Source organism: Calypte anna, chromosome 6 (assembly GCF_003957555.1).
Source record: "Calypte anna isolate BGI_N300 chromosome 6, bCalAnn1_v1.p, whole genome shotgun sequence".
NCBI classification, from domain to species: domain Eukaryota; kingdom Metazoa; phylum Chordata; class Aves; order Apodiformes; family Trochilidae; genus Calypte; species Calypte anna.
The window spans coordinates 15,917,250-16,033,829 of NC_044252.1; the positions used below are offsets into that span (position 1 = coordinate 15,917,250).

Here is a 116,580-nt window from a genome sequence, read left to right on the forward strand (position 1 = left end):
ATACTGGGAGAAGGACTAAAGTCATGGACAAAATGGCCATGCTGGAGTCCAGCCCTGCTTCCAGGCTGGCACACACTGGTACCCAACATCAGCCTGCCCCAGAAGCACTGAAGTGTAGCACAAGGTGTCTGATGAGCTCTCTAGTTCATTGCCCAGTGCTTAGGACATTCAACTATTTCCTTCTGGACCATCTTCTGCCTTTAGTGGCTGATGCAGCAATTCAGGTGTTTCACTGAGATTTGAGCTGGGCTTAAAGCTCCTAAAATTTCTTTGGAAAACTTAAACATAGTCATCAGGTTGCTCATCCAGGTGGGTATTAATGCAGCTGTCTTTGATTGTTTTGTGAAACCTCTGGTTCTTCTGGTAAAGTCAAACTTGTCACCAAGGAGCTGGGAGAGCTCATCCTGTCAGGTTCACCAGGAGCTTTGGCTGTGGATGTGCCTCTTACCTGCTCATAGGAGCTTCTCTGAGCTTGGGCTTGAGCTACACAAGGAAATGTGGCTCAAGCCAATTCTAAATACTTTTAGCTCTTGAGCTCAGGAGTCCTTTCTGTGGGTAGAGGTGAAATCTAAAACTTCCATGGGGAAAAAAGAGGAGGACAAAAGTGATGCCAAAGTGACAGAAAAACAGAAGAGGAGTCCCATAAAGAGTTGCACAAAAAAACCTTCTGCAGTGCCAGCTCTGGGCTACCCCAGTGTCCCTCCATGTCCTCAAAAACTTGTCCTTGTACATGTGTGAAATATCCAGCCAAATAGCCAGTCTTACAGGGTGAAGATATTTTCCAGGACAGATGCCAACAGCTCCTCAGGACACAGGATTTGCAGCTCATGAGGAGACAGCATGATATGTTGTGGAAATGTGTGCCCATGGGGTAGTCAAAAGCTGCTCCTGGTAGCAGGATCAGACCTATTCCTGGAGGTAAATAGGAACTTTCCAGGTGGAAAACACAGCTGGGTGCACACATGGTGAATTTAGGGAGAGGAGGTTGAATGGGAAGGGCTTTTGCAAAGTGAGCAAAACTGGAACAGTTATGGTTTCTAAACTCAAATGTCTTTTGCAGATCCTTGAGTAATAGCTGAGAGGACATCTCCAAAATGTTATTAAAAATATTGTCCTGGCATAAGCAAGGACTCTCATGAACAACCAAGTCCTGGTGATTCTTTGCTGCTAATACTCAGTGGATGTTCAGACATGGGAACACCCAAATACTGCCCAGATCATTTGCCTTAAATCTCTGCATGGATTAAATGCAAAAGGTTAAAGCTCCATCACAGCAATTGAAGCAGTAGCAAAAGGCCAAGCACCCACTCCCTGTCTGATACGTAACAGAAGCATCCACCTTGTAACCCCTCCAGCCTGTCTGAGGTTCCCCAGGAGCTAAAATACAGAATGACATAGTGAAGAGGTAGTGGGACAAAGTATAGACAGGTCATCTCCTCCACAGAGAAGGAACCAAAGTAGGAAAGTCCCACATTTTAATTTCCTGGAACAGCAGCACAGACTGAACAATAAGGAGGACATAGATATAAAAATACCTGCCAAAAAGTTAATCCTGAATTAAATCCCTCCCCAAATAATCTGGCTGCCACATAGAATCACAGACTGGTATGGGTTGGAAAGATCCCATCCAACCTGGTCTTCAGCACTTCTAGGGATGAGGCAGCCACAGCTTCTCTGGAACATCTGGGCCAGTCTCACCCTCAGTGAAGAATTACGTCCTACAGTCTCAACCAAATCTCCTCTCTTCCAGGTGAAACTGTTTCCCCTTGTGCTATCACTCCATGCCCTTGTAAAAAGTCCCTTTCCAGCCTTCCTGTAGGCTAAAAAATAAGCCAGAGCATCTCCCCTTCTAAGAGGATCAGAGCTGCATCCGTGAGTGAAGGGGCAGATGACAGAGCAGAGAAACAAGTGATGTCCTGTGCTCCTTTTCCATTTTGTTTTCTTTTAAGACTATGAAGTATTAATTACAAAAGGAAAAGAAATCCACTCAGTCTTGGAGGGAGAGCCAAGGCTTGCTCTCCCATCAGAGGCTGCCTTTAGGGGTACAAGCCCTTTCCTGGGCTCAGTGTCATAGCTACCGATCCGCTCTGCCTGCAAGAACCTGATACTACCCAACATTAACCTGAAATGAAGAGTTGCTCAAATAACCTGTTTGGCAGCATCTTTCTTCTATGGAAAAAAAGAAAATCAGTGACAGCAACATTATGGTGAGTGGTGCCAGCAGTGAAGCCCAAGCAGAAGCGATTCAGTTGCATTGGGGAGGCTCTTGGCCAGAAGTCCCCCAGAGCATCCTAACAGAGTCTGAATGAAAGACCCTTTGGCTCTATGGCTACTTTGTAAAGCCCAGGAAGGGGATGCTTTGCATGAGGAAAAGCAGGGCTCGGGTGAACGGCTTTGATCCTTCCAGAGGCTGAAGGCAGCTGCAGGAGAGTTCTTGCAGCAAGTTGTCCCCACCATGGACCCCATGGGACTACCTGAAGGATCATCCCCATCACTGGAGAGGGGTGATCAAGGGAGACATTCTTGCTTTGACATAGCAAAATTGGTTATGAGATTTCCAAGTTGGAAGTATTTTCAGTGGTAAGGAGTGCAGGAGACATCAGAAGGAACCCTACAGCAGCCAATTTTGGCTTCAGCACATTGTCTCTTGACCAAAGCACATTCCTCCAAGCTAAACCACTCCCCATTTCCCATCTGCTTTGGTCACCTAGCTCTGCAAGCAGACTTTAGCAAATGGTCAAAAAGAAGCCACAAATCCTTCTGTCAAATATTTGCTGCTGCAATTAGCTGAGCTGGATGGGAAAAGTTGGCTGAACAGTAATTCATGGTAGCTTATGTTCACGGAGTGCTCTAATCCCCCAGCCCCAGAAGAATAAAACCAGGAGGGGGGAGGTTGGTGGGAGTTAATCCCTCTTCAGAGGAAAACAAAGGAATTGTTGCCTTTACTTGGTCTCTGCTCTTCAAAAACATCTCATCCTTGTATTTCAAGTGTCTTCAAATTTTCCCTTCCTGCAAGAACCAAAAGCTAAACTAAGATGGATCTCAGCAACATAGGCACTCCTCAAGTCCACCATCACCCCCCAGCTTTGCTTGTCCAGACACTGAAGGCAAAAAAAAAAATAAATGACTGTAGATGTGCCACACCCGAGTGCTTTGGGGCAAATGCAGCTGAAGTGCTCATAAGTGGGATATTTGGGATGCCAGGTCACTAGGACAATGCTAAATGATGAGTGGTCACACTCCACACACCAATCCCCAGTGTTAGCACCAGCAGCAGCCATCACCCATCTTAAATATCTGCCGAGCAGATACTCACATGGCAGGAGAACAAGGTAGCGTGAGCACCACAGCCTGGAGTTTACACCAACACACAACAGATTTGTTCCACATCTTTTCCCTCAGTTCCCTCCTCCAGACCAGCACCCAGAGCAATGCCATGCTGCTGTGCTCCACATCCCCATGGCTATCTGTCAAGGCAGCAATGCTCTACCAAAGCACAGCTCTCTCATGAATAAAACAAAACCATGTCCAGCAAGATCCAGGCAGTAAGTCAGACACTACAATGCAGAATTCAGCAGGTTTCCATTTAATGGCATGTGCATATATCCATACATTTACTTATGTCAATGGTTTTGATGTGTGTGACGCCAGGTCTTGAAAAATCTACTTTGTTCATTTATGTCTGGGAACATGAATTCTCTCAAGCAATCACCTCGGGGTAGGTTTGTTTGGGTTTTTTTAATTGACTTTCAATCACAGAGTTGCAAAGCCAATGCCGTGAATTGAAGGCAAAGCCCACAAAGCTAAACCCTAAACTTCACAGACAGCTCTGCAAATGCTGTTGCAAAGGTTTTGCCGAGACGTGATGAAATCCCCTCCCTGCCAGGGAGAAAGAGAACTGATAAGAAATGGATTAAGTCTTGTTCAGCATCCCAAGCAACAGCCAGGCAAAGCAGCAGAAGTAACACCCCATCAATTCTTCATGGAAGTTTTTTGGCCAAGACTGAGGAACAGGGCAGAGAAGTGGACACAACCTATCCCCCCAAGAGAAGGAAAAAAAAAAAAACCAAGCAGGATCCATCCCTGCAGCTTTAGGGTAGATTTTTCAAGCCCTAGTGATGGCTCCCAGGAAAGCTTCTGCCCCCCGCTCCCGGCTCCCGCACAACCCGAATCGATTGCATAGCATTTATTTCAGATAAGGCACTGGTTTGCCCACAACGAACAGCAATTCCAAAGCAATGCAGTTTCCATACAGTCCAAATTGGATGGCCTACAGTGCAGTAACACATCAACTTAAAGGCAAGGTTTGGAAGAATAAACCCAGTTTCAAATTTAGAACTGAATATTAAAAAGATAAAGGAAACTACATTTTTCAAAAGCCTTTTTATTTTCCTTCACCGCTGTTGTTTTACAATACAAATATCACCTTGTGAATACACAAAAACCCTACAGAAGATAACTCTGCTTCACGTAAAATACAGAATGGATATATATATATATTTATATATATATTTTCTCTTCATTCTTTAAAAAAACTATTTTGCTCTGCACATTGGCAAGTTTAGGATAGAATACTTCCCCAAACATACAGTATGTATGGTAGGAGTGAAACATAATTACATGCAGTTTCTGCACAAATATTTAAAGAAATAGATTTATCTTTGTTGTTTTCCAACAACATCTCAATACGGGATGGAGAAACCATTCATAGTTCACTCAGTGATCATTTGTAAAATTCTTAAAGAACAGGAAATTCATGGCTGTTTTTCTTTTCAAAATACAGCTACCAAGTAGACAATAAAGTGATACTTTTCATTTTGACCTGCCCACAATGTGTGAGCAAGATCGGACCCTTTTTATTTGTGGTTTTGTTTTGGTTAGGTTTTTTGTCCCTACACATTACAATTTCAACATTATAAGCAAATTTCCAGTTTAATTTAGCTATAAATGCAAAAATTAGTAATTATACAGTATATATAATTCTGCTTTCATGTAATACTTTATTTTAAATAAAAACATTTAAGACTGCCTACTGACCATACAATCAAGACAAGAAAGGCACTAGAAACATAGACAAATCTCTCTCTCCAAGGAAGCTTTTTCTTAAATTTTACCTCTCTATGCTCTGACATGTAAAAAGCTTTTTAAATTTAATTTTCATACACATTTTGAAAAATAAAGTTAGGAAATATTTAGAAAATAACTTTACAATTTTTATTTTTTGCAATTTTTGACACAGTAACTGCAGATTATACAAAATCAAGATTACCAAACCTTTCTGTGTCTATCATCTTATATGTAGCATGGTGCAACAGGTAGAAAGATTTCTTGATTTTACCCAAGGCAGGTATTTAGAAACCTTCATATAGTCTTTTGTTAGAAAATGGCTTACAGCCCAATCTTTGGGGCAAGAAATATGAAAAGTATTTTTTCCCAAGAAAATAATATGCTTTATTCCCAGACATGACTGGAAAGACCAGAACTTATGATATAAAAGCTTTCATTTATGCTGTCCCATCATGTACAAAGGAACACAGCAATGGGTAAATGTAAATCCCAAATCTACCAACAAGAAATATGTAACAGTGCATGATAAGTTAAATTTTCTTTATTGTTGACCAACGCAGATCCTTTGGAGAGAAAAAAAGATCACAGTGCTTACCAGGTAATTGAATAGGTTAAGTCGAGGGAACAGTTAAAAGGAAGGGTTAGGGAGCAGTTGACTTTTTTTTTTTTTATGGCATCCTCTCAAACAGAGTTCTTAGCACTTGGGACAGGTCCTTCAGCCCCCACTTTCTCTGTGGACACGCTGTTATGTGTCGTTCACCAGGCGGCTGTATTTCACCTGCCTGCCCCGGTGCAGCACTGGCCAGGGGAAGGGCCAGTGGTAAGAACGAGGTACAATTCCTTGGACATTCTTTTCAAAGTACTGGAAGGGCTTGTACCACCAGACCCTTGCAAGGAGGTTGGTTTGGGAAGCTTCTTTTAGCACCTGCACGAAGATAAATGAGAAAAAAAAAGATAATTACACAAGAGCACATCGCCCACGTGCCTGGGATGATTGCATGTTTCCTGCTACCATTCATCAGGGGTGTCCTGCATACAGCTGCTCCCAAAAAACTCTCAGTATCAAGAAACACCTCCCAAACAGATCTGCATGAACAATTATGGCAAGGAGCCAAGCTACTTTTCCACAGCATCCCTGTGCACACTGAACTTTGCGCCCAGATGTGGCTACCCCTTGTTTCCAAGATCTCAACTGCTCACACAGCCCCACAGGAAAAAAACAAACAGCCCAGAAGATCAGCTTCTCCTTTGGGAATCAAAAAAACCAACACAAAACACAGCTGTTCCCAGAAGTATCTCTGAAATTACACGTAGCTCAAGAATCACTTTGGAGCCCAGACATGTGCCTACAGAGCCATGAGCAAGGTGTGCCCCAACCCCCTCAGAGAAGGTGACAAACCCTGCTCTGCTCTCCATGTGCTCTCAAATGTCCTGACTCACCCTTTTGCTTCTCCTAGCCCCAGCCTTCTCCTAGCATCTCCCAACAACAGCTTAGTAAAGGAATATTGAGCCATCTTCTGAGTCACACTGTGCAGCAGAACAGGTACATTTCTATGCAATGAAGCAAAAAGCTTTTCTGAAGCAAATCTTCCTTGGCACTCCAGACAATCCTGGTTTCAGCAGCTTCCAGCTTGGAGGCACAGCCCTTCAGAAACATTGTTTTAACAGAGCCCAGGAGCAAATTCAAAGCATGGAAGTTAGTCTGGTGTTGTATGGCAACAGCTATGAACTCTGAGCACACATGGCTATTGAACACTGTAGTTCCCAAACTGACAGAACAGTATAGTGCTTTATTTGCAATTAAGCATTTGGTGGTAAGAAAGTACCACAGGCACTGACTGTCGTGTACTGCTTCAAGTGCAACAAAATTACTGGAATAATATGACCTGGTAGCTAAAAGACCTTGATATGATCTAAAGATCTGTTCCATCACAATTTAAACCAATTTCCTGCCATCATACTAGTTTTTTCTTAAATGTCATTAATTGGAGTCCTAGGCAACAGATAAGCAAAGCTTCTTTGTCCATGTTGCACAGAAAATATTTGGACACCAAATTGTCTTTTACAGACCTAAAAAGAAGTTATCCCATCTCAGGTTTCTCTTAATTCACTAGGTCTTTCCCAGGAGCCCTGTGCATTTTCTTTCACACTCCTCAGCAATTTAAGCTCATCTCCTGTTGATCTAATTCACTGGTGGGAAAGTAATGGCAGGAATGACATGAGACTTCCTTTAAACTTCTTCCTTTCACCTTTGAATCATTTACTGCTTCTCTCTGGTTAAATGTTACAAATATTACATGCTGCTTCTCCTCCTGAGCAGCTCCTTATTCTCAGTATTTCTCCCATCATCCCATTTTTTGCACCTCCCTAGACAGGGGCCTTAGGACAGGAGCAGCCTGTTTTCTATTGCAGTACCCTCCAAAAGGAAAATATTTCCCTTGGTTAGGGGAACATGAGACACTTAAAAAAACTTTGAAAAATGGGTTCAGTTTTAGTGAGGCCTCATCTGTGCAAGCCACAGAATACAAGAAAACCCAGCTGGCCTGAAAAAAAAAGAAAACCCAGAACCCACAGAGTAGAAAAAAAAAAACAACCTGCATCTAAATGGTTTGTTCTACTACCACAAGAATGGTCAATTGGCCAAAATACAGATGGATTTCAAAGACTAAGGTTACACAGGCCTCTCTGTGGGCAGACCTGATTATTTCTGTGGTCAAGATGCAAGATTAACCCAACCAATGACATCTCATTCTTTCCTGCAAACCCAATGTGAGTGAGGGTAAAAAGGGATGGTCCATGAGATACGGGTCAGTCCACTTCTACTCCTGCAGGAAGGCTTAAAGCAAAGTATGGATATTCACCCCCACCACATGTAGCAAAGGGAGCTACATGGATCCAAAGATCAGGAGAAACTCACTTGCTGGTTGGCCATTGTGTGATACCACCAGAAAAGTCTTGTAGTGATGTAATAAGCCACCACCACGTCCACAGTGTAGTGGTCATGAGCAAGGAGGATGCAAAACATCCCAACCATGCTGAGTGCCCAGCAGAGCCAGTGATACCACCAGAGTCGCCGTGGGGAATCTGGAAAGAAGCACAAACAGAGATTATTTCAAAGAGTTATGTCACCAGCACACAATATTCCTGCTGTAGTTAGCAGAGGACACAGGCTGCGGTCTGGAGTGGTTAGTGGAATGCCTGCTTTCAGATTACAAGCAGGAGTGTTGAGATCAGGTGGAAGATGACAGGTATCAGTCTCTTGAAGCATAACTTAAAACTGTACTCAAGAGATACTCCATTTTTTGGAAAAGAGAAAGGCTATGAAATCTTTGAGAAATGGACCCAACACATAACAATATCATCTGCCCTGGTCCGTAAAGTCAACTGATTTGTATTTCAATATTGATTCTACATAGATGGCAATCCATTCCTCTGGCCTTTCACAAAAGATAAAAGCATAGAGCCACAAAGATGCTCAGAGGGCTCTTAGAATAACACCCTCAGTTTGGGTTGTTCAGCCTGGAGAAGAGAAGGCTCTGGAGAGACCTTAGAGCAGCTTCCAGTACCCAAAGGAGCTACAGGAAAGCTGGAAAGGGACTTTTTACAAGGGCATGGAGTGAGTGTCACCTCCCATGACCAGACCCAGATGACAGCCAAAGGAGACTCCCTCTCCCAGGCCAGGGTTTCTCTTTGAGGGAAAAGACACCCTTTGATGGTTACCAATGATTACAGCCCCCTTGGACCTCTGAATACCCCTTGATCAGATTAAGGTGAAACAACACTCAAGGTCTGTTTCTCTACAAAAAAAAAAGCAATTTCATTGCTTTAACAGGTAAAGGTTATTTTTGAGCAATTCTTAGGGAAAACAAATCATCCCTAAGTGTTTGTGTGTGTGTGTATATATATATAAAAGCACAAGAGCAGACAACTTCGATGTTGAGGCTGCACAATCACAAAGGCTGATTATTTAGATCACAAAAAATCACAATACATAGATGCTAATGCTGCACAACCTGGGAAAAACCTGTGGTTACTTAATTTTAGGAAAGAGAAGCATAAAGGAAGAGAGTAGAAGAAGAAAAGTTAAGAGAGACAGATAAATAACAGAAAATCACCAGTCCTGGGTCCAGCATTGGGCCAGCCAATGTTGTAGAGTTGTCAGTGAAACTCCCAATGGAATCCCTCATTTTATAGGTCTGTTTTGCCATATGCAGACCCTTATCTGTCTCCTTCCTCTCCAGCAATCCCTTTGGAAGTGCTAATGAGAATTTGTTGGGGGGAGGAAGATAATGGGGGGAGGCAGGCTGTGGCTGCCCATCCCTGGAAGTATTCAAGGCCATGCTGGATGGGGCTTGGAGCTCCCAGGTCTAGTGGGAGGTGTCCCTGTCCATGGCTGAGAGCTGGGACTGGATGATCTTAAAGGTCCCTTCCAACCCAAACCAGTCTGTGATCCCATACATTAAGGGCTGATTCTTGCAAAATGAGCAACCTTACATTTATCATGGCATCCAACTCTCTCTAGACTAGGAGACAGAAGTTGAAATGCCACTCATCAGGCAGGGTGCAATGAAGGTTTCAGTTAAACTAAACAAATTTATTTGGAAATAAAGTAATTAATTGAGACACCTACATCGTAGGGTGTTTTATTTTATTCCCAAAGTTTTCTTTTTCAGAAGAAATCTTTGAAGATCTATTATTTTTGAAAAAGAGTGCATTTTTTTTTCATTGTATTTACCAATTGATTTACATCTATTGGTCAATTAGCAGGAACTGCAGAACAGGCAATTCCAGGTGTGCAGTCAGACACTTACACTCTTTGATAAATAAGTAGGTAAGGGTCAGGATGACGGTGTGGCCGCTGTACAGGTAGTCACCACACATGTTGTGGGAGCCTGTGATGGACAATCCCCCGCCAGCAATCAGCTTCATTATCCTTCGCAGGTGAGATTCCCAGTCTCCAAAAAGCTGGTGGAAGAGGAAAAAACAAAAATCACATTGAAATATCAGTGCTAAACTTAAGAGTTTAAAGTAATGGTGTTAGCCAGATACTTCCCTATCCATTATTCTCTCTTTTTATTTTGATACACAAGATCAGCCAGGAAACCCACAGCCTTTCCCAAAAGCTAGCACCACAATTCTAGAGGGAAAAGGACTGGAAAAGACATGAATTAATTTCTTTTTCTTGATGCTTTGCATCCATTATAGGTAGCCTTCATGTAGGCACAGACCAGATGCACCTCCAATGATTTGTCAAAAATATTAAGTAGTCAGTGTACAAAGAATCAACAAAATAATTACAATTTCCCATTAAATACAGCATCACAAAGGACTACTGTTTTTCCCTACACTCACATATAAATTGCAAAGGCAAGGAAAAAAGGCCATTTTATTTACACACATACCCATGTATGCCTATATGTTTGTGTAAAACACTACACCAAGTCACTTGCAGTTGCAATAAAAACCTGGCATCTTTTCAAAGCAAAATAAAAAACTGGTCCAAAAGGTGCTGAATTCTTGTCAGTGGCTGCTACACTTATGGTAGAAGAGACAAGTGAGAAAAAATTGCTTTCTACACTTACTGCTTCTAGAATGTAAAGGCACAATCTTTCTTGCATATCTTTGCTAATGTTCACGGGCTGCACAGGAAAATGATGTTTAGTGAGAATCTTCAGGCAGAGCTAATGGGTTCAGATCTCTTTTTATTCATTATATCCACTGGGATAAACAATGGGCATATAGCTGTATATATACATAACCTCAAATATGTAAGGTGAGGTTCAGAATAATGACTCTTGGAAAACCTACGATTTCTGTAACAGGCTCTAAAATCCAGCTTCACCAGTATTTTTAATTTTAAAAATATTTCCAGATACGTCTAGAATTTTGTCATGGTCTATAAACAGTTGCTTTTCCTTCTGTTCAAGAGGTAATGTACTCTAAAAACCATAAAGCTTAATTTAAATCACCCTCCTGGTAACAGTGAAGGCCCTACATGATAATCTAGCTGATAATCTAACAGAAAACAGAATGAAGCAAGTTGCTGAAACACAGATTCAATGCACAGAAGCCAGTATCTCACACTCCAAATGCTAGGGCATCCCACCACACCACCTTGGGAAGTTTTCAAAATCATTTCTTTCCACTTCACATATAAAAAACCCATTTATAGTGTTTGTCAGGGCACAGTGCCAAACTTCTGCATTATTCACATGAGCAGTTGGGACATTCCTCCACACCTGATGCTTTGTCTCTGACCCACCTTCAATCCATGATGGGCTCAGAGGATATTTCTGAAAAAAAAACTTCCATTTGCCTTAGGAAAGCCAAATTGAAGCAGATGAAGTCCTTCAGTTGAGAATGCCCCCCTCCCCTTCCCAGATGACTGAAGGGCACCTGGCACTGTCACAGAAATTTGCTTTTTCTGCTCTCAGCTCTAAAACAAGCTCAAATGTTGAACAAACCCAAAATCAAAATGAAAGTAGTGGGACAAGCACAAGTAGGACATACTGAGGACCTCCAGGACCAAAAAGGAAGCAGACCCATCTGAGCTCAATGGAACAATGCACACAACTACTTGAGTGCTGCATCCTTACCTCATTTTATGAAGTTTTAAAATTCACAGTAAGCATTTAACAGTCTGAAGAAAACAAAGACACCCTCCCACTGGCCCTTACAGGCATGTTTTTCTTTTAATTTAAAACCTCAATCTTGCTTTAAGAAATGGAAATTACTAATTTATAATAGATTTAAACAGGGTCTTTGCTGCAATTAAAATGCTTCCTACTAGCAGTTCCTTACAGAACATTAAAATATGCCCCAATGTCCACTCTTACACAATCAGATACAACTCAAGAAGGTGCTGAGGGATTATTCTTTTCCCACTAGTATATTCTCAGCTTTCATGAAAGCCCAGCTAATCCTCAGTCTTACTGGGGCAATAGAGAGCACAACACAAGCTTGTCTTTACTTGAGTAATGCCAAGGCCTTGCCAAAACTGTAAATTTTCAAATCTGGCAGATTTACTCCCTTCAGCTCATAAATCCCTATGCTCTTTCTAATTTCTTAATGGCTGACTGATCAAATACAATGTTGACTACTCTCCCACTCCCTTCTCTTTACAAAAGAGCTCAGTCCCTCAAGAAGCCACACATGGCTTGGCAAAGGCTGTACCTTGACAAACAACTGGTGTAGCACTTTCTTTGGCTTTATCTCCCTGAGGAATTGCATTGTTTGAGCTTTGTTTGTGCATACCAGCAATGTTCACTGAAGAAACAACACCACACTTCTACTGGGTCAGATCAGGCTTTTACTGCCTGCAACCTAACTTACAGCTGTGTACAAAAAGCTCTTGAACTGTGCGTGCAGTAGATATTTTACAGAAATTACCTTTTTTACACCCTTTCTTCTGCTTAAATCAAGCTATAGCAGAAACAGTGCCAGGAGGGGCATGGAGATGAACCACTACTGGAGAAAGAGCACTTGGGTCTAATACATACATACAAGCATGGACACATAGCAATAGGACAAAGGGACATTTTCAAGCAGAAAGAGAGGAGTTTTAGATGAGATTTTAGGAAGAAATTTTTTTCTGTGAGAGTGGCCCAGGTTGCCTAGAGAAGCTGTGTCTGCCCCTGGAAAAGTTCAAGGCCAGGCTGGATGAGGCTTGTAGCAACCTGGTCAAGTGGGAGGTGCCCCTGCCCATGGCTGGATGCTTAGAACTGGATCCTTGAGGTCCATTCCATCCCAAACCAGTCTGTGATTTTATATGCATCTTGTTCCCCACTGCAAGAGTGCAGTCTGTACTTCCCCCACCACAAGCAGCAGGTTACACTAAGGACCACACTCATGCCAGTGTTTGTGTGATATAAGATGGAAGCCACACCATCATCCCTGCCCCATCTCCACAAATTACTCTTCAAAGCTTACAAGAGGGGTCTTGGCCTAGAACCCTCCTCTCAGTAGCTTGGCTTCAGCCATGGTTTTCACAAGCCCCATATTATTCTTCAGCAAAACAAACAGGAGTTAGCACTTGATTGAGGAGGAGGTGGCAAGTCCTTTTGCTAACACAATTGCAAAAAATATACACAGGGATGCTGGACTGCAAAGAATAGAGTTTCACCAGCCTTAGAAAAATCTCTTTAGAACATTTTCAAATACAAATCATATCTCTATTTGATCCACCGAAGTGTTGCAAAATAAGTGAGTCTCACATGGCACCTTGACAGGTTGCACACCTTCATCTGCTTTGGTAGAGATAGAAAGATGGTCATAGTGCAAATTAGCTAAAAATGCTACAGAAATTGTGGAGATGAGCACTTTGAAGAGGGTGGCAATGCTTGCACAGCCCTGAAGCCATGGGCAACACCATCACTGAGAGGGAAGCTGATGATCTGCAAAAGAATGTGCCCATAATGACAAGGTGGTATTTTCAAATAAGTCACAATTATTGAGAAAGGGTTTGGTAACGGTTTTGGTAACAGCAGAACAAGGGGAAAATATACAGATTAATATATGAAATGGCAGCCAGCAGAAGTTTACCTTTGGAGAACATTTGAAATGCATGCCAGGTACTGGGAGTGTAGTCACATACATTGTAATACACCGATACAGGTATAGTGTGCCAACTATACAGAAAAATCTTCTGCTAATTATAGACCTAGAAGGAAAAAAAAAGAAAAAAGACAGGAAGAAAACAAGGAGGTCACTACATGCAAACAAAATACATGAAAAGTAAATCAAATAAACTACCAACTGTTCTCTTCTAGATGCTTTGAAACTTGCAACACTCAGCTTACACCTGAGCATGCTGAATTACTTTACAAATATTCCCATGCTTTACAGGCTAAAACCACAAGCTACTCAACTAACATTACCCAAGAAGATGATTACAGAAAATAATAAGGATTAGAATACAAAAACCTGTGCAGATGAAAACATTAAAACAGATTTCATGCCCCACACTCCTCCATGAGCTCTGAGCGGTCACTAATCTTCCATTCAAGGCAGATGGATTTAAAATGTTTTCATTATAAGATGAAAAGGACTGAAGTTTACCTCAGCTGACACACACATTTAGGAATTAGAAAAGGTTGTTTGAGAAGGGATCACCTGTGTGACACAAGGAAGTGAAAACACATCTTTCCTGAGCAGCATTAGACAGGAAGCAGTTCCCATCACACCGAAAATTCAGAAATACAAATTTAGAGCTGTGCTGGACTCTTTCCACAGGAAGCCACTCTTAAAGCAAGAAGCACAGGCTGCAAAGAGATTTTATTGACAAAGGGCTGCCAGCAAGTTGCTGAGGTAAGCAAGGATGGCAGATGCAATTTTGGGATACAGTGATGCAGTTCTTTGAGAGAACACAGAGTACAGAGCTTCCACCTTCACCTGGGAGTGGCAGCTGCCCCCAGCTGCACTGCTGCATTCCAGAGAACATCATCACAAGAAGAGCTACAGCAAGTAAACCCCTTCTGGAACATGACAGCATGGGAGCAAACTTGATCAGAACTCAGCAAAGAGAAATAGCTCCCAACGTTACAAAAAGCAAGAGCAAATCTAGTTATATCAGTTTGTGACCTTAACCACATCACCCCAGTGTGTCCTGCTGGTTACTGACCCTGCTGGCTTCAGTTGATTTTAAATGGTTGTTATTTACAGTTCTGATCACTAGGGGAATACAAGGTTTACAGCACAAGCTGCAAATTCTGACATCCATTTGTTGCTATTTTGAAGCATTCCCTTTTTTAAAAAAGTATTTCTTTCAAGCTGAGCTCTTTCAAAGCTCAAAATTGGCTGTATTTTTAAATTTTTAATAGCTTTTGGCAGAGCTATTAAACTGGAGTGATCCTCTCTCACAGCAGTATGATTCTGCAGTGCCAGATAAATAACAAAGTGAGTGCTTTAATTTATCAGAAAAGCTTTAGCCAGTACCATGTAAATGCATTTAGCACTAAGGTGCTCACTGCTACTGAAACACAGTATTTCCAATTTTTTTTCCACCTTCCTGGTGTCAGCTGGGAGTTAAAAATTTTAATATATTAATGTAACTTCATGGACTGAAATGGGTCCAGTGGTTTTCCTCTGCATTTTGTATGGAAACATTCTTCTCTTGGAAGGGTGATCCAATAAAGAATTTCTGTGTGTGATTATGAGCCAGCTTGCAAGTACAACCTAACTAAACTCACCACTGGCTAAGACAACTTTTAATACAACTCTCCAGAACTCATCAGATGTGGCAGCAAACATCTTTTTCAATTCCAAGAATGTTCCAGCTGAATTGGATGTCAAAGTATGGCTGAACACCAGAAATGTACTTCTCCCAGCACATCTGGGAATGCTTTCCAGAGAAGTTAATTCTGCCTCAGCAGCTTGCCTGGACTAGTTGAGCTCCCTGCGGTGTCTGTGGAAAGAGACTTGGGCATCCCAGAGTCCCCAGCTAAGAACTGTATACCCACCCTCTTCTTGCTTGCTGATGAGAAATCAAACCAACGCAATGAAGAGTACTCTGTATGTTCAAAAAAAAGCCATCACTAATTTTCTTGCACCAAGTCTAGTGCCTTACCCTGAACCCAGACAGGAACTCCAGTCCCTGCCTGAAGGTAGAATTAATTTTCAGGCAAGAAAGCAGTAACAGCAGCCAAGGGAAACCCCGCCCTGTGGTTAGCTGGACAGACATACCCAAGACCCTCTTCCATTTTGGCCCAAACTTGGCTCTAACGAAGACATAGAATAACCTTGGCTGGAAAAGACCTTCAAGATCATAGAGCCCAACCATAAACCTAACACTTAACTAACTCATATTCCTAAGCACTATACAGACTCTATACAACTCTTACATATAAGAGTCTATACAACTCTTAAATAGCTCCAGGGATGGTGACTCCACCACTGCCCTGGGCACCCTGCTCCAATGTCTGATAACCCTTTCACCCAACATCCAATCTAAACCCTCCCTGATGCAACTTGAGGCCATTACCTCTTGTCTTATCACTTGTAACTTGAACAGACCAACCCCCACCTCTTTACAACCTCCTTTAAGGTAGCTGTAGAGAGTGATAAGGTCTCTTCTCAGCCTCCTCTTCTCAGGCTAAACAACCCCAGCTCCCTCAGCTGCTCCTCATAAGACTTGTGATTGAAACTCTTCATCAGCTTTGGTGCCCTTCTTTGGACATGTTCCAGCAGCTCAATGTCCTTTCTGCAGTGAGGAGCCCACAGCTGAACACAGGACTCCAGGTGTGCCCTCCAGTGCCAAGTACAGGGGTAACATCACCTCCCTGGTCCTGCTGGCCACACTATTCCTTATACAGGCCAGGATGGAATTGGCCCTCTTGGCCACCTGGGCACACTGCTGGCTCATGTTCACCCAGCTGTCAATCAGCACCCCCAGGTCCCTCTCTGCTGGGCAGCTCTCCAGCCACTCCTCTCCAAGCCTGTAGCACTGCTGAGGGTTGTTGTGGCTGAAGTGCAGTACCCAACATTTGGCCTTGCTGAAGGTCATGCAATTTTCCTTGTCCCACTGATCGAGCCTCTCTATATCCCTCTGTAGAGCCTCTCATCCCTCAGACAGATAAACATTTCCAGCCAGCTTAGTGTCATCTGCAAATTTACTAAGGGTGCACTCTATCCTCTCATCCAGACATAAAGATGTTAAACAGGAGTTGCTCCACTGCACTGAACCCTGGGTGCCAGCTGGATTTAACTCCATTGACCACAACTCTCTGGGCCCAGCCACCCAGCCAGTGTTTAGCCCAGTAAAGCATAGGCCAATCCAAGCCATGAGCATTCAACATGATCATGCAATCTCTGGACTAAACAAGGAAGACTGAGTGATCAGCATCATGAATGACACATCTATTGTCCTTCATAGCTTGGGAGAACAGCAGGCTCAGCTTAGATTAAATCAGGCTATTGATAAATAAAGAATCTGGCAGGATGAGCAATAGGAATTTCACTGCTTGGCAAAGAAAAGTGGTTGCAAAAGTGGCAAACTATGACACTGTCTCCTCCAGTCAAAAGTTCAACCCAGCCACTAGCTTCAATCCATCGCATGGGAACAATGCTGCTGGTTCACCAGTGACCCTAACCTCATACTTTGAGACACCCATGAATGGTGTCTGTAGTATCTGAGTAAGCAAGCAATCAAGTCTCATCCCACCCAGCAATCACCTGGCTCCACATCATACCTTCAGATCTCCAACAGTGTGGCAATGGCTATCCCTAACATCACTGGAGGTCAAGGAGTGGGAATTAAGCCTCCCTTCTCTATTCTTCAATTAAGTTTCAAAGGGGGGTGACAACCCTCACAAAAAGTAATTCAGCTCTTTTTATAACACTCAGTGGTTCAACATCCAGAGCCATAGAAATGAGGTACTCCAGACAGAGCCACATCACTGAGCTCCTTCTCCTGTGAGCATCTCTCCTGCTCCTCCTTTTCTGCTGTTTACAGAGAACTTGGGCCTCTCAGACTTTGACAACTCTTGCTCATTGGCATAGAAGAACAACTTTTGGTCTCCAAAGCATTACCTGACCAGTAGAACATGCTGGCCAGCTATTCCAGGGCTGATACCAGGAATAAAAAGCTCTGCGACCCCCCGACATCTGCCCCTGACACCAGGAAGCAACCTTTTGAAGCAAGTTAAAAATTAACACAGCAAAACAAACGGGCTAGGAGAATGTCCACAATTATCAACCATACCAACCTACTTTATCAGCACTTCTCCTTGCTTTGAAATCTCCAAGGACCTTACAGATTCTGCTTTCTTAAACTAAAGACTCTGCTCACGTCCATCATGGCCAAAAACAAAACAAGAGGTCAAGCTAGGGTAGATCCTGCCTCCTGTATATATGTGCACATAATAAATAAATAGGAAATTCCACAGATTTTACAGATAACAATAAATTGACCTTTCTAGAAACTTTCCTGTAAGGAATGCCACCCCTGTGAAAGTGTACAAAGGTTTTAAAACTTCACCTGGCAAAATACATGGAGTTTCATTTAGCAGAAATAAAGAAGAATAAACCATCATCTTGGTCTTGGGGACTACTTAAATATTTGTCACATTCCTAAAGAAATCCACAGCTATGTTGCACAAGGGTATCCTGCCCCAAGTTTGCAATTCTCTTTCAAGCCTCCTCTACCTTATGAAGCTAATGAACCATATGCTTACGTTTAAGTTTTAATGTTTTGGTCTATTATAAGCATGTGTGATCCAATGGTCTCTGGTTCATTTCTTTTAAAAAGGGAAATCTGTAAGTCTGTGGTCATTACAAAGTCCTGTGAACTGAAGGATCTTGTCTTTAACAGGGAGGGGCCCAAATTACATTCCTTCTTCAGTTTTCCACATAGGAGTCACAAAATAAAGTCAGTGAACAGGTAAAGAATGAAATATTGTGTTAGCAGAGGAGGAGACCCTCTTTGGGCTAGGCAGATGTGAGGACAAGCTTGTGACTGGTTTTTGAAAGGAAATGTGACATACCACCTCATCCTACTTAAAGCAACTTGACTCGGAACACTTTGTTCACAGCCATGGCAGCACAAGGGTCTGTATCAGACTCTAGTGCTGAGGCAGCTCAAGTTGTCCATTTACAGCAGTATAGATTCCCCAAATTAAGCATTGGCATGCTCTCTGTAGAGAGTGAGCAATGGGTTACTTCCACTGCCAGACAAATTCACCTTTGCCATTCTAATTATTATAAACAAGGAGGCAGACCACCACTAAGATCTTGAAAATTCATTGCCTACCTATGCATATTTTATGATTATCTGGATATCTGCATATTTTATGATTAGCATTTGACCTACTTCATGTTTGAAGCCCCTGTCCCATCTAATGCCAAAGAGAAAATGTACTTAAACAGTCACAAAGCACTGGTGAAGTGTATGGATCAAACCACTGCCTGTTGGTTCTGTCCAAAAGTACCATAATCTTATGGTAGGTATTTTTATCAGGCAAACTGCAGAGACACTGAATTGACTCCAAGTTGACACCAGCATGAGCTGGGCTCCCTCTTAAGAGGCAGGAGAGTCAACTGAGTTAAGAACAACATTGCATCCAATTTGCACCTTTTCACACACGAAAAGGGGTCAAGTTGAATGGGCAGGTAAAGCCAACCAGGGCTATTATTTTCTTAGGCAGAAGTTGGACTCAACTTATCCCTTTTGTAGAGGCAGCACACATAAACTGCAGTTTTGTCTATGATACCTACTTCAGCTTGGGAAACCAAGATTAGAAAGATCACAAGAAGCTTCACTATATTTGGATATAAACCAGAATCAGTTCTCCAAAAGAAGTGCACCTAGAGCTTGGTTTTCAAAAGGTTTTACTTACTTGTATTTTAAGAGCAGCCACTGAACAAACCACAGTCCTACAAGGATCATGCCATTGATTTCACAAATAGAAAAAGCCCATTGCACCCGATCAAAGCGATCAAAAAATGCATCTGGTAGGGGAGGCTGCACCTCCTTGGGAGGCACTCGTTCATGAACAACTGAGATTGTCACTGTGGTAAAGACGAAACAGAAAAGTGCATAAATAAAAGCCAGGAAAGTCTTGCCCCACTCCATAGGATACTGTGAGCGCTCTGGCTCTGGCATGGGGATCTTTATCATCTCCTTCTTAAACCCATTTGGCATCCCATTCAGCTTCATTTTACTGCTGAAGCCGTTCTCCCGTGGGGTTTTGCTGACACTGACACGGATGTGCCCATTGACGTGCCCGTTTTTGTGTGCCTCGATGTGATGAGCCATTTTTAAAGTTTCAATCATGTGCAATAAACGCTGTCCGCTGTCAGAAGACACCCTGGAAAGAGGTGTCTTCTTAAAATCCTCCTCTGTGAGGCTGATCAAATCCTGCCCGGTGAAGCTCTTCAATGGCTCACAATACTCTGGCACAGCATTTTCTGTTAGCCAATTTGTCACCTCCTCGGGTGACCACAACATCACTTCTTTCATTTCGCCGGGCAGCTGGGGCACAGTCCGACATTAATTTTAAATTGGGCAGCAGTCACTGCGACTCCAGTGCACTGGAAAGCTCTTCCTTGGCTTCATTTTGCCCGAAGAAGCAGTTTGGTGAGAGGCACGTCCCTGTCCCTGACCACTTGACAGGAGCATCCAGGTGCTGTGGCAAGCATGGGAAATGGTTCACTTCATATTCGTGTTGGCATCCTTCTTCCTGTGGAGGAGACAAACCCAGCATTAGGATGGCATTTACCAACTGTATGCAATTCATGTTTAAAGGCAAAATCACTGCAAAAGAATAGTTAGACTCCAGCATGGACAGGATTAACTGATTGGAGTTCTAGCTATATACATACAGCTCTGTCCTTTCTGAGCTTGCTATTAATTTCTCAAGAGTTTAAACAGTTTTGTATTAAAAACTTCACTTTGCAGCTGAGAGAAGGATGCCTCCCTGCTCTGTATTTGTTAAATTCTCTATTACTATGCAGCTCTGGTCCATAACCAGTACCCAAACTCCTCTTACACATCATAATACTTATGGATTTAAGGATCTACAGAGCAAACATTGTGTTGTTCATGTCACAAACCTTCTGTCCTTACATATCTTAATGCAATGCATTGCACCTAGTTATTGAAAAGGAAACCAAATTTTTGTTCTGTGAGGCAAAAATATGTAGTGTACCCCAGCAACACACACAGAAATATGTAGATGTGCAAGGTTAAACTCTCTGGCACAGGAAAATTGATGCCCAAACAGGTTAGCCTAAAAATCACCTGAAGCATTTAGGTTTGCAGGACTTCAGAAGATGCTTAGCAGCTCTTCGAGGTAAATTTTACCATTTTCACGGTATACTGCTACAATTCAAATAAATGTTTGTCATGAGCTACAAAGGATCCAGCAGAAAATGAAACCAATACTTTAAAAAGCCACCCAATTAATTACAAAAATAGCTTAGAAAGATTAGAGAAGCATGTCATTTCCAATACACAAATTACAGGAACACAGGAACTACCAGAACTGCTTCCTGCATTTTTAAGACATGGTCAGCAAAATCCCCAGCATGAGGTGGTGATCAGCAAAGTCCCAGATTCAAGAAGTTTATACAACCAATTAAAAAAAAAAGAATGTTCCTCTCCAGAGCAAAGAGAGAAAAAACAGTGAGAACCCTGGTCTCCAGCTTGCCATCCCACCAATTGAGTTTCCTCTACCAGAGGCTGCAACATTGAAAACAGAAAGTGATCTAAAGAAAGTAATGGCAAAGGGAAAAAGCACTTCATATTTTAAAGTCATATCATGACTTTATCATCTTAAAGAATATTTTTACCCTCTTACAAGCTACAAGAAGCTACAAGATGCTTGTGTTTCATCACAAGGAGCAAAGCTGACACCAAGGAAAACCAAAATAATCTACATTACTGGAAAGATCTGGGTAGATGTGGTACATAACAGATACAGAGCTACACCCCTATGCAAAACGTGGCCATACTGCACATACATTTTGACCTGTTACCTCTAAACTGAGCAAGAAACACAAAGTGCAGCTTCTGCATGGTATGAACCATGACTGAGAAAAGAAAAACTTTGGACAAATGACTACCAGTACTTTACTTACACCATCTCTCATCTGGGCACACTGCACATGCATTTATTTAAATCCATGGATCAAAGAGGGATGAAGATGATTATTACCCCCTGTGAATACCTGTGCTGCTTTAAAGCAACAGAAGAGAGGATAAAGCTCAATTTTCTTTCTTTCCTTTTTTCAGTGGGTAGCAAAGAAAGCTTTTAACTGTGGGTCACTTCATTATTCAAGTTGTATGTGGCAATTAGTATTTAGTTACACAGCCCTGAACATGGAAAAAACAAATGGACTGAATTATGCATGTTAACCTAACAACTCTCCTACAACACTCTGACAGCAGGAGAGCAGCTTGGCTCTCCATCTGAATGGTCTCTGCTCTACTCTTGGCATCACAGTGCACCTGAAATCCTGGGGCTGGCAACAGCCACAGCTCAAGGCTCAAGCATGAGCCCCAAGACAGGGAGCACTGGTGTCACCAGCAGTTCTGGTGTTTTGCCTCCAGCACCCTGCTTGTACATTAAGGGTGATGCAAGCCTTGAGCAGCCTCACCTCCTGAGGCCTGTGGCTGGGGTTGCTGCAGAGCCAGGAGATGGAAATGCCATCACCTTCTTGATATCAAAATACTTCAGCCTCAAGTGATACACCCATTATTCACAACTCAGAGAACTGGTGTCTGTGGCACAGCATCAAACTTGCAACTCATACTAACAGACTTATCTGTGGACTTGCTGCTCCTGAGGGTAACACCTTACAATGCTGATAAAGCCTAAATTAGCTATTTTTGAATCCTGTTACAGCATCTGGGCTCTCAGTCTGCAGCAGGAGCTCATCTTCCCATGCCACTGAACAGCTACACTGGCTGCACCTCTGAGGTCTGCTTCATAAAGCCAGCATGGATTTGGGGTTGTCTGAGCAGTCTGTACACCACGAAGTGGGGCAATATTATATCTTTTCAATTTTAAATGCTGGAGTGACTGAATCACAGCTTCCCAAACCATTCAGAAAGCAGGAAAGCAGAGCTTTAATCTAGCCATTCTCCTGACACACCAGCCTTGCTGACCAGCACACCACAAGCCTCCAATGTGCTTAAGGGTTCAGGACCCCTAAGACATAGTGCAGAGTGGCATCCATCACTCCTCAGAAGCCTGTAGCCAACCTTTAAATTACATCTCCTTACTTACCACACAAATGCCTCCTGCCCCAGCTAGGCTAGTAGGGTGTGTGTAAGATGTGTGGAGTAAAAGAACAAAAATCTGTTGCCAGCTGCAAATCCTGCTCATAGTGGCACAGGAGTCATAATATGCTGGTGTAATCCCATAATACCTGGCCTGGCAATGTTATGAGAAATATCAAATGCATGTGTGTTGCAGGGACCAGCAATACTGCTAAAAACTCCAGTCACTTCAGAAACCTGCTTGTGCTTTAAACTCACTGCCAGTAATGCTTAATAGCTTAACCTTTAATAAGGTACCACACAGATTGCTCAACTCTAATCTTTGTCTTAATGGACTATAAAATGTATCTCCTAAGAGCCTTTGTTGGTGTTAAACATGAGGAATCCCCTCTCACACACAGAGGAACACCCTTTCACCCTGTCTCATCCTCTGGGGATAGATGGATAGTGGGGCTCACCAAGAGGCCAGAAGCCATGGAGCAGAAAGCTTCAGTCCTCACAGATGACACTTACAGGAGAACTGGGCAGGCACAATCCCAGCCTGCTGCTGTCACACCACCAGTGTATAAATCACTACCAAGAGCCTTTTGGAAAAGCAGAGTAATTGATACGGGTAGAATGCTAAGAGGAAAGGTAATACTGCCAAGAACACAGGCCATGGAGCTGTTTTTATTGAGAGTTACAATGAGGAAAAACAAATACAATTACTAATGACCACCTATCATTCAAACCTTCATTTCACAGGCTGTCAAACGGGTGAGGAACAGGAAAAATGTTTCTTTACTAACACCTCCCATTTTGTCACATTAAAAATACCTCGTTTCCTGTCACACATTGTGGAAAGCCTGATTAGGTGAGCTTCACAGAAATTCTTCACAGAAATTAAAGCCCTTGCTGACACCTTTGCTTTCATGAAAGGTCTTCTCTTGTCCCCAGAAGCTGAAGACAGAAGGAGGGAATGTGCAACAGCTGCCACCAGACAGCATCCCCTGGCTTAGCTTGGTCCCACAGCATGGGGACAGCCAGTGGGACAGACACACATAAAACCTCCCCATCTCTGATATGGGTTGTCAGCTTGGGCCAGGCAACCAAAATTCCAAATGGGTTCCACCCACAGCAGATTTGCTTCATTAAGGAACCTGTATCTGATGACAAATTATAAGTAACAGTGTCATTAGCATCATAACAGCAATAGCTCTATGATAATGATGCCATGTAAAAAAACCAGTATCTGAAAACACCCACACCATGAGACTGAGCAGGATGAAGTAACTTCAGCAAGGGCTCCAGTCCTCCAGGGTTTACATGACCTTTTTAACCCTTTTCCCAGCAAACATAGTGCTAGCTCAAAACTTTCAGAACCTCTTCCACTTTCCTGAAGGGGAAAATTTCTTACTCCCATTTCAGTCTGTCCCTGGGGGTGTTGTAATAACATGACCACAGCCACTGCAGTGGGTTAAAGGAGCTCCTGAGAGAACAGTACAGAACCCTTCATATCAATATTGGTTCTCCTTTGCATGGCTTTGAGGAGATGTAGCTGGGCATACACACTGAATGTGGGAGCACAGGATCACTGGACAGTTTGGGCTGGAAGGAACGTTAAAGACCATATAGTTTCCAAGCCCCTGACATGGGCAGGGACACCAGACCAGGTTGCTCCAAGCCCCATCCACCCTGGTCTTGAACACTTCCAGGGATGAGGCAGCCACAGCTTCTCTGGGCTACCCGGGCCAGTGCCTTCTCACCCTCACAGCTAAGAATTTTTTCCTAAAATCTCATCTAAATTTCCTCTCTTCCAGTTTAAAGCTATATCCCCTTCATCCTATCACTCCATATCCTTGGAAAAAGTTCCTTCCCAGCATTCCTGTAGCCCCTTCAGGTACTGGAAGGTGCTTTAAGGTCTACCTGGAGTCTTCTCCAGGCCCAACATCTCCAACTCTCTCAGCCTGTCTTCATATCACAGCTGCTCCAGCCCTCCAGCATCCACCTCTGTGGTTAAAGGACAAGATAATCAGCAATAAAATAATCTGCTGGCCACACTTCCACACTTGACTTGGCAGCCAAGGTCCAGAAAACTGCAGTTTCCTGTCTCTAGATCTGCTTGCAGAACAACTGAGCACTCACTGTGGACGTCATTGTTTCAGATTTTGTTTCAAAGTCCACGGGCTCACTGCTGAGTGGGAGACAGACACTGCCTGGGTACACAGCACAAAACTTTGTGTCTATGTGTACATAGACACAGAGCAGTAACTTACCTCTGCAGGGCTGGCTTACAAGTTCACTGCAAACAAGTTCAAATCCACCTAAAGCAGCAAAAAAGACCTCCTCAAACCCAGTTTTTTAAATCTGTGATTTCCTCCTAATGCACTTTGAAACCTGCCCCAATCTAACCCTTCTTTTCTTATGTTGCTACAGTCCTTTGATTCTCTAAGTGAGGACCTTTGCTGCCAAGGCAACAGTCACTATAGAACTCAGTAAAATAAGCAGCCATTTCAGAAACTGCAATGAGCTCCTCACCAGCAGCCAGGGAGATGTGCAAATCCTTTCAGAGGCAGTTTCATTTGTAAGCCTAAGCATCCTTCTCAATCACCCCAGAAAAGTGGAGATGATAAAACCGTTAGCAAAAAATACTGTTAAAACAAGTGAGCCCCAGGGATAAGCACAGTTTGAAGACAAAATTGTGACATTTTCTCCCTTGGAAAACAAACGCTGAGTTGCACACTAATGATGTGTGCCCATGTGTAAGCAGGAGAAAATCAACTGCTTTAATGATTGAAGTTTTAATGCTTTAGAAACCAACCCATAACTGACTTCCCTAAATTGCTGAAGTTAAACAGAGACTGAATACTCTAGCTGAAAGCTGGGAGCTTTCATCCTTCATTTTTACAGCTCAAAACAGTTTGTAACAGCAGGGTCTGAGTCACTGCTACAGTCACTTACTCTATAGGCATTTTATCATCACTAGCAATAATGCACTGACACCTCAATAACTGGACACCCTGCACTTGCAAAGCACCTCTGCCTGCCAATTTACGACGCAAAGGCAATGCCTGCCTCAATTTCAGTGTTGAGCTCTCCAGCAGCTTACAGAATTGCTTCTCTCCCTCCAGGACAGCCTTGTCTCCAAACCTCCTGCACTGCTAACAAACACCTTTGGCATTTTGAATCGTTACAATAAAGCTCATTTTGTGCTGTGAATACAAATATATGAAAGCATAAAGTATCTGTAAGTATAAAATTGAGGCACAGATAGGCTCATGAGTTTCACAGAGCTCCGACATGTTTCAAATGGTCCCAAATGGAAAAAACTGTCTGGTGGACAGAAGATCAGAGCTAGCAGAATTACTACTATCAAAAGAGAGGCTGGGATCAATATGTGGAGCAACGCCCATATACCCTGAAAGCTACTTATGCAGCTGCAGAGAGAAAAAAATTGTCTGCATACTACATAAATCCCTGAGTAGTCCATTTTTCCCAAATGACTATGGGAAGAAGAACACCCATCATACATTTCCTATCCTAAGTAAACAAGAAGTAAGACATGAAAATCTGCTCATAGGCAGGGATCTCAGTATAGCAAACAGCTCTGAACCCAAGCCCTGAGTTCAGTGGCAAGGATTTAAAAATGACAGTACTTGCATCAAATCTGAATTACCAAACAGCTCATCTTCAGGGGGGAAACACTGCTAGTGAATAGCTCTGCTACAAAACCACATCTATGTTTATAGATATATAAATACACACATTTGGCGCTAGGTGACACCTTTTACCTCTGAACCTGATGGAGCCTCAAGCCCTTCATAGCCCTACATCTCTTTGCATTAGTTGCTTCCTCCTTCTTCTTCCTTGGGCTCAGAAGTCGTTATGGAAACCAGCAAACACTGCCGGGAAGGCTTCACCTGACCAGCAATCTCACCATGGCAGCAGTTGCTAAGCAGGGCTTTTGTTCTGACACAACAAAAATCCTGATTCAAGTGATCCGGGGGTGGGAAGGATGGGGCAAGGTGGGCAGGTCCTGCCTTCGGTTTAAGTTATAATTATTGCAGACTGAAAAGTCTCCTCAAACACAGTAGAGAGAGCCAGGCACCCAGACCAGAGCCCCAGCCAACACCCTCAGGAACAGCCTATGGCAGGGATAACCCAAAGGCACATCTCATTTTGTACTGCATGCCAAAATGCTAGTGCCCAAATCCTGAAGTAATGCAACACCTGCAACAAAAGGAAGATTGATATCAACTTATTTTTGAACAGCTGAAGTAGAAAACCCACCTTTCAACTCCCTGCCTCAAATGTTTTCAGTTCTGTACAGGGATCCACATCACAAAGTTAATTTGCACTGGGGGGCAGGGAAAATCCACCATACTCTGCTGCTAAGGACTAAGTTTTGCAGTGACTCCTTGACAGAAAGTGGGTTTGTACTAAGTCATCCCTCCAAGCGTAACAGGATGCATGAAAATATTAGCAGACCATCACAAATCCTTCCACAGGGGTAATCTGGCTTAACATTAGAACCTTTAATTCTTTAACAAAGGTCTTAACATCAGAATTCTATCCACTTACAACATCAATAACATCTTTGCTATTTAGGAACAAGCCCCTGCCAGGGACAGCATGACACTTTAAGCTCAAACTTTGCACAGATGATTTCTGGACCAAAGCAATTTGAAGTGTCTCTGGGCTCTGTGCTTGGGCAGCAGCAAGCTACAGCCACTGTCTCCAGTGCAGCTCAACACACATTTGTGCTACACCTTGAGATCTGGGTCAGGCAGAGATAGGGTAGAGCTGGAAATAGAGCCCTGTGTCCTCATGTAACCTCTGAGCTAACTCAGAGCTACTGAAGAGCACAAAACTATACTTGCCTTCCCCCTGAAACTGCCCAAACCTCCTTATAATTATACACACCCAACAGAAGACCTCCAAAGGGAAACAGAGGAAACACTGTAAAAAGCAGGAAGTGTTTCCCCTACCCCAAGGCACAGAAATGGGGTGGAACAGAAGGATGGAAACAAGAATATAAGGAGACACTATATGTTTGTCACACCCTCCACATATTAACTCAGCTAACCAAGCTCAGGTGTTCTAGTGTTGTGTTCTGCTTAGCTACACTGAGCACCTAGACATCATTTATTGTTAGAAAGAAAGATTTTTTGTGAGCCTCTGGGAATCTAAGCAGTATAAAGAACTGAAGAAAAAAAAGAGGAAAAAAAAAACAAAAAAAAGGAAGTTTTGCCTAAGGAAACTGGGAAACTGAGGACAGTCATGTGACTGATGGTAACACAGCTCTAAAATGCATACTCCAGTGTTTCCTGCCAAGAAAGCCACGCAGATTGCGAAAAAGAAAGCCAATGGAAATTACAACTAAAAGCAGAGCCCCACTGAAGGCTGAAGTCAGTGTGTGCTTTGCAGCTCAGAAAGCCAACTGTGTCCTGGGCTGCACCCAAAGAAGCACAGACAGATGGGTGAGGGAGGGGATCCTCCCTCTCTGCTCTGCTCTTGTGAGATCCCACCTGGAGTACTGTGTCCAGTTCTGGAGTCCCCAGCATAAGAAGGACACAGAGCTCCTGGAACGTGTCCAGAGGAGAGCCATGGAAATGATCAGAGGGCTGGGGCACCTCTCCTGCGAAAACAGGCTGAGGAAGTTGGGGTTGTTCAGCCTGAAGAAGAGTCTTTGAGGTGACCTTATAGCAACCTTCCAATATCTGAAGGCCACAAGAAAGCTGGGGTAGGGCTTTTTACACAGGTGTGTAGTGAGAGAACAAGTGGAAATGGTTTAAAACTTGAAGAGGGGAGATTGAGGTTACACATTAGGAAGAAATTCTTTAATTTGAGGGTGGTGAGACACTGGAACAGGTTGCCCAAGGAAGCTGTGGCTGCCCCCTCCCTGGAAGTGTCAAGGCCAGGTTGGATGGGGCCTTGAGCAAACTTATCTAGTGGGAGGTGTTGCTGCCGATTCAGAGGGGTTGGAACTGGATGATCTTTAAGGTCCGTTCCAACCTTGGCCATTCTATGATTCTCATCTAAATTAAATGAATTCCACATATATTTCTGATTTTTGGCTTTTTTACTAGACAGCATCCAGACCCCAGAGTTGCTCAGAATCCCAGGCTAGAGTAATATGTTTCCATATTTCAGTATAGATTTTACTTAAAATACACTACTTTTGAAGTCAAGCGTATCAGACTGAGATCAAAAAGACTCCAAGCCTCAAGAGTTGAAAGAGTTCAAAGAGCTGAAGAGCAGAATCTTCATGCAAGATTCTGTTGTCTCCATTTCAGCCATTACTATTCATAAACCCACTCAGAAGGCACACCATAAGTAACATGCATTGCTACTACACTACAAAACAATTTCTAGGTTTGCATTTAGTTTCATCTAACATATACTTATGCCCTAGTCTGAAAGACAGAACATAACAAATATTCAAGATTGTTTCTGTTATAAATAGTCCTAACCCAATTTCTGAAAACATTCTTCCTCTTTCCAGACCAATCTCTTCAGAGTTGCACTACAAATTAAATATTTGGATCTGGAAGATGTATATGGGTTGGATGGGGCTTGGGAGCAACCTGGTTTAGTGGGGTGTGTCCCTGCCTAGGCAGGTGCTTTGGAACTAGATGATCTTTAAGGTCCCTTCTAACTCAAACCAGTCTGGGATTCTACAATACCTGGCAGGAAGCAGACAAAGACTCCTATTACACGTTTGGTCTAGAAGAACCAGAAATGCAGGAAAAGCTAGAAAAATAAAGTTTTTAAAAAGCATTTGACTTCCAGTGAGTTATGGGTGTACAATCTTAATGATGGGAACTTGTCTTACTAGCGCCAGATCTACTGAAAATGCAGTTGCACTGCCCTAGCATCTGCCTTTTGTGGTTAATGCTACGATCAAGAAAATCACCTCAGGACAAACTGCAGCCACCCTCCTTACTCTCTTTGCTGCCAGCCCCACGGATGCCAAATCCCACTGCTTGCAGTGGAAATCTGCCACGGGTGGCATTCAGCTCGATGGCAAAAGCATACTCACATTCATTCAACAAAACCCAGGGAAGCTGGAGAGATGAATCCTCTCTCCTCCTCATCCAGCTATTCGGCATCTCCTCCCTTAAAGCAGGAGTACTAGAAAGGGATGGCAACCAGACAAGCTCTACTGCATGCTCTAAGGACTCCTAGGCTTTTTTTTGCCTTTTACAAATAATTTCACAATTATTACATGGTATTTCAGGACTGCTACTGCCTCCACTGAATGCAACACTTTGATGGCGCAACAAGCTGCAAATTTCAGAAACTGGGCTTCAGAAATCCAATATATTTTCCTGCAGTAGCTTCACCTCTGTATGAGATTCCATATCTTAATATCATTCACCAACCATACTCAACTGCTCCTGATCTATGTCAGACATGCCATCCCTCCCACTGATTTTCCTGTGACACCAGCAAATCCTGCTTAAATATTGCTTATGACAACAATTTGGCATCAAAGAACAGGTATGCACAAATATTAAATGTTCTTAACATACCTAAACAGCCCAATATTGTAAGAGTTCAAAACAACACTTAAAACCACACTTGATTCCACATTGACAGTGAGGGCTGTCTGTGATGCATGGTATCAGCCAAGCAATTTCCAAGACCAAGCAGAATCACTTGAAAGCATTAATAGTCTGTTCAAAGTCTGCAGATTATTTAATGGTTTAAATATTAATCTCAGATCAGAGCAACTACATTCACAAAGAGGAGAATAAGGACAGATAAGAAACTGGTATCTTGCTGTGAGGTTCCAGTCAGGCTTTTGCCTCAAATGACAAACAAGCTGAATGTTGAACAACTGGAAGTTGTTCATATCACTCCTGATATGCACAGTGATCCAACAGTCAGGTTGGATCTCCAGACAAAGATGCGGTAAGGTGATCCCTGGCTGGCTGGCAAACAACCAGCTAACAACCCTTGGGCAACACAAGGGCCACTCCAGACAACAGCCTCCAGTGTGCTTACAATAGGGGAGATAAATGTGGAAGCAGCAGCATTTCTACAATTTGAATCTACAATTTGAGCAACGGGAAACTCCAGGAGTGTCTAAGGAATACCAATGCATTCATCCTCACCACCTAGGATCAGACCACTGCCCTGCCTAGGACCAGACTGCTACTCCAGGAAGAAAGATTTCTGGGATACCAGGGGATCCTCAGGTGGTGGTGCTTTTACCTCTCTCTATTTCACTTTCTCTTTCCCTTTCTTTCTCTTTTAACAGACTTTCCAACTCCTTACCGGGTCATTTCACATTGCTTGTGCTCTCTGTCAGCCTCCAGATAAAACTTTCTGTTTGCACCCGACCACTTGTGGCTGGACTTTGTTCTTGCATGATCTGAAAAAAAGTTACATCAGCCACAGGGTGGATTGTAACCCTTGCTATCCTAACTCTTCTGGAAATTGCTGAGTATTTCAACAATGGACTGAAAGACTCAGAAGTAAGTTCCTCCTGTAGACATCCAATTACCTCTATTTTTTTTTTCCTAGTGACACACTTGAAGAGATGTGCCTGCATCACTTTGTCCTGACATCTTCATGGAGATGTCCATTGGTCACCCAGCAACTCCAGCTATGATCCCTGGGAGTATCCCAGGCAGGGTGGCTCTTGGCTATCCTTTCTTCTGCAGGTAGTGGCTCCACTATCTGGTACTGGGAACATGAAAGACAGGATGACTGTGAAACAGATTCACAAGTTGAACTGGTAGGTTTTGAACATGTCAAATTAGTTAAAAAACTAACCTGTACTTCCAGACAAACAAGAGAATCTCAGCAGGAGGTACTGGGTAAGCTCAAGTAGGTTGCATTCATGTAATGGAACTTAAGCTACATTTAAAAATACTATTTAATTAAAACAAAATTTCAGCTCACAAACTTTACCCCAGAGAACACTCATCCACTAGCTAGCCCCAGCCTATCCAACTGCTACAAAGCAACTCAAAATAGAGTGCAAAGCTCACTCAGCAATTCCTTCACCACCAAAAATAATGAGAAGTACCTAAGTCAGATGCCACTTGACATGGTTGTTCATGTAATACCTCTCTCCTGTCATAGAAGGGATGGAGGGATCAGACCCAGCCTTTTACCATCCGTACAGATGTCCAGTAGCTAGCAGGAGTGTGTAGCCTTCAGCAAACTTTCCTTACTAGTTAAACATTTTCTTTGAACTCAAAGAAGGGAAACAGAGCTGTACACTACAAACTCCTCAAAAATCTGAGTTTCCCTTCATACAAGAGGCAGGAGGAGTTAGTAGCTTGCAGCCTGGTGTTGGATGGAATGTCATTCCCACAGTCCATCCCAATATATATGCCCATGGACCACATCACAGCAGGCATGCTTTATTGAGCACAGAATAACTGCAGCTCCCTGTGGTGAACTATCAGCAGCAAACAAATCCAACTGCTCAGATAATGTCAGTTGGTTTAGAAATGGAAAACCTATGTCCACCTTTGGGGAAAAAATAAAAAATAAGTAAATCAGCAATCCTTTGCAGAAATTAGACAAGTGAATTAACTATTTACTCAATTAAGGGATGCTGGTCACTCTGACAGGATCATTGAGCTGCTTGCCTGCAAAAAAGCAAGACTGGACTTTGGCTCAGGTTAAGATGCAATAGGAAGGACAAGCCCTGCTCATTTACAGCAGCAGCAGGACAACTGCAGAAACCCCTCAACACAATTCTCCTTCCATCCACAGAAAAGTGGAACCCAAATAAATTGCAGGGAAGGAGGGGAGAGGGAGGGAGAGGAGGAAGGACTTAAATCTGCAGTCACATGGAGCTTGTAGTTTTCTGCATACAGATGGATGAAGCCCAGATTAGTCAGGTTTTAACAAAAGCAAGGCAGGAACACAAATGAGGGGCAGCTCTAAAACAGCCAAACTCCGACCTGCTGCCCTGAGCTGAGACACATTCCCCTCTCCTGAAGTGATCAGTGTTGGCAGTGAAGCCACAGCTCTGCTGACAGGTGGGAAAGGATGGGGGATGGCAGGAGAAGCAGGGCCCAGTTGAGAAAAGCTACTGAGGCTGAAGCTAAAAGATTAATGGCAACGTAGATAATGATGCAGCAGCCAGGTAGGGGAGCAAAATAATCCTTTAAATCAACCTCCAGAAGCAAGATGCAAAAGGCTTGCTAGCAACAAGTCCTTCCTGTAGTTTAATACTCAGAAGATGCGTTCTCTAGAGATGTCCAGTAGGATGCAATATCCTTTCTGGGTACCCAAGTAAGCAAACAAAGCAATGGAAAAGCAGTTACAGTAACTTTCTGAAGTGCAGGGCTCCACCAGGCAGCAGAGCAGTCAGGATGTTACCACACTGCAGGAATTCATCTGATGAGGAGCTCTGGAGACCAAGACACTGATAAAACCCTTTCCAACCACCCCATGACTACACAGCACTTCCTCAAGGCCTAGGAAATGTATCTATGCCTCATAAACACATTAGTAAATAGATTATTTTAAGAGTAGAAAACAAGTAAGGGCCAACTTGACATGGCTTCTGCTATACCTGCCCATCCCATGGCCAGACCCACTCTACACAATCATCCTTCAATCACACTCTACCATGCAGATTTTACATAAATCCTAAGAATGGCTCGAAGAGCTTCTAAACCTAAAAACTTACAGAATTTTAATAAGAGACAATTAAAAATAATCCTCCATGTAGAAAGATCATGAAAATTCACCATCAGTCCTCCAGTAAGGTCAGCACTTCTCCTGTAAGCAATACAGAGCTGTTGGAATGACCACTGATGGAAAAAAAGGTACTATTTTGGAAGCACTCAGATCAAGTACTGCAAAGTACTCATTAAACAGTCACAGTAAGTTACGTTTGGAGTTTTTCTTTTGTTAGGGTGAGTTTTGTGGGGGTGAGGGTGGGGCTGCATTACCAGAGATTGCACAGAACATGAACTTTGCTTTCAAAATCAAGTATGTTACTATCTGTTCTTAGGCACTCCAATTGAGTCTGAATTTTGAGACAACATTGAGTCTGAAAATACCAACATTCTTAAGTATTTAATGTGGGTGAGGGGGATAAGAGTACTGTGGCAGGAATCCTGATGAAATACACAGCTCAACCTATATGGCACCATAACAGCACTGAAAAAAAATCATGTTATTACAGGTTTTATTCCATGTCATTAGCCAAACAATGTAGGTTTTGCAATGTAGGAACCTGATATAATTTAACTCCAAGAAAAACTTATGCTTGTCTGAATCAGTTTTCAGCAGCCAAATTACAAAAGTCTGACCTCACAGCAAGAGCCTAGGAGTTTAAAAAAAAAAAAATTAAAAAAAAGCATCTCCTACCAAGCACAAACAGCAAACTCAAAGGCTGGCACAGGAAACACAAGGCACCATCATGTGAATTAAGATTTAAGAGGAAATGGCTGGTCTCAGCCCAGACAAGCCAGCAGCTATGGGACAGCACACAGGTATCATTTTCCCATCTGTTATGGGGATTTCTTGGTCTCCCTTGAGGACACACTGTGATCTGCAGGAAATGGCTGAAGATTCTTCTAGCTTACTTTCTGAAGGATAGATGAGGAAGGATCAATATTCCTAAGAAAGATTGGCTCAGCCCCCAGAGAGGGGAGCACCACACACAAAGAACCAGGCCAAAAATCAGTAAACTTGTACATCCTCGGTTCACAAAAAGCCATTTTTTGCCAAGAAACCAATTTGCTAAGGCTCTTCATTAAATAAAATATGAAGAGCAGGCAGAGATGTAAAATATAAATGCACACACTTCCATAAGCAGCAGGCCCTGCTAATTGTAAATGTTATATAAATCATCGAGGACAACAGTATTTATGTTCCCTAAAGGAGGGCACAGATTTCACAGTTAGCAGGCAAAGAAGTTGTATATTAACAGGTGTTGCATGCATATTCACTTTCATGCCTAGAAAGAGAAGAAACTGCTTTGGGGAATGTATTATTTAGTTAGGTCAAACAGCTGAAAGGCAGAATCAAACCTCAAAGCATCTGATGATTTTGGTGTGGATCTCCACCAAACATAACACTCGCAATGGGATGGACTCACCACTTTGGTAATCCAGCCAGGATGGCTGAAACAATCCTTCCATCAGATCTCCCTGCAAAGCTGCCTGAAGAGATGACAGTAGCTGTGAATTGCCTAATCAAAGCTTGTTGCTGTTACCTCTTTCCCAGTGCCTTGCCATGCACATCAGCACAAACACAATGTCTTTACAGTTTCAAGTGTTAGCAGCTGGAAGTATTATTGCATTGGAAAACTTTCCCAGGGAGGAGTACAACCTGTACTCCCTGTAGGGAGGACTTTCCCCTAATCACTCACACCTCCTTTTTCTTAGTATTTTTTTATTTCAGGCAGCTGACCAAGAAATATAACTGTTGCAGTACACAACATCTTTCCTTTCTCCTATTTGCAAAATTTAATTTAAAAGGCACAGCAGCTTTCAAACTGGCAGCTGGGACATTAAAGATCAGTTGCAAAAACTTACTGAATCTAGCTGAAAATCACCTTTCATCTTAAAAAATTAGGATGTGGTCAGAAATATTTTCAAACTACCTTGTCACTACTCCATATGTGCAAAATGGGCTTGAGATGAGCTTTAACTTGAAGCCAGGTGAAGAAGTTCTGGATGAAGACTATGCTTAGATGTACAAGAAACTTCTCTAGGGCAGGATAGGACAGGTGAAGCTTCAGGTCTTTAAGGGACCCCACAGTTCTGTTTCTCAGTATACAGGACTATAAAGCTCAGCAGGTCCCTGCAGAAGCTTCAGAAACAACAGGTTTGCCCCAAGCACACAGAAGACCTGAAGCCACACATCAGCTCATGGTTGCCTCCTCCTGTGATTATTCATCGATTCAACAGAACAAAGTCATCTTCATACTCAAAGTGTTTTCCAAGCATAAAATCACTTCTCCTTACAGATTTTAGAAATGTACTTATAAACAGGAGTTCCTCCCTGTTTCCAAAGTCAACATAAAGTTGGATTTATTGATGAAGACTTGTAATTCCTCAGTAGAGCAAGCTACAGGGGTCAAAGTGGAATCTATCAAAATCCGTGTGGGAAAAAAAAAATAAAAAAAAAAATCAGGGGTATTCATCCCAAACCAAGATCTAGACCAAAAAAACCCAGATTGGGTACTGCTGCCCTCTATAGCTTTTTATTCCTTATTTCTCATATCATCTCCAGTAGCATCCACCTGTTCCTCTCTCCTTTTTCCCACTCCTCTGCAGGCTCTATCAGTTTCCTGTGTCAGACTCCCCAGTCCAGCAGCACACGTTCCAAATGAAAGGTCAACAGGCTTAGAAGAAAACTGAGAGGATGCTAAAACCAGCCTCTGTGTGAAAACATCACCCAGAAGGGAGGGCAGAATATTTCAGTCAATTCTGTGACAGATGGGCAGAAGCACCAGCAGCCTAATGAGCCCTGGCAGCCTCATCCTCCTTCCTTTTCCAAGGATTTTTAAAGGGAGGAGACTCACTCTGAAAGGATCGCACAAACTGTAAATAAATTATGGTCCTGTTCATCAATTAGCTCAGGCTGCACTGAAATGAAAGCCACAGCAGGCTCTGTCATCACTCAAAATAAACTCTGATGGGATTGCTCCTGTGCCAATGGCTCAATTATGGCTGGGAAGACTGTTAGAGACATTAAAAATAAACAAAAGGTCTGAGCCTGGAATACTTCTCTCTCAGATAAATCTAACTGAGTAACTCTGTCCTTTTAGCTTAAGTAACTCTGAATTATTTGATCCATTTTTTCCCACCTTTCCCTCACAAGCTGCAGAAGCCAGGCCACCACATACAGGGGAAATGTTTGCAAACATTCCCTTTGCATTGGTGAGGCTGCACCTGGAGTATTGTGTCCAGTTCTGGGCCCCTCAGTTCAAGAAGGACAGGGAAGTGCTTGAAAGAGTCCAGCGCAGAGCTACTAAGATGATTAAGGGAGTGGAACATCTCCCTTATGAGGAAAGGCTGAGGAAGCTGGGTCTCTTTAGTTTGGAGAAAAGGAGACTGAGGGGTGACCTCATCAATGTTTTCAAATATGTAAGGGGTGAGTGTCAGGGAGATGGAGTTAGGCTTTTCTCAGTGGCGACCAGTGATAGGACAAGGGGTAATGGGTGTAAATTGGACCATAGGAGGTTCAAGTTGAATATTCAAAAAAATTTTTTTACTGTAAGGGTGACAGAGCCCTGGAACAGGCTGCCCAGGGGGGTCGTGGAGTCTCCTTCACTGGAGACATTCAAAACCCGCCTGGACACGTTCCTATGCGAAGTGCTCTAGGTGGCCCTGCTCTGGCAGGGGGGGTTGGACTAGATGATCTTTCGAGGTCCCTTCCAACCCCAAGGATTCTATGATTCTATGATTCTTTGCTAGACAGTTATATTTTTAATATATGGGGAAAAGACTCTTATAATTTAAAAATATACATGCATTGGGATAAGGTTGTTAATGTAAATTTAGTAGCTCAGAAATCAAAACAAGGGCAAAGAATTCTCCTGGGTAATGAGGGATTCCTGTAGTCTCCCTAGAAGAACTTTGTCATTTCTCTAAAATCCAGGCCCTAGCAAACAGTTGTACTGCTTATGCTTTATGAAACTGCAAGAAGACTAAGTAACTCTTAACACAGCACAAAGTTGCTTTCACTTCTCATTTGACTTTTGCAATATATTATTTGTTTTTCATAGCTTCCAGTTTAACAGGTCTAGAGATACCCTACCCATCTGAAGAGTCTCTCCACTCTCCCTCTGCAACTGCACAAATAGAAAATAAAGTTTCTCAAGGTCAGAGCTTTGCTCTTCTAACCTAAGTACAACACATAACCACACTGCAAAGTGCTGAACAATGCCAGGATTTCACTGCAGGTTTAGGTAGGGTGCAATTTGTTTAGAACAGACAAGCCAACATCCACAAAGCAAATCACGTGGCTGAGACCAAAAAAAAATTCAGAACACAAAAGACTTAAAAATAATAAAGAAAAAACCCAGAGAGCTGGGAAGGCTAAGAAACTGAAATCAGCGTTGCATTAAAGCTAATCAGCTGGTGTTCTTTCTACTAAACCTTCCTTTTCATTGAAGCATTTTGAAAGTAACAGGGTAAAATTAGCTGTCTTCAGGATTCTTGTCTAGATGCTGAAAAAATAACTTCAGTTCTGAAATTCACTACTAAAACAGAACTACTGCAGTTTCACAATCTTATTGAAAAATAAAATCTTTCTATAAGAGTGTGTAATATTATAACCAAGCAAGACATGTACATGTAATAAGTAAAATTAAGGCCCCAGTAATTTTTTCATGTGCTGGTTTGTTTTTTTTTTCCAGCTCCTCAAACTCTCCCCATAAAGCATCAGGATATAAACAATTCAAACAGAAAAGTAAATCTCCTTGAGGCTTTGCCCTTAATGGGGACAGAGTAACCTGATGAGCTCAGCCCCACTGGAAGCAGCAGCCTGGGTGCTGTATCTTGGATTTTAAACCCAAGGTGTGTAGGCAGGAGCGTGGACAGTCCCAACAGGAAAAGCTGAAGCTGCTCAGCTGAATTCAGCCCCAGAGCACCTGAACTTGACTTACCTGTGCCAGTAACAGCTCAGCAAGCTGTTTCTGGGAAACATCCCCTTCCTCCTGGCCTTGGATCCTCCCCTCCCACTCTTGCTTGGCAGAAAATCTGCTTTTTTCCTGGTTTTCTGCTTGGCTGGGCAGTCAAACCAGCTGGCTGCACAGTCACACCAGATTAAGCAAGTCCTTCCCCTTTTGGTGGAAGGAGTGAGCTGTTGAGCAGCTCAGCTGTGTTGAAACCATACCTCAAGTTTCCTAATTTGCCTTTCTATTTTTAACCCCAGCCATTTCCCCCACCTCTTTTTGCCATGCAGACAGCTGCAGAAAGCAGCTGGAGGCAACCATAATCCAGCAGGCCAATTTTCCTGGCAAAAAGTCATCCACAAGCCCAGGAGCAAGTGCACAAGAGGCAGCAGTCATCTCAAACTTTACCCTAAACCCTAAATCAAAATAACCAAGAGGAAATAGGGCTCTCTTCCTTCTCCCTGTTTCCCATGGCCACGATGGCTCTTCCTGAACAAACAGCATGGAAACCTGGTTACCCAAAGCACTGCCACTGTCCTGACCCCTCTAAGCTGCCTAAGATCCCTGCCTCCTGTTCCTAAAAACTCCAAGGAAAGAGGCTTAAGCAATGATTCAGACCATGGAGCTGCTTCTGCACTTAGCTGCCCAGGATGGTTCTTCCAGGACAGAGGTCAAGGGACCACTCCAGTCCACACACTCCCAACACAGCTTGGGGACAGCTTGGGGGACGCTGATTCACAAAGCTAAAGAGTTTAGCTGGAAGTTTTGCATCATGCTCTTGGATGCAGGCAATTAGAATAGCTTGTAAGCCCTTCTTGAGATAAGCCCGTCTACTTTTGTTCAAGCAATAGCTGTAAACTTCGCAAATGAGGTTACTTTTGCTGAATATCATAAAATACGTGTTTATATTCTACATATTTTCTATACTTCAAGTTACTTCCACAAAACAGGCTTACTGCAAACTCAACCATCCTGGTTTGGGCCAGCATAGAGCTGATTTTCTTTCGTGTAATTTTGTTTTCAACTAAGTCTCTCATAAGTAGCTGTACTTGCTGAAATTAACAGCAGGTTTCTCAGTCAGTGTCTGCTTCTAATGTTTATAGTTACACTTAGAGAATGGTGTGCAGAACCAAGGCCACTGCTGGGTTCTGAGGAACACCCTGTGCTCTGGAAAAAGAAAAGGCATGAAGAGGTCACACCTGCAAGCCTCCTTTAGGGAGTAGCAGACGAGACAAATGACCAAAACTGACCAGAGTATTCCATCCCATACGTGTCATACTCAGTATAAATTTGAGGATCATGAGGGTCAAGTCCCTTCTTCTTTACCCTTCTCTCCGGCCCTTCTTCACCTGTCCCTGTTTGCTTCAGGATCCTGGGAGGATTCCATCTGTTCCTCTGCCTGTGCTCCTGATCCATGCCAGCCTGAATCTGTGTGTTCCTGCCTCCAGCTCCCGACTGCTGCTGACTCCAGGAGTCCAGCCTGGACTTTCCCAGGGCTGCCCTGCAGCCTCGGTGGTGATGTGAGAGTTACTGAGGAAAAGGGGGAGGAACGTGGGATTGTTTTTCTGTATCTTTGTATATATTTAATAATTTTTCCTTTTTTATCATTACATTTATCATTACATTTATCATCCATTTTTATCATTAAATTTTTATCATTGTTTGATTAAAGCTGTGTTTATTTTCCAACCCATAAGTCTCTCTCCTTTCCTTATCAGGGAGGGGAGGGGGATTAACAGAGCCTCTGTCATTCAGTTCACTGCCAGCCTAGCATTAAACCATGACAACAACCAATCAAAACCTAAAGCAGACGCAGACAGGACTCTATAATTATCAAATGCCTTGGAGAAATCTATTTCTTACTTGACTACAGAAAAAGAAGTCAGGCCAAACAGAAGTTTGGTGTGGATTTAAGCATCACAAGGTCCACTGCAAATCTTCCCAGCTCAAGCAGATTTGAATCACAGGATACCAGTAAACAAAACTGCTGAGCATAACAGCTCATCAGCCATAAACCTATTTAAAAATAAGTTTCCTTGATGTGCTAACAGCATTTACAGGTAGGTAAGTGGCAGGACTCAGCAATTCCCATGCTGCTTGCTGTAGCCAGGAGAAAGAAACCCCACTGTGAACACAACAGCCCATATGGAGAAGCAGCATGGGGGTTAGGTGGTTCCCCAGGATGCACACTGGTAACAGCCCAGAGAAGCAGACTGCTCCTCTTGGTTTGAGGATGACCACGGATCTTATGCACCACTTTCTGCAAAACTCCTCCTGGCCTGGAGTTACTTCGATGAAGATCTGAAGCACTGATTCCTCCCCACCCAAAACTATTTCAGAGCAAAGTTTCTTGTTCACGTGAGTATTATCCACCTCCACTTGTTTTGTCATGGTAGGAATGCAGGAGCTGCTCCCACCAAGCAGCCTGGAGTGCTGTGTGTTGCCCTGTGCCTTGGACAGAGCTGCTCTCTTCAGAAAGCACTTTATGCTTTCTGCATGGGGCAGAAGTCCTCTTCCATCCTTAATCCACTGAACCATATCACTTTTTAAACAAATACAGAAACCATGACAGCAGAAAACAACTGCATGAAACCGAGATCTGCAAGTAACTTCACTTTTTACCTCCTAGAAAAAGAGTTTCAGGAGAGAGAAACTTCTTTAGCAGTTTTTATGGGCACTGGGACTGTGTGTTAATGATTTACCTGGAAGGGCTGTAAGCACAAATCTGGTAAGAATGTTTTGTTATGGTCTGCCTTCATCTGCATAAGCAAATCAGCTCACAAAGTAAGTTGGCATGGTATTACTTGGCAGAAGAAGAAATTAATGGTCCTCTAAGCTTGCTTACCCCATCCTGCTTTCAAGTAAAACATCTAATATAGAGATATGTGAACATATATACAAACACAATCTAAAAATATCAATGCCTAGAATAGCTCTTCTGTGCATATATACACAATAGCTACATATAGCTACATATCTGTGCATATATACACAAATAAATATAAATAATCACACAGAAAGACAAGCCACTGCAGGCACAGGTTTTTAGTTTCTTACCCTAAAGCCGAGGGAAAAAAAAAAAAAAGAAAAAAAAAAAGTCTTCAACTCATCACTATAAATATATTAGAAAACTTCCAGATGAAAGCATTCAGTTCAAAAGTGATTTACAATGAGAAAAAAAGGTGGCTATGCCCCAGATGCACCAACAGGATCACATAGCATGGGCTCAGCTGCATATTTAAGGCACACCTTATGGATAGAGCTATATTACTCTTACTGAAGCACGTTCACCTTACCCAGAGGACTTCTGTGGTTTCCCTGGACTCACTGAGTTCTTCTATACACCCAGGACCACACTCTAGAACCAAATTATCCACGTTTTTAACCATGGGTGACACTGTGGAGTATGCAGAGTGGCACAGCTGCACAGGACTGCCACTTCCTACGTACAGCTGCCAAAAAACCTGTTATATAAAGTGTAAAATACATTCTTGCTCTTACTATTTCATATAAACACGTGCTGCAATTGTCCTGAGGATATCTGTCAGCAATTAAGGAGGGGGTTAAGGGTGAGGAGAGGTGTAAAAGGCTGGCAAAAGGGACAGCAGCTTGTCCCTGTTAATTTGCACAAGAAATTGTCACTGCCACACTGTCACTGTGAACTCCACCATGGAGCTCAACATCTGGCCAGGGGGAGAGATGAACCCGTTTGATGGAAACATGCCAGCTGCTGGTAGCCTGGCTAGCTTGTGTTCGGGGAAAAAACAAAACAAAGCAAAAAAACCCAAAACAAAAACAAGCCAAATAACCAACAGACAGAAGAGTAACCACAAGCTTAAGTGCCTTAAAAATAAAAACCTCAAAAGATATATTTTAGATCTTACTGTATCAGAGTCCTTCTGCTCGCTTCCAAAACACAGCTCTGACCCTCCACCCGCAGTCGAACACGCCTTATAACTAAAACAGGAACATCCAGTGCCGGATGGAGAGCTACGGAAATCAGGAGGCAGACCAGCAGCTAACTCTGCCTCTTCCCAGGCTCCAGGCAGAGGCGAAGCTTAAGGCAAGAGCAGAGAGAGGCAGCAGCAAGGCCTCTGCAGACTGAAGGGTTTTACAATCCTTCCTCCGCCCCGGCAGAGCAACTCTCAGACCCCGGGATCTTCTCCGGCGTCTCCTTCGCGGGCCGAAACTTCCTCCCAATTAAAAGTTTCCTCTCGGCTTCCCCGCGGCAGCGATGCCGGGCTCCGCCACCGCTCCGCTCTCTGCTCGCCAGGGAAGCGCCTGGAGGAAGAAGCAGGAGAGGTGATCGGGGCACAGGATGCGAGCGCTGACCCGCGGCAGCCCCGGCCACGCCGTGTGCCCGCACCGAGTGCGTCAGCAGGGGGAGAGAGGAGGAGGAGGAGGCGGAGGAGGAGGGACCGGCCAGAGGGCTGACATTCCCCACGGCAGCCCGTGGAACACCTCAGGGCAGCTCAAGGGTTTTACCAGCAAAGTAAGAGCTTAAATGGGGAGTGGGGATAAGGTTTTCATATAAATTTAGGTCAATTAATGCGTGCAGGTAACCCAAAACATTCGTATCCCTTCTGAAAGACTCAAAACACCACTGTGAAGCTGAAAGAGTCAGTGCTGGCAAGGAGGATTCGTTTTTCCAACATCTATAAATACCAGATGTTAAGTCCTATCCAAAAAAACCCCAACAAACCCACCAAAACCCCACAACAATAAAACATCAGATTTCAAGACACTAAATCCAAAGTGAAACAAGAGATTCCCCAACCTTTTGGCTACATCCCACTGCTGCCACAAGTGACATTCTCCTGGACAGACATCACCAGTCCTCTGAGAGCACCCATCCAGCCTTTAAACCCAAGGACACAGCAAGGACTGGAAACCCCCCCCCCAAAAAAATGAGGGGGGAAGAAAGGTCTGAAGCATCCCTGGTGAGCATGGGAGGGAGAGGATGGATGTCCACTGGCTGCTCACCACTGGGCAGCAGGGAGGTCTGATTGAGAACAAAACCACAATGCAACACAGACTGGAGCCATATGTTAGAAAGATTGATAGGATGAGTGGTGCTGGCAGGATTTTCAGGAGTTTACATCACTATGAGGACTCTATGTAGTCCACTGGATGTTATAAGGAAAAGAAATACTGTCTAGGAGTGAAGTCAGGGGCATATGAAATGATCTGCATCCACTCCATGGATTAAATGCAGGGAAAAAACTAAATGAACAATCAAAAAAGCCACCAGACACCAGCATTAACATAGAGCAGCAGCAGGGTTTCTAAACTCCACCCCTGGAGAGGGAGACTGTTGCCAGCAATACCAAGGAATCTAAAGAGTCCCATCAAAGAAAAGAGGGTAGGAAAAGTATTTTGAGAAGATGCACCAAAAGATCCCTCCATACTAATCTGGACCACATGGAAAATAAGAATTTCTAAGGAGTACTTGGTTTGGGTTTTTTCTCAAATATATGCCTCTGGGTGTGGACCACCAATCCCTGTTCCTAAAACATGTAGCCAGCCAGGGATCAAATGCAACATATTTACTTATCAACTCCTCCACTATGTTCAGAAGCCAAGTAAGTCCATGGGTTTGTCAATAATCTTCCAATACTGGTGAAGAGAGGGGTGTGAAGAAAGTTTTGAAGAAGGACTCCAAGCACCAAGTTGTATGTCTGCAAACACCAAGTCCAGGAGAACACAGCAAGCATCTTGGGTCAGTGAGCCCAGACAATTCCCCTACCTCTAATTAATTTTGAAATGTTTTTTGTCTTAAAGATCAAGAGAAGAAGCACTTGCCTTATGCAGTCCCACTTGTCCATTTCTCAGACAGCTTCTCCCCCCTCACTTAAGAATTAAAATAAACATGGGCTGATTCTCCTTTCCCTGGAGATAATCATTAGCATGGGAGCTGGCAGATCCCATCCCCAACCATCATATTTCCTTTAGAGCTTTTTTGGGAAGGATTTTTAAGCTAAGCTGTACCTCCAGCAGGCCAGAGAGTCAAGTTCAAGTCATTCCAGTTTATTTATATATCTGAAGAGAGATGAGAAGTGTGGATTAGCCACTAGTCAACACCCTATACCTTTTTTCCAGCTGTCTTTTAGTAATTAAGCTCCATAACATGCACAAGATGCATCTGCCCAACCTTGTCTTGCTTTGCAGGATGCATTCTGGAGTAGACCTGGTAATTACTTTACCTAAAGACTTCTTAGATGTAAGTCAGTCAATATCAATTCCATATATTCCTCCCACTGAGCATATATATATAAGGAATCAAAGCATTAATTAGACAACACACTACAGACTGTGGATTCATTGTTATGTACATGACACTCGTGTTTACTTTGAGCCAACACACACCTCACTGGACAGCAGTAGTTACCTGGTGGTGACATGAAAATTAAATAACTAAATTCTGACAATGAATGTCTTCATATTTGAGAAAAATGCTCTTTTATTACTGCATCAGATTTTATCTTTGCAATTTCTTCCTTCAGTGATCCACAATTCTGAGTTCAGTGACCTCAAGGCAGGTAACAAAGCCAGCTCTGCTTTCCCACGGGTGAGGTGGGGCCAAAAGGAAGAAGAGACAACAGTTTGACAAGTATTACAGGTAATTAAGAGCAAGCTTAGGGAACAATTTTCAACATGTTTATCATTATGCATTTAAATATTGCATGTGTCCAGACAGATGCAACTTAATGCTCTGTAAAGCACTAAACAAATAAGAAGAAACATACTCAATGAGTTTTTCCAAAGTAATTCCAAAGGGTTTGGAATTTTTTTCCTTCGACACTTCAAGCAAGGACATATTTAACCTAAGGCTTTTAGCAGCCTGAATGGATTACATTTTTTTTTTCCTGTAGTACTGAACACCTGGAAGTACTGCTCTCAGTGAAGTGGCTGTGGCTCTGCTTTATCTCTACCTTCCCACATGGTGCTTCAATAGGAGGGTGACAATTACCATAAAAATGGCTGAAGAAGAGAGATGGCCACCAAGTATTAACCTGTTTGTTTCTATCCTGATCAGGGCATGAGGTATGCAACACAACACTAGATTTGAGGTTGACTACTGGCACTTAAGAGAAATAGCTTCAGTGCTAATGTTCCTGGTAATTCAAGCATGACAGGCACTAGCAAGAGGGTACCCCCTAAAAGCCTCGGTGGGAAAAGCTCTTCCTTGCCTAAACATCAAAAAAAAAGTCAGAGTAAACACTGAGTTACCTTTTCCCTTGCCCATCAGTAAAGAAAGTATATATTAGCAGATTAAATCCAGTACTGAAGGTGAGAAGTTTAGTGCAAGCTTTAAAAAAAACTTATTCACACCACCAAGCAAACTCAACCCCAAGGCCCAAGTACTGCAACCCAGACGAAAAAAAATAGCAATGACCCTACCTCCAACTGAGATGTGGGCATGGCTGACAAACAAAAAGTCTAAAGACATAAAAATGCCTTGATGTAAGAAGTAGGAAGTCTGAGTCAGATAAAATAAACAAAGTTTAAAGGAAACTGATACAGAGTAACTTTACCTTCTCCCATCTATGAAGATGTGGTAAAACAGGAGATAATTTTTAAAGTGATGCATTTCTCTCTTCTTAAGTTAATAAGTAGCTCTCCTCCTAATGCAGGGCTTTAACAAAGGAATTACACACTTCCATTTCAGGAAATGTTTTTACAGGACCTAATAGGAAGGGATGTGCCTTGCTGGCTACTGAAGACCAATAACAACACAAAAGCGAGGACAAGTTCAAAGGCTGATGACTGATTCCTAGGATCAACACCTACCAGTAAGGATGCTTTCATATTGCTTTACATAAACAATAAAAATCTGTACATGCACCATATATATTCCAAACCCCTTTAAGCATTCTTGGGGGTCTTTTTGTCTTTTTTTTTTTTCCTTCAAATAACCTGACTCTGGTCAGGTATATATAAGGAAAAATGTGCTACAGGATCTGTGTTTGCTTCAAAACACTTGAAAGCACCACATTCAACAACAGCTCAAAGACAGGGTTTTTTAGATTATTTGGAATATATAAATCACTCACTTCAGAGTGAAGCCATTTGTCTTAACTACAATGTGAATGCCTGCTCACTTGAAAGGAAGCCTTAGCTACTGCACTGAATAACTGTTTGCTGTATGCATCAAACCCTCATTTAGCATTTAGGATCAAAACACATGGAACAACCCATACTACTCTTAAAACTGAGGCTTATTATTCTTTCAGCAGTTTCACCCCCCAAAACAAGTGACCTACCTAGTTCATGGCAAACTCACTGTGCTATCTGTAACATGGATCACTTCAGAGATGCTGTGAATGGAAAAAACAACCTGTTTATCAAGGGTTAATATCAAGCTTATTATTTCTTCCAGCTCTAAGATGTTTTTGTTGTGGGATTTTTTAGGCTGAAATGCCTTTGGAAAGAAAACACAAAATTGAGGACATTGCAAAGTTTTGAACAGCTTTGTCAGAGACCTTTTATCACATCAAGCACTTCTTTATTAAAGATGCAGAAATGCTCATTGCTAAAACAAGCCTGTTGTGGCTATCTCTGCTCCACCCTGTCTTCTGAGGGTTTTCCACCAGCAAACGTCTATATTCCTGTTAACACGTGGCTTTGAACAGGCCAGTAGTTGGAAAATGCAGCACAGTGGATACCCCCTCAATCTATCATTATTTCCTATTGAGAAAAATTATGAAACTTTATTATTATTCATAATTATAATGTCCATTATTATGAATGTATATTAATCTGTACTGTAGCATTACCACATTAACAGCCATTACAAGTTCTTATATGCAGGGCTGTTAAGGACAGTTGCTTTTGAAACTGAAAGAATATCATTAAATGCACCTTAATGGGGTTTTGATACATATTAGAAACATTAAAAGGTTGAGTTTAAAAATCTGTGAAGTATTTATTAAAAGCAGTTTCAGAAATGCCCAGTTACGTGTTTAGTTGTTTCAAACACAAAGGTTGGTTCTGGAATATGAGGTACCCATCAGCTCTAGCAATTAAGTTTCTGGAGAGCAAAGCTGTGCCCCTCTGTGTGACTCACAGAGTAATGTCTACAGGAAACCCGACCTCTCTTGTTCCCTATAAAAAGCACAACCTGCTTTTCAGTTAAACCAAGTTGCTTGAACAAACATCTCTCCTCTAACAAATGAGCATTTTTCAGCATCTTCACCATCATGTGGGCTTTAAATCCATGAAGGTGGATTTTAAAAGAGGATTATAACACAGTCTGGTAGCAGAGCAGTCTTCTGGAAACTCAACTGAAAACACCCCCTCCTTCTCCTTCAGAAACAAATTAAGAAATATGTTGTGCTGTTGTATTTGAACACGTGTTTGTACTTTGACCTTGCACTGGTTTTGCAACCTCCCAATGCTCTGGCTGGCTGACCTGCTACTGGGCAGTTCACTCCCCTTCTGCACCTGACCACAGTCATGGGACTCTATCTACCATGTTGCAACAGCTCAGAGATCACACACACAGCCCTCCCACTGAAAGCTGTAAAAAGGGTGGCAGAAACACCAGCGGGATGCTCATGCATCCTGTGTGCCCTCTGGGACACAAGACCATTTGCTGCCCTCATGCCACCCGTGTTGGGCCAGCCACACAAGCCACTTAAATCTCCGGAGTTCTCATCCAAGTGGTATCATATTTGTAAACAGATGAAACCTTTTTGCTCATCATGCTTCCCTGGGCTGCAGGGGATGTGCAACCTCATGGCATTCCTGATTAAACACCACGGTCACCCTTTAAATAATCAAGGAAACAGCCAGATTTTTTCAGTGGCGGCTCTGCAATTAGAAGCTGGGGTTTCTCTGTGGAGTCCAACACCCAGCACCTCTCCAGAAGTGAGAGTAGAGAAAAACAAGGTGGCCCAATTGTGTTACTGCAAGTCATTCTCATATACAAAATGTTCAAGCAAAAACACTGTTTAAAGGTTTGCAGTTTAAATATTGCAAAAATACTGTTTAAAGCAAGTGTTTAAGAGCACTGAGGTCGCACTTTAACCTAGAAGAGTGAAGCTTTCCATAGAAAACAGAAACAAGGCACCCTTTCCAAACTCACCATCTCAACCAGAAGGGTGTTATCAACACGTGACTGCATCCTGCATCCAGCTGCAGCACCTTCAGCTTGTGAACTGCAACTCCTGTTCTCCTATCCACTTATTTTTTCCTGCAAGAAGTCTTTTTACCCAGATGTGTCAAAATCCTCTGGCTAAAGAAATCACCACCTAAGAACATCAGTTAAGTTTCATTTCTTCCAAACCCAAAATCTCCTGTTTACAGCCAGGAAACAGAGTTTTCTTCACCAAATAGTTAGGGGACACCTCCTGGGACCACCGTTGATTTTTCTGTCAAAGAGTTAATTCCTTTACTATTTGCTGAATGCCTTAGGACAGCTGCTGGTTTCACATACCAGTAATCTAGCACATATCAAGTCTTCTTTAAGGTTTCTTTCAAGGTTCAAGCTTCTTTAAAGCTTTTAACAGGTCAAATTTGCCTTACCCAGAAACATGGCATGTAATAACAGATGCTGCTGTCATCCAAGCAACAATCAAAAACCTTTCTGGAAACCCCCTTCACTTTGTCTAATTCTGGCTGGTTGGATATGGCAAGTCACTGATTCATTATGCATAAGTGGAGCCCCAATATTCTTATTCGGTCTTACGCAGAGCTTGTCCTTCCAGACTAAAAATATGAGTTAATTCTCAACGTGTATTGCATTAACACGTGGAGTCTCCTGCTTGTAGGCCTGCTGAGCAATCCCTGTGTTACAACAGTGAAGTCTGAAATTGTACTAATGTGCTCTCTGTGTCAGGGAGGGGCAGAGTCACAAGACAGTTATTGCTTGGCATCTCCTCTATTCTTCAGTGGCAGTACTGCACACTTCTGCAAATTCCAACTTCATGTCTGACCTGCTGACGAGATCTCTTGCTCTGCAAAGGAGTTTCTTATGAACTTGAAAGACCTAAAAGGAGTCAACACTTCCCAGTACAAAATCAGAATCTTAAACAAGCAAATGAAAGGGAAAAACAAAACCAAAACCAAACCAAACCCAGCTAAAAGCAGACCCAGAGCTAATAGGTGATCACGTTTTATGCCAGGGGTCCACAGCTCCTGGGTGTGACAGGGGCTTTTTCCTGTTAAAAATAAACCAGTTTCCAAATCTTGAGTATTAATTTGCACAACACACAAGTCACACAAAATACAAGGCAGTGTGAAATCCAACCCTTCATTTGCAATATATTTTTGTGGCACCTCAGTGGGACTGTTAATTACCTAAACACATGACCTGCACCTGCTGTCCATACAATGAGCATCTTCTCCCTCACACCCAGGTGGCAGACCCAGAAAGACACACACCCCACTTAGAGTCTCTGAAGAGGAAACACAAGTCAGTTAATGATTAATCACTGTCTCCAGCTCCCTTTTTTTTCCCTGTGTAACTGAAAGTAAACATTTACAGGGGAAACAGAACTGACTCAGACATACCCAGCTACCCAATGTCTTACTCATTAATAAGCATGATGTGGATGAATATTGCAAATTAGGGCTTCAAATATCTAATTCCTCCATCCGAAGGGCAAAAGGAACAACACAACAGAAGAGATAAGGAGCTATTTGTGAGGAACACAGAGGGTTATAGTTCTCATATCCTGTGTCATTGCAGCTGGTGTTGGAACTCCTTTACATGCAGGTAAGCTAAGCAATCCCATCATCACAACACACCTCCTCTTCTTGTGACTTCCACCCCATAGTTCATGGCAAGTGTCAAAGGTTCAAAGATGAGTTCAGAGCAGTAAAGAAGAGATTATGATCCGGACGCCTGAGTCATTAATCAGTAAAGGCTCACAGGGCTTACAGACTCACAGAATTGGTTTGGTTGAAAAAAGACCTTTAGATAATTGAGTCCAACCTTAACCCACCACTAAACCATGTCCCTCAGCATCACAGCTACTTGGCTTCTAAAGACTTCCAGGGATGGTGACTCCATCACTGCCCTGGGCAGCCTGTTCCAACCTTTTCAGGGAAGATACTGTTCCTACTATCTAAACCCCCTTGGCACAAATTGAGGCCATTTCTGGTTCTATTGCTTGTTACTTGGGAGAGGAGACCAACACCCACCTTGCTACAATCTCCTTTTTAGTAGGTTTACCAGGGAAGAGTGTTTATATGCCCTTTTATTCTCCTCCCAAAGAGAAGGAACATACAGCAATTCCATCACAGGAAGTGGATGGTTTTCATTTAAATTGGTATCTGACTTTATTTATGTCTCTACCAATGACCAAAGCACAATAAAAGTGCTCCTGGTCCATATTTTCAGGTGCTGTCCTGTCAGATCTTATTTTTATAACCTTGACCTTTGTGAGGTGTATGAGATATGGGAAAAGCTGAAGACCAAAGCACTTGCTGCTTAGCACACTTTATGTTCCAGGTGCAGGCTCCTGGGCTGTCCCGTAGGGCAAGTATCCCACATGCTTCCTGAAAAAAGCATCACTTGTGCCACAAAAGCATAAGGCCTGAGAATAGGATGCAAAATTTAGCAAGGTACAAACATGGAAAATATTAGAGCTTCTGTTACAGTTATGAAACACCACTACCTCCTTCTTCAATTTGTTTGTTAAAGATGAGACTTTTGATTCATTTATGGGTTTTCCCTCTGATGAACACACAATTTATATCTAGAGAAAATACAAGTATCAGCTCTGTGTAAGCATTAAAAATGACCACCAGGCCCTTCCATCAGACTGTTAGAACTCTGATTCCTAGCATAGATATCCCCCGCAAAGGCTTGGCATTTACTGAGAAGCCGATTAATTATATTTTTTATATGTAAACTTTGTCACAAGCACCCAAATTTGTCTCTTTGACTACAATGCTGATATGAACAGCGACCTGAAGGAACTTTACCCTGTTCCCACAGAAGCCAAGGTTCAGCAATTTTGACCACAGAAGGCATCCTGCACCCAAGGCAGAAGCAGAAACCTGATCAAGCATTGGAATGGGCTACCCAGGGAAGTAGTGGATTCTCCATCCCTGGAGATATTTAAAAAGAGACTGGATGTGGCACTCAGTGCCATGGTCTAGCAACCGCAATGGTGGTTCAAGGGTTGGACTTGATGATCTCTGAGGTCCCTTCCAATCCAGCCAATTCTATGATTCTATGATTTTCCAGCACATTTTGAGTACTGCTGAACTGCAGCACCCATCCCCATCAAACAAGACTTGATGAGTATCAATTTCTAAATCTCTAAGGGATTTATGTGCTTTAGGAAGATGAACACACAGAGATCTGATTTGCAAGTAAGTAGCTGCTTTCATTTCAATGCACTTCCTATGATATGGTTATATTTAATGGCCAAGGACAGGTCAACAGCCTATATATAACCTTACCAGAAAAAACACTGGAAGTTCTCTCAAGACTAAAAAAACCTAAAAGTATATTTACAAGGTAAATATACTACGCTGCAGCATACACAGAATAGCAATTGCTAAATCAAGCCATGAACAAATGTGCCCTGGCATTCATCAAATGGTTTTTGGCTGGCATTTACCACATTCATACTTGCATTTTTGTTCTTGACACCAGTCACAATGGAAAGGCTAAGTATATCTTTTCAAAACCACACAGGAGACCAACAGCCACTCCAGTCCTGCACAAGTCCCCAGCAGATCAAAGCTGGGATGAGGGGAATCCTTCTGCATATAACCTCAAGTTATTTCTGGTGGATTAGCCAAAGCCAGAAACAACTGAGGCTGACTCTGCATGAGCTGGGTGGGGTAGATGTGGATATCAAAGTGTGGACAGCACAATCCTTCCCGTGCTCTTGGAAACTTCAAGTCAAAGGAACTGCCTGTTTCTTTTTAAAGACCTTCCTTAACTGCTCCCAAAAGGATGACAATAAGAAGAGATTAGTTTCTTCCCCCTCCACACCAAAGAGGGCTAATCCTGAACATGTCCACGGATGTTCTGCTATTAAATGTTGTTTTCCACAAAAATAACTGTTAGAGGTTTCACCCCTGCAACTACAGTTCACAAAAATGCAATTCTGTGAGAAGTTTAAAATAATTAATATGAAAATAATTAATATGATTTGAAAATAATTAATATGAAATATGAAAATTAATATGGAAAATAATTAATATTAAATCAATATGAATATAATTAATATGTTCAAGTACATACTTGAACTTTCTAGAGCTGGACTTGCCCTCTTCAGTGATTCAGTGCTGTCAGATTTGCTTGGTAATTGGCATCTCTGCCTAACAAAACCAACAGTGTTAAAACCCTCTGCTTGCAGGAAAACATCAAGCCTTGAAGTGTTACTTTCTGTGGTTTTCTACAGCTCCCAAGTAGCAAAAAGTAGCAAAGACAGCTTCAGACATCAGAAAACCTGGACTTAACTCTGAAGTAAAAGGTCTTATTTTGCAAATTATTCTACCAGCACAGTACAGACTACTCAAATTCACACCTTTTTCATCCAAATTTATTATTTTATATACAAGAGCACAATAAAAATAGTCTTGATAAGATTCTGTGAAGCTCGAGCTATGAAATGCTTAGATAAAGACAAGATGAAATGAAGTTCTATTGCAATGAAATCACTCCCATATTGCACTACTAATATTTAAGGGGGGAAGAAGGGAGAAGGGAAAGCCACTCTGCATCACCTGTGTAACTCTCTGCAATTTTAAATCTGCTGCAGCATCTCTCAGATGAGTGAGAGGGGGGATAAATAATACACGAGGCTGATGAGACAGTCTTGCTGGATTGTTAAAGAACCATGGTGCTCAACCCTAAAGGCTCTGATCAACATGCTTCACAGATCCTTTCTAAAACACTGCCCGTGTTTAACACCTTTGCCTCCCCAGTACAAGCACGTAGTTTAAAATCTACCTTCGCAGGTAAATTTTGTCCTCCCCATGTGGTAATTTTCTATCAACTCCTCAGGCCCCCTTCTCCTAGGAGAAGAAAGGAGCTTTATCTTGCAGGTTTGGTTTATCTTTGGCTCAGATGGAGACATTTCTTCCAAAGCAAACACTCCTGATACTCCACTGGGTTTATCTATTGACACATGCCAGAGGAGAAATACTGTCTCTACACAGCTACTCAGCTACAGTAAGAAAGATGAAAATGCAAAATATGAGACAGAAATAACAATTTCATTTTTCTAAAGCTGCATGCATTTCTTTGACCCGGACACTAAACCCATGCTGAATGTTCCAAGATGAACACTGCATCCATCCAGTAATGGAGAGTTTCCTACATATTCCTGGCTTTTACCAAGAGATGTGCTATTTCTGCTCTTCAAAACAGTAGAAGACATCAGGATGTCAGACCATACACATTTTTTCATGTCCAACCAAACTTGAGGAAAGCCACCTTCAGACACCCACCCAAAGGGGTGTACACAGACAATCTGATGCTTTATTATCTCACTCATTTTTAAGTAAAATTGTGTTTTGTACAAACCTCCTGGGTAACAATCTTACTCCTAGATTATCACGCAGAGAATTTCCAAACTTAGTCTCATCAAATGGGTTGTTTAAAGCGATTAACTAAAGGAGGAAGATTGGGCCCAGCCCCACCTAGGCTCCTCTCTGAAGGAGTTTAGAAAGCAAGAGGGTCCAGTCTGAATCTCCCAGGGTCAGCCCTCACTTTGCGGAACTCTACTCGTGCCCACTCAGTGGGATACAAAGCCCTGCTCACTGTGAGACGTGACAGAGCTGCACCCACCTTGTGGGTCCTGACACCACCCTTCAGGAACTGCATGTCCCTAAGGCCACAGAGGGAGTCCAGGGCAAGGAAAGCTCACCCTTAGTAGAAGAGCATCAGGTTAGTGAACAGTAGATTGGACATACACCAGTCTATGGAACGAGACAGGGTGGACTCACAAGTGCTAAGGGAGCTGGCTGGTGCCACTATGAGGTGACATTTGATTGTCTTTGAATAGTCATGCAACTGGGAGAGGTTTGTGATGACTGGGAAAAGCAAATGTCACTCTTGACTTCATGAAGAACAAGCAAATGATCTGGGGAATTACAGGTCAGCCTCACTTTGTCCCTGGGAAAGAGCAGCTAATTCTGGAAACCATTTCCAGTCACCTGATGAACAAGAGGGTGACCAGAAGCAGTCAGTATAGAGATTTATTAAAGAGTAAAGTCATGCTTCACCAGCATTACTGCCTTCTATGATGAAACACAAGCCTGGTGGCTGAAAGGAGTGCAGAGGGTGCTGTCTGTCTTGACTTTAATATGACTTTGAACATTGTCTCTTGTAACATCCTCAGACAAGGTGGTAAAGTATGGAGTAAGTAAGTGGGCAGGAAAGTAGCATGGCACTAGCTGAACAGGCAAGGGTTGACACAAGAGAGTAATTTCATTTATGACCCAGATGATGTGCAGAGTGTACCCACAGCAAGTTTGCTGATGACTTAAAAGTGAGAGGAGTGGCCAATACACCTGATGGTTGCATTGCCACTTGGATGAACTTTGACAGGCTAGAGCAAAGGGCAAGCAGGAACCTCATGGTGTTCAAATAAAGGGAAGTCCTTCACCTGGGGAAGAATAATCCCAAGCACCAGTACAGGCTGGGGGCTGATAAACTGGCAAGCAGCTTTGCAAAGAAGTGAATAATTCCTTCCTTTGAGTGTGGTGAGACACTGCCCTGTAAAGAACCAGTGGATGTCCCCATGCTGGAAGTGTTCAAGGCCAGTTGGATGGGGCTTGAAGAAACCTGGTCTAGTGGGAGGTGTCCAACTCCATGGCAGGGGGGTTGGAACTAGATGACCCAACCCAAATTATTCAATGATTCTAAGTGTTACCAGCACATCAAGGAAGGTGATCCTTCTCCTCACCCCAGCAGTAGTGAGACTGTACCTGGAGTGCTGGGTCCAGTTCTGGGCTCCTCAGTGGAAAAGAGACATTGACATACTGGAGAGAGTCCAGCAAAGGACCACAAAAGTGATCAAGGGACTGAAGCATCTCTCCTGTGAGAAAAGGCTGAGAGCTGTGACTGGAAGAGAAGGAATAGGGGGGATTTTAAATCCATGTATATAAATGCCTGAAGAGAGGCTGCAAAGAGGAAGGAGCCAGGCTCTTCACAGTGGTGCCCAATGACAGGACAAGTTGATATAAACTGCAACACATTGGATCATAAAAAAAAATGTTTTACTGTACGGGTGGTTGAATACTGCACCAGGTTGTGCAGAGAGGTTTTGGAGTCTCCATCCATGCACATATTGAAAATTTTACTGTACATGGCCCTGGGCAACCAGGTGACCCTGCCTGACCAGGGTGGGCTGGACAGGATGACCTCCATTGTTCCCTGCCAACCTCAAACAGTCTATGATTCTGTGATAATTTTTCCAGTTCACTTGTACTCTCAAGATAACAGTTATCATAAAAACAAGTATTCAGAAGAATCATCTCAGTCCTGTCAAAGGCACCACCTGTGGCAGAAACCCAAAATGTCACCGTGTTGAAATACCACACAGCAGCTCAGAGGGATGCAGCTAACACATGCCATATCTCTTCAGGTTAAGATTCAGTTTCCAGTACTTGCCAGCTCACCTTTGCTATGCTCTGGCTCAAATGCTGCATTCTCAGTGTGACACAGGGATCAGAGACTGGGAACACTATTAGACCAGTCAGGAGATGTATAGACTGCCTGTTATCATCAGATTCTTAAATCGCTCAGCTCCATTAGAGGATGAATCTCCTCCTTAAGAACAAAGCAAGAAGTCAGACATGCATACACCACTGGTTTACTACATAAAATATTCACTGACTTGAAGATACCTACTTCTTGCTGGTGTAAGAGAACAGAAGTCTTAAGGAATTTGCTCTTAAGGGCAAGAGATAAACTAAAGATGTAATTTCTGTATATCTCCAGCATCCCATTTCCACAGCTGGAGGTGGTCTGGCAAAAAGAGGCCAGTGGGGGTCATCCGTGGGGGGAAACATCCTATCCACTAAGCTTTCACCCTAAAAAGAAGTTCAGGAACAGAGAAGTCTCCATGTGGAATTCAGGTTTTTGTAAAAACCTCAAGATAAAACGTATTTCTATCCAACTGTTGGCACATTTGTCTTGACTGGTTCCCAGTTTAGCACATCTCCTCCTCCTCCTTTTCTTCTCATTGCAAATAGAGCAAGCATGTTGGGGGCTAAACAAGAGTAGCAGCACAGCTGAGATCTACCATGACAGCTGTCACATTTGTGGCCAGAGCACTTGCAGCCTCTTCACCTAGCAAAAAAAGACAGCACTACAATTCTAAACTTACTCACCATGTTTGTCTGCAAGGATTTAAAGCCCATCCACAACTCTGGCTTCTTCAACATTAGCTTTGTGTCCAGAGACCCAGAGAGCCCAAGGCTGCAAGAGACTTCTGGAGGTAAGCTAGTCCAGCCCCTGGACCAAGCTGGGCTGGGTATATTATCTGGAAAGATCCACTGGCCTAAGCAATACCATGTTTCACATGGGAGCTAGGGAAGACTTTTGGGGACTACCTCTTTGTAGCTGCCAACACAGATTTCAGTGTAAGACAACAGATGTACAGAGAGACAGCCCTGAAACAACATGAATTCACACCCTGATCTCCTGGTCTTAACCACAGCTCAGATTCTCAGCTCACCTACAGCTTTCGTGAAAATTAAACCATCACCTCAAAGCATCACAGGAACTCATCCTACTGAGGCTAAGGAGTCAGTTCTGTTACATACACTTGCAGCACTCTTGGCACACAAGAAACCCCATTTACATGATACTTCTCTCTTGGGCAGTAAAAGCTACAATTTCATACTGAATAAAAACCAAAAAAGCAGAACCAACTAAACACAGAATTAACTACAGAATACTCTCTGGACTTTGAAGGAAAAAGAGAGGATGCTAATTACAGCCTAACTCATCTCCTCGCTGCCACAAAATCAGGAGCAGCTCTGCCTTTATAATGCTCTTTGGCACTGGCATTTTGTTAAATCAAGGATTTTGGTTCTTATGAAAGGAGCTGGAGGGGCAGCACCCTCAAACTCTCCATCTCCCTTCAAAAGAGTGAAGAGAAGTTGTCTTCCATAATCAAATCACTCTTGGTTACTCCAAATCAATTACTCTGCCACTTAACTATTAGTGGCCATTACCACTAGGAAACCATCCAATTCAATCTGCAAACCATGGAGAGAAGCTTCAGAGAACTGCTATTTATACACAATACTTCCAGGAGCTGCTTTCATGAACAGAAGTGTAATTACTTGCCTGAAGGCTGGCAACACCAAGTTTCTATATTTGTATTTTATCTTTTTTTATACACATGGCACTCTATTTAGGTAAAGAGTGGCTCAGATGATTTCTAAGGAATACCCTGCAGCAGCTTTCAAGGCTATTTACTGATTAAATCACACTTGGGTCCAGCCAGAAAGGTTCTGTACATGCCAACCTGCTTACAAAGCCAGCTGCCTTTCACAGCAATAGAGTGACTCCCCCACAAGAGTCACGTTCTGGCCACAAGACACCAGCAGACAGCACCCAGCACCCAGACAGAGCAGCTGCTCAGCAAAACACACAGGGGCACTGGGACATCCAGCACCTTACCCAGTTGTGAGGTCCACCCATCAAAGTAACCTAGGAGAATAATTAATCTTTTACTTAAGTTTCAGGTTTACTGTGGGCATCAAATGGAAAAAACAAACAAACAAAAACCCAAACACCAAAAGCATCACAGAAACAGAGACTGGTTTGGGTTGGAAGGGACATTAAAGACCACCTTGTCCCAAACCCCCTGACATGGGCAGGGACACCTCCCACTAGACAGGGGTGCTCCAAGCTCCATCCAACCGAGCCCTGAACACTTCCAGGGAGGGGGCAGTCACAGCTTGTCTGGAACACTTGGGACAGTGCCTCACCACCCTCAAATTAAATAATTTCTTCCTAAAATCTCATATTAGTCTCCTCTCTTTGAATTTGAAACTGTTCCCCCTCATCTTATCACTCCGTGCCTTTGTGAAAAATCCCATTCCAGCTTTCATGTAGCCCCTTCAGGCATTGGAAAGTGCTCTAAAGTCTACCCCAGAGTCTCCAGGCTCAACAACCCTATCTGTCTCAGCTCATCTCCATAGCATATGTGCTACCTGATCATCTTTGTGGCCTCCTCTGAACTTGCTCCAACTGCCCCATGTCCTTGTGCTGGGACCCCAGAACAATGTACAAGCACACACACACACACACACACACAGTGTGAGAAGGTACATATGGAACCAGTATAACAGCAAAGATGGAACCAGGACACACCATCTTGTCCTAAAGAAGCAGATACCCAGCCTCCAGCTGAAGCAGCTACAACTTGTCCCCCCCCCATGTATTTTCTGAGCAGTCTCAAATCAGAAAAGTGTAAACTCATGCCCAGGAAGTATCCTTAAACAAACACTAAGTGCAGAAATAATGAACAACATAAAGCCAACGCAGCACAACCAGCCTTTTCATTACAGACTCACCCAACAGGAACCTCACTGTAGTTTTGGATCATTCATCTGCTCACAAAAATAACTGTGTTACTTCCTTAAATACACTGTGTAACAGAACAGCATGACTAAGACAGACACAGCAGCTTTTTGTCCTGGGTAAGAAAGACTACAGGATTTCCTGTGATCAATGATGTTCTAAACTCAAGACAATTTCATCAGAAAAGAACCCTGTATTGTTTATGAATTGCTTGCAATATCAAGGTGGTCACCACGAGCCTCTGTGTATGTCACTGCACTGCTTAGTCTCTCTTCCAGGTAAGGGTGTGACTACTCATTAACATAGTGAAAGATTGTATTTGCTATACCACTAAGTGAAGGAAAATTCAGGTTTCCACAGCCATCACACATCTCTAAAACAAAACAGTAAGTGAAGAACAAAAAGTCAAAAAGATCCACTGAGCTCTCTCCTGTGTCGTGCTGAAGAGCTGTGCTTGCTTAGTTTGTCCAGAAATGAACCACAGCTTTCCAGAGCTTTCAGTGCTACATGAAAGCTGACTGCAGAAAATTCAGTGGTAAATATTTATTAGGTGTTGCCGTTCCAACTTTAACCTCTGGGCGTTTTTAGGACCAATAACAACAAAGACCAAAAAATGAGACTAAATAATTCACATACAGATTATCTCCTGCCTGTGCTATTTCAAAATTCCTTCTGAGATTCGGGGATGATAACAATGAGGATGAGGTGGAGGAGGAGGAGGATTACACCACAATGTCAGACCAGACTGTGCAAGCCTGTTAGAAAGGAAAGAAAAACTCATTCCCATGGGAAACAAGTTTCCAATACAAATACTTCACCAGTATTATAATCCATAGTGGGGACGAGAAATTCCTGTTTCCTTGCCTTTCCATGCTCAAGGGTGTGGGACTCAAGAATTACAGCAGAGTACCCCAAATATCTCCAGGCTCACACTGACTCCATCAGTCCCTGCAGAGCAGTTTCATCCATCCAAATTCTCAAGAAGTGTTCAAAACACTTCTCTTTAAGCCTTACCTGCATGTTCATGCAACAAAACCAGATACACTATCATGATTCAACAACTGGTTTCCTGCCCAGCTCCATTCCCTCCACTTCTAGCAGCAGAGCACACTGCAAAAACCTTGAAAGTGTTAACTGCTCAAGATCTACCCTATGCAGACCAGACAGGCCAATGTTTATAGCAGCAGCTTCAGGACAAACACTTTGTGCATCTGGTAGTACCTGCAGATGCTCATCATAGTAAGGTAATCACCTGAGGTTTTACTGTGGTCTAGAACTTGTCCAAGATCTCCAGGTAGAAGCACAGATGCAGATCTACTGAATTTTTCTTTCCCATAAAGTTAATTCTTTATGTGCAGCCCAGACATCGCAGGGGTGTGTTCTGGATAGTTAAGAGGCCAACAAGAAAAGAAAAAAAGAAAACAAAAACCAAAATCCCATCAAAACCCACAAAATTGGCCAGCCCCTAGGCAAGCAGCAGGCTGCAAGGATAAACTTCATTTGCAGATAGTACCATGCTGTTGCCAAAAGGCTCAGCCCTCTGAGCATCTTCATGGCCTCCTCTGGACTCATTCCAACACTTCCATGTCCTTCTTGCACTGGGGACCCCAGAACCAGACACAGCACTGCAGAGGGGGGGTGTCTCACAAAAGCAGAGTGAGACCTGTTGGTCATGCTGCTGGTGATGCAGCTCTGGACACAGTTGCCTTTTTGGGCTGCCAGAGCACACTGCAAGCTCATGCTGAGCTTCTCATCAACCAAAACCCCCAAGTCCTTCTCCTCACAGCTGTTTCCAAACCATTCCCTGCTCTGCCTGTAATTGTGCTTGGAATTGCCCCAACTCACCCACAGGACCTTGCACTTTGCCTTATTGATCTTCCTGTGGTCTGCACAATCCCACATCTCAAAGTTCCTCCAGATCTGCCAAGGTCCCTCTGGGTGGCATCCCTTCCCTTTGGAGAGTCGGCCATATCATACAGCTTGGTGTCATCAGCAAACTTGCTGAAGATGCACTTGATCCTAAACAGCACCAGTTCCAGTACCAACCCCTGAGGAAGGTTATTCAACACTGGTGTTGGTTTGGACATCGAGCCGCTGTCTACAATACTTCGAGGGTGACCAGCCAGCTAATTCCTTATTCACCAAGTGATACATCTGTCAAGTCCATGTCTCCCCAATTTAGAGAGCAAGATGTTGTGTGAGAGAGTACCAATTGTGATGCACAACCCAGGCTGACCACATCAGCTTCTTCCCTTACCCATCAACACTGTAATCCTGTCATAGAAGGCTACCACATTTGTCAGGCAGGATTTGTCCCTGATGGCTGTTACCAATCACCTTATTATCCATGTGCCTTAGCATAGTTTCCAGGAGGATCTGCTCCATGACCTTGCCAGGCACAGAGGTGAGGCTGACTGGCCTGTAGTTCACCAGGTCTTCCTTTTACATACAAATATTCCCATCATCAAAAGATGTTAATCAGCCTGCCCTGAACATAGATACTGTTTTCTGTCCTCAAAGACAAACTTGCTTTTATTTGTTTTAATAACATTTAGCTGTGGACTTTAAAATCCTAACCTTACTTTTTGCACTTGTTTTTGTTTCCAGAACAGCCACCCACTTCACACTGTTCATATTATTTACACTACAGCAGCTTTGTGCATCACATTTACACTGCTCTTTATTTTCTGACCACATTGCAAGCTCAGATCTTTCCTTAATGTGACTCCTTTTACAGGCCATGGAAGCCCAACCTGGCCTGGTTGGGAAGGGTTCCTGAACTCTCTCCATTTTAAACTACTGTTTGCAAGGTCAACATTATTATCCAAATCTGAGAACAAAACACACACCAAAAAGCATATAGACTATCTTGGTACTGGCTGGTACTGATCTGGTACCCTACCACCAGTAGGATCTACTGAATGCATCCTTAATTTGACTTCTTCTGTTAGCAGTCTTTTGTAAATGAAGGAGTTTGCTTACAGACATGCACAAATGTGCTCTCAACATAAAATAGTTCTTGCCCACACTGTCCCCCTCAGAAAGGTGCAGCATTTATACTTTATACTGGGAAATCAAAGCTGCTGCAATCAATAGCTAAAAGACAGGCCAAGTGCTTTCTCTTTCCAAGCAATTTATGCTTCAATCTTCATAATCTATGCAAAAAATGCAGGGGAATAAATTCAAGCATGACTTCAAAAACTCCTGGTTCCTGCTGTAAAGAGTTTTGGTTTTTTCCTGCTGTTACAGAAGAGGGATTTTTTACCAGACGAGTCTTGCAACACTTCCAAAAATCCAGGAGTCTGTAAGAATGACATGTACCAAGTGACAGCCTAAGAGCATGTAAAGAGCAATTACCATGCTGATTAGTTGCCCCAAATTGAAGCCAAAAATTGCTCAAGACTTCATTTCTTTGCATCCTTGCACAGAAACCCCATAGTCACATCCTCTTGCATTCAAAAACTGATTCAAAAACCAGTTGGACACACCAAATGGATTCATATCTGTGCATCAGCTGTAAACTCCAGCTCCATTTCTCCACTAAGGGAATTGAAATGTTTTAAGCTCACCCAAAGCTGTGGCAACAGTCAATGCAAATCCTGCCACACTGCACAACCCTACCAGTCTCTTCCAACATGTGAACTACATGCAAGCAAAACCAACCTCCCCCCCAAAAAAAACAAATAAAAATCAGGTTGCTGAAAGTTGTTGTTTCCCCTAAGCAAAAATCAAACCAGCTGGGCAAAGTTTAGCCAGACATTGCTTTAGCAGGATTTGTACTGGCTGCACTTTAAGGCACTCAGAAAATGGGCCCAGGAGCGTTTGGAAAGAGGCTGGAAGAACAGGCTCAAGGAGTCTCACATACAACTGCAAAGATACTGTTTAAATTAGCTGAGGAGCTACTATATTTACAGCCCTAGGCTTCAGGCTGACCAAATCATACCACCTCTGCTTTAATACAACAAACTTAGCAGTGGATATTTAGGCATAGAAGATAAAATGGGTTTAAGTGATACATTTCCATTTTTTTTTACATACATTCCTTTTACAGATTTATAAAGAATATCAGATATCTGAAGAGCTCCCAAGGGTTGTTCTCAGAAAACATGTCAGGTATTTCTAATTAGGAGGCAGACAGTAACTGCATATAACAACCAAAGGTTAAAAAAAAAAACAACCCAACACAAAATAATTGATGGGGGGAGGAAAGAAAAAAAGGAAAACATCACCTGACAAGTTTTCAGCAGCAAAACCTCTGAGAACTGTAAGACCTGACTTGTAAATTTAGCTTTGGTGAGAATTTAACTCTGAGTCAAACAGATGCTTGCAGGATATCCACGTGTGGTTTGCAAAAACTTCTCAGATGAGCTTCAATATTCTGTGTGGCAAACAAAGATTAAAAGCCCCAACTGAGGCTTTCTACATGTTGAGAAGTTAGGGTGAGCAGCTTCTAGTTTTCTCGGTTTGGTGAGGTTGTTGGTTTTGTTTCAAAGTGGGTATTGTTCATGCATGTCTTTTGTTGTTGGGGGGTTTTTTGTTTGTTTTTTTAACAGTTTGGGTTATCATGTACAAAGAGTTCTAGAGAATGAAAACACTACATCTTAACATTTACCTGTTTGCAAGCAAATCAGATCCAATCCCACAGCCATTCTATCTGCTAGCATAGCAAACAAGGTAAAAACTGAAGGAATGGAAGTTACCATGGGATACTAAGATGTGTCACCTCTGTTGACTCCATGTGACATTTCAGCTGTGAGTGAAGAACTCAGCAGATGGGACAGAAAAAAAATGTAAATAGGTCTCTAGATTACAGAGAAGTTTAGGCTTTCAATCCAACTTGCTGACTATGAAAATAAAGGCAAACGATATCTATCTATAAACCAAAACATCTGCCTATAAATCTACTGCCACTGTGCAATAAATTTATGCTTTCCCTTCCAGCAGTCATTATCTATTATTATTTTTGTTGTTCCTTACAATAAATTTAGTCCAAGCACATTCAGAAATGCTGTTCTTGCTCTCCTCAGTAGGAACTATCATTTGCCTTTCAGAGGCAGCAAAGCAGGTCACTACTTTCCACCTCATTCATGGATACAGAAGCAGCCACTTCACAGCAACAGACAGGGGTAGTCAGACTTCAAGAGAGATGACTTTGAATTTTCTCTCAAAGACATCACATAGGTAACCAAAGCCACACCTTGAGATGCCACCCACTGAACTCTCTCTGAATGTTCATGGAGCAGCAGTTTAGCAGCAATGCCACCACAAAGCTGCTGTGTGCATGCCCAGCTCCTGAGCTGAGCCCACCACATCCTCCACTTTATTCATGCTACTCAGTCCAGTATAAACTTATAAACATCTGCTGCTCCAAGACTTTCTTCTCTACACAAAAGCACAGAGTGGTTCAATGTTGGGGTTGAATTTTCTTGCCTTGTTACATCTGGCAGTTTATTTCTTACATGTCAAAACAGCTCTGATGCAAATGACATTATTCCACCTCCATCCTCCTCCTCCTCCTCTCAAAATACCCAAATGCTGCCAAGTGCCAAAATCTCCAGGAAAACGGGGTCCTTTCATACACTAGTCAAGCAAACCACCTCTCTGTAGTAAAAAGAAACGTAGAGTGGGACAAGCTTTCACTTTCCAAACTATCCTGGTGACTTCTGTGATTAAATCCCAGAGTTTCACCTCTACCCAAGCATTACACCATGCTGAAAGTCAAGCTTGTAAGGCTAAACAGAAGCCTGCCTGTCTCCAGTGCATCCTGGCAACCTGAGCATTACCCCAGGCCCTGGCTGGCAAGCTGCCTCTCCAACCTATGCAGCTGTGAGCTATGAGCTCCACATTGCAAAACTTTGGTAAAGTAACAGAGCAAATTATCCAAGGCAACTGTTGCTATAATGTGCTCTTAAACAACAACATTATTACCCTAATAATTTGCTATGTGCCTGTTTCCATTTATGTACAAAAACTAGAAAATAATTCAGAATCTAAGAAATCCACTTAATCTGCTACTCCAACTTGTAACCCCTGCATTTGCACATTTCTATATGAAATAGCACTGGAAACAGCTAAGCATTATTTATTGCCTACTTACAAAGGGAAGTTTCACATTTCTGCACAAGTTTAACAGAGATACTGTTGCCTTTTTCAAGACACGCTTTAACAAGATTCCCTGAACCAGAAGATGCTGTCTTCAACAGCCATAATTAGGTTTTACACAGACTCCTTTGAACTTCTAACTTTTCAGCAATATTCTGCAGAAGGAAGTACTGCACTAAAAGAAAAACTTTATCTTGATTTAAGCTCGTTGCTTCCTTGTTTTATTTGACACTATTTTATTTGAATGAGGCAGGCCTGGGTAGTCATCCTCTGCTCACACTTTGCAGAACATTCCTCTTGGCACTTTCCCTGCTGACAATCCTATTTCCTTCTTTTATGCAATAGTAGCTCTGTGCTTTTGATTACATTCATCATCTGTTTTGTTCTCAACTATTTCACTAATAACATTCATTCACTATTTCAACTTGCTACTAGCCCTAGAGGATATGGAGCAAAAGCACCAGTACCTTGTAGGTGCTGAAGCCAAAAGAGCAGAAGCAGCAGGTGGGGGAAAAGATAATGAGGATCTCACATTGATAGCTGGCAAGCCTGAGTTCAGATCATACAGGCCCTAAATAAAAGAATCATGGTTCAGCTGTTCACCAAGTGGATTATCATCCTGAAAGGTCTCAGCTGTTTCACTGATACTCAATGTGTCTCTTTTGGTGTTTGTGCTTCCTCTGACTAAACAGAAACATTCCAGCCCTCAGCATCACCTTTCTCCAATGCCCATTTCTCATCCAGATCTAAACAAGCCAAATAAGGATGAGGGACAGGAAAACAGTATTAAGATAGTTTGCCAAGGTAGGAATTAAATGATGAACTACAGACAGAAGAGCTGTGGATGGCAGCGTGTTGCTGAATTGTCACTCACCCTCCATTCCCCCTTAAACTCAACTTCTCCTCTGCACTCTTTCTGTTCAAGCTCACTTCAACTCACATGTTCATCTCAGCTCTGGGCCTCCCCGCTGCTACTGCAGAGACCCAGAAAATCCAGTAAAACTTGACTGTGCTTGTTTTTCCCCTCCAGAAAGGACAAAATTCCAGAAAACTGGTGATCATCTTATGAACTGAAATGAGGAGCTCCCTTTCCTTACTTTACCTCAGACATAAACAGAACATAATGTTAGAGAAGCAAGAAAAGGCTGACAGCTTGGTCCCAGGCCAGCAGTGGCATCTCACACCACACTCAGAGGGAGGGACTTCTCATGAAACACCATTTTTGGACAAGCTCACACCATGTGAAACTACATAGCACCCAAACTACACTGATCTGAGAATGCTCAGTTCACAGAACTGCAGGTATCATGTTGTCATAAGACAGTCAAAACCAGAGCTCTTGAATTAACAACTTGCAACAGGAAACAAAGTGTTCAGCATTTGGTTCCTCTTGAGGCTGAAGATGACAGCCCCAGAAATCACTTATTTAAGAGCTAACATTTTTTATTTGGGTCTGTTAGCAATACATGTTGCAGAGATGAAAGAATATCAGAAACAAGTTTCCTAATTAAGACACTCCCTTCCAGTAGAGAAATACAAATAATGACTATCTGCTCTTGCCCCCTGACTTTTGGCTCAGCAGCTCTGTGCATACAGTGGTGCAATTCGAGTTGAGAAGTTGAGCACACAACATAGTTCCCCCTACTGACAGCAATTAGCTCACTTTCATACTGGCTGTGTAAATAAGAGCTAAAATACTGCCTTACATATAGTCTCTAAAACTAAACCCTACAGAATGTAGCCAAGTAAGAGTCAGAAGTTTTAAGCTCTCTATCCTTCTGGCATACTCCTTTACTTCATAATTTTAACATAGCAGTCACCACAAATAACATGACTACAATTTGATGGGGGAGCCATCTATTCATTATAAAACCTTTCTTGACAGAATGCTTTAGGAAAATCTTGAGGGAGGTGAGCACGAAATCAGTGAATTTTCATGCACCACTTGCAATTTTGTGAATATAGTATTTGTGATTAAGTGTCTTAGGATAGTGTATGCAGTTTCCCTGTCCAACTATAGCTCTAAAACCAGAGTCAATCCACTTAAGGAATCTGTCCTCAGATGTCTGATGTTATCACCTTGCTGACAAACCTGACACCTAAGCTGTAGGTGATTCTTCAGAGCTAGAAGTGGTTTAAGGACAGACCCATCCTTCTGCTTTTGTAGAACTGCCCACAGCACTAATCTTTCAGGGCAGAGCCTTTCAACAAGCTAACATCATCACAAACCACAAACACACTCTCCTGCTGAGTATTATTGAAGTACTAGAAAGATCATTCAGAGAAATAGCAGCTACAACAATACTACTTGTCTCATCTCCTTTGTTAACAGCTTTGAAACTGACAGGTACAGCTGAGATTAAGGAGCAGCTGGAGATGAGAAGAGGCATCCTCATAACTGCTGACAGGTAAGGTTATTTGAGCTTCAGTATAAGCATTTAAAGATGAAAGAGCACAACAAGGATGCTGAAAGAAAACTGACAGCTTGAGGAATAAGCACCAGTTTTCAAATAATTTCAGTGACACAGGGCCATATCTATGATCACAGCATTCACCAGGAATCAGATCATCCATTTAGCAGCAGACTTGCCAGATCAACTGTCTGGGGACTTCAAACAGGATCAGCAAAAACTGAAGCTCATTGCAAAACTGGAGTCAGTGCTTTTGCATTCTTGGTATTAAGCTGCCTTACCAGAAAAACTTCTCAAAAGACTAAAGCACACAGCAGACAGGATGGGGAGCAGGAGGGTGGGAAATAAAACATCAAGAGGACCTGTAAGTTGAGTGCTACAACTGATTTCATGAGAGACACATGCTGCTTGTGTTGACCTGTCAGTCTACCTGTGCCTCACCTGCAGTGCTCAGTTTCACACAGGTGCTGGCTTCATTTAAATGCTTTCCATGCAAGGGTATTATTTTTGGAGCCGAGAGAGTTTGGTGAACCAGTACTATGGCAGAATGAGCACACCATCAGATGTAGACCATCCAGATCTTTGGCAGGGGGCAGACACAAGCAGCTGCACTGGGCTGAGGGGAGCATCAGTTAATTTGGATCAGCAACAGCATTCATGAAATATCTGAAGCAGCTTTATAGCACAGTTAACATATTCTAATCATAAAAACAGCATTTGTACAAAACACGTCCCTTAGCTTTTCTGCTACTTGTTCTTCAAGGTGTGCCATATGCCTCAGGGACCTCCCAAGGTCATATTTACACCAGGTTTCCAGAAAACTCTTATTTTCATTAATTTTTCATTATTTTTTTAATTAAAGCTATTTTCGTTAGCTGCAGACATTTCCTGATATTATTTCCTTTGCCATTTCCAAGAAACAGGGGAGCAGCTACATGTCTGAAGGAAATGAATTAGGAGACGAGCAAAACTACTGACAACAACCTGCTTTCTGTTATTCACCAAGAACCAGCCAAGCTGCTTCATAAATTACAATGGCAAGGAAATCTACCACAGTTGAATTTGATAGACCCAAAGAAACAGAGCACAGGGAACACACAATATCTGCTCAAAAATTCAATTACTTCTTCAGTTTTGGGTAAGTGCTCAAGATGTTATACCATCATTTCTCTTGGTACTCTGTTAACACGTGAGGAGGCAGCAGCATCATACCAGAACACAGGCCAGATTCAGATATTCCCAAAGGATTTGCATGGAATGCCTCTTCATCTTTCCTGCTTTTAAAACACAACCTGTGAACTCTGCTGCAAATCCTGCAACACCCACTTGGCATTCCCACTTCTATGGGACAGTTTCAATGCATGCATCTCAGATGCATCTGGAAAAAGTTGGGGAGTAGGTTAGCAGGGGGCTTCAAACAGGAGATCAGAAGGTTACCCATACCCACCCAGAGAGTAAGTAAATAACAAATAAGTTTAAAAAACACACTTTTTCTCAAAATAACTATGCCAAATAGCTCCACTTTTATTTTCTGATTCTTACAACATCACCCCTTTCTAGCTCCCCAATAAGTCATGGAGCTTTCCAGCACAAATCAAGCCCAACAAAATCAGGGAGGATTCCTTTCAGTAAATTTTCACAGCTTCTAAGGATATATGAAAAGACAAGAACATAACTACAGCAGCAAGAAGGGGCATATGCCCCACTGATTTTCTCTTTTCAGGTCATTCATCTATGTTGAAGACAGAACTGGGAACACAAACCAGGTATTCCAGAATCCAGTCTGGCTGTCTACACAATATATCACTCTGGTTTCAACATTCAAAGGACAAGGATTTCCTTACAAGCAGGGGTTTTGGAATGTTTACACACAACCTACATCTTCATAAGTTTTGTTCTCATATATCCTTACCTAAAAGCAGGAAAAAGGAACAAAGTGATCTTTCAGTTGCCTTTTCCTAAGATTAAACAACTTAACACTAGAGTTGTACTGTTGGTTTAAGTTTTGGTTTGGTTTGGGTTTTTTTGTCCTGAACAATGTGCAACAGCATGGTACAAGCAACAACTCAACTAACAGGAAATGGAGGGAATCTGCTGCTCTACTAAGCCATGCTCTTAAACGAAAGCCTCACCCAAAGAAAGCACCCAGAACAGCTGCTAAGAGAAACAGACACAGCTGTATGACAGTAAATGCAAATATACAAGTGATGCTGCCAATGGTGAACACTGCCACTGGCACACATGCAAAAATATGATTAATCCAAAGCAAAATGGATACCAGCCTGTGCAAATCCAAAACAAGAACTTGCCCACAGTCAGGTTACATTTAATATCAGTTTCCAGTAAACAAAGTATTGAAAAAATATGGGTGCTTGAAAACACAAAATTAATTTACTTACCTGAAATTGCTTTGCTGAGAGCACTTGATTCATCGGGTTAGAAGCTCACTGCAAATATTGGAATTAAAGCTCAGAAGACCTGCTGCTGGCTGCTTCTCACATAGTAGTAAGAGTCACTATAAAAAAAAAAATAAATTGCATGTTTAGAAGCAAAGCTAACAGGAACTCTTCTATTAAAACATTAGGAGCTGTTACAATGTCAAGATGACCTCATGGTCTACCAATAGCTGGGATATACAGTGAAGATTGTGCTAACATGGACAGCTGCATTTTGAAAATCATATTTCCCAAAGGACACAGAAAGAGACAAGATTCCTGTGCCCAATTAAGGCCTGCATAGCTTTCATTGCAGCTGAAGGAGGCCTGGAGCACTTTGTTCACCCACTCTGTGGCACTCCAGGGAGAGCAGATCTGCCATTCCCAAGCACCACCCTTCCTGCAGAAGCTCATCTTGGACATTGGCTTATTTTCCTCCCAGCCTCCTCAGGCAAGAGTGCTTTGGATGGGACACCCAGGATACAGTGGGAAAGGGAGCTGCCAGGAACAGACCACTGACCACTTGGTCCCTGAGCACCACAGACCAGAAAACACCAGCTACCAATGTCATGGCAATCTCAGTGCTTCACCTTTGAAAGCCAGTCCTAGAGAAACCTGGAGCATCTTTTATTTAACAACTCTTGATTACACATTGCTGCTTGGAGCAGATACTAAAGAAATCAATCTTAAACTTTTCTTTAAATACAGCTGGTTAAGTCACTCCACCTCTGAACCAGGCATTGCACACTGGAGCTGGCAGCACTCAGCCCCACAGCTGGGAAGCAAATACACTTTCCATCCAACCCCCTAGCTTTGAAGGGAGACAAAACCAGGGCAGAGATCCAGAAGAGAACTAGAACCCTTTTGCATGAGAAGAGCCTTCATGCAGGGCTATTTCGATTAAACTTTTGGATTAGAAAAAAACAGATGGTCTCCCTGCTCCATTCACATTACTTAGGAAACTGTGATTTATATATTTCCATTAAAATACCAGTTGTGGGGGATGGGAAATCATATTCTGCTTGCTGAAGCAGAACCAAACACAAATAAGTAACTACTGGAAAGCAAACTGTCTGCAACACAGCACTTCAGTTTTCTTGGACTCCCTTTTAGATAGATTTAAGATTTTTTAAGAAGTTTGCATGTGGGTTTTACGTTGCATTCTTGCCTCATTTTCAAGATTATTTCATCAAAGCACTTTGAGGAGGGAGCCAGGAGGTACCTCCCTGTCTGCACACTCACCAGGGCTGAGCACCCACTAGCCCAGCCTCCAGTTGCCAAACCTTTCCTCTCTGGAACCAGCTGGAAGTTAAAACAGCTTTTGCCTATCCAGATGGAGCCACAGCACATTGCCAGCAGCAGAGCTGCTCAAGTAAAAGCCTTGCCATCCTGCTCTGGTTGAGGCAGGATTGTAGCAGTAACGGCCAGTGCTTACAAAACAGAAGTTATCCGTTCCATGGAAACCCACCAGCACTTCCTCTTCAGTAAGGAGGAAGGCCCTGCTTCCACGAGTAACTGCACTCTTCTCCCAAACACATCACACTCTCTGCCTGCAGGCACCCACTCACCTACCAAGCTCTAGGAAGCCTAAAGAGCCACCCCTCTGCCAAGAGCAGCATCAGTGTGAGCCAGGATAAAGCAAGCCTGCCGTACCCCTCTCAACATCCAGAGGGAAAGCTCTGAACTCTACATAGAGGCTCTTCTACGAAGGACAGATATTCCCCACCCCCTCCCCAATTCAAGAGATGATGGAGCATAAACTGGCACTAAAATGTAAATACACATCTCTGATGAGTGAGTCAGGAATCAGCATGTGCTGCTGAGTGCCATGAGGGTTCCCAAGAAGTTTAATACTGGCTGTAGCCTCTTCCTCTCCAGTATAAAGCCATACACACCCTGTAAGGACATTTCTGCCATGAACAGAATTGGTTCTGAAACAGAATAAAGTAGAAGCAGTTCAGAGACAGACAGCTGTGTTTACTGACAGCAGAACTCTATGGTAAGGTTTGATTAGAGATTCTTCCTATCTTTCTTGAGGCACATAGGACACCTCTTTGTATTTTTTTTAAACTCTAACATGAGTTATACACTTTTCAGAATAAAAGATCTACCTTACCTAAATTGATTCATCTGGATATCAAACTCCTCCATTCCAAACTCCTTCCCCCAGAGAAAGACCTTGCTGTTTGCACAGCAGCAGCTTCTGGTCTGCTGTGGTACAGGTTCAAGTTTCCTTAAATTGCACGTTAGTATCTTTATACAAGTAGCTCAGCTTCTGGAGTTGCTAAGTGATAGCAAGACATAATGGCATGAGAAGCCCACTGCTATTTTAGCATATAAAGTGACATCGTTCAGCTCTGTCTGTGACACCACTTGCTCTGGCATCTGCAGCATTTCTTTAATGCAGAAGCACCAGATGAGAAGCAATTCTGATGGTTCTGATGCTATGAAAAAGTAATTTCTGAAGTTACTTGCCAAGTCTGGTTCTCCTGTATCACAAGATGGCAAAGAAATATCAGTCACTGTCAACAGGATCCAGACACCTTCTAGGGCATCACTGGCTTATTCAGAACATAGGCACCATTTTATAACAGTTGATCTAATATACTGTAATCAGTAGAATCTTAATACAGGCTTAGAGCTGATGCTGCAGCTCTGACCAATGCACTGAAATGAAATTCCAGCTTGTGGAAACCTGCACAAGTTCCAGAAAGAGGAAATAATTTCTTTTATTAATATTCAAATGCTTTTCAGGTGATTGCTATCATCATTATTATTCACATAGAACTGTAAGTGAACCAACTATGACATGATTTAGGAGAGTAAATGTACCAAGTAAATGTACAAGAGCCACTTTTCAGGACTTTACAAAAGAGCAAATGTCTCCCTGCCTCTTTACTTGAGCTGTTCCAGCAAAGCAGACACAAAGCTTTGGAGCTGAGGATTCTCCTCTTCCTCTTCTCCTTTCCACTTAACACAAAAACTCAAGCAGCAGCAGTGCAAAAGGAGCACGAGTAGTAGACTCTTGTCATACTTTCTAATTCAAAATAAGCAGCAAGGGTCAGGAATGTTTGCAAAGGCTGCCTACTTAGAAAAGGCACCTTGGTGATTAGAGCAGCACTTTCACTTATATACCCCAGCACAGGAAGGTAGGCTTATTTCCACATTACCTTGCCCCTCTGTCTCTAGTGTGCTAGATGCACTAAAGTACTCCTTAAAATACACTGGAAAAAATTCAGCCTGAACAGATCACATGCACAAGTTCACCAACCCAGTATCTTGTGGATTAAAGAAGTCAAATTAATTTATTTGAAGACAACAAAAGGAATTTTGAGAGAATGCTTAGGCAATGTTTAAGATGTTATTTTTATCCTCCTTACAGCTAATTCTTAGAATGTAGGAAGCCAGTAAAATTTGTGATGCAGTTCTTACACAGAAAACATCTCTGAAGGCATGCTAATCATTGAATACTTTGCAAATTGTCCCTAATCTACAATTATGTGACTCGGCATTCTCCCTGCAGAGACAATAAAATCATACAGCTAATAGTAATGTAGAACTTATTCCCAGTGAAAGGGCATGCAAAAACAAGTGATCCCTTTTTGGTTTATGTAGACAGATCTACAATAGGGAATCATTATCTAAGTTCTATCCTTCCTCTCCCACAGCTTTTGCTATTATATTTTAGGGTGATTTCCATTACATGCTTTTTGTCTTTAATTGTTAAAAATATAAAACAAACAAACAAAAAGACCAGAATATTTTTAGTTCTTATTACCACTTCAGAAAGATTCAGAGGTAATTTCCCCCTGCCAGACACAGTGCGTTTTTAATCAGTGTTAGGTGAAGTACTAAGGGAGGAAGCCAGAAACATCCCCATTTATCTTTCTTGTATGGAAAGAAGTTATCAAAACAGTTAGCATGCTGTAAACCCATTCTGAGTAACCCAAAGTCTGGAAAAAGCTGTTGTTACCATGACTGACAGTAAGACAGTTACATGAATTATCAGGATTTATTCGTGGGATCATGTTTAGTTCTTCTCAGTGACTTTAATGGGGGACTGGAAACAAAACTGACGGAAAGAAGCTCAAAAGACTTAAGAAACAAATTAAAACTACTGCTTGTAGCAAGAACACTTTAAACACATTAAAGAATATGCACTTTTAACACCAAGTACACAACTGTGCTCAGCCTCACACCCAAGACTCCAGTACCTTCTGCACTAGACAGTATAAGCCCATCCAATACACCACCAAGACTTGATTGCCATTTTACTGTAAATAAGGTGAAGCATAATTTTGAGGAGTGTGGGGGAAAAAAGGACTGCACGAGCATCACTTAAGATAAAAAAAATTGAGGCCTCTGACTAAATAATTATGGCAGACAGAAGATATCTAACAAAGGGAAATCCACTTCAATTGAGAAAAAATCAGATCAAAAATCCCCTTTGTCTGTTGCCTGGTTAATTTTTAGGTTGTGAGAGGTCTAACATAAAAGTATGCAACAAATTGTGACCCCATTAACAGGAGAAGGTCTCTTTCCCTGTTTTCAAACTAGTAATTCCTCTCCCAGGTCTCCTCCCCACCTTCTTATTGTTCAGCCTTCAAAAAAGCACCTTAAATCTGACCTCAACATTGCTGTAAGTCTCCTTATCATCCTAGGGTGCCAGCTGTCCCACAGGCACTTGCTAATCTTTACATTAGATGGATGCCATGACACTGGGAAGCAACTTGGTACAGAGATAGTTCCCACCTTCCCTGATGGGTGAGATGCTCAATGTTTCCCAGATTCACATGAAAATATGTTGAAGATTAAAAGCTAAGTTAATTCTAAAAAAGCAAGTCAGTGTTAGGTTGGAAAACAACAAAACAAAACACAGTGCAACTAACTCATAGTTAGGTCATTCTCATATTCACAGCCAGATGTTTCTAGATAATTTCCTTAGACTATAAAAATCCAGTCTGATTATTCAGATGGATCATGTTTTCTGGATAAATAGCTGAACACAATTTCCACTACATACAGCTCCCAGTACCAGTCTACTTAGATCACATGCACATACATTCATGGATCTATTAGGACTTTCCTGAAAGCTTTGGCTTGATAATCTTTTCAAGGCATGCTATTGTAACATCTTTTTGAATGTAATGTGATCTGCTGCAACATTTGCTTCTGAAACACACATTCCTTGCTTACTGGCAAATACAGCAAGGGTTCCCTCAACTTGCAACCCATAAACCTATTTATAAAATGTCATACGCCTCTTCCCATAAAGCAACTGGGAAATGACAGGCATTCCCTTCAGCCTGTAACCTTTCACACAACACACCTTGTGACTTTATGATGCAAACATGCTACTGATTAGGAATGCAGGGTATGACCAGAGTTAGGGGACCTCACTGACACCCCTGGGACAGACAATAATGCAACCGAAGTTTCCAGTCTTCTGCCACCAACAGGAACTGGTTAAAATTGTTTATTATTTTGCTTACTTTAACCAACTAAACCGGTTGGCATCTCATAAATCATTTTCCATTAAATGGTACCTATTTTTGGCTTCATGGAAGCTGAAGGAGAATGGGATGATCAAGGACTCTGTGACAAGCACAGTCTACATGCTTCTGGCTAAAGAGATGGGGACAGAAATGGTTCACCTTGAACTGCAACCAACATCACTCATCAGAATTCACACTACATTTAAATCCATTTCTTCATGGCCAAAAGCCTTGCTGTCCAGTTATCTATTGACTTGGAAACAAACCACAGTTTAAACTTTTTAAGCTTAGCTCTTTCCATTATGCAAGTGCTTTGGAACAACAGGCCTTCAGACATATTCCACCCTTGCAAGTGTGTTTAAAAAGTAATTGCTGATAAAAAGCTGTAAGAGAGAAATCAGAACACCTTGAGTTGTATAAAAGGAGCTGCAATGGAAACAGACCTCAGAGCTGAGAAAATTTACTTCTCATGCTTACATTTTCCAGCGTTTAATATGAGAACAATACTACAAGTTTGAGATTTTGCTAGTTGGACAACACAGTACCAGCAGTCATCATGATGATGGTATAGGGAAGAAGGGGAGACCAGGACTGATGCTGGTATGCTTATATGCATATATAAGGGATATAACACATGCCAGATGTACATATATGGGCATGTATATAATATATATATATGTGTGTATATATAATATATATACTATATATTATATCACACATTATATATAATATATAATATCTATTATATATTATATATATTATATATTAACTTTGTTTGGCTTAAATTAATTATTGGTAGCTATTTTAGTTTTAGGAATACTGGTATTACATTTATACTAATATAGTGTGGTTTTCTTGTATGTCCTTGGTGCACTAGGGAATAATAAATACTTTGTTGCTGAAAAGAAAAGGGGAGTTAAAATTACTAACCTTGGAACAAAGGATTAGCCAGACAAAGTATTCCTGATTTATTGCAAGGGCTTACAGACAAATGGAGGGGGCTGCTGCTAAGCTTGAGGAAAACCAAACTTGGTCAGTTCTGGCTAACTGCATCAGTATCTCTCACCTAAGTGTGAGAATTCAAGGCCTGGGGTTAAAAGTACACCATGAAGAAGACTTGGGAGCTTTCCTCTCAAAGACCCTTGCCCAGGACCACCAGGAAATAGCATGCATGTGTGAATGGAAGGAATTTTTATTATTATGAAATCCAAGTCCAATGAGCCAAATCCTGCTTACCCTCAGAAACATCATGCATATGTATAATTTAACTGTATAAATTCTTTGTGATGTACCCAAATGATGTCCATGCATATTGTCCAGGGTCTGTATTAAAGTATCCTTGTATTACAGCTCTGTAGTAAAGTATCTGTTACTCCACAGGTTTTGCCCCACCTGATGAAATTTATCTACAGTGAGCCACATTTCTAACAGCTGGCTCCAGCCTCACTATACTGGTTCAGTAGTAGCTACTGATAAGTGAATATTTCTGTGCTTTCTCCTTATTTACCTCTGCAGAGTCCCCATCTCACAGCTCTTGGTGCATGCTTTTCTTGGGTTGTGAGGTTTTTTGCCCCTGGCAGGGAATTCCCAGCCATAAGCTGGTTACTTTCTCATTTCCATAACTGCCTCATTAATCACAGGACTTAATGCAAGCTACTTTAACAACTTCGAGTTAACCAAATATAAACAGAAAAAAAAATAGGTTTTTAAAATGGTGATCTGTCAGGTAAGAAAATATTTTCCTGCTCAGTTAACATCACTATATGAAGGTTTACAGCAAGGTAATACTATATACTTCTGTATTTCCATGTTAAAATACATTAGGAGTTCCTATAAGAGATAGTAAAAACCACACAGATCTTCTCATAATTCTTACTCATTCTACCTTACAAGCTAGAGCTTGCCTGGTGTGGTCAGAGACCTCAGACCAAGCAAATCGAGACAATACAATATAAAAAACATTGGAATAAACTTTGGTCAACTTGATGCTTACCCTCCATGAGGTTAACTTCAGCCCTACAAAACAATATCTCAAGACAAGCCTTGTGCAACACTTAGCTATAAGACTACTTGATGAGGCTCAAAAGTTAAAGAAAAGTTTATTGTGGATCTCTGAAAAAAAACCCCCAGAGTGCAGTATCTCATAGTATTGAACAAGTTGCTCATCATAAGCACTACATGACAATAAAACCAAACAGACTTCATTTTCCGTTTTTTTCTTACAGCAGGGAGAAAATTACTTAACATCACATGGATACTAAGTGCCAAAATTAACTGGTTTGCTTCAATGCAACACACAAAACTATCTGCAACACTTCAAGAGGTAAGAACAACAAAAACAGCAAGTCACAAAGAACTGTGCCTCCCCACACCCTTCTTTGAGAGGGGCAGAACGGCAGGTTTCTCAGATAGGAAGAGGTTTATGAGCACCTCTAGGTTTCACAAGACCTTTGCAATGTTAAAAACTAAGATCTCACTTTTTCTTTCTGCAAAGACACGTTTTAAAAGCCCACTGGAGGGAACGCCTAATCTGAAAAACACACAGGTGGATATGCAAACAGCATCCGTGCTGTAACAGGTTTCCAAGATGTCACACTAAAGTCACAGAGTTTTAAGTTTCGCTGCCAGTCAGTATAAAGAGCAATGGACAAAGTTGTCTTGTACCACTGAATTTACACATCAATGCTAAAGATAAGGAGGCTGGAATATAAAAGAGACCTTCAGCCTCCTTGTCAATGCAAACTCTTCTCCAAACACTTGTAAATTGACACAGCTACCCCAGTTAGTCCAAGTAAACTACCAGTCTACCACAAACAACCAAACCACTGCCAGTGCCCTATATTTAAGTTGCTAATAGGCATAATTAGTGGCATAACTGTTCTCATTGCCTCACCAACAGCCCTTTTCAAGTCACTGCAGAAGACAAAATAAATCTATTCTCTTCAGAGATTTACAAAAGTAATACTCACCTCAGAGAAATTCTAACAACCTTTCACCACCTGCAAACCTTTTCCTTTTTTTCCTGTTTTTATTGGGGATCTGAATTAATTACAGGCCAGAGAGCAGATGAGTATTAGCTCTGCCTCAGTTGCCCAATGAACTCTCTGTGCTGCTCTGACCTACACAGACTTCACTGACTACGAGAAAGCCCCTCAGCACAGAGCAAACACGGGTGCAACTGTGATGAATGCTGAGATCTATTGTACCATCTTGCTTCCCATTCCTCACACATTTTATTCTTTGGAGGCAAAGAAATGGAGGGCACAGGCTCAACAGCTGAAAACAAACTCTGAAACACCAAGGACAAGACCTTTCCATTTCACATTTAGTTACAGTAGCTGCACCTTCAATTCACATTCAGCGTTTCTGGAGTCACAGTGGCAAGATTTATATTGTCGCACTGATGTCACCTTTGCATGTGGTTTCCCCGCAGTCACAAGCTCCTTACAAAGAGCCTGTCATCATCCTGGTGAACTAGATCAAATGCTTAATAATGCTCTTGCTTAATAGGGAAGCAATATGCTTGAACAAGCTAGGTTGATTATAGGAGAGAAAGACACGGGAGATTGAGCAGGTGACTGGGAGTGGTGGTTCAGTAAAGAAATCTCTGATGAGAATTTAGAAGTTAGTGAAGCTCTTCAATAATTTTAAGTTATATGAGCCAAAGGCAGTAACAAAACCTAGTTCAGGGGAGAATCCAAAGGTCAGAAAGAAAACGGTATGGAACCATGTAACATACAAAAGATGTCTGTTTTAAGATCACACAATATATACTACACACATGAACAAAGTCATCCTCCAGCAGTCATCTGCTCTCTTCTTACCTATGATGCTTCCCTACAGTTAGGGAACTTCCTTCTCACATCAGTGCAAATGTACACCAAGGTATGTATCAAAGCAAGAGTTAAACTGCAAGGCTTGGGGTGCAGGTGCTGCATAAGGGAGGAAAACAAAGCTAAGGAAAAGAAAAAAAAAATGGTCAAATTTCCCTAAAACAATTTCTTTAGATAGAGAGTTAGTTTTCACCTTGGACAACTAGCAACAAAGGGATATAGCCCAAGAAGTACAAGCAAAGCCTTTGATAGCCTTAAGCTCTCCTGCATCCTTTCTTCCCTCTTTCAGTGAGAGACTTTCTCATTTTTAAACCTATCCTGAAAACCTCTCATGAAAGAGGTTCACAAACCTCTCATAAAGTCAGGGGTTAAGTGAAGCTCAAGTGATACAGCTCATCTGCTTCATGCTAAAACTGTCTTACATGCTCCTTTTTGCTAACTCTTTTGGTGCCATTGTTATCAATGGGAAGCAGGAGGAAGCTGGCAGGCACATTTGACCATCAGAACAACACGATGAAGGTAATGGCAGAGTAGTTCAATGCGTTCTTGCCCTCTGGGAGTATTAAATTCCAGTGCTGGGGCTGAGGACGACAGTTGAGAGCAGCTGAGATGCAGCCTGCCCCCAAGACTGACAAACTGTTCCTGTTTCTTGGATCTCCAGAGGCCAAGCAAGCAGAGGATTTGCTACCAGTGTGCTGGAAATGGTTTATTGCCTGGTGGCTGTAAAACACAGCAGCTCAGCAGCAACCCTCCTGACAATACAAACTCCCAGTGAAGCTTTGCTCTCATCTGTCACACACAAATTCAGCAGAAACTTTTTTCTTCTCAGACAGACTTGAGTCTCCTGAGCACAGACACTAATTTATTCTTCGTTGCAGTGGCCAGGAGAGAGACCTGCACATCCATGCACCAAGGGCAATGAATTCAAGCATGAATTTGCTTTCAAGGATTTGCACTCGACTAATTCACTGTAAGTAAAAAGCAATGTTACCAGATGACACCTCGGAGAATGACACTGGAAGAGTGGCTGATGGGCAACAACTGCTCTGTGTTAAAAATCAGTAGACCCCTAGTCTGATGCAAATGATACCTAAATCTCAGTGCTTTTTGAACGGCGTTAAGGCACACATTAACAAGTGGCAGATGACTTGCTAGCGGCAGGGAGGGACTTGAGAGCTCAGCAGCAGCACAACGTGTCCATAAATAAACTCAAAGTTGCCTGCAACAAAGTATGTACGTTTGACCTCCTTAGGAAGAAAAAAAAATTTTTTTAAACTTCCAGCTACAGAAGTTTTTCCATCTTTCAGAGTTTTCCACGGTGTGAAACAGAAATTTGGTTCACACACTTTTAGTTTTCTACTCTCTTTCTTGACTTAAAAACTATCAATATGGGAAGAGAACTTTCTGGACCACACCCCTGCCAGGCTACAATAATTGATCTTTAATCTTGTTTCTTCTGGGCATTGAAAAGCATCTAGGCACTGCTGCAACACTCCTCCTGTGCAGTTAAATAAATGCCCAGAGACAGTTACCTCCCAGGCTTTGGGGAATCGATGACTGGTACTAATTTTGAAATGAGGAGAAGGAAGGGAAGGGAGGCAGCCCCCCACAGCCAGAAATTGCAGCCAGCTCTGCCACCCCTGCCCTCGGGGATGCTCATCCCTGACTCCAGTCTCACACATTTCCTGGAAAAAGCAGAGCTTTTTGAAACCCATAATTGCCATCCTGCTTGTACTTCTGGATGTAAACATGCAGGCTGATCTCTTGCAGTCACGACACAGTGGCACAGATGACCCGGGTGGAAGCCCAACTGAGGCCTTTGTCAGTTTTATTCTGGCTCATTGCAGAAAGCTAGGTGAAAATTTAAATGCGTTCACTTGGAACAAGAAGGATGAGGATCCTCCCTCCCTTGTAGCTCTGCACACTGTTTTTTCAGCTTTATTAAAGGCAGGGGCAGCAGCTGTCACAAAGGATCGGCCTATACCCCCCCAACCCTCTATTCGGAGGGATGTTCACTGACTCTTGGAAAGGTGAGAAACAGCCTGGAACGGGCTTCGTGTCACAGGCTGACTGCTGAGCCAGCAGCTGCAAGAGAGGTATCTAAAGACCCAAAACTACAAGCAGATTTTGCTCTCGTCAGATACATGGAAGATTAAAGTGGATCGACACACACTGCAAAAGCAATTTCATTAAGGAAAAAACAATAGAAAAAGCAACACAGACCCTAATTTTATGCTGCTGACCTTACCAAGGAAGGCTTTGTTTCCTGCTTTAGCACATTCATAAAAACAGCTCTCAGTTTACGCTTGATCAGCTGCACTTGATCAGCTGTTACAAACAACCCACAGAATTTTCATCTGCTCCCTGAAACTTCTAGGAAATAAACTGCATGTAAGCATGAAAAGAGAACTAGAGTTTACTCAACACTTGCCAGAATATTCCTGTATTTTGAGCATATAAGCAGCCCACACAAACCTGGTGACTGATCTAGCAAAAGCAGGCGTTGTTTAAATCCCAAGCCCTCCTTCCCTTCTCACCTCATCAGAAGCCCCAAATTCCCCAGCAGCAAGGCAGGACTCTCTGGTACCTATGACATACACTTCAGGTGGGGCTCAAGACTCACCCTTTCCTAGCAGAAGCCAAAGCTCTCTCCTTCCACACCAGGTGCTTCTCTTCTGAGATGCTCTCCAACGCTGTGCCTTCTCCCTCTAATGACAAATGACTGCAAAGACCTGATTTCTGTTTCCTTCCCTCTCCCCTTCAGGTAACAGCCACCTCTCAGAGTAAGCTGTGAGCCCAAGAGGAAGGTGGTGGCAGCAGAGGTCAGTCTCACAGGATATGATAGGACCCTGAGAAGATGGGAATGGACACAAGGAGGCAGAAGACAGGGAGCAATTGTGAGAAGACCAATCCAGGAAGCCCAAGACTAAAGAGATGATCTGAAACTGATTTTAGCTGCATTTCTGAGCCTAGTTCCAGCCTCTACTTGCTGACTTTGAAGCAAGAAGTACTATAACTGACAGGTTTAATTCGGGAATAGTTTCAAAGTCCTGCCAAGAATACTTGTATTAATTGCTGAGCTTAAAACCGTGTCACTTTACTGCACATTAATACTTACACTTGAGGAATAAGTATGCACCCTTGTAAGTACCTAAGAAAATCGCCAGATAAGGCAACAGCTCTCTCCCTCTGCAGAGTTAACAGTGGTTTCAGCCACTGGAGGAACAGTGCTGCCCTCACCCTGCCAATGGAAACCATAGCAATAAAAATACCAATTAAAAAAGATGGGCACCTTGTTTAAGACCATCTAACATGCCCTGTACAAGACAATCGTCAGTTCTAAGAGGCCGACTTGAGACCTTCACATTAAAAAAAAAAAAAAAAGAAGTACAGCACATCATGGCTATAAAACATTACTTAATTTAATGTACTAGGTTAATTTATTGCAGAAAGATACTGAAATAAAACTCTGCTTTGTCCACATTCTTGGATAAATGACTAACCACAAAACTATCAGCCAGCATCCTGTACACTGAGATAACAGCAGCCCAGCTCTGCTTGTGTATCTCCTGAAGACCCTTTCTGACACTAAACAATGAGATGTTGATTTGGGCTGTAAACTGTGTCCAGGCCTTTAGCACATAAATAGATAGCAAGCTCAAAGAACTAAGGGCCTTGAAAACGAAACTGGCTAAGACCAGCTAGACTTGCTGCCCAACATTATGCATGTGTTGGAGAAGGAATTAACAAAAGGACATCACAGGATGACTTCCCAGAATACAGAAGTCCCCTCCCCAACTAAGAATGCAAACATTTCCAGGAAATCAGATAAATATTACAATTAGTTCCAGGGAATCTGATCTTTATTACAATGAGTTTTATACATATGTATCTACTAGTACAATATAAGTCGTGTCTGCTGTCACTCATGTTATGCATGAGTTTGAGAACTCTCTCTCCTGCATGCAGCACTGCGATAAAGAATGCCTGACTTTTAAAACTTAAAAGACGTGTCAGAGGGTTCTTTGAGCAACTGAACTTTACAGTATCACACAAATAAAATATGTGGATTAGTATTAAGCATACAGCAAGTGACTTCACATAAATGACCATGGAGTAGTTCACCTCAGTTTTATAAAAAACAAAATGTTTTGAAAGCAGTTCTCACAAGGAAAAAAAATCTTTATATCCAGAAGTAGATAATATTACCTCCAGATAAGCCAATGAAGAGATCACCCCTCTTTTTATTTTAATGCTTCTCCTATTTTTTAAGCTATAAATACAGAAAGATCTGCTTGTTTATCGCTTCAAATACCTCAGACATTTCACTTTGCAATGTCTGTGGAAATAAACCGACTCTTTTCTTTCTAGCTGAAGTTTATGCTGCCTTTTTAGCAACTTTCAGCAACATTATGAGCAAGGATGCAAGAACTATACAAAACTGCACATCTGAAACTCTTGTGCCTACGAGTTCTGACTAAAAATTTTATGCTGATTTAATACTTTTTTTGTGTCTAGAATAAACACCAAAGGCAAGCATGCATTCACACACACTTCATCCAGAATACTGAGAACTGGCTTTATAAGCAACAAAATCCCTTCCTAGAGGATGGACTGCTCAAGGCTGCTACAGTGACAATGTAGCAGCATCAGTATTTTAATTGTACCATACTAATACTGACACTACAAATACCCCAGTGGTGCCTGGCCTGTGCCCTGCCCCATTGCTCCTCTGCTTCTTCCCTTGTTGCCACATCCTTTCCCAGGAATTTCCTGCTCACAGCACCTCCACTTGCTTCAGACTCTTCAGCTGGAGACAGAATGTGGTGCCCTGCCAGCCCCTCACCATCTCCAGTGCTGGAACACAGAGGCTGTGCAGAGTTTCTAATCCCAGAGAGAAAAGATCTCACAGTCTCATACTATGGTGCATTAGAGCCCACTTGAGTTTAGTCTACTACAGACCCACAATTGCATCTCACGGTGTGTTTAAAAAAAAAAAACCACAACGCATCAGTCACAATTCACTGCAGAAGCTATTTCACTTAAGTGGTGCAGAGAAGGCCACTTGTATTTTGCATGAAACAGATCTCAAGTTGATTGCTACAGTGATAGTGAGGGTAGAAAACGTGGCACACGTTCCGTATACTGACATTCACTGTCAGTATATTCACTGTTTCCCTCTTGATAAAGTCCTGCCCTGCTAGAGAAACCACAACACATTTCTCCAAAACCTCCTGGGTCACCCCTTCAACTCTGGAAGCTGGGGGAAACCAAGGGAGGGAGGTGGCAATCTGCCCTATGACAGCCATGAATTAACTCAGCCCAGAAAGCTCACTTTGAACAGATGTACCCAAACCTTTGGTGTCTAAGGGAATCAAATCTGCAGCCTCTCAATCTAAAAGCAGGGACATAGTGTTAAGAGATTGGAGCTTACAGTCTGGAGGCATTCACACCTTACCTGGGTCCCAAGGTGGGAAGCCTCCATCACAAGTCACCCTGCCACTGCAACCACCAGCTCAGGGTGACATAACACTGGAAATCAGTCTCTCTCATTCCTGGCAATTCAAGCAGTCTCTCTACACTGAACCACTGGGGTTGGTCCACATGCTGAACACATAAAAAAAATTCTCACTCCTACTTAAATGGCAATTTATAATAAATGAACTATGATCCTTTAGAAAGTATCACACCAGTCTTATATTAAAGAGATGTTCTCCATTGAGAGTAGAATGAGCTTGCAGGACTGCCTTTGGAGCCAGGAAGTCTGGCTGGAAATTATTTTATGCTGCTGGGACGGGGTGGTTAGACCAGGACCAGCGATGGTGCTTGATGGTGGCACCATGTTGCTGTCATATGGGACAGAAGCCCCTAGCAATGTATAGGTGTTCCTGTCTTGTCCCTACCCATTAGTTCATCTCTTCTAAGTTAAGTCTTGTGCAAATCTAAAGAAAACATGTGTGAAAGCATTTCTCAGCAAACTGCAAGTGTCTACTGTGTGTGGCTTCAATGACTGAACAGATAATCCTCGTGTGCCTGGAAATGTGTGCATCTCCAAATCTTCTCTGCTCCATGGTCTATCCCAGTGTCCCTGATCCTGGCAAGCTGGGTTGTTGGCAGAGCCCTGGGAATAAGGGGGCTTTGCTGCAGCAAGCACTGCCATCAGACCTAGTGTGAGCTTGGATCCTGTTGGAGCAGGCTGGGCTCTGCACATGGGTTTTCCCATGCAGAAAGCTGCTTCTGTATGGAGGGGGAAGAGAAGAAAATAATATAACACTACCAGGGAGAGAAAAATCACTCCGAGGGGTTTGCTGCTTAGGGAGAGGCCTAATCAGCAGCTGCTATTGAAAAAGCAAAGGTGATGCACAGCTGTGCAAGGAAACGAGCTCTGTTGTTTCACCTGTAGCAGAGGAACTTAGCTTTAGCAGAGGGGTTGGACTAGATGATCTCTAGAGATCCCTTCCAACTCCAATGACTCTGTGATTTATGTGCTGAAAGTGGAATTAGAGGTAGGCAAAGTACTGTGTACTTGATATTTTTCATAAGGTTTATGGCAGAATGGACTAGCACAATCAGATAATTACCCAATTTGCAGAAAACCATAAGTAATTTAGTAGCATGGCATCGCATCTCGCAGGCTGAATTTAAAAATGTAGCTATGACAGGGGAACCACTTGAAGGAACACAACAATTTCCTGTGATTTTAGCATATAATCTGCTGTCAGGCTCCAACCATTAAAAAAAAAAAAAAAAAATTCTTAATCGTTGAAACAAGATTCCCAGAATGCTAACAAATAAAATCCAAAACTATGAATCTGGGAGACGTTATTGTAGAGTGGACAATTATTGTAGAGAGGATAATTATATTGAACCTTTGCTCACATGCAACTACAAATGGACAGTATTAAAGCACTATTACCAGTGTGAGAGGGATTACAAAGTTAATGCAAACAACCTACTTTTAACCTCCTAGGTACTTTGTGGGATATTAGCAAACAAGTAGGTCTAATGGGAAGAATCATAAAAGGATTTTAAAGATTGGCAGCAACTCAATAAAATGCCCAAGGAGAATTCCCTGTGGGCAGTTATAAAATGATGCACTTGTGCCACGATGAACTGTGATTAAAACAGCACCACAAACTAGTTAAGATACTGAAGTACAACCTGGTAGCTCACTGAAAACATCAGCTCAGCTGGACAGGCACAGAGAAGAAAACAGATACCAGGCATTCCTATTGCATAAATCTGGTGCACCTTTACCTTCAATACCATCAGTAGATGAGCTTTTTCCCCCTCCTCCTCTCCCATCCCAGCTTGGCAGTGAAAAAACACCAAGTAAAGCTCACAGGACAGACTGTGTGTAGACATGAGGTGGGAGCCTCTCTCCCCAAAGCCCACACTGGGTTCTTAACAGCAACAGACCTTCCTTGAAAGTTTTTTAAACCAAGTTGGACCCTAAAAAACTGAATTACCTTTGGGGTTGGTCTTGCTCTAGCAGACACTAGAAACTCACAGAGTTTCCAAAATAAATTTGCCTGTGACTGTAATCTCCATTAAGTTTCTCATAGCCACTCATTCAACTCTGGCATTCTCTCTCAAAAACATTATAGATGCTTTCAGACAAGACTAATGGTTATATGGGTCTGTGTCTTCTCAGCACAGATACTCCTTGTACTGTACGTGTTACCAAAACAAACTCTGAAAAAAGTATAAGAATGCAAATAATCCACTTCTGATACACACGCTTTGGGCCATGTTGGGTTTTTGTTTGGTTGGTTTTTTTACAATGCCCTTTGGTAAAACATGTATTTACATTTCTAAACTGACAAAAACTGAAGTAGTAAATTGCATATGCACAAAAACAAAGGCAATATCTCAAAAGTCATTCTGTTTATTTGTGGATTATTGCTCACTGCTGTGAAGTAAGGCTTTACATTGTTTCATTAAGTGAAGATAGAAAAACCCTACCCCCATTACTAAGTATTGCTTTTGGCAAGTGCAAGCTTCTCCTACCTCCAGAAGTCTCTGTAAAAACATGTTTCCATTAAAAGTGTACCCTTCCATCCCTCAAGTACTGGTGGAAGCAGAACAACAAGACATTTTGTAGGGACCTTCCCAGGCTTGCATTCACCTTGGTGTGCTTTTGCTTTGTGCTGCTTTCACCACCACCTTACCCCCACCCCGCCTCTGCTTAACATCCTGCCCCCCCAAACACCCTGCTTCAACATTTTGAGAAGAACACGGATGTTCCTCTTCCTTCCTCTAAGTTGCATTCACTCAACTATTAGTCCAAAAATACATTCCCTAAACCCTGAGAATTCACACACTGTTGGCACCTTATACTCTTTACACACCCTATGTAAGCAGCAAAGCTTGCCCTGTGCTCCCTGGCACTGAATTTTCACTCCCATTTAAATCAAGCAAAGCTTGAGCCCTGGTGCAGGTCACTAGCACAGCTGGCTAGCAGCTCCTGCACTGTAAGTGGCCACCTTGAAGTAACTTCATGATTACTTGGTGACATGCTCTAAGAACCATACCCCAATGCAGGTATTTTTGCAGCAATCACCCTCAAGGTGCTTCCAAGGTCTTTTACATCATTGTAACAGCAGTAATTTTTAAACCTTTCCAACAGTTTAAAATTAACTTTTCTGACAAAGTTTTCCACAGCAATATAATCTGGTTACATAAATCTCTGTGCAGAGAAGCATGGGCACAACAGAGACAAAGTAGACATCAGAGCAGAAGAAGAAGCTCAATTTGGATGAAGCTGTACGTAGATTCAAAGCCATTCCTAAGAAGTTACAGAAGGGCTCTCCAAGCCTTATGAGCAAGCAAAAATCCATTCTGTGTACAAATGGGACTTTTATAGCTTGGCACAGTGCTCAGCTGTGTAGTCAATTTTTTCAATGCCTGTTAAATTTTTACTTGAAAGTGGCAGTAGAGCTCATGCCAAAGGCCCATACAACACGCCAGCTCAGAGGCAGAAGGTCAAAGTCTGGTATCAAGAGATTTTATGGAAATGTTTCAAGACAAACTTCTTAAAAGCATGGCACTACCTAGGGAGGAACAGATTTACACTGCTAGGAAAGCTTAGTAGTGATCTTCATGACTCCTTTCCAATGAAGAGTAATATATTAAACACTTCATCTTGTAAAAAGCGCAACAGTAGGGTCTCCTGCAGGTGGTGAGAGCTATTTATGTATTTATTTAACCCTTAGTTATTTTGCTGAAGTTAGGAAGTTTAAAGATTTACAGCCCAAATGATTGTCCTTTCTCTATTAGTATATAAAACTATGGCTGCAGGAGAAGAAGTTAATGGGAACTGAGAAAGGCTCTGTATTCTCTACTGTTTTTATAGAAATACTTAATCATAGAATGGCTGGGGTTGGAAGGGACCTTGAAGATCATGCAGTGCCAACCCCCCTGCATGGGCAGGGACACCTCCCACTAGACCAGGTTGCTCAAGGCCCCATCCAACCAGGCCTTGAATCCTTCCAGGGAGGGGGCTGCCACAACTTTCTTGGGCAACCTGTCCAGTGTCTCACCACCCTCCAGGAAAACTTTTTTCCTGATATCTAGCCTAATATCTAATTCCTAATATGTAATATTTTCAAGTTTTAAACCATTTCCCCTTGTCCTCTCACTACACAACCATGGATAAAGCCCTACCACAGTGTTCTTACAGTCAGATATTGGAAGGTTGCTATAAGGTCACCTCAAGAACCTATTCTCCAGGCTGAGCAATCCCAACTTCCTCAGCCTATTTTCACGAGGGAAGTGCTCCAGCCCTCTGATCATTTTAGTGTCTCTCCTCAGGACGTGTTCCAGGAGCTCCACGCCCTTCTTATGCTGGGGACTCCAGAACTGGACACAGTACTCCAGGTGGGGTCTCACAAGAGCAGAGCAGAAGGGGAGAATCACCTCCCTCACCCAGCTATCTGTGCTTTTTTTGATGCAGCCCAGGACACAGTTGGCTTTCTGTACTGCAAAGCACACACTGACAGCTCATGTTAAGCTTCTGGTCCACCGCCAGCCAAGTCCTTCTCTTCAAGGCTGTCCTCAATTTTTTCTCCTCCCAACCTGTACTGGTGCATGGGATTGCCTCAGCCCAGGTACAGAACATTGCACTTGGCCTTGTTGAACTTCATGCAGTTTGTACAAGCCCACTTCTCCAGCCTCTCAAGGTACCTCTGGATGGCATCCCTTCCCTCCAGGGTGTTGACTTCACCACACAGTTTGGTATCATCAGCAGCTTGCTGAGGGTGCACTCAATGCCACTCTTCTTGTTGCCAAAGATGGCAAAGATATTAAATGGTCCTTGAGGAACACCACTCATCACACATCTCCATTTGGACACTGAGCCCTTGATCACAGCTCTTTGGGTGCAACCACCCCATAAGCCAGTTCCTTATCCAGTGAGTGGTCCATCCATTAGATCCATATCATTCCGGTTTGGAGACCAGAACGTCATGCAGGACAGTGTCAAATGCTTTGCACAGGCCCAGGCAGATGACATCTGTTGCTCTGCCTTTGTTCACCAAGGCTGTGACCCCATCATAAAAGGCCACCAAACTGTCAGGCAGGACTTGCACTTAGTGAAGTGTGGCTGTCACCAATCACCCCTTTGTTATCCACATGCCTTAGCAGAGCCTTCAGGAGGATCTGCTCCAGGATCTTGCCAGTCACAGAGATGGGACTGACTGGCCTGTAGTTACCTGGGTCTTCTTTTTTTCCATTTTTGAAAATGGGGGTTACATTTCCTCTTTTCTAAACAGCAGGTATTTCTAAGGTTAAGTTAGAGTCAACAACAACCCTGAGCAGATGTCAAGTGTGAAGATTTTCAACATACTGGATTTTGCCAGCTGTACCCACATCATGATAAAAAATGAGAGAGAGCAAAGCCCCATCAAAATGTGATCTGTCTGCTCAGGGTCTCCCCTTGTACTGCAAGAGCAGATTTTAAAACACTTATACACTTTCCCATTAAAGTATTTCAACTGTCTGAATCTGCCATTTTAACAAATTCAAGTACAAGGCTTTAAATTCAATTAGCACAAATCTCTGTGCTCCCAACATTAGATTTGCAAGTGACAATTAATGGCATTCAACACACACAAAGTTAAGCTAATATACTAATAGACCAGCAAGGGAAATAGTAAGACACTTCAAAATGCAATACTCTTTTTTAGTCAAGGAAATCAAAGGTTTAGGCTGCATGGGGCAGGGAGAGATGACAGCTATTAAAAAATCCTTAAACCAAGGCTGCAAAAGCTCTCTTCTCCAGATACCCCATACAGCAGTACCTGCAAAGAAGAAAGGCAGCTGCTTTGTACAGTAACATCTCCTTCCAAGCTGCTGGGGCTTCAGAGTAATGTCACAGCATCACAGAGTTCCTGAGGCTGTAACAGACCTCTGAGATGACCTAACACTACCACATCAGCTAGACCATGGCACCAGGGATGGTGATTCCACCACTTCCCTGGGCAGTCCATTCCAATGCCTGATCACCCTCTCCATGAGGAAGTGCTTTCTGATATCCAACCTAAACCTCCCCTGGAGCAGCTTCAGGCTGTGCCCTCTCATCCTGTCGCTCGCTGCCTGGGAGAAGAGCCCAACCCCCACCTGACTGCAACCTCCCTTCAGGTAGCTGTAGAGAGTGATAGAGTCCTCCCTGAGTCTCCTCCAGGCTAAATAACCCCAGCTCCCTTAGTCTCTCCTTATAAGACTTTACCCCTAGTACCTCCATCAGCCTCATTGCTCTCCAGCACCTCCATATACTTCTTGAAGTGAGGGGCCCAGAACTGTACACAGTATTCCAGGTGAGGCCTCACCAGTGATGGGTACAAGGGAAGAATTACATCCCTAATTCTGCTGGCCACACTGTTCCTGATACAGGCCAGGATGCCATCGGCCTTCAGGATCACCTGGGCACACTGATGGCTCATGTTCAACCAGCTGTCAATCAGTACTCCCAGGTTGCTGTGACCAAAATGCAGGACCCAACACTTGGCCTTATTGAACTTCATGCAGTTGGTCTCAGCCCAACAATCCAGTTTGTCCAGGTCCCTCTGTAAAGCCTTTCTACCATCCAGCAGATCAATACTCCCTCCCTACTTGGTGTCATCTGCAAACTTACTGAGGGTGCATTCCATCCCCTGATCAAGATCATTAATAAAGATGTTAAACAGGAGTGGCCCCAGCACTGAGTCCTGTGGGACACCACTCATGACTGAGCTGCCAACTGGATTTAACTCCATTGACCACAACTCTTTGGGCCCAGCCACCCAGCCAGTGTTTAACCCAGCAGAGAACCTGCCCATCCAAGCCATGGGCAGCCAACTTTTCCACGAGGATGTTATATAGGACAGTGTCAAAGGCTTTACTGAAATCCAGGTGGTACTGCAGTCCATCAGCTGCCTTTCCCACATCCACTAAGCAGGTCACCTTGTCATAGAACAAGATCAGGTTTGTCAAGCTGGATCTGCCTTCCATGAACCCATTCTGACTGAGCCTGATTATCTGGTTGACCTTTAACTGTTCTATGGTGGCTCTGGCGTTCACCCATTCCATGACCTTCTGTGGCATCGAGGTGAGACTGACAGGTCTGTAGTTACGGGGATCCTCTTTCCAGCCTTTCTTGGAGATGGGTGTCACATTTGCCAGTCTCCAGTCCAATGGGACATCCCCAATTAGCCACGACTTCTCAAAAGTGACAGAGAGAGGCATAGCAGCCACATCTGCCAACTGTCTTAGCACTCCAGCGTGTCAACCATCCAGCCCCATCAACTTGGGTCTAGCTTATGAAGCAGGTCCATAACCATTTCCTCAAGGATTACATAGGGCCCAATCTGTTTACTATCTCTATCTTAAGGGACTGTGTGCCCAGGGAACTCGTCCTACTACTGAAGACTGAGGCAGAGGGAAACAGTGACTAAGTACCTCAGCCGTTCCTTGATCCTTGGTCACTGTTTCCCTCTGCATCTAATAAAGAATGAAGATTCTCCCTAGCCCTCTTGTTGCTGATATATTTATAGAAACGTTTATTGTTATTTTTCAACACAGTTGCCAAGTTTAGTTCCAGTTGGGTATTGGCCTTTCGAGTTTTCTGTCTCCACAGCTTCACTGAATCTTTGTAATCCTCATAAGCTGCCTGTTGTCCCTTCCAAAGACCATGAACTTTCTTTTTGTTTCTGAGTTCCAGCCAAAGCTCTCTATTCAGCCAGGTCAGTCTCATTTCTCATCAGCTTGTCTTCTGTGACTTGGGAATGGTCAGCTTGCACCTCTAAAATTACCTCCTTAAAGTATTCCCAGCCTTTCTGGGGTCCTGTGTCCTCCAGAACTGCCTCCCAAAGGGACTCCCTCAACCATAGTCCAGAAGAGATCAAAGTCTGCTCTCCAGAAGTCCAAGGTAGCAGTTCTGCAGACTCCCCTCCTTACTTCACTAAAAAGCAAAAACTTTATCATTTCATGGTCACTTTGCCCAAGACACCTTCCAACCATTATATCCCTCACAAGACCTTCTCTATTAACAAAAAGCAGGTCCAGAAGCATGTATCCCCTTGTTGGCTGCCTCACCATCTGCAACAAGTAGTTATTTCCTACACATTACAGGAACCTTCAGGATTGTTCTCCCTCTGCTGTATTATATTTCCAGCAGATATCTGGGAAGTTGAAGTCCCCTGTGAGAACAAGAGATAGAGACCCTGAGACCTTACCCAACTGTCTATAAAGTACCTTCACCTCTTCATCCTGGTTGGGTGGTCTGTAGCAGACTCCCACGATGATATCCATCTTATTGACCTTTCCCTTGATTCTAACCTATAATCTCTCAACCTTGTCATCACCATCATTAATTTCTAGACACTCATATCTCTCCCTAACATAGAGGGCAACCACAGCACTTCCCCTTCCTTGCCTGTTTCAAGGAACAGACAAAGAAGGGCCAGAGAGAAGAGAGAAGAAGGGACTTGACCCTCATGATCCCTCAAATTTATACCAAGTATGACACATATGGGATGGAATACTCTGGTCAATTTTGGTCATTTGTCTCATCTGTTCCTCCCTAAAGGAGGGTTGCAGGTGTGACCTCTTCCTTTCTCTTTCCGGAGCATAAGATGTTCCTCAGAACCCAGCAGTGTTCTTGGTTCTGCACACCATTCTCCAGCTTTAACTATAAACATCAGTGTTATCAGTCCTAGAAACAGACACTGTTGATTTCAGCAAGTACAGCTACTTACAAGAGACTTAGTTGAAAGCAAAATTACGAGACAGAAAATTAGCTCTATCCTGGCCCAGCCAGGACATAACTACATTTTAAAAGCTGCATTTCTTTAAGAGTCATGTTAAGCCTCCTAAATTAGACTTATTTTTCTCTTAGTCAAGAGCTTACAGAATTATGTCAGCCAATAAGAAAGCTTGGGTGGTTCTTCAAGGATTTTTCCCCTCCTCAACTACATTAACATGTTTGATAAGGCTAGAAACAAGAGGGACAAACATTTTAAAGATGTCTAAGAACTCACTTATGTTCATGAACTATATTTAATAGCTTAATGGCATTTTATTAACCAAAATCATGACAAAGCAACCTGCACCAAGCACTGTCTCTGCTAAGTAGATTTTCAAAAGCATAAAATATATTTGGAACAAAAGCATCACAAAAAGCCAGCAGGTTTTATGTTTTCTTCAGTGTTCTGCGTTACCTCCAGCGTTTTTGGGGGAGAGAGGATTTATAATTATCATCTTGAATTATGTCACATACTTTGGCAATTCAAGCCATGTTAAAAGCCATGGTTCCCATTCCACAGCACAGGACTTGTGAAGAACAGCAGCCTTTGGAGGGCTCTCTGTCACTATCTGTCTGCTGGTGTCCTGGGTTCAAAAAGCCTCCAAGGACACAAAAGTCCTTCAGAAAACAATAACAGCACATCAAAAAACAAACAAACAAAACACCACACACCAAAACAAGAGCTTGCAAAACCCAGACTTTTGAGCTCACTTGGAGCTCACCTCTGCTTCAGAGCATTTTTTCCACATACAGCTGGTTTTGATGTGTTGCACTTGAATTACGACTGTAATAGCATTCAAGTGCTCTGCTCTATTTCAGCAAATAACTTGCTGTGAAGCCTTTAAAATCCTTCCTGCTCAACACATTACTCTGGGAACCACACCATGACAGAAGGCTCTAATGTCATGTTCAACAAAACCAACAGTCACAGCCATGTGAAAACCTCCCTACTTTTTTTTTTTAATTATGCTATATAGATTGTTTGGGGGTCTAGGGGGGTTGGTTTGGGTTGACTTTTTGTTTTGTGTTTGGTTTTTTTGTTGTTGTTGTTGTTGTGTTTTGGTTTTGTTTTTTTTTTTACTCCAAACAGGCCCTTCCTGACATGTTGGAGAACATGGGTTTGGCTTATTTTTGTCTGAGCATTTTTTTAGAGGCTATCCTGTTGCCCCAGTTAAAAAGCCTTTAATTCCTTATGGCCAGATAGAAATTGCTATTAAATCTGAGTAAATCCCAGGCCACCTATATTTAGCACAGCAATTAACCAATGTTTAACAACACAGAGCAGCACCAACCACAAGATGAGAAGAATTTTTAAGTTGCTATCACAGACAGCATGTCCATTTTTCCTCCACAAGTTCAGTTCAAGAAAACTCTAATTATTTCATTAAAAGTAGCACCTACTCAAGCCTGACAAGCGTTGAGAAAAACAATGACATACATGGAGAACACAAAGGTGCTATTAGCAAGCCACTGCCTTTTAAGGATTCTGTTAACTCTGAGTAGTAGTCAAATGGCATTCATTAATACCTCTATGTCCTGAACATTATCTGCATATTTTGATTTGTTAAATTTAGAAGTGTCATAAGTTTTCATCAGAGACCGGAAAATCATGCAGACAGTGAAGGAAATTCTTTGCTGTGAGGGTGGTGAGATGTTGGAACAAGCTGCCCACGGAAGTTGTGGACATCCCCTCCCTGGAACTGTTCAAGGCCAGGTTGGATGGAACCTTGAACAATCTGATTGAGTGGGAGCTGCCCCAGGTCATGCAGGGGGCTGGAACTAGATGATCTTTAAGATCCCTTCCAACCCAAACCATTCTGTGATTCAATAAAAGTTAATTAAATATGTGGGAAGACATGTTGTCACTAGGTTGATATGTAAAAAAAAACAAAGAAATGTGACAAATTATTTGGGAATCCCAAACCCACCAAGATCAACACTGGAGCTTCCACTAACTTGAATTGTCAGGCATCATGTCTGTATTTTAGACTGGTTTACAAATGGGCATGAAAGCCAGCAGAAATGATTTTCATCCACATGGACCTGAAGTGGCAGAACAGAGCCTGAAGAAATATCTACAAAACCCATTGTCACACCACGATGCACCTATGCTGCCATCAGCCAACGTGACACAAGGATGTTCATCAACATCCCATACCAGCTCTGCTAAGAGAGGCTGCCTGCATCAGCAAGCTTCACCAGCACTATGTCAATATGGCAGAAGTCCCATTTTTGACAAATAATATTCCTTGCTCTCTCTTTCAATCCTTGCCTTGCATATTCACAGTGCCTAAAGGCACCAAGGCATTCTTTAATGAGGTTTTCACACAAGAAAGAGTAAACTAGAAACCTTGATCAAAACAGGGCCTCCAGCAGGATCACTGTAAAAAGACAGCCACGCGTATTATTATACAGCCAAAAATACCCACATAATCCAGCCAGTCTATCAGCACGCAATTTCAGAAGGAAACAGGGATACCACACACCTGCCAGGGTGATGGTGAGCCCTCTCCTTCTCCCCCCTCATCCTGCTTTCCAGCCTCTTTGTCCCTCAGGCCACTGTCACCCAGAAAACCTCAGACCCGGGGAGGTGGCACAGTGCTAAGGCCACCGCTACGCTCCTCAAAGTCATTAGGACGAGACGGACACATTAGGACTCCTTCTTGGACACAGCAGATGCCTCCAGATCCTTCTGGAGCAGGAAGCAGACAGCTTTGCCTTGGCAACGGGACGAGGGGGACCAGGCAAGCCCTGGGCTGAGGCAGGGCCCTGGCTCTGCCTGAGGGGTCCCCACCCGGGCTCAAGGGCCGGGAGTCCCCCGGGTTGGGTGACTGGGCTCCCACTCACAGCCCCAGCTGAGCTGAGGGAACCATACGCTCCACGGACCCTCAGGAACAGGGAAAATGGACACCCCATTCAGACACCCTGGAGATGAGGGTAACAAGCCCGACAAGGCACCAGGGCTGAGGGGACCAGAGTCCCGTCCTGGGACCCGGAGCTGATGGGACTGCAGCCCCCAGAGCTGAGAGCACTAGGGCTGAGGTGACCGCAGTTTCCCCGGTGCCCCCTGATGCTGAGAGGCCCAGATTCCCTCGAACTAAGGGAACCAGAGCCCCCTCAGGCCCCCTGGGCCGAGGTGACGGGAGGAGCGTCCCAGAGCCCGCGGGGCTGAGGGGACCGGAGCCCTTCCCAGGGCTGAGGGGGCCGGGACAGCCCCAGCGGATCCCCCGGGGCGTTAGTGACCGCGGCCGGGCTACCGGGCCGGGACTCCCAAGCAGCGGCCCAGCCCCTCCGCTACACGGCCCCGCCTCGGGCAGCGGCGGCCGCGGCCCCGTCCCCGCTGTCATCCGCCGCCCACAGCCCCGGGCCTGAAATCGGCTCCATCGCCCGACGCGGCCTTGAGGCGGCGACGGCGCGGCTCCCCGCTTACCGTGCGGAACTCCGGGGCAGGCCGAGCTGGGTCGGATCGGGCCGGATGTGCGCGGCCCCCGGACGGACCGGCGGATCCCCTGGGCGGTGGCTCCGAACCCCGTGCGACGGCGGGAGGGGCGGGAGCCACCGCGAGTCACGTGACCGGCGCGTCATCGCGTGCCGCCATCTTACGCGTGGCTGGAAGGGGACCCGGGCGGTGACGGTGACGGTGCCGGTCCTGGTCCCGGTCCCGGTCCGGGAGCGGCGGTGGCGGCGGAGGCGGCGGAAAGCGGAGTCCTGGGGATTTCCCTCCCCCCCACCCCCAACTCCCGCAGCTGCTCTTGTAAACCCTGGGACACTGGCTCAGGCTGCTCCTCCGCGTGAAAATCAGTTGGTTCTTAAGCCACCTTGAAGCTTTCTGATCATATGTAGGAAAAAAAAAATAGGATGACCAAATGGTGAAGGATGGGAGGAATCTTAAAGACCGTGTAATTCCAACCACCCTGCCAGGGGTGGGCATCTTCCACTAAATGAGGTTGCTCCAAGCTCCATCCAAGCTGTCCTTGAACTCTTAAGGTATGGGGCAGTCCCAGCTGCTCTGGGCAGCCCAGTCCCTGTCTCACCACCCTCCCAGCAAATAATTTCTTCCTCATGTCCAACTTAAATCTCCCCTCTTTTCATTTGAAACTGAAATCCAGCATCAGCCTAGCGCACTACAAAGAGGTGAGGTGTTGCAGGGTGTGAGATGTTCTCATACCAAACCTCTCGGGCATCCTAGGCTGGACACGGCCTCGTCCTGCAGGCACTGAGGCCACGATCCATGCCCGGCACATGGAAGTGCTGCCTTTCCTCAGGGAGACGGTATCCCGGGCAGGGATGAGTGGGTCCTGCTCAGAGAGCGTGAGACCAGAGGGTTCAGTGTTGGAGCAAACTGTGCCTCCTTTTATTTAACTTTCTAGGGACCGTTCTGACCACTGGGCTTCTGCTTACCTTTGTGATAGTATCAAGAGCTCTCTTGGGGGACCTGAGAAGTCAGCTGTTACTAATAAAATCGGAGTTAAAATAAAGTCACAGAGCAGTTTGGCTTAGGACCAACCTAAGCCAAAGACCAACCTCTGGACACCATCTTCCCCATGTAAAAAGAAGGCAGAATTTAATTTCATGAAGGCTGATACTTTGCATCCTGTTTCAAACCTCACACTTCACAAATTGTACCTTGGTGCCCACAGAGGCAGTAGGAATACCCACATGTGCCAAGCCCGATTCTTATGTAAGCTTTGCAAAGCTGGCTTTCAGTAGTGTGGTCATGCCACGAAGGGTTTAGGAACAGGGAATAAGTCTGCTCACCAGTCCCTGCCTCATTCATCCCTGCCTCATTTCTTCTTGAGAAACAGAAAACATAACAATGAAGGTGGAGGGGGACTCTTTTCTCTCTGACTATAATGTCTTATTTTCCATCCTGCTAATGCTGTAATAGGATTAAATGTCACTGACGTATTCCTCCAGGATAACCATATAATAAATTCCTCCTTTTAGGGTTGTTCCCCTTGTCTGGGCATTTTCCAGCAAAGAATATGAACCTGAAAGCTGTGCAAATTGATTCCCAGGAAGCCCATCCTCCCTGTTGGGAATGACAAAGCCCCAAGTGGCTTAGGAACAGGTGTCCCAGGATGCTTCCTGGGCTTAATCTTAGTGAAGCCATTTGTGTCCTGAAAAAGACCTTTTCTGCCAGGCTACAGAAAGGTCCCAAGCACCAAGAAGGTGCTGAGAGAGTGTGTTGGCACCAGATAACATCATTCTGGGGGTTGGATGCAGGACAGGTGCCCTTGTAGGAGTGGGAGGGGATGGCTCCCAGCTCTGCAGAGCCAGGGGCTTCTGCTGGAGCTTTGATTAAATCAATTAATCAGAATCAATGTGTACATGAATGAATTAACAGTGAAATGCTAATAGATCACTGTCAATAATCATTAGGCATTGGTCAAAAAGTAATAATTATAGTCAAGTTGAGGATGTGTTTTTCTTTAGAAGTAATATATTTACTATTAGCACATTCATACTTTATTAACTAACTAATACTAAACTAGCTTAGATAAAATTTCAGTAGCCTTCTTCATTTTACCACACTCACTGCAGATAAATCGGTACATCAAGGGCCATATGCCATTCACTTCATTTGCAGTATCACTTAATATCATATCATGTACTTTATTCAGTGATGGTATTTGTGACATCACATTATGTGGCATCATAATATGCAGAATTTACATAGGTGGTATCATTTATTTAGTGGCTTTACCTATTATACCATTTCACATTGTATGGCATCATCACCTCAGTGTCTTTGTGATATCATTTTGACACCACATGACATCGTTTATTGCATGACTTTATACTAACCCTGAAGGAGATAGTGCTTGCACTGCTTGTGAGGTTTTTAAAAGCCTTAATAGGAACAGCAGAAGGAGTGCTTGCTCCAAGCAGTCCTCTGGGGGCTTTGTCTACATCCCCTGATGATGAACAGTGGTGTTAAGACACAACAGAAACAACAGCAGAGTAACAAATAAGAAAATGAGTCATGGATGGCATCAAGCTAAGGGTGAATTGCTTTCACATGCCACAGTTTTAAGAAAGTGCAGAGCAGGGCTCTTAGCTGCAATAGAAACGGTCAAGGAGATCAGCAGCCTTTCCAAAGGCTGCCAGAGATTCGGATTCTGCTATTTTAATATTCAGGGAAGTGATTAATGGTGAGATGGTATCATCTTCTCAGATCAGATATATTATCCAGTGATCTGTTGCAGACAAAAGCATTATACATGCAAGATTGTAGAGTTTTCCTCCTGTTCATTTCAGATCCTTGGGAAAATACGTAAACTCATTTCTTGAATTAATCTGATTTTCATGGCTGATTGCAGCTGATTAAAAATGCATGTTTGAGGGGAAATGCATCAAAATTTGACATTAAAAGAGAAACGCTTAATAGGGGCAGGGCACTAGCAACTGTTTCCCCATTTAAATAGAAGAAGAAAGAAAAATGAAAAAGAGGGTAGAAAAGCAGTACAAACAGGGAGAACAGACAAGTCAAAGGAGACAGCAGTGAGGTTTTCCAGAGGCAGAGGGCTCAGTGCAAGGCTTTCCCAGAGCATCCCTCATGCAAGCGGAGTGTCCCAGCTGGACTGGACCACGGCTCTGCCCAGAGTTTCAGGGACTGGACACATCCATGGGCTTCAGGACCAGAAACAGGAGACCCTACAGCACCATTATTTCATCCCTTCAGTGGGTCTGTACAACATTTCCTTGAACACTATGCTAGGCATTTCCCATCAGATCATGAGTGAGGTGACAGGGGATCCTGTAGAAATGGTTGGGGAATAAAAGCTGCAGCTCAGACTTGTCAGCATGCAGACACAGGTGAGAGGCAGTGAGTAGCCATGGGGCTGGGAGTGAGGTGGAGCCAGTGGAACCATATTTCCCACAACAGGTATTTCTGCTCCTGGCCCCTGCAGCCAGGAGCTTCTCACCAGCATCCCAAGGAGAGCCACAGCACATAGAATCATAGAAATATAAAATCATAGAATGCTTTGGGTTGGAAGGGACCTTTAAAGGTCATCTAGACCAACTCCTCTGCAGTATGCAGGGACATCTTTATCTAGATCAGGTTGCAGAGAGTCCCTTCAAGCCTGACCTTGAATGTCTTCAGGGATGGGGCCTCCGCCACCTTTCCTGGCAACCTTTTCCAGTGCTTCACCACCCTCATAGTAAAGAACTTCTTCCTAATGTCTAATGGAAATCTACCCTGCTCCAGTTTAAGACCATTGCCCCTTGTCCTGTCACTACCTGCCCTTGTACACAGTCCCTTCCCAGCTTTCTTGTAGGCCCCCTTCGGGTACTGGAAGACTGCTAGCATGATAACCATTGGAAGTTATTCTCCATACTTCCATTGCTACTAACAGGGTTTGCTGCTCTTATTAGGGGGAAAAAAGATGTATTCTTCTCAGGCAGTGGTGCGTTTCCTGAGAAGAGCAGCTCCCAGGCCTTTTGTCCCCCTCACCCCCTTTTCTCTGCTATCTTTGGCTCCGATGCTCTGTGTTGCCTCCTCTTTCAAGGAACAAGCCCCTGCTCCCAACCAGGCTTGTCAAAACCCACAAGACCTTCCTATGTCATGCATCACTCCTCACCAGAACCCCAGCTCCAGTTTATGGAGCATGTTGTTCTAGCCATCCTAATTGCTGGGGGAGATTCCAACACTGGTGCTAGCATCTGCTTTCCATCCCTCTCTTCACATCAAAAAGGGGAAGCACAGCTCACCAAGTGCCCTGTATCAGAAGGCCATGAGCTGGAAACAGCAGTGTTATGCCAGCAGCTCAACAGGACCAGTGCCTCTGTGCTCTTGCAGGCCATGGTAGGGGTTTGGTCTGATTTGCTTTGAAACTGTTACTGAAGCTGCACCTCACATACTGCAGCCCTTGATTTTCCCCACAATGCTGTAGTGCTGCTCATTCAAAAGGCTTATTATTATTATTATTATTATTATTATTATTATTATTATTATTATTTATTTATTCCAGGGCTCCAAACATTAACGGTAAATAAATATGAAACTGGATTTGAATTGTGGCTGTGCTGCATGTCTCTGTTTACCCATTTGCTTGTCAAACGTGCACATCCCCAAAGGGATAAATGGTGTTTGTACAATAGACACACACACCAGCAGGGCTGAGCTTAGCCTGGACCTGAGCCAACTCACTCCCAGCTGGCACTGTGCATCCTCCTTCCTGCAGAGGGTGCCTCTGAGTGTGGGCAGGCAGCACAGGACTCATTAATTACTCAAGTATGCAAACGCGGTTACCTCAACCAGGTTGTGGGTTGTTAGAAGAAGAAAACCTTGCTCAATGGGATCAGCAGCACCAAGTAATTCCCTTGTGTGGAATTACACAAGAGCAGCCCCACTGCTGCATCTGCAAGGTGCCAAAATCGCAGGGGGAAATGGTTTTGCAAGTGCTCAGGGCCGAATTTGCAGTGTGGCAGAGGCAGTGAAGAGAGAGGTTTCTTGGGGCAAAGCAGTATAACAGTTATGTTGAAGGAAAACGAATGGGGACTGGGGGATTCACAGATGCAAAGCTCCACTGTACCGTAGTCATTCAGTAATTCCCTGAATCCATCTGCTGGGAGTAGTGAGTAGTTGTCAGCCAGCTCTTCAGCAAGTCCTGGAGATGTTCACCTCAAAACTGATATCCCAGCTGATCAGATGTGCCATCACGGGCTGACGCCCCCCCCGGGGAAGGGTCCCTGGCTCTGGCCCAACCCAGCTCTTATCAGGTCCCTGGGGTTGTATGACTGAGTTGGGGCATCCCCAGGGATGGAGATCCTCCACCACTGGCACAGGGACAGGCTGTGTACCTGGGGGTGTCCAGGGGTTTGTGCTGCAGTTTGTGCCAGTGCCTCTGGGGCTCTGGCCATGACCTTTTAGGCAGAGTCTGACCCCAGCAACTCTATGATCCCTTTGGGCAGGGTGAGATGCTGTTGAATCTTTACCTCTTGGTCTCCAGCTGAACAAAGCCAGCTCCCCAGAGTCTCTTCTGGCCCCCAGTCTCCCTGCCAAGTCGTCTCCTGACTCACTCTTCTTTGGAGATCCCTTGGAGCCCCAAGCTGGTCCTGGTACCTAGATGTGACCTCCTCACTGTGGAACAGAAGGGAATTATCTCTCCCTAACAAACCATCCACCCTGCCTCAAGTTTAAAAATGGGCTGATGCCTCCAGATCATCTTCAAGTCACCTCTTTTGGACACCCAAAAACACCTCCATCTCGAGTGAAACTGTGCACAGGTACAGAGAGAGCTGGTCACCTGTGCGGGGCCAGTGCCCTCTGGAGTATGTCACCTCCACTGCGTCTCAGGAGCAGGAGCAAAACGATACCTGGAGGCTCTTTGTCCAGCTCTTCTGTGGTTTTCTGCTGATCCCAGATATGTTGCCATTATGCAGTGACAGCTCTCCTTTCTGCTTAGTCACAGGATCTAATCCTGGAGGCTTTTTCTGGTTATAATCTATGTTTATTCTTTGCCTCACGTGATTTTTAGGATTGCCATTTTCAAATGGTTTGAGGATTTCCCTCTCAAACTGGATTTTCTCAGCTTTCCCTGTAGGGGCAGCATTTGCCTTGCAAGCCAGTGTAAAGGAAGAAGTTAATCTACATTATAAAACCGAATTCCTATTCCTTGCAGATGCAACTCGAATAACAGGACAAGCAGCAGCATGAGCCAGTGCGACGTGGCTTTAGCAGTTATAGTTTCTCTTAATGTTCAGCTCACTAACTAAAGTGATTTATGTCCTGTGTTACTTCAAATTATAGTAAGGTCTATATATCAAGCCTCTCTTTATGATAATGATAATGATAATTATTATAATAACAATAATATCAACAAAAATAATAAAAGATGCTATGATTGTCTTGATCGAGTGTGGGTGATAGTCTTGCTCTGGACTGGAGATCTCTAGAGCTCCCTTCCCAGCACTGTTGTTCTCATGCCATGGGCCAGAGGAATTTTGGACATAATTCAAACAGAATAAATCTCAGCCCAGATCCCTCCATACCTTTCAGGAAAACACTGGATCTTCTCATAAGGCAGCCTGAGCTCCTCTGACCGGCTTGACAAATACATAAAATCAGAGACATCTATAGGGCACCAGGCTCTCCATGTGAGGATGAGCACCAGGCATTATTCCAGCCTCAGTACTAATAGCTTTTACTGTAGCATCCTCAAGCTGCAATAATCTGATGCTGCTTTTAGGCAAAGGACAAGTGAAGAGTGATAAGGTTCACATTTTGATGGCAAATTTTGTTAACTTGAAGATTTACAACCAAAATTCAAGTTGAGCTGGCATATGTTAATTGAAGAGAACTAGAAAATCATATAAAACTCAGATTCCTATTACCACCTCATTAATGCCAAGTGTGGGAGTGAACCTAACACCTTCAGAGAGCCCAACCCCTTCGGAGAGAGCCTAACCCCTTGGGTTGGCCACAATATTTACCTCTGCTAAAGGAACAAAAGACCACCTCAAAGCAAGTTTGTCTTAGGTGGTTCAGATGTTATTGTAGCTCAGACTTCCCTTGCTTGGGCTCCGAGTGCATTTCAGAGGAGACAATGGCAGAGGAAAGAAAGTGGAAAGTGGAGCATCTCCCACTGAATTCAACAGGAATTTTGTCTGAGAGCACTGGGCAGATGTGTCAGTCCTATTGGCAGTATTATTCACAGGTCATGGCACAAGAGCTGAGGGTTGGATGTGTTTGTTCTGTAAGACAGACTAATGTTGTGAAGACCACAAAAGAGGATATGTGTTCAAGGTGTTCAGCCTTTGGTCACAGAGTAATACATTTAATTGAAATTAGGGCCAGGAGCAATTATCTCTGCAGCAGGAATTTGATTTCAGTGCATCACCATCACTGGGCATGGCATCACTGCTGCATGTGAACCCTTGGTGCACTTAGGATGATGATGATGATGATGTTTATTATTATTATGTTATTATTATTGTTATTATTTGATGAATAAGCAGTAGGGAATAGCTCATCTGGTGTTGTCCACCTCCTCATGTCTCTCAGACCTCAGCCTTGTATACCAAGTGTTGCAACCACCCTTTGATACCCACTTGAATATGTACAGCAGTAAAAACACAGGGCTATTAATAATAGTATTTAGTGGAGCACTAAAACATGAGAAAGCTGTTTTTCACTGAGTATTGCATGGGGTTCTTTTAATGCAGCAAAGATGTTTGATGTAAATGTTGTGAGAATAAATCCTATTGGGTATTTCCATGAATACAGATGTGATTTGGATGGCACACACAGGGCATTTTGAAATTGGCATCTCATTATCTCAGCAGTAATTAGGACTATCAGAGGCAAGCTTAGAGAATTTATTCAGTAAGACTGCATTAGCATAACAGAGTTAATTGTAATAAAAGATGCTTATTAAAGAACATTTTGCTTCATGTAAGACCTGCAACTTACTATATGCAAAAACACCAGCAAGCCAAATTCTGGCTCTGATTTGCCGAGCCCTTCTCCTTCTCCTCACATCAAGGAGAGAAGATGTGGTTTTGCATCCTATTAAGTCTTTCCCCAAGCTGCACATCTTCGCCTCCACCTCCCAGTGGGAGGAACTCAAGCTGCCCTTCATGCTTGCTTGGCTGCCTGCTTCTGTCATGGAGCTTGGTGAAATGCAAGAATTTTTGCACTGGGAGCAGAGGCTAAAGCCCCATGGGAAAATGCCCCGCTCTGCTGAGTGGTGGGATGAAACTCTGGCTGAAGGAAACAGGAGAGATCATCCCTGTTGGTGCAGGGATGTGCCCAGTCCCAGGGACTGTGCTCACACAGGTCTGCCTTTAGCAAGCTGTAGGAATAGTGACATCTCACCACACAAGAGCAACCAGCTGTGGCTGAGACCAGGGACACTGCTGTCCCTGCTGACCTTCTCCCCTCCAAATTGCAATGTCATGGGCTTCAGCTTGCAGCACGTTCTGACTAAGTAGCTGTTTACACAGAGCATTCTTGATACAGTATTTCAAAAGCATTGTGTTTGTCCTCAGCAAACATACCCTGCTCTGGGCCATGTGCTGCAGTCGGGACAGTATTGCTTATACCCCTGAAAAATATCCAAGGATCAAACGTTCGTTCCAGATTATTCAAGATTTGGGCCAGAGTTATGCATGTTGCTGTCTCTTCCATATGATCACAGTCTCACTACGGTGCTTGATCTTCTGGGGCCCCTATTGCACCTCCCACTTGCAGCAGGAGTCACCTCCTGTCTCCCTATGGATTGGTTGCTCCAGGCCTTGATCTGCTTTGTGTCAGCAAACGAAGCCAAAGGCACACTGGTATATGGCACACCGGGTATTTTCCATTACAAAGCTCCTTCTCTGGCTTATTTTAAAGCTCACTGATTCTGAGATGCCAACAGCTTTATCATCTCTGTGCCCTGAGGGCTGTTCTGCAAGGACAGTGGCTGAGAGCTGTAATACAGAGAGTGAAGTTCACTGATGGAAAATTTCCGTTCCAAACTAGGTGCAAATAAAACTGCATGTCTTGCTTACCCTGGATAGGAAGCCTTGCTGAGAGTGCTTTTCTTTCACTGCCATTTGAAGCCTATCTTGAATATTGTCTGAGATGGTCCCTGTATCCTTCTCTGCCTGATGCTCAGACCACAGCCATCCTCCAGGGATGCAGCTACCTGTCATGCTGGTTGTGCTCCTCTGTGTCCCAGTTTCCCTCTTTAAAATTAGAGAGGTAAAAGATGCCTCAAGATAAATCTCCTTATTTAACTGTAATTTGTCATGAAACTGTTGATTTTGAAGATCATTGGGGTCACATCTGGCTAGGCAGTCCTGTGAGGTCTCCTAGTCCTGATGCTCCCCCTCAGACAACTCACCCAGTTCACTCTTAGCTTATGTCCTTGGAAAAAAAGCTGCCCCTAACAGTCATATATTTTTCTGGTGGTGATGACCACATTTTTCAGGGTTGGTCTGCTCCTCCTTCCATTTGAGTACAAGGACTTCAGTACTGACTCTATCACCCTGGGTGTAGCTGCCCTCAGATATTCCTGGGCTGTCCCACAAACCTCCTGCATAACATAAAACCCAGCTCAGAACAGATCCCCTGCTCCTCCCCTCAGAAACCAGAGCTGTGTGTGGGCACAGTGGCCATCGCCAGGGAGAGCAGAGAACAAACTGAAGCAACTTTGCTGACTCTTAATGTATCCTTTCTGTCTCAAGAAATACCTCCTTTTGTTTGTTGGTTTCTAAATAGTTTGAAAAGGGGTAATTAGAAAGAACTGTTTGTCTTTCCTGGGTGACACAAGCACATCTCATTGGTATAGGAATTGCCTTATGGGGTCAGACATAAAGTCTCATCCATCCCAATCAGCGTGTATGGAGCACAAAACTGCTGCAGCAAGACTTTCGACCTGAAGAAGAGAAAGCTCCAGGGAGACCTTAGAACATCTTCCAGTACCTGAATGGGCTGCAGAAAAGCTGGGGAGGGACTATTTACAAGGGCGTGGAGTGGTAGGACAAGGAGAAACAGCTTCAGACTTTTGAGGGGAGATAAAGATGAGATCTTAGAAAGAAATTCTTTGTTGTGAGGATGGTGAGACACTGACCCAGGTTGCCCAGAGAAGCTGTGACTGTCTCCTCCCTTGGAAGCAGTCAAGGCCAGGTTGGATGGGGCTTGGAACAACCTGGTCTAGTGGGAGGTGTCCCTGTCCATTCAGGGGGGTTGGAACCCAATGATCTTTAAGGTGCTTTCCAACCCAAACCAGTCTGTGATATCTCAGTGCTGTGCTCAGTGCCACAGGGTTTCTCACAGTTTCTCTTTGTGTTTAACAGACGATGTCTGTTCTGAATTTAAAAAGTGCTCTAAGATCCTGGAGGGATGGCTGGCTGGCTGGCTGGCTGGCTTTCCTGGGCCAAAAAGAAGTGCTGACTTTCTTTGTCAGTTCAAAGTTCTCCTTGGTGATGAATTAGGCCTCGCTCAGACCACACGTGACCGTCCTGGGCTCCGTGACTACCTGCCTTGTTCATACCTGCTTCAGGAGCCAAATACCAATTTGCACTCGCAAGTCAAGCACAGAATGCTTCCATTTGGGAAAAGAAAATATAGCAACATTGCTAAATTATCCAAGAAGAGATCTCCTGTGCTGCTGGCACAATTAAAGCTTATGAAAAATGTGTTTTGTGCAGAATATTTAGGGTCTTAAAACTGTAATAACAAGATTGTTTCAAATGCAACCATTTCTCCTTACAAAAAAAACAAAACAAAACAAACAAACAAACAAAAAAAAACCAAACCAAAACAAATCATAAGAAAATACCTGTCAATTAGCAGATTCCTAATGGCTACAGAAGCTACAAAGGATACTAAGGCTGCAATCAGCAGCTCTGATATGACCAGAACAAGAAAGGCAGGATCTTTAAACACACAGATCACAACTGTTTTGTTTTGTGTCTACATAAATCAGAGTAAGAATATACTGAAAACAGAAGGAACAGACTAACTTTTAAAAATTTCCGCAACATAAAAAGCAGCTTTGGCTAAATAAAACCAGCTGAATTTCACGTTATGAAAAGCTGAAAGGTAGTTTTGAAGCTTGGGGTTGATGTAAGGATGAAACAAGCAAACATTTCAAATGAGGCTGGTTTGTAAACTTTTTCTGCAAAAATAGGCAACATCTGTTTGCTGTAAGACAATCTGTTTGACCTCAATGTTCCGCTAGAATTTCTCAGGCCAAAATTGTAGGAAAGTTAAAGCAGAGGTTTTATGAAAGGAACAAGCTGCAACTTCTTCATGAAGGAGGGAGTATTTTACTGTTAGCAACAACATCCTAGTGTCACTCTTTTCTTATTTTAAATTTATTACAGCCCCATGATCTCCTCAAATAGACTTACCAGGAATGTCATGTTCATCTTGATTCAGCTAATTTATACTTCCACAGAATCACAGAATCACCAGAGTTGGAAGGGACCTCTAGAGATCATCTCATCCAACCCCCCTGCTAAAGCAGGATCACCCAGAGCACATTACACATGACTACATCCAGGCAGAATGTCTCCAGAGAAGGAGACTTCACAGCCTCTCTGGCCAAATTGGAGAGATGAAAACGAGTCTTTCACATTCGATGGTATTAATTTTCCTATCCTGTTAGTGTGGCATGTGGTTATTAAGTTTCTTTACCACTTGTACAGATGTATATTTTCTGTGTCAGAATGGAAAGCAACTGGCATTTCACATTACTGAATTATAACTGTAGGTGGCTGTTTTTCATAAAGATTAAGGAATTCCTTTTAATACAATAAATGCTTAAGATTCCCTTTTATGTTTAATCAGTTCACAAGTGAATTTATTTGACCATCAGAGGTTGCAGGTCTCCCCTCAAAAGTGCATGTGTTAATGCAGTGAACATGTGTAAGTAAAATCATGTTATGCAGTAAAGGTATCAAAACTTCCCAAATGATGGTTTTCAGTAATAACAACTTGTAGAACTAATGCTACATATCAGATCCAGCCAGACTTCCACAAGGCTCATTTCTCATCTGCATCTGAAGAATTGCTACCATTTCCTGAGCAAAAAGGGGTCCAAGGACAAGCCCTGAAGCAAAATTAATTATTACCCTGACATTTTAAGTTAAAGGCTTTACAAAATCAATCTGTAGCCATGCGCTGTTGACAAATGCAGAAGTGAATTCCAGCAAGGGAAATCTGCCAAAAACCTTTGTTTTATCCTGATATGGGTAAAAGAAACACAGACATACCACCATGGTAAATGGCCAACAGAAATTAGAATTCCTATTCTGCACTAGTTCCCCAGTCATAAAAGCAGTGTCTTAAAAATGAGACCCTGCTGTTTATGAAACTGATGCCTGACTTCAAGCCTCCTGACCAGACCAGCTCAACTCATTCAACAGAACCACAGCAGACCTTGTAATGCCTCAAAAATAGCAAGAAGAAGCCCTATGTACAACTTATTTCTGTACAAGACCAGGTATGAAGATTCATTTGCTCAGGTACATCAATAACAAGGAAAAACTTTTCTGGATTGATGCTTTTGCCTGGCATGCAGCCTGAGGAATTTGGGTGATATCCTCTCCTAGTTCATCACTTGGCCCTGGTGAGGCCCCACCTCGAGTACTGTGTTCAGTTTAGGGCACATCAGCTCAAAAAAGGACATTGAGGTGTCCAAAGAAGGGCAAAAAAGTTGGTAAAAGGTTTGGAAAACATCCCCTATGAGGAGTGACTGAGGGTGTTGGGGCTGTTTAGTCTGGGGAAATGGAGGCTGAGGGGAGACCTTATCATTCTTTACAAATACCTGAAAGGAGGTTGTAGTGACAGTGGGATTGGTGTCTTCTCACTGGAGGCAGATGACAGGACAAGGGGAAATGGCTTCAAATTGTGTCAGGGGAGATTTAGGTTGGATATCAGGAGAAACTTTTTTACAGAAAGCATTGTTAAGCACTGGAACAAGCTCCCCAGGGAGGTGGTTGAGTATCCATCCCTCAATGTGTTTAAAAATGGTCTGGATGTGGTGAAAATTATGAAGGTGCAGAAGCAGGCTGTCCCTGTGCGCTGAAAAATGAGCCAGAGGAGGAAGATCAGCCTGGTTTAGCCAAGAGCTTTTTCATGAGCTCTGAAATAAAAAAAGAGTGTATCAACTTTAGAAAAACGGGAAGGTGAAACAGCAAGTGTTTTAGGATATTGTAAGGTCATGTAGAAAGACAACTAGAGATGCAAAAGCTCAGTTAGAACTACATCTGGACATCTCTGTTAGGGATAATTTAAAATGCTTTTATAAATACATTAATAACAAAAGGAGGGTCAGGGAAAATCTCCATTCCATGTTGGATGAGGAGGGAAACATAGTAATGGATGATAAGGAAAATGCTGAGGTACTTAACACTTTCTTTGCCTCAGTCTTTAACAAAAAGCATGGGTCACTTAGGGCAATTGGGCTCCTGACTTGGTAGACAGGGATGGGGAGCAAAATACCCCTTTGGCAATCCAGGAGGAGGTAGGTAGTGACCTGATGTGCCACTTAGATCCCAACAAGTCTGTGGGTCCAGATGGGGTTCAGCCCAGGGAGCTGGTGGAGGAACTGGCTAAGCCTCTCCCCATTACTGATCACCAGTTCTATGGCACTGGTCCCAGATGGCTGGAGGTTGGCCAATATGACACCCATCTACAAGAAGAGCTGGAAGGAGGATCCAGAGAACTACAGCCCTGTCAGCCTGACCTTAGTGCCTGCAAGGTTATGGAGCAGATGATCCTGATTGCCATCAAGAAGTGTGTAGAAGACAACCAAGGGATCAGGCCTGGCCAGCATGGGTTTAGGAAAGAAAGGTCCTGCCTGACCAATCTCATGTCCTTCTATGGCTGGGTGACACACCTGGAGGATAAGGGGAAGGCTGTGGATGTGGTCTACCTCAGCTTCAGCAAAGCCTTTGACACAGTCTCCCACAGCATCCTCCTGGAAAAGCTGGCAGTCTGTGGCTTGGACAGGTGAACCCTTCACTGGGCCCAGAGAGTGGTGGTGAATGGATTTGCATCCAGTTGGCCTCTGGTGACCAGTGGTGTCCCCCAGGGATCAGTACTGATTCAACATCTTTACTGATGACCTGGATGAGGGATTAAATCTATCCTTAGTAAATTCACAGATAACACCAGACAAGGGGGGAATGTTGATCTGCTGGAGGGTAGGAGGATTCTATGATTCTATTCTATGATTTCAAAAGAAGCTTTCCCTTCTCTTACCAGTGTTACCCTGGTCCCTCTTTCTGAGTAGTTTCAGGAGTTTCCCTGACCTTAACTCCTGGGATGGAGATCTCCCACCTCCCTGGGGACATCACAGGGCTGCTCCCCACACCAGGGGAAGGTTTGCTTCCACCCATCCAACTGATCCCCTGAGCTGCAACCCAGGGAGAGGACCTCGTGTTGCGTCTCCTGTCACTGTCAAGAGAGGTTTGGGTCTGATGTCTCAGTAACCACCCAGGAACCTGGAGAGGGGTAAAACATCCCAATCATTTTATAGATTTTTTTTTTCTTTCTCTTTGGAGTTTGAGCAGATTCTCTATAGATGTATAAAGAAAATGAGGTGGTTTTCATATGTCTTTGCTTTCAGCATGAGACTCAAAGGCACTCCTGAAGCTACCATTCCTCTCCTTTCCCTCTCTCTAGGTCCATGCCCAGGCACTGTTACTGCACTATGCAGCATTTTTCAATGCTTTATAAAGAAGAATAAATGAATTTACATTAATGATGGCAAATCCAACCTACAACTCCCTTTTCATTTATCCAAGATAAAAGTATTACTGACATTAACTGATTTTGAGGGGCAAGCAGAAAAAGTTTTAAATTTGTTACTACCAACATCAATGGGGAAGTTAAGGATTTTCTAGACAAAATACTAAGACTCAGATAACTCCAGCTGAATCCCTCTTCTGTTCATTTTCCTTTTGTGTTTCCTTTTGTTTTTGATCCCATGCAGGATCAGCTGAGCTCTGGGCAAAGCTGCAAAGCAAATCAACATCTTTCCGCTGCAAAGCTCTGTTTGCCATCACCCCCACACTGGGTTTGGGTGTAGCAAAACATTTCCAAAAACATGCAGGGATTAAATGGTTTATTTGAAATCTAGGCTGCCTGGAAAACACGAAAACAGCAAAATATGCAAGACGTAAAGCTAAACAAACTGAACACAGAAAACAGACTTGCAGTCAACTAGAGTCTGAGATTTACTGACAACTGGTATGGACTGCCCTTGCTGCCAGAACTGGGATGTACTTTGGACAAGGATAAAAATAAAAAATGTGGATGGAATTTAAAAGCAGTATCATAAGGATAATTTACTGCCTTAGGATTAGGAGAAATGTTACCAGACAGTATTTTATTTACTGAATCTATTTAAAAGGTGGCTTGGTTGTGAAGAAAATCTGTCTTAGATGAATGTTGTAATTTTAGAAAGCTGCTGACTGGCCGTGACTGTACATTTGCTGAATAAATTGGCAAAGTGCCCCCGTTTTTTGAATGATTTAATGAGAGGTGGCTTTGAATGCAGTGTGCTACAGTTGGATTCCTGATGCTGACATTTTCTGCAGCTCTTTCAGAGTTTTTCCATCCCTTTTTTCTTGTGGGGATGGATGGCACTGGTCAGGGGAGGTCACGCTATCAGCATTGTCACTATAACTTGCTTGCTGTCTTGGCAAGAAGCTCATCTGCAAAAGCATTCTACAGGCTTAAACCTCTGGTTGGGAGCAGAGCAGGAGAATGGGGCACAGGAGTGAAGCCTCTTGTTTCACTGGGCTCTGTATCTGCCATCAGAGGCAGGCAAACCTCCTTCTTCTTCTCACCAAGCTTGGTAAATTTATCTTGAAGTCAGGTATATCCTTTACTCCTACACTGGAATGCTGTTCCCTAAGCTGCCCTCTCCAGATTAGAACCCTCCTACCATCTGGCCCACATTCAGTCCTGTCCAGTGTGCACCCATCCATGTGTCCCCTCACAGGACATGGGCCATGCCAGCAGCACTTCTCTGCAACTTCGGCTCTTGGGGGAATGTGACTGTGGATGGCCAGAGGTCCCTGTGCATATTTCCAGGAGGGATTGCAGCAATACCTACAGCATGCAGCCTTGATTTTACCCTGTCTAGACTGGTAATATTTGCTCTGACCTGACCCAAACCTGTATTTACCATTACATGGCTGTGCCACACTCATGGCTCACAACTGCCTGTCTGTTCAAGCCTTTCCTTGTCTTCATTATTTTGAGCTGCTGAGTTTGCAGTAGAAATCCCTGTCATTTGCTACAAGAGCACAATTTTCCACTGCTAAATTTCAGCTTATCCCTAACTAATTGTTCTTTGTACTTGGTCACTGTCAAGCTTTGTTCTGTAAACAAACTTCATTATTATGGCCTTCTGTTGGCCATCCGAGCCCAAAGCCAGCCTGACAGATCCACTGAAAAAAGGTTGCCACTGGATTATTACACTTGCCATTTCTTCCATGATTTACTCTTCTAACTAGTCCAGTGTGTTGAGCATGTCACAACCTTTTAGATTTTTTTTCCACCTTCTGTTTTGTGAAAATACAACCCAGAAGTTTTTTCCAGGTACAGAGCAAACACATTGTGTAGTTTCTCTCTTCCTCTTATGTGGAAAAAGCAATTGTTATTATTAATGTTTACTCTTGGAAAATGCCATTTGGCTGGATTTTGAGAGTTTCTGAATTTATCCCTATGTTTTTCAAACTCCAAGTTGTTCCATGGCCTGAGTGTGTTTGTTATTATCATGGCTTAGCAGTTTGGGTGGATCAAAAAACAAGGGACAGAATTACTATTACCACCCAACACACACAAAAAAAAGAAGATAAAAGGGAATAAAGACTACAGACTTGAAGTTGGAAATTGAACTGGAGACAGATTTACTAGCACAGGCAATAACATAAGGGGAAAATTACAAAAATGCACATATATACAAATACATATATATATATATAGAGAGAGAGAGAGAGAGGAACAGTAGTGCAGCCAGGAGCAAGCAGAAAAAGAGAGGAGGGGCTGGGGTCTGCCTGAGCTTGAGAGACCATGGGCAGGGAACAGGAGGGAAGAGACCCCCCTGTGTTCCACCCCTCTCAGAGTCTAAAGCCCTCCTGCTGCAGTTCCTCATATTCAAACGATGACAGCTATAATGGGATCATGCTGCTCAAGAACTGGAATGGCTTGACACACTTCAGGAAAACAAGCTGCATAATTATGGGGTTGCCACGCTGAAGGAGTTGCCCACACAGGGTAAAGCCACACTGCAAGACCAGAAACTCCACTTGCAAAGAAGCCAAACAATTTACAGTCACCAGAGGTTTCTATATTTTCTGGGACAAGAAGCCATACGATGCAGTCTCATTACAACATAACTGCTCTGATTGAGACATTTAAACAATGTCATGCAGTAGGGAGAGCATGTTGTAGCACTCAGGGTTTCCAAGAGTTTTGTGTTCCCCATACATGACCAAATGGGACTGTCCCAGTACTGGGTGGCTAACTGAAAAAGTGGTGAAAGGCCACAAAATCAGATGTAGGCACAGTTATGGATCTGCAATCATACCCACTGTTAATCGAAGACAAGAATGGCCTTTCCCATAAACAAGCAAGCAGTGGCTCCACCCTAATTATAAGCCATTTAAACAAATTAGACAGATGGGAAAGCAGCCCCAGGGAGCTTGAGAAGAGATTTTGACCCCAACCTTAAGGAGATCACACTGAGCAGCTCAGAAGCAGCCACCCTTCACAATGGGGGGAAGGGACCTAAAGATGATCTCCAGACCAAGCAGCCTGGCCAGACTTCTCACTGACAACTGCTGACAAGTTACCCTGCTGCAAGTCCCAAAATGTGATGGCGTGCAAATCAGATAGCAAAAAAATACCAAGAGATGGTCCCTATCTCTCCATTAAGATAGAATAGATGAGATCTGAACTCAATTCTTTTTGCTGAAAGCAATAATCATCAGTGCATGTGTTGTTCCTTTTCCAGTTCTCTGATTGGTAATCAAAATGTGGCATCAGCTAAGGAAAACTCCATCACTTTTAACATGAGCAACTGAAGTGTTTTTGCTCCCTGCTCACATACACAGAAGACAAAGGAACCCTAAAAATGAGCAGAAAGTGCCTACACTTCAAAAGGAAGCAATAAGGTTTTGGCAGTGCCCCACATTAAAGTAATTTTGCATTTAGGGTACAAAAACATGCATCCAAAGTGAGCCCCCTCTGCTGTTGTGCCTTTGTACTGAAGAGCAGGGATGTGATGCCAATTGAGAGGGGATCAGCAGCCTGGGTTTCTGGATGCCACCATCTCATCCAGCAGCACCAAAAACTTGGCTAAGCTTGCTGAGCACAAACACAGCTGCACATGAAGCCAGTGAAGTTCACAAGGAAGAGGGTCACCTTCCTCATGGGAGAAATAAAAGCACCATTAATGTTACAGAGTGCACAAAACCCACCCAAAGCTAATGTGCTGCTGCATCATCTCCAAGTGTGAAGGCATGAGCCAAAAGCAGGCTGGGTTGCTCCAGGCCCACATGTCCATTCCTCTGAGACTCCATCACACTGCCTGCTATTTCTGACTCTCTTTATGCCAGATCAGATTCAACATGAGCTTGTCTCTACTCTCTTTCTTCACTAACTAATATTTGCTCTTCTCTTTGACTGTCAAAGAAATATTTCACCGTTAGTGATAATTACAGTCAATCAAAGCAGGAAAGGAAGGCTTTGTAAGAAAAAAGGTGTTTTCAGAAGAGGCTAGTGAATTAACTTTCTCAGTTGCATTTAGAATATAGCTTGGTCTGGAAACTGATGCACCTCTAACTAAATTCCATAAAAGAAATAGCAATAGGGAAAATCTTTAGGACACTTCTTTGAAACATACTTGACTGCACTGTAAGAGAATGAAAAAATACTAGTGCTTGGTAATATGACTTCTGAATTAAACACCCCCATCATCACCATACCTGATAGAAAGAAACAAAAAAAGATAAAGGAGAACAAAAGAAAGAACAATTTGACATAGTTGCATTTGGAGCATGTGTGTTTGGAAGGTTGGGGTTTTTTGCATCTAATTTAAACATAAAGAAGACTCAAGAAAGACCAGAAAAGAATATCACAGTATTTTAGGAGAGTGAAAATGACAACTTGGCTACTATGTAATTCCTTTGTCCAGAGTTTTTATGAACTGAAGATGCTCTCCAGAGAGAAGATAATGCTCTGTGTTAAGTCCCAGGCTGGGCTGCTGGAGTCAGCAGCAGGCAGGAGTTGGAGGCAGGAACACACGGATTCAGGAGGCCACAGATCAGGACCAGAGGCAGACAGAAGGAATTTTCCCAGGATGCCATCCATGGGTGAAGAAGACGACTTTACCCTCATGGTCTCTTAGATTTATACAGAGTATGACACATATGGGATGGAATACTCCTTTTGGTCAATTTTGGTCACCTCTCTGCTCCACTCCTCCCTAAAGAGGGATGCAGGTGTGACCTCTTTAGTCCCTTTCTCTTTCCAGAGCATAAGATGTTTAGCACCATTCTCCAGCTGTAACTATAAACATTGAGTGTTATCAGTCCTAGAAGCAGACACTGACTGATAAACTTGCTGTTAATTTCAGCAAGTACAGCTACTTACAAGACTGAAAAGTAAAAGCTCAC

The 116,580-nt window shown here is 43.1% G+C and overlaps 1 protein-coding gene across 3 annotated transcripts; it reads right to left on the reverse strand.

The window, feature by feature from the left end:
- Nucleotides 1–4,368: 4,368 nt before the first annotated feature.
- On the reverse strand, nt 4,369–97,015 carry SGMS1 (sphingomyelin synthase 1). Of its 3 annotated transcripts, XM_030453204.1 has the most exons (7): nt 96,875–97,015; nt 69,800–69,915; nt 19,398–20,240; nt 13,609–13,726; nt 9,879–10,032; nt 7,985–8,151; nt 4,369–5,992 (listed from the first exon to the last, which is right to left on the reverse strand). In XM_030453204.1, the coding sequence occupies exons 3-7, from the start codon at nt 20,018–20,020 to the stop codon at nt 5,813–5,815; spliced, it is 1,242 nt and encodes a 413-aa protein (XP_030309064.1). In that variant the 5' UTR covers nt 20,021–20,240; nt 69,800–69,915; nt 96,875–97,015; the 3' UTR covers nt 4,369–5,812. The 3 variants fall into 3 exon arrangements, with proteins under 3 accessions (XP_030309064.1, XP_030309065.1, XP_030309067.1); XM_030453205.1 differs by lacking the exons at nt 69,800–69,915; nt 96,875–97,015 and adding an exon at nt 42,257–42,741; XM_030453207.1 differs by lacking the exons at nt 69,800–69,915; nt 96,875–97,015 and adding an exon at nt 26,554–26,870.
- Between the last annotated feature and the right edge of the window lie 19,565 nt (nt 97,016–116,580).

Coding starts and splice junctions, on each gene's coding strand:
- SGMS1 (XM_030453204.1), bottom strand. CDS start 20,020: ATGAAAGAAGTGATGTTGTGGTCACCCGAGGAGGTGACAAATTGGCTA. Junction 13,727..19,397: donor TGGCTGCTCTTAAAATACAA/GTAAGTAAAACC, acceptor TTTTCCTTCTAG/GTCTATAATTAGCAGAAGAT. Junction 10,033..13,608: donor ATTTCAAATGTTCTCCAAAG/GTAAACTTCTGC, acceptor CTCTTCCACCAG/CTTTTTGGAGACTGGGAATC.